This window comes from Chiloscyllium punctatum, chromosome 4 (assembly GCF_047496795.1).
Source record: "Chiloscyllium punctatum isolate Juve2018m chromosome 4, sChiPun1.3, whole genome shotgun sequence".
Lineage (NCBI taxonomy): Eukaryota > Metazoa > Chordata > Chondrichthyes > Orectolobiformes > Hemiscylliidae > Chiloscyllium > Chiloscyllium punctatum.
Genome location: NC_092742.1, coordinates 90500945 through 90645123, shown reverse-complemented (window position 1 = coordinate 90645123; position 144179 = coordinate 90500945). Strand labels below are relative to the sequence as shown.

Here is a 144179-nt window from a genome sequence, read left to right as displayed (position 1 = left end):
TCTCAGAACTGAGTCACCAAATGAGCCTTTTTCCCTCAGTGTGCCTGTAGACAAATCAGTCAGGGAGTTTCTCCAATGATGCCTACTGCAAATTGCCCTCTACTGGTTAGTGTACACATCCTATAATTCCAGGTCCTAAGAGCTGGTCTTATTGGAAGGCTCATAAATAGGGCCTGAGACGTGGTTAAGCTTGATGCTGAAAGAAGGATGTATCTAAGTCATCTTGCAGGCTATTCTAATCAGATCATTTCTTGCCGTAAGTTGCACAAATTCATGAAAGGCCCAATGGCAGTCATTATTGTTCCTGAATAGTGCCCAGTTTTCCTCAGACTACTCTGAGAGGGCAAGGTATCTCGAATGTCTGGGCTACAGGTGAAGTTAGCGTCTGCTACTATGTAGCAGCAACACCAGTGGTATCCACCACCAACAGGATGCTGCCCTCAATCCAAGAAAATATTTCGTCTGTGAGTAATGTGGTACATGAACTTCAGTGCCAGCATGATGCCAGGTATACTGGCTATGTGCCCCTAAAGATTGGCAAATCAAATTGAACAGCGTATCCCTTCAGATGTTCACAACAACAAATGTATTGATCCGACCCAACCACCCTGCACCCTCAAAACTCACAACATAATGTCCGACTTCAATGTAATTTTGAAATTGGACAGCACTTTTTGGATAACCCTGACTTTCTGAAGAATAATTAATTTCGGGCTGTCAGTCAGGTTTGCAGCGTGATGCATGTGTGTGTGTGTTGGAACCTGCAACTATTAATGCACAGGGCTCTGCCAATTGGAGTCGACCTACCTAGTTTAAAATTAAGCAAGGCCAGGTAGTTAAAAAGTTGCCTAACAGCCAGAGTTGGTGCATTCTCCATGGCAAAGCCTTTACCAATTTGAGTCCACTTGCCAACCAATCAGCACACTCCTTTCACACAATATAAATTGTGGTTGAATTGGTATTTTTGCAAATGTCCATTTTGCAAAGAATTTTGACAAATGTGTCTCTTTTTCAACAATTGTGCATCTACCAGAGAGGACAGATTATTATGTTTTAACATCATACCCAAGATTCAGCATCTCCTCATCATTGGCCAGGCAGTATCAGCCTGGAGGCTGTGTTCAGGTCTGTGGGGTACAATTTAACCACAACCACAAGAGCCACAGCGCCTAGGATTTGGATTCGATTTTACCCTCAGACAAAAGCTTATGTAACATTTGCATATTCTCCCCGTGTCTGCGTGGGTTTCCTCTGGGTGCTCTAGTGTCCTCCCACAGTCCAAAGATGTGCAAGGTTGGGGTGGATTGGTCATGCTAAATTGCCCATGGTGTCCAGGGATGTGCAGGCTAGGTGGGTTAGCCATGGGAACTGCAGGGTTACAGGAGTGGGCCTGGGTGGGATGCTCTTCAGAGGGTCGAGGTGGACTTGATAGGCCAAATGGTCTATTTCCACACTGTAGGTACCTATGGTCCTATGAAGTAGTTACTGAGAAATTCAATACAAGTTCTGGCAAAGGCCAGACGACATCACAGTCTGTTCTTAGAAATGGGTGAGACAAACTAACTGAAGTTACAAACTGAGCAGAATTTTCCTTCTACTGTAAAACCTACAGAGGTTAGCTTCACTGAATCATGGAAGTAGAGTAACCACTCCTTACCAGCCTAGTTACTGGCTGATATACTGCTCTCAATCACCAATTAAGAGACGGTCACCATAGTCCCAGAGGACCATGGGGCTGCTGTCTCATTGGAGAGAGGGAGAGTGAGAGAACCGGTGGTGGTTTGACTTCAGAGTCACCACACCTCGTGAGGGAGAGGTTGAGAAGGTGGAGCCTACAAGATAACCTCAGCTGGTGTTGGGAATTGAAGCCACGCTGTTGGTGTCACTCAGCAACACAAACCAGCTTTCCAAGCTAACCAACCTCCTCCACTCCAACACCCAACTAACAGTCTGCAAGTCCCTATTCATCACTTGCCTCCATTATAAAATCACCCCAATTTGATATCATGTGATTAGAATGAAAAAAAATTATTATTGAGTCTACAATCTATTAACAGTTTCTTCAAAACATGTTTGTTGATTACTAATGAAGCAGTTGGAGATTTTGTTTTGTAGTGGGTGGGGTCCATTCCTCTAAGCAAGAGGTTCTATCCTGCTCCAGGATTTGATGGTCAAGCAACTCACCAAACAGACTGAGTATCAACTTGCAAAGCCTTCTGGAACACACCATCGACAGGCAGTAAGAGTGGGAGATGTTCTTGACCAGCCAGGTGATGGAAAGAAATTGCACCCTCTATTCACAGCTACAAGGCTGCTACATGCGTGTAAGAAATGCATGTTACCACAGCAATGCAGACTTCTTGAGGAGCTGATTGGCTGGACAGCTGCTGAGAATCAGGTTGGTGCATCGAGTGTAATGTCTGTTCTGACTGGAGTGTATTGAATACCTACCTCTTTGTCATACTGTGTTGGTGATCACAGTGCAGTGGGCTAGTCCTACCTTTAGACAGGGAACAGAGGAAAATTGCTGAAATGGCGACCGTCAGAAAGTGCTTCTCATTTGAAGGTAGAAGCCAATATAAGAACAATAGAAGCCCACCATCCTCTGCAGAATTAATAATCTTCAGATTGACATTTCAAGTTCCAACATCAGTGCAAATGGTAACGTCCAGTGCAGAGCTGCAATGTTAAACTCTCTGTTTTACGCAAAGAATTCAGAGACCAATCTATAAAGCTGTTTTATTTCCTTTTTGGACTCACCTCTTATTACTAGTGTGTGTGTGCGTGCGTGCGTGCACATGTGTGTGCGTGTTTCTACTTGCAATGAGTAATTAATAAATCTACTCTTTGTTGACTTGTGAAAGCCTACATAGGTGCATGAATTGGAGGGACACGGACCAGGAACAGGCAGGTGGGTCTAGTTTAGTTTGGGATTATGGTTGGCATGGACTGGATGGACCAAAGGGTCTGTTTTCATGCTGTATGATTCTATGACTCTATAAGGAACTCAAGTCTGTCAGAAAGGTACCCACAATGGATAGGATCCTTTGTAAATTAACCTTGTTGAGACCACACAAAGATATGGATGAATTAGGATGGGGAAACCAGTTCATATCTCCTCACTTGAAAGCCAAACAATTTGGGGCATTCCATCTGGAACTGGACAATTTGGGAAATTCACTTGAGGTCTGGGTGTAACAAGTTCAGCATTTTTTTGATTAGAAATGAGTAGTATTTTTATCGACCAGGCCAGACCTCCTCAAAACATTTCAAGAAGATAGCACAGGCTCTAACTTTTCTTGTTGTTTTAAGGAGGGTTATAGTATATGTTCCAGGAATGATGCAGCTGGCCTACCCACTCAGTTTTAAACAAAACAGAATTTATTTATACACAAACTAAAGAGAACAGAATATAGAATAACACAACTTATCTGAAAACTTAATCGACTGTATTGCAACTTAATGACACTGTTCCAGATACTTGCAACACTCCTTGGCGAAAAAGGTAAAATCAAACATAGGATCTTACAGGGGCAATGTCAGAGAGAGATAGGATCAGCATGGAACTGCTTCTTTGGGTCCTCAACAGTTTCTTTAGGTTGCCAACTTAACCAGCGGCTGTAAGCAAAAATAGCTTGCTAAAACCAAATCCTGAACTGGGAGAAACTGGCCACTCTCCTTTCATTGTACAAGTGATTTTTTTAAAAAGAACTTAAAAGTAGATAAACCCAGACACATCGGAACCTCTGCCTTTATGATCCCTCTGAAAGAAACACCAAGGACAACATAACCTTGTTAAAGGAGTAGCATCGAAAAGTGTGGTGCAGGAAAACAGATTCTGGAAAGAGCTTATGCTCGAAACGTCAACTCTCCTCCACCTCAGATGCTGCCTGACCTGCTGCGCTTTTCTAGCACCACACTTTTCGACTCTGATCTCCAGCATCTGCAGTCCTCAATTCCTCCAAATGAGCAGCATCATCATATTATAAAGACTCCTAGCCTTCTCTCAAGTTCCTCCATGACTATTTTACCATTAATCAGCATGGGTGCCGTCCATCATTACACTGTTAAACCCTATCTGCTGCCTTGCACATTTTGTGGAAACACCTATCTCACGGTGGACAAAACATAATTTGTGATTGATCTCCCATTGCTAGCAGATGACTGTTCCCAATCTCGATGTGTCACTGACAGATGCAAGCCAATCAAAGAGGAATGAATTACTTTCCACACACATCCATTTCAGTTCTCAAGTAGCTCAAAATTGCAACAGTCTAGAAGTTGGACTCTGGCTGATCATTTTCAAGAATCAGAATGATTACTTTGATCCCTGTGTGATATTGAGTCACTTAAGCCCAGTGAAGCAAGTGGAAGTGAAATGGTTGCCAGTAACACTCTTGGGATTTTGATAGAAATGAAAATCCTCTCAATGATCTGGTTTATTGTTCAACCTTCTTAGAATTGCACACATGTACATACAGGTACTATCAGAGAGTGGTATACGTATAAATATAAAACCTAAACATACCTGCAAATCACACAGCCACATTTACATACAAATACATGCTTGTTGAGTGTTGCTGTGACTCACTGTTAGTTTAGATGATTATGGCCAGGATTTAACACAGACATATTACTGGTTGCAAAAACAGAGAATTGATACAGTAGGATGAAGGGCTTTTGCCCGAAACGTCGATTTCGCTGCTCGTTGGATGCTGTCTGAACTGCTGTGCTCTTCCAGCACCACTAATCCAGTATGGTAGGAGGCCATTCAGCTCATCCTCTCAGTGCTAACTCTCCTAATGTGCAATTCTTCCCCTGTAACTCTGCACATTCTTCCTTTTTTGATAAGGAATCTTGAATGCCTTGATTGAACCTGCTTTCACCACACTCACAGCCTGTGTGTTGCACAGATCCTGACCACTCGCTGTGAGAAAACAGTTCTCCTCTCTCCAGTCCTGTTCTCAATCTTTCCACAAATGGGAACAGTTCCTCCACAGTCTCGGTCCCTCATGATTCCGAATACCTGCACCAGGCAGAGTCATAGAGTCATGGAGACGTACAGCACAAAAACAGACATTTCGGTCCAACTCGCACACACTGACCAGATATCCGAATCCAACCCCACCTGCCAGCATCCGGCCCATATCCCCCCAAACCCTTCCTCTTCATATACCCATCCAGATGCCTTTTAAATGCTGCAATTGTACCAGCCTCTACCACTTCCTCTGGCAGCTCATTCCATACACGCACCACCCTCTGTGTGAAAAAGTTGCCCCTTAGGTCCCTTTTATGTCTTTTCCCTCTGACCTTAAACCTATACCATCTATTTTGAACTCCCTTACCCTAAGAAAACGACTTTGGCTGTTCACCCTATCCATATTCTCTATGGTTTTATAAATCAATCTCCTCTATGCCTTTCCTTATCAAAGTAAAATAGCCACAACTTCACTAATCTCTCTAACCAAACTGAAATTCCTTATCCCCGGAACCATGCTCAATAGGCTTTTTGGCACTCCCAATGTCTTCAAATATTTGTTACATTATATTGTCTCTCACTATTTTTCCAACCAAAATGAATCACTCCAAATTTCTCCACGTTGAGCTGTCTGATATTACATCAAATCAAGGCCTACCCCTTCCCCACCAGCCACAACTGAACCTTACAGTCATCAAACAATTATTGCCCAAGGTCTTGGTCTCTCCAAGGCAAGATGAACCATCTCAGAGTGGCTTGCCCATCAGAGGGCTGACAGTCTTTCAGAACCAGCAGCGCCACCAGGTGCAGTGGTCACTACTGGGACTGCAGCCAGTTCTGAACCAGGAGAAACAATGGAGGCTAGAGAAGCAGATAAGGCGGGGGTGGGTGAGTGGGTGTCAGACAAATGTCAGTGAAAAAGTGGGGCAGTGATTGGAAAGATGGGGTGGTGAGCGATGGACTGCTCCTTCCATTGGAGGTACCTGGAACGGAGGGAGCTCTCAGACACCAGTCAGGACATCATGGCATATTAATGCCACTGCCACTGCTGCTTCTGGTGAAGTCACAGCAGAAATGAGCCATTATTTCAGGCCCCTCAATCGGACTAAACGTGGGCAGGCTGTCAGACACCTAGTCGCCTGGTAAAACTCCAACACAGGCCAGCATCACGCTCTCTATCTAACGACAGCCCTCAATTTTACTGCCAGTCCATGCGAAGGGTTGAGAGGGAGCCATAACAGCTTGGTTTATGGAACCAGAGACTTGCAGCACAGGATCCAGACTGAAATTGCAATGCTGGGCTGGCAGTATTATCGGAGGAAGTGAGGACTGCTGACACTGGAGATCAGAGTCGAAAAGTATGGTGCTGGAAAGGCACAGCAGGTCAGGCAGCATCCGAGCAGCAGGAGAGTAGATGTTTTGGGCATGAGCCCTTCATCAGGAATGTGTGCTGAATATACAGAGTACACGCTACTCAGAAAAGGTGACTCAATCATTTTCCCTTCGTTGAGAATTGTTGAGCTCTGTGGGAAGCCTGACACCTCAGGAATCAGCTTCATGTTGGAGCTCCTTGTGAATTGCTTGGGTCATGGAAACATAGAAAAGTAGGAACAAGAGCAGGCCTTTCAGCCCTTCAAGCCTGCATTCATTGTGATCATGGCTGAACATTCAATTCTGTCACCTGTTCCCACATCCTTCCCATACCCTTTGATTCCTTTAGCCCAAAGAACTGTATCTAACTCCTTCTTGAAAACACTCAATACTTTGGACTCAGTTGCTTTTTGTGGTCAACGAAGGTTCAGTAGGCAAGGAGAGAGGAATTTCCAAACAGTGAGTAAGGCATAGTGGCTTCCTTCCTTATTTACTGGTTGGTTACCATGGTGATAATGAATGAAATGCTAACGCTTCATCAGGTGACATAGCGCTGAATGACAATACTAATGGACCGTTCCATCGTCTTGGGTGCAACGCTGAGAAACTGGTGGTACCCCTCTTTTGTGTGATGGGATTCCTCTCCAATGTAATGAGGAAGACGTTGCCCAGGTTGGCTTGAGCTCCACTCACCTAGGGACTGAGACTGACCTCCTAGCTTGTTGAGAATGAGCTGATCTTGGAGGCAAGAGATGAGAGTAATCCATCAGGATTACCGAGGGGTCAGTTCCTGCAGACTGTCAGACCTCTGACCCCTGGCAGCTCTCTGTCCACAGCTAGCTGGCATCCTTGCATGTCCAGCCTACGTCAAACCTGACTTGCGATACCTCCCCGGTTAAATGACCTCCTGATACTTGCAATGCAGAGGATAAGCACTTGGCTCAGACACGAGCCTTACCATCTTCCCAGGAAGAGGCCAGAAACACAAAAGGGAAACTTCCAGGCTTTTAATTCTTTGTGCATTAATTTCCTGATGGGAGTCACTTACTTCCTGCCAGTGCTCTGAACTTACTCCTGACTGGTGCTCAGGAATGAGGAAAACTGACTTATAGAGTCATAGAGCCAGACAGCACGGGAAACAGATCTCTCAGTCTTGAACTGAAATTTTAGAGAGGAGAGAGGAAAAAGAGAGGAAAAAGACAGAAAGAGTACAAAACAGAGGGACATAAAAAGCAGAGGTCAGAAGAAGAGACAGAAGAGAAATAAAGAGGGAGTAAAAATGGAGGGAAAGTGATGGAGAGACAGAGAGAGAGAAGCAAAGCAACACACAAATGGGGAGGGAGGGAGGCAGAGAAAGCGAAATGAGACAAACAGAAATTGAGAAAGAATAAAATGATAGACAGAATGTAAAAGATAGAGAGTGGGAAGTAGACTTACAGATAGTAAGATGGACAGAGTAGAAAAAGACACAAATATCATCTGAAAGTAACAGAGAGAGAGGTAGAGAGAGGAAAAAAAAAGTAGGAAGAGGAACAGTTTAACCGAGAAACTGAGAGACAGAGAAAGAGAAAGCTAGCAACAGAGAAATGGAGAGATCAAAGATAGACAAAAATTTAGGATAAGATGAAGAAATGCCTATATCAAGTATTGGATAATGTAATTGGTTAACAGTTTGAGCACAAACTGAGAACATGTCGACACATCAATTTGAAACTAAAATGGTTACTCGAGGATGTTTAACGTCAAACCAGATACCTTGTGATTTAATCAGAATGATGGGTTGTAATTACCAAGGGAGCTGAAATATCACTCAGGTTCCTAATCAACCTCCAAGCACTTCAGGCAAAGCCCACACAATCAGTTTTCTTCATCTCCCTGAACAAAATGAATCATTGTGGTGTCTGGCACTTTTTAAAACATGCTCATTTTGAACTCTAATCTCTAATGCTTGCTAGAACCCTCATCTCAGAGGCAGATTTCCACTTCAGAATTTGCCAGCCTAATTGAGGCCAGGACTTGGGCGCAATGTTGAAGCAATGCCGCCCAATTAGAGGTGTTGGCCAATCGATAAGGTGCTCAAATTTTGGAAAGTCTGTACTGGATTTCCTCAGATCCAAGGTGGGGCACAGACTTGTCATATCTGAAACACCCCTGGCTTAGCTATCCATCACCAGATCTAATAGTTTACTGTAATGTTTAACTTTTAACCTTATTTCTTTATCTTCCTAATGTATACTACATGGAACTGTAGTGTTAACCTTTTAGCTTTTCTCTTTATTTTTCTATTTTTGTATCTAATCTGTTTCAGCATATAAGATTTGCACCTAGGTACTTTGTACCTAAAATGGCACCACATGTGGTGATATTGTACACATTTCAATGTACTCCTGTACTTTGCAACTGAATTCACATGACAATAAATCTAACTCTAATCCTAACTGAATTAAATCAAATGCCAGTCTTGAATGTGATGCAGTTATGATTGCTATCTGCTAAATGCTCCACTACAGATAGTTCAAGCCAGTTTCACTGCCTATGGCCAGGTCACCCCCTGTCCTCTCGGGCCTTCTACTGAGTGGATGGAGAAACTCTTCAAGAAGCATTTTGAGAATTCCACTCCCTCCAAGCCTTTCAAACTATGGCCATCTCAGTTAGTGTTCAGGAAGTTGAAATCCCTACTATCGTGTCTCTATTACTGTACACTTCCCTGAAATTTGCCACATACCTACTCTTCTATTTCTCCCAGACTGTTAGCAGTTCTAGTCACCCAGAAGGGAAGTCCAGTAAATCTGGTCACTGGCTCACCTTGCACACCTCAAAATGGAGGTGAGGTGTGACCAGTACATTTATTTCCAAATATTATTGCGTTTCTTTTACTGCTTTTTCCTCCCCCTCTGGCTATTTCCTGCATTGAAATGTGACCACTACAAAGGAGCCTTGGTAAGTTTCTGCAGACAGCATTGGAGTACTGACTGAAACTCTTTATGTCAGGAGAGGGAGGTGTATAGTGTTGTCTTTAAGCAGGCAAGAGCAGAGGGAAAAGTACAATATGCCTGGCATGGTGGCTCAGTGGGTAGTACTGCTGCCTCCCAGCACCAGGGATCTGGGTTCGATTCCAGCCTCGGTTGACAGTTTGCACATTCTCCCTGTGTCTGTGTGGGTTTCCTGCAGGTGCTCCCGTTTCCTCCCACAGTCTAAAGATGTGCAGGTTAGGTGAATTGGTTATGCTAAATTGCCCGAAGTGTTCAGGGATGTGTAGGTCTGGGTGGGTTACTTTTTGGAGGGTGGGTGTGGACTTGTTGGGTCCAAGGGCTTGTTTCCACACTGTAGGGATTCTATGATGGTGGTTTCGCCAGGATAGTGGCTTACCAGTGGTACAAGGTGCCATCCATTGCAGACTTGTGGCTTTGCGGGGGGGGCACATTCTCAGTACAGGAAGTTGACCACTCACTCAAGGTGCAGGTTGGAACGTCGCCATACTGATCCTGTCACACATCGCCCAGTGGGTATATGCTTGCTTTTGTCTTTTATTCATTCATGGGATGAGGGCATCTCAAGCTAGGCCAGCATTTATTACCCATCCCTAATCACCCAGGGGGCAATTAAGGGTCAACCCCATTGTGGGTCAGAAGTCACACGTAGGCCAGACCAGGTAAGGATGGCATTTTCCTTCCCTAAGGGCATTAGTTAACCAAATGGATTTGTCTAATAATTGACAACAGATTCATGGTCATCATTAGACTTTTAATTCCAGAATTGTTTTCACCATTTTTAAAAAATTGAATTCAAAATCCATCATTCAGTCCCAGTACAGAGTCTCTGGATTAACAGTTCAGTGATAACACCACGAGGTCATTAACTCCCTTGAACTCAACCTTGTTTACGTCCAACTTACCCTTTCTGCCTTCACATCAAACCAGAGGGTGGTTGCTGGGCAACATAATCTATCTGCTGATCACCTGATTCAGGTGATTCGACCACACGCTTCATGTTCCTGCATCCGATTCGTAAACTGCCAGTGATTCCTGAAGGACAAAGGAAACAAGAGCAGAGTTGGAGTGAGGGAAAGTGGGGAAAGCAGGAAGTGCAGGTGGAAATCACCTGCAGCTGGCAAGTTGGAAGAGATTGTGGAACAAAGGTGAAGTGGGGAAGGAGGATTAGACACAAACTAATTATCAGCTTCTGTCGCTGTAGCCCTGCTGCTATCTAGGAGATCACCAATGGCCATTTAGGGGGAGGCCGAGTGGGATTATCATTGTAATGTCCTCGAGACCTGGTTCATTTCATACCACAGCAAATATTGGAATTTGAATTCAATGAAAAAAAACCTGGAATTACGATTCTAATGATGACCAATTGTTGGAAAAACTCACCTGGCTCACTAATGTCCTTTGGGGAAGGAAACTGCCATCCTTACCTGGTCCAGACCCACAGCAACTAAACTGCCCTCTTGGGCAATAAATGCTGGTCTTCCCTGAGACAACTTCACCCCATGTATGATTTTTTGAAAAAAACAACAATGTGGACAATCACCATTTCCCTCAATGAGGGTGAGAGCATAGAGACATTTCCCTCTCCGGACAGTTAGCTGCAGCCCTCTGATTATGATGCTCTCCATCCTGCCAGAGGCTAAATGTGTCTTGGGAGCTGGTATTGATTGTCATGCCTTGGCATGGCCTGTTTGGAGGGCCTCCTGCCCCATTGCAAGAAGGGGTCCTCTCATCTCCTGTCCCCTTCCTTCCAGCAAGGCCCAAAATCTTCAGCATGGAACCATGGGGCAAACCCTCTCCATTTGTCTTTCAGCTCATACAGCCCATCTAATCATTTCTGCACAATTGACTTTCAACGATGTTAGTCTGGTACAGATCTAGCCCCTTAGGGCAGGCAGCCACTTAGTGGCGTCTTGAACATTAAGCTCAAGCATTTATGTTGGTTCAAAGGACAAAGCATACCCACTGCCTGTGTTGTATTGAATGTTGGCCTTATTTTCTTTTATTTTATTCATTGACAGAATGAGGACATTGCTGGCTAGACCAGCATTTATTACCAGCGGTCAGTTAAGAGTCAACCGCGTTGCTGTGAGAGTCTGGATTCACATGTAGGCCAGGCCAGGTAAGAATAACAGATTTCCTTCCCTAAAAGGGATTAATTAACCAGATGGGTTTCCCCCTAACAATCAGCAATAAATTCATGGTCATCATTAATTTTATTAAGTTTTCAAATTCCATCATTAGCTCTCGCAGGACTCAAACCTGGGTCCGCAGAACATTACCTGGGTCTTTAGATTAACAGTTGAACAAAATAACCATCAGGCCATTGACTCCCTGACCCAATTTCATTCTCCCCACCACAACAATGTGTTGTCAGATGATGACACCAAGGGTAGTACTCAGATGGGAAAGAGAGGTGTCAAAGGTGAATCTTTGGGAGACACCAAGAGGTAAGAGTGCAGGAACAGAAATCATTGGCAAGAGTACAATTGGACAGATAGAAATGGAACGTGGGCAAACCCAGCCATGAAGCTGGAGGCCAAGAGAGGTGTTGGTGTGACCAACCATGTCATAGACTGCAGAAAGGTCCAGGAAATCGAGGAAGGGTACTTTGTCACAGACACCTCGCCATAACATGTCACCGGTGCTTGTACAAGAATTGCTTTGATACAGTGGTGGGAGAGAGAAAGCATGACTGGAGAGACACGAACATGGAGTTCCACGAAACATGTCCGGGATGTGACAACACAGTCAATGCCTTTGGGTAGGCAAGGGAGGTTGGAGACGTTATCAAGAATGGAGGCTTTGAGTTATAGGGAGAAGCTGGATAGGCTGTGACCTTATTCACTGGAGCATAGGAGGTTAAGGGCTAACCTTGTGGAGGTTTATAAAATCATTGGGGTTATCGATAAGGTGAATGGCAGGTGTCTTTTCCCTAGAGTGGGGAATTTCAAGCAGGCATATGTTTAAGGACAGAGAAGCAAGATTTAAAAAAGACTTGAGGGGCAACTTTTTAGACAGAATGGAACAAACGACCAGAGGAAGTGCTGGATGCGAGTACAGTTACAACATTTAAAAGATATTTAGCTACGTGCATGAATAGGAAACACTTGGAAGGATATGGGCCAAGCACAGGCAAGTGGGACTAGTTTATTTTGGGATTATGGTCAGCAATGACTGATTGGACTGAAGGGTCTGTTTCTATGCTGTATGACTCCATGACTTTACAAAAGTAAAGCCCCTTGATATTGTCCCCCTCAAATACTCCCACGACAGGATATCATTCTAAGCTGTGCGTTAGCTACAGCAGTAACTGTCTTAACAGAATCACTTTAAAAAGTCTCTGGAAAAACGTTAACAAGTCAAATAAATAGAGATTTTAAACTTCATGAATTTATACGTATTTTTAAAGGTCAGACGAGTAATAACAAAACCATCTTAAAAATTACTCAAACTAAATAATTTAAAAAGTAATAAAAATTATATTGGAATCCTGTTCAAAATTTAGTATTTTAGCAAGTTATATAAACTATTCCAGGGTCATGTTTAAAAGTCGTTTGGAAAGTTCAGAGACATTCAGAGCTCCCCAGAGTCCTCTTTCAAAAGTTGCTACAGCTTATACCACTGCTGTTCACACTCAGTCCTGCTTTCCAAAGGAGTCTGAACTGAAGTTGGAGGCCCCTTCCACCAGAGAACACCGACCCTACATGTCACAGTGAAAGAAAATCTTTATAGGTGGACAATTAGCCCAAACTCCAGACTGGCCATTTCTACCTGGTTCATCTTGAAGCTAGGGAGATAAAGAGCAAACCCCTTGCAATAGCAAAGCCTTATCCATCGTGAATCTAAGGGTTGGGCTCCACAGCCTGCACATCTACTGAAATTGCTAGTTCTCTCACTGGCATCTTGACAGCAAACGCTAACACCTCTGCCACCATTAATGCTGCCCTCTGGGTAATTAGGGATGAGCAGCGATGCGGACCTCGCCAAACATCCTCCAAACGATTATAAAGCAAATCCAGTGCCTGTATTTCCTTCCCTATTTCGATAATAGGACAGCGCACAGTCACCACTACCCTGAGGAATGTTGGGCTTTTCTTTCCATTCAATGAGACATCCCTGGGTAAGCCAGCATTTATTGCCCATTCGGCAATTAAAAGGTCAATCCCATTGCTGTCGCATGTAGGTCAGACCAGCTCAAGACAGCAATCTTTCCTTCCCTAAAGGACATTGGTGAATCAATAGATTTTCCAGAACAAATCAGCAATAGTTTAATGGTCATAATTATTTCCAGACCTTCTTTTTAACTAAACCAAAATTTCACCGTCTTGTTGTGGTGGGATTTGAACTCAGGTACCATAGCATTACTTGGACATTTGGAATAACAATCTGGCAATAACATCACTAGGCCATTACAAACATGGATGTGGGAACTGGACTGAATCATCAGATATGTTCCTGTGAAAATGAGAGTTAGAAATGGCAAGATTAGGGAACCATGAAATTGTGAGACTAGCCAAGAGGAAAAAGGAAGCATACATAAAGTCTAGGTGACTGAAGCTTTGGAAGAATATCAGGAATGTAGGACCAATCTGAAATGAGGAATTAAGAGGGCTAAAAGGGGTCATGAGATAACCTTAGCACACAGAGTTAAGGAAAATTCCAAAGACTTTTATTCATATATAAGGAGCAACAGGCTAATGAGAGAAAGAGTTGGCCCACTCAAGGACAAAGGAGGAGAGTTATACGTGGAGTCAGAGAAAATGGGTGAGATTCTTAGTGAGTCTTATGCGTCAGTATTCACTAAGGAGAGGGACATGACTGATGCTGAGGTTAGAGATAGATGTTTGATTACTCTAGGTCAAATCAGCATAAGGAGGAAGGAAGTGTTGGGTATTCTAATAGGCATTAAGGTGGTCTAGTCCCCAGGTCCAGATGGGATCTATCCCAGGTTACTGAGGGAGGGGAGAGAGGAAATAGCTGGGGCTTTAACAGATATCTTTGCAGCATCCTTGAACACAGGTGAGGTCCTGGACGACTGAAGAATTGCTAATGCTGTCCCCTTGTTTAAGAAGGTAATTATAGGCGGGTGAGCCTGACCTCAGTGGTAGGGAAGCTGCTAGAGAAGATACTGAGGGATAGGATCTATTCCCATTTGGAAGAAAATGAGCTTATTAGTGATAGGCAACATGGTTTTGAGCAGGGAGGTTCATGTCTTACCAACTTAATAGAATTCATTGAGGAAGTAACAAAGTTGATTGATGAGGGAAGAAATGTAGATGTCATATACATTGACTTTAGTAAGGTGTTTGATAAGGTTTGGAGAAGGTGAAGTTGCATGGGGTCCAGGGTATACTAGCTAGATGGATAGAGAACTGGCTAGGCAACTGGAGACAGAGAGTAGTAGATTAGATTAGATTACTTACAGTGTGGAAACAGGCCCTTCGGCCCAACAAGTCCACACCAACCCGCCGAAGCGTAACCCACCCATTCACCTACATTTACCCTTTTACCTAACACTACGGGCAATTTAGCATGGCCAATTCACCTAACCTGCCCAGGTTTGGATTGTGGGAGGAAACCCACGCAGACATGGGGAGAATGTGCAAACCCCATACAGTCAGTCGCCTGAGGCGGGAATTGAACCTGGGTCTCTGGCGCTGTGAGGCAGCAGTGCTAACCACTGTGTCACCGTGCCGCCCAGTAGTGGAAGGAAGCTTCTCAAAAAGGAGACCTTTGACCAGTCGTGTTCCACAGTAATCCATGCTGGGCCCACTGTTGTTTGTGATGTATATAAACGATTTGGAGGAAGGTGTAGGTGGTCTGATTAGCAAGCTTGTAGATGACACGAAGATTGGTGGAGTAGCAGATGGTGAAGGAGACTGTCAGAGAATACAGCAGAACATAGATAGATTGAGGAGTTGGGCAGAGAAATATCAGATGGAGCTCAATCCGGGCCAATGCAAGGTGATGCATTTTGGAAGATCCAATTCAAGAGTGAACTATACAGTAAATGGAAAAGTCCTGGGGAAAATTGATGTACAGAGAGATCTGGGTATTCAGGTCCATTGTTCCCTGAAGGTGTCAATGCAGGTCAGTAGAGTGGTTAAGAAGACATACGGCATGCTTCCCTTCATTGAATGGGGTATAGAGTACAAGAGTTGGCAGATCATGTTACAGTTGTATAAGTCTTTGGTTCAGCCATATTTGGAATACGGCGTACAGTTCTGGTCGCCACACTACCAAAAGGATGTGGATGCTTTGGAGAGGGTGCAGAGAAGGTTCACCAGGATGTTGCCTGGTATGGAGGGCATTGGCTATGAAAAGAGGTTGAGTAGATGAGGATTATTTTCATGGGAAAGGAGGTTGACAGGGGACCTGATTGAAGTCCACAAAATCATGAGAGGTGTAGACAGGGTGGATAGCCAAGAAGCTTTTTTCCAGAGTGGGGGACTCAATTACTCAGGGTCACAAGTTCCAAGTGAGAGGGGAAATGTTTAGGGGAGATATGCATGGAAAGTTCTTTACACAGAGGTGGAACGTGTTGCCAGCAGAGGTGGTAGGGGCAGGAAGGATAGCATCATTTTAGATGTATGTAGACAGATACATGAATGGGCAGGGAGCAAAGGGATACAGACCCTTAGAAAATAGGCAATAGGTCTAGATAGAGGATCTGGATCAGCACAGGCTTGGAGGGCCGAAGGGCCTGTTCCTGTGCTGTAATTTTCTTTGTGCTTTGTTCTCCCACATTGGCCAAGGTCAATCATGAATTAGGATTGCATGTGTACCTATACACTAGCATATCCCTGTTTAATGTGAACCATTGCGGACTATCTCAGTGTGATTCACTTACTCTGGTTCCTCAGTTGACAACTGCTGCCTCTATCCTATGATTTTTCATGCATTTTTAACAGTTCTGTCCTTACTCACAGTCTATGGCCAGAGATCTCACTTCCTCCCCCTCCACATTTGTTTGGCATCATTTCCCCATGACCTTGGGGTGCATGCTTAGCAATTGATTGCTTCCTATGTCTGCAGCACATTACTAGATTGCTATGTTTGGTCTGTTTAATGGATTGAATACCATTGAATCAAACTGAATTACAAGGGCACCATTCCATGTTTTATTACAGGCATTCATTCTTGGCTAAGCTGTAGCAATAAGCACTGAACCCAGAAGATTCCTTCTGGCAAACAAGTATCCTCAGTGAATGAGATTAGAGAAAGTAATTAGACACAAATCTTTCCTACCAGACACCTAGAAGCCTCATGGTTGGTTGCGAAAATCTTGCAGGAAAGTAAAAGATGCGATTTTCAAATCGGAGACTCGACTGAAACTGAATAAGTCTCTTCTCTCCCTTAATTCCAAGAATCAAGGCAAAGAAGAGAGTGGAATTGATCGCTTCTCATTGGCCCCTTCTGTCTCAGTTAAAAGATGTGGAGGATCCGGCGTTGGACTGGGGTGGACAAAGTTAAAAATCACACAACACCAGGTTATAGCTTTCAGAGTGCTGGTGCTTCCAAATAAATCTGTTGGACTATAACCTCGTATTGTGTGATTTTTAACTGAATGAAATGGGTTTAACAGCTTCTGCCAACCTACAGACTTCCTTGGCACTGGCAATTGATCTCTCACTCACTCAGGATCAGATTCAGCTCTGTAGCCTTAAAGAAGATGGATTTCCTTAAAAGAAGGAACGTTTATACCATGGCAACAGACTGAGGCATATGGGTACCTTTTCAACTGACTGTGCACATTCCAAACTAATACTGGGGATTGGACACCTATTCTATAAAAACTGCCCAGTTCCTATTCACCTTGGGTTCCATCAGGCCATGTTTTAGGCCTGGGTGCTGATTGGAAAATCAGATTTCGATTCCTCTAAAGTAATCTATATGCACCACTATTGCTCTATAATCTTCCATCTCTCTGTCATGGACTATCACAACATCTTGCTGGCCAAGACCTTGGAAGACAAATACACCTCTAAGTAATCAGTTCACAGGCACTTTATCCCAAGCTCACCCAGTAATGAAACACAATTCAGCCCATGTGCATTCCCTTTATGCTTGTTCTCTGTGTGTTATTTGCCTGTCCTGGTCGCCTGACCTTGCTCTATTACAGTGGCTATAGCTGAGTTCCTGAAATCCAGTGGGAAGACCTGCAACTGAGTGGCAGCACCGTGGTCAGCACTACTGCCTTACAGCACCATGGACCAGGTTTGGTTCCACCCTCAGGCGACTATCTATGTGGTGTTGTGTGTTCTCCTCAAGGGCCAATGGGCTAAGAAGTGGCAGATGGAGTTTAATTCAGATAAATGCGAGGTGCTGCATTTTGGGAAAGCAAATCTTAGCAGGACTTATACATTTAATGATAAGTTCCTAGGGAGTGTTGCTGAACAAAGAGACCTTGGAGTGCAGGTTCATAGCTCCTTGAAAGTGGAGTCACAGGTTGGTAGGATAGTGAAGAAGGCGTTTGGTATGCTTTCTTTTATTGGTCAGAGTATTGAGTACAGGAGTTGGGAGGGCATGTTGCGGCTGTACAGGACATTGGTTAGGCCACTGTTGGAATATTGCGTGCAATTCTGGTCTCCTTCCTATCGTAAAGATGTTATGAAACTTGAAAGGGTTCAGAAAAGATTGACAAGGATGTTCCAGGGTTGGAGGATCTGAGCTACAAGGAGAGGCTGAACAGGCTGGGGCTGTTTTCCCTGGAGCGTCGGAGGCTGAGGAGTGACCTTATAGAGGTTTACAAAATGATGAGGGGCATGAATAGGATAAATAGGCAAAGTCTTTTCCCTGGGGTCGGGGAGTCCAGAACTAGAGGGCACAGGTTTAGGGTGAGGGGGGAAAGATATAAAAGAGACCTAAGGGGCAACCTTTTCACGCAGAGGGTGGTACGTGTATGGAATGAGTTGCCAGAGGAAGTGGTGGAGGCTGGTACAATTGCAACATTTAAGAGGCATTTGGATGGGTATATGAATAGGAAGGGTTTGGGGGGATATGGGCCAGGTGCTGGCACGTGGGACTAGATTGGGTTGGGATATCTGGTCGGCATTGGACGGGTTGGACCGAAGGGTCTGTTTCCATGCTGTACATCTCTATGACTCTAAGTCTATGCGGGTTTCCTCCAGGTTCTTCCCAAAGTCTAAGGATGTGCAGGTTTGGTGGACTGGCCATGCTAAATTGCCCTTGATGTGCAGGTTAGGTGGGTTAGCCAGGGGAAATTAAGGTTTGCAGGGAAGGATGGTGGGTCTGGTTGGTATGGCCTGCTTGGAGAAAGTGAAGACTAGAGATCAGAGACAAATATTGTGGCACTGGAAAAGTATAGCCGGTCAGGCAGCATCTGAGGAGCAGGAGAGCTGACATTTCCGAATGGTTCCTGATGAAGAGCCTATGCTCAAAACATCAACTCTCCTGCTCCTCAGGTACTGCCCAACCGGCTGTGCTTTTCCAGCACCACACTGAAGGGCCTGATTCCACACTGTAGGAATTTTATTGAGCAGCACTGGGCCTTGAGTGGCAGCACCCTGGCTGACAGACAAAAGCCAGGGCAGTGGTGGGAGCAGAAATGCTGCCACGTTGAGGGCAGGAGGCATGTTCACCCCAGAGCTGCATCCTCTCCTTTGGGATAGCACTGCAGTGATTCGGGTAATTGGGGGGAGGACAGAATGCTAGATTGCAGCATGAGGCTGGAAGCCCCTTGGAGCACATTGCCTTGTGATGGTAACAATCTGGTAGCTGTGAGGCACCATAGTGGGAGTCCTCGCCCTCTATCTAAGCTAACCTACAGCATTAAGAGGGTTAATGGTTTCTACCTGTTCTGCATTGGACACTGCGACAGAGCCAACTTCACACATGCCCTCATGTTGTTGGCCATTACTTCCACTTTGGAAAGAATGGGCTCGACACTCTATGCATTACCCTGTTGCCCAACTGGAACTTGACTCCTCTGTGTTCTTTGACACTGGCAATAGGCACTGCAAATGCCCCAAACATCGTGGTAATAATGCCCTTCAGTGTAGTCCCGGAGTGGATCATCCAAGTCCTGAGTTTCTGAAAGCAGAAAGGCAGAAGGGGAGGGTTGGCTTGAAGGGAGGCAGATTTAGGTGGAGAGCAAGTGGTCTGTGTTTTTTAGGTTTAGTATTAGATGTTGGCTTGATTGCAGCTCCAACGGCATTCAAGAAGGTTGACACCATCCAGGACAAAGCAGCGCGCTTGATTGGCATCCCATTGAAACATTCAGTAGCTGAGTGGCAGCAGTGTGTACTATCTACAAGATGCACTGCAGAAACTCACCAAGGGCCGTCCGACAGTACTTTCCAAACCCACGACCACTTCCATCTTGAAGGACAAGGGCAGCAGTTAGATGGGAACACCACCACTTTGACTTCCCCTCCAAGCCACTCATCGTCCTGACTTGGAAATATGTCACTGTTCCGTCACTGGGTCCAAATCCTGGAATTGCCTCCCGAAGGGCATTGTGGGTCAACCCACAACAGATGGACTGCAAGAGTTCAAGAAGGCAACTCACCACCACCTTCTCAAGGGGCAACTAGGGACGGACAATAAACGGAAGTATCTTTTAATCATGTCAAATCGGGTGAAATGTAGTTCAATAAGTTACCTTTCTGGATGTTTCTGGTGATGCCAAGTTGCAATTGCCTTGAAGAAGGTTAGACTAAGCTGTGACTTGTGGTTGCCATGGACACCTTTAGCCCTCCTTCCTTCAACTTGCCGAGCCAGAGGCTAGCACAGATTAACAATGCCACAATCATGGGGGTGAGCAGACAGTAGGAGGTTTGTGTGCTGAACACTTTACCACAACTGGGAGTTGAGCATTCGCTCATTGCAATCTCTGTGCTTGCTAACAGGCCTCATAGAAATCTTAGTGCTTTAACTGTCCCCTCTCACTTTACAATCATAACTGCCTTCTCACATATCATCGGTCAATTGAACAAATCCAAATAAATGACTAGCTGTAATAATAGCCAGAGTTATTACTTATTTCTCTCTCCCCAGCGAGAAGTTTGGAGATAAGATCCTTTCACAGCTAAATAATTCCAGCCGTACTGCCCTTACTGAGGCGACAGTGAGGGACAAAGAGTTTATTCTCATTCTAAATTCTGAACTCATTGCTTCTGAGTTATCAGAACGAAGCTATCAGTGAGGCAATTGGGGAAGGTGGGAAAAATAGAGAGGAAAGCAAATTTGATGTGACCTTATCAAATTGCTGTTTGCCCTTGTAAACCGTTCCCTATTACTTAAATAGTGAGCTTGCCTGAAATTCACCTCTTTCTGCAAGTTGACCATTGTTCTCAGGTACACCGGGCAAAGTAAATTATTGTGATAATTAGGGTGATAAGCAGCATTCTATATTCCGAGCTAAAGGTCCTGCGTTCAAATCAAAATCTTGGGTGTGTAATCCAGGCTGACAGTGTGTTGTTGTACTCAGCAGGTGCTGGGAGGTTTGAAGAGGGTGCTGGATGACCTCCTGGATGAGTGAAGATCCCAGTGAAGAGGAGCATGGGAGTTCTCCCCCATCTCCTGGAGGCCTGAAGATGGCCACCATTATCACACCTTTCTTAAAAAAAGGAATTTATTCGTTGTAAAGCACGATGGTTTGAGGTCATGAGAGGTGCTACAGAAATGCAAAAACTGCAGCAGAACTGAGCAGATTCTGGAAAGCAGAGAATGGTGGGAGGCGGAACAGACGAGGTAACATCTGGGGAGACAGAGAGGAGCAGAATTCTGAAGCTGATTCCCGAGTCATTCCAACATTTTCTGCATCTACAGAAATGTATCACACCTTTTCATAGGCTCAGAGGGGCAGCATGGTGGCTCAGTGGTTAGCACTGCTGCCTCGCAGCACCAGGGACCTGGGTTCAATTCCTGCCTCGGGTGACTGTCTGTGTAGAGGTTGCATGTTCCTCTTGGGTGCTCTGGTTTCTTCCCACAGTCCAAAGATGTGCAGGTTAGCCATGGGAAATGCAGGGCTTGAGGGTGGGGGATTGAACCTGCATGGGATGCTCTTTGGAGAGTTGGTGTGGACTTGTTGGGCCAAATGGCCTGTTTCCATACTGTGTGGATTCTATAAAGGTTTTCCCTTTTTATTGAGGGTAATCTTTTTGGGACAGACTTCATGATCTTAAGGGGCTTTATTTAACCACAGACAATCTGGAAACTGACAAAATGTTTGACTGCATTAATATGTTCTCCACACCATAGATTTATACATTCCATGCTCTACCTCACCCACTGGCTGGAGACAGGCCCTACTCTAGGCTTCATAGGAGAAAGTGAGGACTGCAGATGCTGGAGATCAGAGTCAAGAATGTGTTGCTGGAAAAGCACAGCAGGTCAGGCAGCATTCGAGGAGCAGGAGAATCGACATTTTGGGCATGAAGGGCTTATGCCAGCATCATACTCTCGACTCTACTATAGGCTTCGGCCTAATCTGACACTGGGAATGGGCAGAACAGGGGCTGAGATTCAGGCTTGAGATGCTGTGTTTGAAATTCACTGCAAGCATTAATAATTATTCTTGTTACAAGAGAAACAAAGTCTATTTTTGTCTTAAATTCTGGCATCATTGGCCAGGCCAGCATTTATCACCCATCCCTAATTGTCCAGAGGGCAGGTGAGACTTGACAACGTTGCCGTGGGTCTGGAGTCACATGTAGGCCGGCCCAGGTGAAACTGCAGTTTCCTTCCCAGAAGGGGATCAGTGAACCAAGTGGGTTTTTGTGACAATTTTCACAGTTGTCATTAATCTCGTAATCTCAGACTCTTTGCTGGATTCAATTCCACCAGCTGCCATGATTGGGTTCCAACCCTGGCCACCCAGAACATGGCCTGGGTCTCTGAGTTAATAGTGGATCATACCACTCGGTCATCGCCTCCCTTTGGTAATGGAGGTTGATAATGCAAAGCAACATGAGGGAGTAATCCTTGACATACTCCAAAACCTAGAAGTGATTAGGGGCCATTGGACTGCGAGAGAACTCCAGGGACCCTATACATGTGCATACGATTCCCTAGTCCACGCCATCTCAACCCAAAGACATATCCACATCTGATTCTTAGCCCCTTCCATGATGCTATTGTCCTTCTTATCCACAGGCATTACACAATTACTGCACATAAGCTCCAGCTCAGTCTGAGGAGTCTGCTCTTCACACTGAAATGACCCACGCCACTGACAGAAGTGGGCAGCCTGCCAATCATTTGAGATGTGAGCATTTGAAAGGAGAACAATTTCAATCTCACCTCTTTTCTATACCTTTGTATATTTATAACCTTCTCTCTTGGTCTATTGTGAAATTTGAATAATATTATGGAATAGAATAGAATAGTTGAGAATAGAATAAAATAGCTTAGGATAGAATAGAATATCTTTCATTGTCACGTTTACTCGTCTACAGAAGTGCAGGAGTTCGATGAGAAGTTTTCACAATGGCTGCCATTAATGGTGCCATAGGTACAAGTACTGAGGTACAGATCTTGGATACAAAAGAGGAATAAAAGGAAAAGTAGTAGCATTACTTACAGTGTCTAAAAAACAAGTTAGAAGCAAGATAGTTATAACGTAGTTAAAGGATTGACCGGTAAAGAATTTCAGATCGACATCACATTACAGCAGCACAGAGAGCACGTGGTCTGACCACAGGGCCCAGTCCAACGGCAATCCCACTCCATTCCAAGCCTCCAGTACACTCCGCACCGGCCCTCAGCTGCACCAAAATATGTTACACTGCTGAGGACCTAAAGCAAGAAAAGGCCTACAGGACAGCATGGTTGACAAAAAAGTTATCAGCTTTCATTTTCTCCTGTTAGTGAGTTAAATGCTTGTGAAACTTCTATACTTTGTCCAACATAGCAGCATTAAGAGCAGCAATGAAGTACTCAACCCCTTAAATCTGCTCTGTCATTCAATTTGATCATGGTCATCCTACATTTCACTAATCCATGGGTCTTGTGGTGCAGAGGTACTGTCCTTACCTCTTGGTCTAGGTTTAAGTCCCATCTAACGATGTGCTAGCCACAGAGACAGGTTATAATGTGCATGAAGGAGAAAGTGAGGACTACAGATGCTGGAGAGTCAGAGTTAAAAAGTATGGCTCTGGAAAAGCACAGCAGAACAGGCAGCATCCGAGGAGCAGAAGAGTCAATGTTTCAGGCATAAGCCCTTCATCAGCAGCATCAAGCAAACACTTCATTTCGTCAGCTTCACTCCTTGATAACTTACCTTACAGAAACCTGCAGGCCTTAACAACAGAAGCTCCAATTGCCTCCCGGCATCCGCTAGTAGCAGAAGTCCAGCATTTCACTATGCTTTGTGTGAAAACATTTCCTGGCCCACATCTGGAATGGTGAGGTCCTAATTTGACAGCTGCACCTCCCCATCCGGACTGCTCCATCAGAAAGTGACTTTTCTTTCGCTCCCGTCCTGTCAGATCTTTCATGGTTTGCTGGATGGGTATTGGCACAGATTTCTCCTTTCAGGACGCACGTTCTCAAACAAAGAGTTGCCAGATTGAGGGCAGATGCATTTGTGAAAGTTTTTTTTTATTGTAAATTCACGTTGTGACATGGTTTTTAAAAAAGCGAGTAAATGAATCTCACAACGGAGTGATTGCCTGGACTGATGAGCACAGCAGTGCCTGTCTTGGCCTCCGATCAATCTTTTCAATCAGGTCTGCTCACAGTTTCTTGGCACCTAGAACTGTCAATGACATAATCTCAATACTGGCGAGGGTTGACATTGGACCTAGTTTCAAGAAACCTTGCACAGCTAAACCATAGCCACAGAATTAGTTATGCATTGCAACCGGAAATGTGAATTCAAGCAATCTTACACAAGAAGTCTATTTAGATTGCTAGATACATCATTAAATTTGGATTGTGAAAGTATTGCATTGGAAATTTACACTTCTGGATCAAAGATTCATAAATAATGAACCCAGCCAGTTATTCTCCAAATAACGTAATCTGTGATGGAAGTGGGTATCAGTAGAGATGCAAACAGGTTACTGACTGGCTGTCATCCATTTTGAATGTAGCACATTGTTTTAATCCAAATGTCATTGCTTAAACAGTTTGGTGGAAGCAGATTCGATAGGAACCACAAAAAGGAATTGGGTACCTATTCAAATGGAAGAATGTTCAGGATTAAAGGGATAAAGCACTTGCTCAGCAATAACCTGCTCACTGATACTTCATTTGCAGGGCTACTCATCTTCATACCTCGTAATAATCCTTGCTCAAACATCACCACATTCTTGCATTTCCTTTATTTTTGAACAGCGAAGTAACTAAGGGAGATAGTGCTTTAAACCAAGGAGACTGTGTAAGGAGATGGCTGTGGTTTTAAAACTCACATTTACCAGTGCACATAGGTGAGTTGTACACAGCTTGGCTTTCCCTGGAACAGAGAGAGCGAAAGTAGATGCCACAGAGCCAGTGAGTTCTGAATTAAGTGGGATCATTGCTTGACAACAATGTGTTGATTGTCTCCCGACTAGGTGACCATGCCTTGTGTGGGGCCAGTGCAGCAGAGAGCCACCTAGCTGGAAAGAAAGCCCTCTCTCTTGTTTGAAGCAACCAATTGTCTCCAGTAACAATTAGCTATCTGTACTGAGTAACTCATCTCCTGAGTCCCCAGTGCCTTCCCACCAACTACATGCAATCAGTCAGGAGTGTGACGGACTACTCCCTACTCGCCTGGATGGGTACAGCTCCAACAACACTCAAGAAGCTTGATACCATCCAGAAAAAAAGCAGCCTGCCTGTTGGGCACCAGGGCCAGGGAGAGAAATCGCAGGCCCTCATGTCTGTCCTGTTTTCAGGCTTTATCTCTTACTTACTCACTGCTTCCCCCCACCTTTTAACCCTCACCAACCTCTCTGTCAAGTGCCTTCTTGGTACACTTTGGCTCCAACAGAATACTGCAACACTGAAGGAAGCCATTGAGACTACACCAGTACTCTTGAAGAGAAATCCAGTCAGTCCTACCACTGCCTTTCCTTTCCTTTCTTCATTTATTTATCCGATTTCCTTTGGAGAACTAATTTGAATCCATATTTACCTCAATTTCACACAGGGAGTGCATTTCAAATCCAAACCACTACTTGGATAAATTGTTCCCCAGTGCCATCTCTCTTTTTTTTGCAACTCAACTTAAATAAAGTTAAATCTAGCCCAAACCTGTAAGCATTGGTAACAATTTCTAGCCATTCTATCTGAACCATTTATCAGTGTACACATATACGCCATCAATTGCCCCATGACCTCTTGGTTCCAAGGAGAGAAACCCCAGCTTCCTCTTCATCTTTCATCCCTGGAGCTATTCTAGTCAATCTGTTGTGAACTCTCTACTCAACTTCTTCATCTTCCTGGTGCCCAAAGATTTGAAACAGCTGCAATGGGGGTCAAACTCTTTTTATTGCTTCAGTAAAAAGTTTGCACTCTATGTCTCCATTTATAAAGCTCAGGTTTTCACAGTTATACACTTTGCAACCAATACTTTAATCAGACAATTACCCATTGTTCATATTGTATACATAGCTTGGCATAGTTAAGCCTGGCCCAGTGTGAAAATCATATTTTTGGAGGACTGCTTTTGAGATTTCCTTCAGGGCTAATTTTGATTTCTGGGGGCTACATTTTTTGGTTCTCAGGGGCTCACTTTTCATTCTCATTAATTCATTTATGAGGTAATACAGTCATGTAGAACAATACTTTCTGTATTTGTGTTTGATACACTTGCCTTTATTGGTCAGTGCATTGCATATAGGAGTTGGGAGGTCATGTTGCAGCTGTACAAGACATTGGTTCGGCCACCTTTGGAATACCACATTCAATTCTGGTCGCCCTGCTATAGGAAAAGTGTTGTGAAACTTGAAAGGGTTCAGAAAAGATTTACAAGGATATTGCCAGGGTTGGAGGGTTTGAGCTATAGGGACTGGGGTTATTTTCCCTGGAGCATCAGAGGCTGAGGGGTGACATTGTAGAAGTTAGTAAAATCCTGAGAAGCATGAAAAGGGTGGGGTAGGGGAGTTCAAAACTTGAGTGAGTAGGTCTAAGATGAGATGGGAAAGGATCTAAGGGGCAATGTTTTCAAGCAGAGGGTGGTACGCGTAGGGAATGAGCTGCCAGAGGAAGTGGTGGAGGCTGGTACAATTACAACATTTAAAAGGCATCTGGTTGGGTATATGAATAGGAAGGGTTTGGAAGGAATGAGGTCCTGCCTTCTGAAAGACAGTGCCCCCTCACTCCTGCATTGGAGCATCAACCTTCTCTTTCTGAGATGAGAGTTGAGCCCACAACCTCTGTGGAAGAGCTCTGTCAACTGAGTCATAGCCAGAACAACCGCCCTGGGAGCAAAAGGAAATCTTGAAATGATTTGCTTGCTACGACAGTGAAGAAAACCTCCATTTGCTCCACGCTAGCAATAAACTCCCACGTTGCCTCCAAGCTAAGCTGTAATCTTTACATGCTTGTCTAATTGGAATGCTAACTGTGCTATTAAAATTGCTGAAGGAAATAATTATAGTTTTTGTGAAAAAAATGGGGATTTTAAAAATCTTTTATATGCTATTTGTTATATTTGCGTTATTAAGTCTGTCACTCACAGGATAGCAAGTTCAAATCATGCAGCTAATTTACATTCATTGGTGCTCTGACTCTTTGTATTTCCAGTTGCCTGTGAGCCTTACACTTCCTCACCCGTGTCACTTCCACCACTTGGTCACTTGCTGGTCATGTCAGCAAAACAACTTAAAGAAAGAATTGCCTCACATTATACAGTGTCTTTCATGAATTAGGTAGAATTTTACAGGACAGAAACAAGCCAGACTGGCCCAATTAGTCCATGCCAGGATTTATGACCCTCTTCCCTTCTCTCCTCATCTCGTCCAATTGACACATCCGTCTGTACCTTTAGCCTTCATGCACATTACTGTGCTTCGTCTTAATGGGGGCACCTATGCCATTCACCTGAATTACACCAAATTGGAGCAAATTTCACATTCTGAATCCCCCTCTGAGAAAAAAAGCCTCCTTCTGCATTGGCTTTTGGATTTATTAATGACAATCTATTTATTATGTTTGTGTCTTCCTTGCAAGTGAAACAATACAATCACCCAATAAACACAGATAGTGGCTGGGAATCATTTTGATAAATTAGTGGGGGCTGTCAGTTCACTGAACCAATACGGTACATCAACTTCCAAAGGAGCTGGAAGTGCTGTTAGTCAGAAGTGGAGGGAAGGGGGGCACAAGGTTCCCCATTTCCCATACCTCCTCCCACCCACCTGCCACTCACACAGTCAGCGACCCCATTTCCTAATCCTCCTTTTGGCTCCTCAGAGACTCTCTCATCCCTCAGTGACAGACCATCCTCCTCAGAATCTTATCTCTCGCTCTTTCTCTCTCTCTCTCTCTGTGGCATTCTCACAATCTTGCTCTCTCTCAGCCTCCCCTGGAATCTGTCTTTCTTTCTTTCTATCTCACTCTGACCCTCTACAGTGATGGTCTGTCTCACCCCCTCAAGGCGTGTCTCCCTCATCCCATCTGAGGCTTCCTCTCACCGTCTGTTACTCTCATTCATTCCCTCGGAGGTTTTCACTCTGCCACCGTCTCAGAGTCTATCTCTCAGTTTCTTTCTCTCTCTCTCTCTGCCTCTCTCCACTTCCCTCTCCCCACTTTTCTCTCTCTTTCTCTCTCCTCCTCTGAGTCTTTATTTCTCGCTCTCTCTGTCAACCTCTTGGAGTGTTTCTCTCTTTCTTTCTTGCTTTGTCTCTTTTTCTCTCACAACCTCTTGGAGTGTTTTTCTCTGGTCTCTCTCTCTCTCTCCCTCTCACCATTACTGGTCTACTCACATGAGAGAGAATGAGTTTGTAATTGGGGTAACTGCTCACAGATTCCATCTTTCCTATACATGGAACTGACTTTCCCCTTATTCTGTTGGTTGTCCCCCGATGGAATTTCCCCAGGGTTTTCGGGGAGAGAGGGTGCTTTTGAAAGCAGCCGTGCAAACTCTGCACCCCCTTCCCCCACCAGCCCCCACCTATGCATTTCGAACCCTATTTTCTCCACAGTGACCCAATCAAACCCTTATACAAGTTGGGTAGCCCTTAGCCTCCTGTTTTCCAGAATCAAACCAGGAGCCTAATCAGTCTCCCCACCCTGTAATAATAACCTCCCTCCTGGTTGAGGTGTCAACCTTATTTTGTGCACTTTCTCCAGTGCCCCTAGACCAGTACCTCGCAGTTCCACACTCCATTGTCAATTTGCTGAGATTGTTGATTTTTAATCAGAACGTGAATACTTCACTGGGCTCCTTGCCTGTATACTGAACGACAATGTGCAATGTTACTCCCATGAGGCCCTGCATGAATCTCTTGAGTTGGTTCTGAGGAGTTTGCTTTCTGAGACATGTTAAAGGGCAAGAACTAAAATTAAAATCCTATCAGGCCCAAACTACTGTAATTAAAACACACACACACAGTCAATTTGTAATGTTATAATTGCATTGCACTTTAGATGATCCATTACTGAAGTAACATCACTGCAATCCTCAGGAGGTGTTGCTGGAGTGAACCTGGGTGATTAACACTGTTGTATTAATGAATCAATTATCAATGTGCAATTAAAGGGACCAGTTGTTAGGACTGCTTCAATCCAATTAGGTAGTTTTTTTTTCTCTAGTAATTAGATGAACAATGTCCATGTTCTGGTAACTCTGATCTGTTCTGCAGACCCTGATTTTTCTTCCTCCACTGTTGCTGTCATGAGTTCAAGTTGCTTCACCCCTAAACTCATTAAGTCCCTTCATACGCTACTCCATCTCACTCCTTCCTATTCCTCCTTTAAGACCATAGGAGCAGGCGTAGGCCGTTCAGCCCATCAAGTCTACTTTGCCATTCGATGAAATCATGACTAATCTTATAATCCTCAACTTCGTTTTCCTGCCTTTTCTCCCACAGCCCGTGATTCCCTGAAACTGATGGTATCAACCTGGTGAAGCTGCCAAACAGGGCGACTCGCTTGCCAAGCAACATAAGTAGCAAGTGATAGACAGAGCCAAGCATACCCACAACCGACGGCTCAGACCTAAGTTCAGCAGTCCTTGAAGTCACATCCAGTCGTGAACGGTGGTGGAAAATTAAACAACTCATTGGAGGAGGAGGGTCAACAGATATCTATATCCTCAATGATGGTGGTGGGAGCGGGAGGTGGGATTGCAGAACTCTAGTGCAAAGCATATTTCTGGCTAAGGGGGCAATTCACAAAGAGGAAGGCAATGGAAGGGCAAGGTGGGTTCAGAGTGAGTGAAGGCTATAAAAATGACCAAAGAGCCTGGAGATACAGCCTGGTCCAGTCCATGAGCACATAGTGTCCTTGCTGCAGTGTTGCAATGAGAGTTAGTGGGGCAGATCGAAGTGGAGAAGCATAAATGGATTGGAGATGTGCCGCAAGGGGTCTTAGAGGCTGGCACATGTCAAACGTCAATGTTCATACTGGTGCCCATGGATCATGCCACGATGTCAACATGGAGGCTGAAGGAATGAGTAGTGAGGTGAAGTCACCAGGCAGCCGCTCTGACTTCCAGCTCAAGAATTCTCAGTGTCTCGTTTGCTCAGTGCTTTTGAGAACACAGGAAGCTGCTTATCAATGAGGTGAGATGTGCTGTTAATAAGCAACGATTGGCACCTTGGCACTGTCTGGTGAGAAACTCGCTTCACCGCCCAGCAGGCGTAAAGTCATTGGAGCGAGTTGTCCCCCATGTTGGGATAGGCCTCGATGGATTTCTCATGTGAGTCTGCCACAAATTTTGGCATAGCCCAAACCCTTCAGGCCCTTATAAAATTCTGGCCATTGGGTGAATCCAGTTGTTGGGAGACAGGCACGTGTGATGGTGGGGAGCTCACTAAAAGAGGTTAGTTTAATACCTTGAATGAGGAGCAACACCTCCCAAAGTGCAGCACTCACTCAGTACTGCATCAGGGTGTCAGCTTAGAGATTAACCTCAAGTCTCAAGATTGGGGCTTGGGCCCATGCCGATTTGACTGAGAGTTGAGAGTGAAACTAGTGAGACCTTGTCTGACAGGCAAACACAAGATCCCTCTTCGCACATCACAAACTCAAATATACATTCCCTATCAACTTTGCAAGGATTAGTTGAAAGCAGATTTATTAGACGCTTGAGGTTTACACCTCTTTTCTTATGATTTTGAGGTGTTGGTGTTGGACTGGGGTGTACAAAGTTAAAAATCACACAACACCAGATTATAGTCCAACAGGTTTAACTGGAAGCACTAGCTTTCGGAGCGCGGCTGCTCCTTCCTCAACCACCTGATGAAGGAGCAATGCTCCGAAAGCTAGTGCTTCCAATTAAACCTGTTGGACTATAACCTGGTGTTGTGTGATTTTTAACTTTGTACATCTCTTTTCTTAAATTGCTTTTACATTTTCCATTACCTTTTGCGAATTAAAATTATTGCATGTCGAAGCATTGCAATTTCAAGCATTAAGTCCCAATTAGAGATAGTGTGAGAATGAACTGAAGCTTTGAAAGCGAGCAGACTAGAATTGAGATAACCGTGCCCCCGCTCCCCACCATTCTCACAGCACTCACACAGGCTGTTGCAGTAAAATAGAGCATCAAGAGACTTTAATAATTCTGCAGCCTCTCCTCCATGGGTAATGAGAACCTTTCAGATCTTTTATGGTATATCGATCTGTCTTAATCTCATTGTGGGTGAGATCAATGTGGATTCAACATTCATGCATCAAAACTTTGTCCCTCTGTGTATGAACTCTGGCTGTAGATTGTTGATCAATTTTTTTTCCCGTTATCTCATGTGTTCACCAGCATGACTCATTCCACTGTTGGCTTTGAATCTCAATCAGAAAGAACATAGCCCTATAGAATTCGAATGTGGGTGTTTTCATCTCCGGGATTTTTGTCTCTCTGGCCTTCTGCTGTTCAGAACATTAGTGAGGCTACATTTGGATACTGCATACAATTCTGGTTGCCTTGCTAAAGGAAGGGGATTATTAAACTGGAAAGGATGCAAAAAAGATTGACAAGGATGTTACTGAGACTGGAGGGTTTGCATAATAAGCAGAGGCTGGATACGCAGGGACCTTTTTCCCCTGCGTATAAACCTTATAGAGGTTTATAAAATCACAAGGGGCATAGATAAGGTAAATAGGGAACTAGAGGACAAAGGTTCAAGGTGAAAGGGGAAAGATTTATAAGAATCCGAGGGGCAACTTATTCACACAGACAGTGGTGGAATTATGGAACAAGTTGCTGGAGGAAGTGGTAGATGCAGGTACAGTTGTAACATTTAAAAGGCATTTGGACTGGTACATGGACAGGAAGAGTTTAGAAGGATATGGACTAAATGCAGGCAAATGGAACTAGTTTAGTTTGGGAAACTTGGCCTGGACAAGTTGGGCCAAAGGGCCTGTTTCAATACTGTATGACTCTATGAAACTACTAAGGCACACTCGTTTCCCAAATGTCTTACCACTTGCAGCATGTGCAGCTGACAGTGTGTGGCAGAGATCGATCAACTATGGTGGCCACCACGAATAGTTCAGACAGAGGGGCAAGTGCAGAACCAAGGAGCTCAGCTATAAAATTGACAGCTCAACTGTTTAGTGATTGAGTTGCCAACAGTGATTAAATAAATTGCTGGAGGTTTGATCTCGTGACGTACCCCAACACTGCAGCCATTGGCCGGCCGACAGGTCCATCCTCATGACACACTGCCTCCCTACACCAATCAGAAAGCAAGAAGACTCATAACTCAATGTCTGGGAAAGAGAAATGTTCCAAGGACACGGCGAAAAGATTCATCTTTTAATGTCCCTGAAGATTTTTCTTCAGGATTGCAATGTGTCCTGGAGATGGGCTGAGCCGATCCAGGGATGAGTTGTCAGCCTATTCAGGGCCAATGTCGAGAATTTACAAATGTGCAGATTTGGAGCAGCAGTTGACCACTTGGTCTCCCGAGCCTGCTCTGCCATTCAATAAGGCTCAAGGCCGATCTGATTGCTCGACATTCCCACCCCACCTCACCTACCTTCAGTCTGTCTCACTTCTTTTAGATGAAAACAAGCATATTTCAATAAACTCAAACAAAACCATACCAGTAGCAGAGCAGAAATGGGAGGTGTTCCTTTGTGACAGTCTGTTAGAACAGAAATTACTTTGGGGCATCTCATGACATTATGCAAATAAACTTGATGTGTTGGCACAGGACGCAATGGAAAAACAGTGGGATTTCTGGCTTCTGCAGATGGCACCGAAGAGATTTTCTCAAGAATGAAGTAAAAACCGATGCAGAATATTCATTTTGTCTTCACCTCACTGACATCGCTGGGAGGCTGTAGAGGTGTCAGTGGGGACTCCTGGCTTTGTAGGCCCAATGTGTGAACTCCTGAAATGGCAGCAGGGCATTGGCTGCAGCAATGTCACACATCTCCTACTGGAATGTGCTTTTACGAAGGAAGACTGCAGAGAGACACAATGGTTTTTGTTGAGAGTTGTCCCAAGCAGCTCTGTGCTGTATGGTCTGCTCCCCGGGGCGCACACCAAGACGAACATTGACTCTGCCTGGAGGACCATCAACTCGGTGAAAGACCTTCCTTGGTCTCTGCCCAAAACCTGTTGGTCTTCCAGAGTAAGCAGCTGATCTCAATCAAGTGTTGCAGACTGGTACGTTCCATGACCCAGGGCTATGTGCTGAGGGACATGGGAAGAGAGCACTGAGTGAGGTATTTGTGCTGAAGTGTAGTAAATGTTCACCCAGTTATGAGACCCTCCTGGTCCCTTGTTATTAGTGTCCTATGTGAGGAGAAAATACCATTGTTTGGAACTGCAGGGAATCCCTGAAGAATGTCAAACTCCAATGTGTTTGTTTTTTTTCCCTCTGCAAAGACTATACAGAATTATTTTAGTATCGTCTGCATGTGTACATAAAGATAATTTTTTAAACATGAAGTATATTTTTGCAACAAAATGTATATACACACAGTCTTGGCTTTTTAGGACAGACTGACCTCTTTGGAAATGTCCGAGCTGCTCAATAACATGCCCATCTCTCAGAAAGGGATGGAATGACTGGCCTGTGGAATACATCATTCTTCTTCCGAACACTGACTCAGAGCAAGCTCACAGGACACCCTACGCAAACCCGCACCCAGCGCACACTGACCGTGTGGAGCAATGGGAGATGTGTGCATCATCCAAAATGTATCGTCTAGCATTGCGTGAGTGATTGGCACTACAGCTCCTTGACACAGCCAAACAACATCCCAGCAGTATCTGGGTGGTTGCCAGCTTTCGGTGACCATCTTTCAGTGTTGGGAACGTATTTGAAATAGGTACATTGTAAGGTGGTGAAAGTGAAGACCTCTGTCAGATGGGCAAATGGGCTGAGGAGTGACAGATGGAGTTTTATTTAGAGAAATGTGCGGTGCTGCATTTTGGTAAGGCACATTAGGGCAGCCCTGATGTTATAGTGCTGCTGGGGAGTGTTGCTGAACAAAGAGATCTTGGGGTGCACTTTCATAGTTCCTTGAAATGGGAGTCCCAGATAGACAAGGTAATGAAGAAGGCGTTTGATATGCTTGCCTTTATTGGTCAGTGCATTGAGTATAGAGGTTGGGAGTTCATATTGCTGCTGAACAGGACATTGATTAGCCCACTTTTGGAATACTACATTCAACTCTGGCCTCCCTGCTTTAGGAAAAATGTTGTGAAACTGAAATGGTTCAGAAACGATTTACAAGAATGTTGCCAGGATTGGAGGGTTTGAGCTATAGCTACAGGCTGAATTTTGCTTGGAGCGTCAGAGGCCGTGAGGTAACCTTATAGAGGTTTATAATATCATGAGGGGCATGGATAGGGTAAATGGCCACGGTCTTTTCCTTGGGGTAGGGGAGTCCAGAACTAGAGGACGTAGGTTTAAAGTGAGAGAGGAAAGAGACTTAAGGGGCAACTCTTTCATGCAGAGGGTGATACGTGTATGGAATGAACTGCCAGAGGAAGTGGTAGAAGCTGGTACAATTACATCATTTAAAGGTATGGATACATGAATGGGGAGGATCTAGAGAGCTATGAGCCAAATGCTGGCAAATGGGACTAGATCGTTTTCAGATATCTGGTGGACATGGACGTGTTGGACCAAAGGGTCTGTTTCTGTGCTGTATATTTCAACAATAAGTGGCAGAATAAATGCAGCTCACATTTGCTTTTGACAAATGCAGAGAGGACAACCCCGTCAAACTGCATTGGCCTCCTGGTCTTCGGAACGCCCCATATTGTGACACCGACCTTAATGATCCCAGCAATCATTGAGGGGTGGAACACTGGCAAGTTCATTTCTCACGACTGGTCGTTCCCATCAGGCACAACCTTTTTTCCCTGTCTTGCTTTACCCAAGGCTGACAGCTTTACAATTGGCTTTAAATCAACAAGATCTCTTCTGTGGTCTAATAGGATTTCCAATGAAGCGACCAGATTGACTTCTTCTGTCTGAAGAACTCAGATTGTAAAGAGCTAAATTCCAACGAGGAGCCATCAGCTTAGCAACTGGTGATTCACTTGTTTTGGCTCCAGAAATGGGAGTTCCAGTGGAATTTTGTGCAAGGCCTGAGGGTCTCAGCAAAGTGCTTCGTACAGAATTCAGGCTATTTGGTTCAGGTCACAAGGAGGGCAAAGGTTAGGGGTCAGGTTATCTGGAGACAGGTTGGACTGAAGATACAATGCAATATGTTGTACAGCAAATAGGGCAGACGTGAGCAAAATATTACAGGGGAATACAGACAGATTGTTCAAGTGGTCCAGTAACAAGCACCGCTGCCTGCAAACCAGGAGCTTGGTGTTTGAATCCCACTCCAGGTGACAAAGGAAGGTATGCTCTTAGCATGGCCATTGAGGCTGGAGCATTAACTTTGTCAATCCTTTCGACATTGAATTGAAGTAATTTTGTCATTACAAGTATTCAAATGAATACGCTGAAAAGTTTACAAGGCTCCATTTATAGTGTCATCTTTGGAACGAGGTACCTAGGTACAGATTCTTCAGTACAAGGTCGTAGAGAAAAAAGCAGTATTAAAAATAAAGAAATTAAGAAGTTCAGCAACAGGTTGTAGGAATAAATTAGAAAAATAGAGAAATGAAAAAGTTCAGAACAACAGTCCTTCCATCCCAGTCCACTTGCTTTCAGTTTACACAAGGTCTGGAATCACCTCGAGGTTAGATGTCCACACTGAGGGTGAAAGACTGCCAAGAGATGCCGAAAGACCACCACGTCGAGGCACCGGGCCAGGAGACCACCACACTGGGCTGAGAGGACACTGATGCTGGCTAAGAGAACACTTTGCTGGGTCAGTGCTGAGGCCAGACTCCTCATAATATAACACAATGGCAAAAGAGGAGAGTAAGGGAGATTCATGGTCAGCGACGTGACAGAAAGGAATTGGTGTCCCTACCATTGCTACTGACAGCTTTAGGCTGCAGCGTGCAGGTAAACTCGGACTCTTGGAGTGCAGGGGTGGTGGGGGGAGGAGCTGTTGGCTCAGATAGTCAGATGTCCAGAGTCGATCAGATAGTGCCATTAGCATGCAGACTGATATACTGGCCCGTCCTGGTTGGGGCAAATTTGGGTATCTGCCTGTTTGCCTGTCTCAAGGTGAAGATTGTGGCCCTGCTTTACACTCAAGAAGAAGAGAAATGAGAGATGCAAAACTGGGCACACAGATGTTAAACTCGATAAATATGAAGTCAGCTAATTTGGACCAAAAAGAGATACAATATTGTGAGAAAAAGCACTCTCTTGCAGGTCACAGATCATTACGATGTAGTGATCAGGTACAAACGGAAAACAACAGGCTAATGGAAGTTTTCAAATGTAACTAAAAGTGGAAGACGTAAAGGGGGAGAAGAGTTTGTTACAACAAACAAGGTCCTGGTGAAACTATATCTGGAGCAGCTGAGTTCTGGGGACAACATCTTGCAAAGGACAAGGGAGATCCAGTAAATGTAGTGTACCTGGGCTTTCAGAAAGCTTTTGATAAGTCCCACATAGGAGGTTAGTGAGCAAAATTAGGGCGCATGGTATTGGGGGCAAAGTACTGACTTGGATTGAAAGTTGGTTGGCTGATAGGAAACAAAGAGTAGTGATAAACGGCTCCATTTCGGAATGGCAGGCAGTGACCAGTGGGGTACTGCAGGGATCAGTGCTGGGACCACAGCTTTTTACAATATATGTTAATGATATAGAAGATGGTATTAGTAATAACATTAGCAAATTTGCTGATGATACTAAGCTGGGTGGCAGGGTGAAATGTGAGGAGGATGTTAGGAGATTACAGGTTAGGTGAGTGGTCAGATGCATGGCAGATGCAGTTTAATGTGGATAAGTGTATGGTTTTCCACTTTGGTGGCAAGAACAGGAAGGCAGATTACTACCTAAATGGAATCAATTTAGGTAAAGGGGCAGTACAGAGAGATCTGGGTGTTCTTGTACACCAGTCAATGAAGGTAAGCATGCAGGTACTGCAGGTAGTGAAGAAGGCTAATAGCATGCTGGCCTTCATAACAAGAGGGGTTGAGTAGAGAAACAAAGAGGTTCTTCTGCAACTGTACAGGGTTCTGGTCTCCAAATTTGAGGAAAGACATTCTGGCTATTGAGGGAGTGCAGCATAGGTTCACAAGGTCAATTCCGGGAATGGCGGGACTACTTTATGCTGAAAGACTGGAGCGACGGGGCTTGTATACCCTTGAGTTTAGAAGACTGAGAGGGGACCTGATTGAGACATATAAGATTATTAAAGGATTGGACACTCTGGAGGCAGGAAACATGTTTCCACTGATGGGTGAGTACCGAACCAGAGGACACAGCTTAAAAATACGGGGTAGACCATTTAGGACAGAGATGAGGAGAAACTTCTTCACCCAGAGAGTGGTGGCTGTGTGGAATGCTCTGCCCCAGAGGGCAGTGGAGGCCCAGTCTCTGGATTCATTTAAGAAAGAGTTGGATAGAGCTATCAAGGATAGTGGAATCAAGGGTTATGGAGATAAGGCAGGAACAGGATATTGATTAAGGATGATCAGCCATGATCATATTGAATGGTGGTGCAGGCTCGAAGGGCAGAATGGTCTACTGCTGCACATATTGTCTATTGTTTATTGTCCTTAGAATGAATGTGACTCAAATCCAGCAGAATGCTGGTCAGATTCCAAAGGTTATTATGGGGAACATTGTTATATACTAGCCTTGAATTCTGAGAATTTAAATGGTTGAGGGGTAGATTGAAACTTTTGGAATTTTGAACAGGAAAGATGAAGAGAAACTTCTTCTACTAGCTGGAAAATTAAGGATAGGACCCAAATTTAAAATCAAAAGTCTACCGAAAAGCACAAGAAGGTGGGAAACATGTTCTCACAGGAATGTTGTTAGGGAATTGCTATAAAGTTAAACACAACAGCAGAGGTTTGGATGAGCTGAAGTTTGTGGACTGTTAACCATAAGACAGCAGTAAAGAAAGCTGGGAATAGTCATGTCGAAAGGTAGTAAGGCACCAGGATGAAACAAGGCAATACAAGAAACAGGCTGTTTCACTGATGACAAGAATGAGGTTGGATAATCATCTCGGATCAAGTATGACACCAAAGTCACAAACAGAATAACCATCAATTGTACATGTGAAAACGAAGACCCCTTTTTTGGATGATGTCACTGTTGGGTAGCAGGTTGGTGAGAAATTGAGGGAGTATTAAAATCTGAGCTGATCCCAGATCCCAGATCGAAAGCCAGCTTGATAGATCATACTTTGTTCTTTTGGTTTTAAAGAGGGTGTCTCTTACTGAAACATAAGCATGCAATACTGTAGATTCAGGTTTAACAAAACCAAAGGTTTATTATGCAAAATAAATGAACATAAAACAAAATAAACTGAGCTATTTACATACAATACAAACTTAAAGACTTAGAAACCTATGGTAATGTACAGCCCCATAATCCCTAAAACGTTATTTTCCAGATCCCAGAAGTACCCAGAAATAACTGCACAGTATCCCATTGCCAAGTCACCCTATATTTATACATGTACAGCACATGGAGTACCAAACTTGCATGTCAGAACAAACTTGAGATAAAATATCAACATCCTAACACAATAGAAAATTTCACAACCTGTCCTAGATCTGAAAATATCGACAAATGTCCTCACTCTCAGTCCGAGCTGCTATTTGTCCTTGTTCCACAGTGTGGTCCAAATAAACCATCAATGCTTTGGCAAATTCACTTTCGGCCAAATTTAGAACAAAAATGGCTGTTTGGAACAATCAAACAGCTCAGCCAAGTGGTCTAAAATTGTTCTTCCCACATTTGCTGCAGCAATCAAATCAACAATGTCAGCATCCTTCAATGACATTATTCGTTATTTATTAGAGTATTGTTGGTTCATTTACCATTCCAAATTGTATTGATAAAGTCAATCCAGTGTCACAAATACTGCTATTTCTTTAGCTCTATCAGTTAAAGGAACTTGCCGATATCATTTGTGCAAGTCAATTTTTGTGACAAATCGTGCGTGCCGAAATCATTCAATAATCAACTGTTTGTTAATCAATTTAAGAAGTCCTCTCACTTCATGTCCATATATTACTCATGAAAACAACATGATGGAGACTAATTAGGCAGGTTGCTAATGGCATTCCCTTGACTCAAACTCTGGGGCATACTTGGTAACAATACCTAATCATGGCCATCAAGGCTTGATGACATCTTTCCAAAGTAACATGAAATTGTGTGGTTTGCAGAAAATGTAAATTGTTTGATTCCCCAACTAATCATTTCAGTCATCAATATTTGCATCATAAAATTTGAGCATTGATCTGATTGTATTTCTCTGGGTAATCCATATTCTGTAAGAAAAAAATAATTATCTTTTCCACTGTTAATTTTGCAGTAATTTTTTTTCTAAAGGCAACGCTTTAGGCAATCTTGTGGAAACATCCATAATCATTAAAAGATAATGACTCCATTCCTGTTTTTTTTATCTAGGGATTCTTCACAATCTATTAAGATCCTACTAAACTCATCTTCAAAATCTGGCATCGGAATTAAACATAGATGTTTAATTGAGGGTTGAAGTTCTCTCACTGTCTGACATGCATGGCACATCAAGCAAAACTTTACTAACTTTATGTAATCCTAAACATATTTTAGCATTTTAGCCTGTAAGTTCTTAATAACTAAATGGCCAGCTATTGGTAGTCTGTGAGCCACTGATAAAATTTCATTATGGTACTCATACTGTCTAAGGGACCACTGTCCATTCCTTATCAAATAGTATTTGGAGAGGTCTACATTTACTCATTAGTACTTTGTTTTTCATTCTTTGTATTTTTTTGTTTCAATTTCTGAGTCAGTTGTTTGGTTTAAGGCTTCTATTTCCAAATCTGTTACATTTCTATTAAAGGAAATGGGTTAAATATGGTACTCTCATACTGTTTATCTTAATCCTTTTTAGTTAAATTGTCTAAAATTGTATCTAATAACTGAGATTGCAAGCCACATATCTGTTTCATAGACACCTTGTCTTCCTGCCTGAGATCTCATCACAATACATTTCATACACAATCCAGGATGTCCCTCTGTCACACCTTCCTGGGGTAGTGCACTGGGTACCAAACCCTGTTATTCCTGGAATCATCACAAAACTTAAATATTTCAAAAAGTACAGAGAATTCCTCAAATGACCTGACCTTCAGGCCCAGGTTGACAGAAAGCACAGACAAGGTTTCTGTTATCAGAACTTTATCCCCACTGATATCAGACTTTTGAACAGATCTCTCAAATGTTAATGTTGATCTCTCTCTCTCTGTGCACCTTCTCTGTAGCTGTAATACTGTATTCCGCACTCTGTTCTGCTCCCCTGATGCACCTTGTATGGTACAATCTGGCTAGAGCAGGCAAAACAACAATTTTCACCGTATCTTAGTACATTGACAATAATAAATCAAACTATATCATTTACTTAATAAGAGCTATTTATTATTACAAATGAGTAGGCTGTTGCTGTAGGTAAACAATTATAAACTGTCAGTTTATAACTTTACTAGCTACAAACTCTAACTCTTTTATAAGCTACACCCCTTGCACACACAGACAGCGAAGAAACATTGGTGTTAGGGGCAGATGGAAAGATTGGGAAGGCAGATCAGTGCTTCCTTTACACAGGTTTGCTGAAATGATTCTTGTGCTGATCAGAACTCTACTTCTCGGTTTTCCTTCTTTGGATGTTTTCATTCATTAGCAGGAAGCATAAGGTAACTGATTTCCACTTATAAAATTTCCCTGACTTATTAATTGAAAGACACAAGAATTTAATATAAAAATATAAGAATTAGGAGTGGTGTAGGCAATTCAGCCCCTCGAGCTTGCTCCGCCACTTAATACAATCATGGCTGAACACATCTCGACTTCAACTCCACTTTCCTGCCCACTCCCCATATCGCTTTAACCCATTACCAATTAAAAATGTATCCATTTCCTCCAAAAACTTATTCAGCATCCAGGCATCCACTACACTCTGGGGTAATGAGTTCCACAGATTCATGACCCTTTGAGAGAAATAATTTCTCCTCATCTCTGTTTTAAATCTGTCACCCCTTATCCCAAAACCACTCATTCTGCATTGCCCCATAAAGGGGAAACATTGTCTCTACACCTACTGTGTCAATCCCCTTTAAAATCTTATATATCTCAAATAGATCTCCTCTCATTCCATCATCGTGGCAAGGATATATCCTTGGGGGGCCTGCCAGAGGTAAAAGTGTTGGAGCAGGTAAAGAAGACTTTGCGATTGATACTCGGGCTATGAGCACATCAATAAGAACTGAACAAGGGATAACATCCCACCCAGCAGGACCACAACGTACCTTAATCCCATCCTATGCAGTCCTGTTCAAAATTCTGATGTATTGAAAAACATCAACGTACAGTAGGGATCCAGACATATCTGATCAGCTCACATACATACAGAGGAACGCAAATAAGATACTAGCTAGAAAGGCACAACACTTCACCATTACTTATAACAACAGTCGATTCATTAGATTGTATTCTCAAACAACTTAGACTCCCAAGTTTATGTAGTATGGAACGAACTGCCAGAGGAAGTGGTAGAGGGGGGTACAATTATAACATTTAAAGGCCATCTGGACATGTACATGAGTAGAAAAGGTTTAGAGGGATGTGGGCCAAACACAGGCAATGGGACTAGATCAGTTTGGGAGACCTGGTCGGCATGGAGAATTTGGACCAAAGGGTCTGTTTCTGTGCTGAATGACTCTGATGAAATAAGTCTTGGGAATTCAGAAAGAGGCTCTTTTTAAGTAAAGCCATGTTCTGCTCCAATCAACTTCAAAAGGCTACACTTGCCAATACAAAAGTACTCATCTGTCTGGTTAGTGATGATCTCCCACCATCTCACATATAACCTAAAGTGAATTAGTTCTTTCAGGTCACAGCTAACCACTGCCCCAAGGGTCCCACAAATATCCCAAGTGACGTGAGAACCTCTGACTAGTGTACAAGAGCAGTGATGTGCTGTCAGCTTTTCCTCTTTAGGATATAATTAGAACACAGGCCAAAGATGTCAGCCACATAAGTGAGTGCTCCACCATTCCAAGGGGATACAGTTCAGCTCTCCTTCCTCTGCTGCTTTGCTCTTCTAGAGAGTGTTTCTTTTTTTCAATTGAGAAAGGTCATTACTCCAACAGAACAGGTACAGAAAAAAAGTAATAGAAAGAACCAAAAACTGAAATATCCGGAGAAACTCAACAGGTCTGGCAGCATCTGTGGAAAGAGAAACAGAGTGAATGTTTCGAGTACAGTCACCCCAGTTCTGAAGAACTAATTGAAAGATTTGCAGACTAATAGAAAGTTAAGGCCGTAAGATAAGGAGCAGAATCATGCTTTTTGGCTCAATGGGTCTGCTCTGCCATTCAATCATGGCTGATATATTTCTCAACCCCATTATCCTGCCTTCTCCCTTTAACCCTTGATCCCTTTACTAATCAAGAACTATCTATCTCTACTTTAAATACGCTCAATGACTTGGCCTCCACAGTCTTCTGCGACAATGAATCCCGCAGAGTCACCACCATCCTGAAAGTTTTTCTCAGGAATGACCACAGGCCCATTAACACTCATTACAATGTTTGGTGGCTGAAGAAATTCCTCCTCATCGCAGTTCTAAAGGGTCATCCCTTCACTCTGAGGCTGTAACCTTGGGGCCTACTAGAGGAAACATTTTCTCCAATGGAAACATGTCCACTCCATCCAGGCTTCTTAGCATCCTGTAAGTTGGCTTTGAACTAGAGTGGGCTGGAATACAGAGGGGTATGAGTTATGGTGCAGCGTTACTGAGCTCTGGTTACACCCCTAGCTTGGAGTTGCCCTGCATGGTTTCTGACATTTACCGCAGACATAGAAGAAGTGAGGAACGTGCAGGGTCTTTGGATGGTCTTGTTGGTTGGGGTGGGGCAAAGATGGAATGTCCTCTTCCCCACAGTGCTAGACCATGCCAGCCTGGTCTGAGATTGCCTCCTGGGTTCAAGCAGGCTCAAATGTCTGGAGGAATTTCCCATTCTGTCACAAATCTTGACACAGCTCATCCCTCTAGGGTTCTGCCCATAAACGTTAAGTCATGAAGTGTATTAACGGTGCCCATATGCAATCCTGTCAGCTTTTCATCTCAATGAGGTCTCTACCCTAGGGATTACACGGCGCTCCCATGTCTTTTGTTGTTCCCATGGTGCTTGCTGCTGCTCGGTTTCCGAAGCTGGGGTGCGGTGCAGCTCTGTGGCTGATGGATGGTCCGAGGACTCCGTCGGCTGGTGGGTTCACCTCTTCCCAATCAGCCAACTGCAGCTGAGGTCCAGCTTCTCCAGCTGTGCCAATGCCCCTAAGCTTGTGGTGGCACATCTGATCTTTGACTTGCATGATTGAGGTGGCAACTGCTCTGTGGCAGGACTCAAGTCGCCACTTGGGCTGACTCTTGTTGAGTGTTCATACTCTGACTGGTTTTCAAATGCCTAGATCAGGAAAATGGCCGGCAGCCTTGTTGAAATGAAATTTAGCTTCCTGTCATTTCACCACTTGCTATCTCTGGCTTCAGTTGTTTTTCTAGTGCTATTTGCACAGTATTTTGAGGGCAATGTGAGATTAGTTATTGTACTGAACTACCTTTCTATGTTTTCTGTGATTGCATTCTAAACATCTGTTTTGGACTTATTTGATTCTTTATGATTCCTTTGCTGAGTTGCACACCAGTTAAAAGCTTTTCCAATTGACTGGGGATGGGATGGAGGGGGTGAAGAGTGTTGGATTTCCCAGTCTTTTACAAAATAGCTGAATTTTTTTTTCAGGAATGACCAGAGGCCCATTGTCATTCATTACAATGTCTAGTTTGCCTCACAACACCTTCGGCAGAATGGCTCCATTTTCTTTGCACACATACCACCTTGAGCTGTCAGTTCACCTCTGTGTACCCAATGTACATTGTATTATTCAAGTGTCATAGAAACATAGAATCCTTACAGTGTGAAAGCAGGCCACCCTGATCCACTAAAGAGCAGCCCATCTAGATCCACTACCCCCCCCCCCCCCCCCTCCCCACGAACACACACACACACTATCCTTCTAACCCTGCATTTCTCAAGATTAATCCACCTAGCCTGCACATCCCTGGACACTGTGGACAATTTCCCACAGCCAATCCGCCTAACCCGCACAGCTTTGGACTGTGGGAGGAAACTGGAGCACACAGAGGAATCCCACGCAGACACAGGGAGAATATGCAAACTCCATGCAGACAGTCACCCAAGGCTGGAATTGTCTGGATGATTTCAAGCTGTCCTTTCATAACTACCTTCTGCACATTTTGGAGAGTTATATCTTGTTTGCTTGTTTTGACCAAGGCCCTCCTCTGTTATATTCAAAATCTCTGCTGGATCGATGACCTCCAGTGTACGGCCAGTTGCAGCTTCAAGCTGAATCTGGAAGAGCTCGCATTCTATTATCTTTATTGGGAGTGCTACCCTCGACAATATGTCTGTAATGTGCATCCACTTCCCTGGCTCATGCGTCACATCCAGATAATATCTCTGTAACCAGAGTGACATTCTTTCAAGATGCTCCGGAGCAGAAAGTAGCAGCTTTGAACTGCTTTTGATTGAAGCTGACTGCCACTTTGTCTCTTGAAAGTATGTTTTGATGAAAATGTTCACAAGTCAGCGAGTGGTTGGAGCCTATTCCTCAACCTGAGCATAGTACAGTTCCATTTCTGTTAACGTACAGATGGTGGTTCTTGCTACATTAGTGTTGCTCCAGGTTCTGACTCACTGGTGTGACAGCGTAAGGTGACTACATTACTTGCATCAGACAATTTCAGTGCTGGTGTCACTGTCACTGGTTGCCTGATTTGAATGAATGCTGCTTCTCGTTCCGTATCCAATGCCACTGCACATCCTTGTCCACGGTTGGTGTCATAGCTCACACTCCACCAGTGACATGGGCAGGAATTTTGTTAAGTAGTTAACAAATCCAACAAACTATTGCACTGCTTTTAAATCTGCTGGTCACTGCACCACTGCGACAGCTTTTACCTCTCCTAGATCAGGGTGAAGATCTTTGGCTGTCAGTACTTAACTTTGGGAATTTTAGTTGGAACCTTTTTTTCTCTCAGGATCTTCTGGTGAATTCTATCGTGCGGTTACATTAGATTTTGATCATGGTCAACAATCACATCTTCCTTTGTGTCTCTGCACCCCTCAAATGAGCAGATCATCTACTATAGCCCAGGAACATCACCAACCGTCTCATACCGTCCGCTTTGGTGCTTCTGTAGAGTTTTGGACATAACATGCAAACATGTGCAACCATCGGCATCTCTCAAATGGTATCCAGGATGCAGTTAGAAAGACGTTGCTTTCAATCACTTTCCCTTGCAGTAACCATCCTTCACAGCTAGGGGAGTGAAGATATGTGCCTTTGCAAGTTGTGGCAAAAATTCCTTCAGTGGTTGGCAGGGGGTAGTGAGTTCTCTTCAGGATCTTCTTTGGATTGATGCATACCGTCAGTTTTTCTTTCACTGCTGTCATGCTGCCGACCCATTCGGTAGGAGTTGTCACTTTCCTGATTACTCCCCTCTTTTCCAGCCCTTCTGTCTTGTCTTTCCAACTGGCCCTGCGTTTCCTCAGAAGTGGATTCATGCATCCAGTTTTGTGCAAAACCCCATTTTCAAATAAAATTCCATGTTACCTCAAAGATCTTCCAGAGGCACAGCTCCTGATTTCTGAAACTCTGGAAGATCTTCTGTATAGTGAGCAGAGAAAGGGAGCATTATCAGTGCAATGTTCTTGCTGTAATTGATTCTAGGAAAACAGTTTGATGATATCAGCTTACTGCATGCCTCCACCTAAGTCCTGGAGAGACATTAGCATCAAATAATTTGACATAATGAAGCACTGTCTCTGAGTGGCTGATTAAGGACTGTGCTGCATACAGTGTACCATCTAATTTACAACTGCTTTAGACTGGCACTTTGATTGACTCAATATGACGCCCTTGGACATAAGGCATTGCGTGTGAAACAATATGACTGTTGAGAAGGCTGAGGGTGTTACTGCCCCTTTGCCTGAGACTGTAAAATAGTGCTGCCTACTTTCAGTAAACTACACTAGATGCTCCCATCAGAATACTGGTCCAGGTTCAACCCCATTAAATATAGACACTGTGAGGCACTTTGAGATCTCACAAGTCAGAATGTGGCTAGGGTCTATATGCTCAAAGATAGATTACCTGTTTGTGTCCCGAACATTCTTAGTCAGATTCACCGATGTCAAGCCGGTGTTCTTTTCTGACCACTGCCTCCTGCTGGCCGACTGTCACCTACAGGACCAGCAGTGGGCTGGTAAGGGAATGTGGAAGCTGAACACCAAGCTGTTGACCCCGGGATGATGTCGCCGTTTTCTGATTGGATCCGCTGTCCGTGCACAGACTCCTGTGCACATGTGACCAGCTCAAACAGGCCTTGGGGTCCAAGGTCAACCGAGGCAAGAGCGAGGCCATGCTCTTCGGGAACTGGGCCAACCAATCCTCGATCCCCTTCACCATCAGGACTGACCACCTGAAGGTGCTGGATATTTGGTTTGGAGGGGCTGGGGCGTGCGCCAAATCTTGGGGGGAGCGAATCAAGAAAGTGAGGCAGAAACTGGGCAGATGGAAGCTACCATCGCGGGTAAAAACTTGGTCATCAGGTGTGAGGCACTGTCATTGCTATTATACATGGCACAGGTCTGGCCTATTCCCAGAACCTGTGCCGCTGCAGTCACCTGGACCATCTTCCAGTTTATATGGAGATCAAAGATGGACTGGGTCCAAAGGGACTCAATGTACAAAGATCTGGGCAACGGGGGAAAAAACACACCAAATGCCACCCTCACCCTGATGTCTACCTTTGTGTATGGCTGTATCAAGCTGTGCGTGGATCCCCGGTACGCAAACACCAAGTGTCATTACGTACTGAGGTTCTACCTGTCCCCGGTGTTGCGAAGGATGGGCCTGGCCTCGCTGCCGCGGAACGCTCCGAGTAGTTGGTCCGTTCCCTATCACCTGTCCTTCGTAGAGAAATTTATGAAGAAAAACACCTTTGACCACAAGTCCATCAGGAAGTGGTCAGCATGTAGTGTCCTTGAGACCCTTCGGGAAAAGGAGAGGGCGGATCCTGTCGAGCGGTTCCCTGAGCAGACTGTCAAAGCCATTTGGCAGAATGCCTCATCGCCAGTACTTTCCAACAAGCACCAAGACATGGCTTGGCTGGTGGTGAGAAGGGCTCTGCCTGTGAGGTTCTTTATGCACGCCCGGACTCTCAGCCGCACCGCACATTGCTCTCAAAGCGGCTGCAGGAGGGAACGAGACTGTCACACACCTCCTTCTGGAATGTGCCTATGCAAAAGAAGTCTGGAGAGGAATGCAGTGGTGTTTGTCGAGGTTCGTCCCGAGCAGCGCCGTGACGCGGGACTCCATGCTCTACGACCTGTTCCCCGGGACTCACACCGTGACGAATATCAACTGTGCCTGGAGGATCATCAACTCGGTGAAGGACGCTCTCTGGGTGGTCCGAAACCTGTTGATCTTCCAGCTGAAGGAGTTGACCCCGACTGAGTGTTGCAGACTGGCACATTCCAAGGTCCAGGACTACGTGTTGAGGGATGCGCTGAAGCTTGGGGCAGCTGCCACCAAGGCTCGGTGGGGAAAGACCACCGTGTAACATCTCCCTGCCTAAGAAGAACAGGGGGCCCACGCAATAAGTGGGCTCCGCTGACGCCTCTGCTAAATATATGGATATATGGACAGTAAACATACAGACCTGTATATACAAATGATTACTCGATCTCTGTATGCAAAGAAGTGGAATGTTTATGTGTGTATGGCATGACCAATTGTACAGATCATCAAAATATTTTTATGAATAAAGTATATTTTTGAAATTAAAAAAAGTTGCTACAATGGCAAATGCACTGGTCGTATCACGCACAGTAAGACTTCACAAAGAGTGAATGATCAATTAATCTGCAGAGGATTTCCATACTGTGAATGGGATTTTAATTCTGTAGTTCCCAGCTACAACACTAGCATCTACCTGCCTATTCCTGTCCCATTCGGTCTACTCTCAACTTGCAAAGTGATTGAAGATGCCGTCAAGTAGCTCTCCATCAGCAGTAATCTGCTCACCAATGCTCAGTTAGGAATCCACCAGGGCTACACAGCTCCCGAGCTCATTTTAATTAGGACAGAAAAGCAGAATTCTAGAGGTGGCTACCTTTGACATCAAGGCCTACCTTTCCACCATGACAGAGAATCTCTTGACTACAGCGAAAATGCCGAGAATCCCTGAGAATCGAGAGTGGCGTCCCCCCCCCCCAAGTGTATCATTTCCAATTTTCACAGGGATGTGTTTGCGAATGGCCTGGGCTTTGAGCAGGCTCATTTCGGGGAAACAGCTAGTCATTTAAATAATCAGTTTGTCTCCATCTAAAACCCAACTTGACATTCCATGCTACCTGGGATTAGAATGTAAGAAGCAGACCAGGTTAGAGCAGGTCGGTTTCAGTGAATTGCTTTTTGGATGGATAGTCCAGAGGAGAAGAGCTACCCATGTGGATATGGTCCCAGGCATGCTGCCCTAGAGTGGGGCTGGGGTGGAGTGGGGTGCGGAGGAGTTAGATACACTTTGTGATTGCAGAAGGTAGATGAGAATATGTCCATAAGCCATTGGAACTGTCAAAAGAACTAGGAGAAAGTGAGGACTGCGATGATAGAGATCAGAGTGAAGAATGCGTTGCTGGAAAAGCACAGCAGGTCAGGCAGCATCCGAGGAGCAGGAGAAGCAACGTTTCGGGCATAAGTCCTTCATGAGACTTGGGGGCCAAGGGAGTGAGAGATAAATGGGGTGGGGTTGGGGGCAAGGTTGCTGAGAGTGCATTAGGTAGGTGAAGATGGGGGTGAAGGTGATAGGTTTTTTTTATTTCAAAAATATACTTTATTCATAAATGATTTGATGGTCTGTACATTGGATCATGCCATACATATGTCCATATTTACAAACACAGATTCGACTTTATTCTTGTCCTTTACAATCCTGTGCATTTTTTCAATCTTGTATATATACATATATTTGGCTGAGGCATCAGCAGAGCCCAAAAAAACGTCGGTATGGGCCCCCTGTTCTTCTTTCGGCAGGCCGATCTTACACGGTGGTCTTTCCCCACCGAGCCTTGGCGGCAGCTGCCCCAAGCTTCAGCGCGTCCCTCAACACGTAGTCTTGGACCATGGAATGTGCCAGTCTGCAACACTCGGTCGGGGTCAACTCCTTCAGCTGGAAGATCAACAGGTTTCGGACCGCCCAGAGAGCGTCCTTCACCGAGTTGATGATCCTCCAGGCGCAGTTAATGTTCGTCTCGGTGTGAGTCCCGGGGAACAGGCCGTAGAGCACGGAGTCCCGCGTCACGGCGCTGCTCGGGACGAACCTCGACAAGCACCACTGCATTCCTCTCCAGACTTCCTCTGCATAGGCACATTCCAGAAGGAGGTGTGTGACAGTCTCGTCCCCCCCGCAGCCACTTCGAGGGCAGCGTGCGGTGCGGCAGAGAGTCCGGGCATGCATAAAGGATCTCACAGGCAGAGCCCTTCTCACCACCAGCCAAGCCACGTCTTGGTGCTTGTTGGAAAGTTCTGGCGATGAGGCATTCTGCCAAATGGCTTTGACAGTCTGCTCAGGGAACCGCTCGACAGGATCCGCCCTCTCCTTTTCCCGAAGGGTCTCAAGGACGCTACGTGCTGACCACTTCCTGATGGACTTGTGGTCAAAGGTGTTTTTCCTCATAAATTTCTCCACGAAGGACAGGTGATACGGAACGGTCCAACTACTCGGAGCGTTCCGCGGCAGCGAGGCCAGGCCCATCCTTCGCAACACCGGGGACAGGTAGAACCTCAGTACGTAGTGACACTTGGTGTTTGCGTACCGGGGATCCACGCACAGCTTGATGCAGCCACACACAAAGGTGGCCATCAGGGTGAGGGTGGCATTGGGCGTGTTTTTTCCCCCATTGCACCGGTCTTTGTACATAGAGTCTCTTCGGACCCGGTCCATCTTTGATCTCCAAATGAATTGGAAGATGGCCCGGGTGACTGCGGCGGCACAGGTCCTGGGGATAGGCCAGACCTGTGCCACATATAGCAATACTGAGAGTACCTCACACCTGATGACCAGGTTTTTTCCCGCGATGGAGAGCGACCGTTGCCCCCATCTGCCTAGTTTCTGTCTCATCTTCCTGATCCGCTCCTCCCAGGTCTTGGCGCACGCCCCAGCCCCCCCGAACCAAATACCCAGCACCTTCAGGTGGTCAGTCCTGACGGTGAAGGGGATAGAGGATTGGTCGGCCCAGTTCCCGAAGAGCATGGCCTCGCTCTTGCCTCGGTTTACCTTGGCACCCGAGGCCCGTTCGAACTGGTCGCAGATGCACACGAGTCTGTGCACGGACAGCGGATCCGAGCAGAAAACAGCGACGTCATCCATGTACAGGGAGGCCTTAACCTGCAGGCCCCCGCTGCCAGGAATAGTCACCCCTCTCAGGCTCGCATCCTTCCTGATGGATTCGGCAAATGGCTCTATGCAACACACAAACAAGGCGGGTGAGAGGGGGCATCCCTGCCTGACTCCAGATCTTACAGGGAAGCTATCTGATTCCCACCCATTGATTGAGACTGCACTGACAATGTTGGTGTAGAGCAGTCTGATCCAATTTCCGATTCCCTCCCCAAAGCCCATTTTGGAGAGGACATCCCTCATATATGTATGCAATATCCTGTCAAAGGCTTTCTCCTGGTCCAGGCTGATGAGGCAGGTGTCCACCCCCCTGTCCTGCACGTAGGCGATCGTATCCCTGAGGAGTGCGAGACTCTCAGAGATCTTCCTGCCCGGTACAGCACAGGTTTGGTCCGGGTGGATCACCGATCCCAGAGCAGACCTGACCCGGTTGGCGATGACCTTTGACAGGATTTTGTAGTCTGCATTTAACAGTGAGATCGGTCTCCAATTTCTAATTTCCTCCCTCTCCCCCTTCCGCTTGTAGACGAGGGTGATGATGCCTTTCCTCATGGATTCACTCATGGTACCTGCCCGGAGCATACTGACATACACCTCCAGCAGGTCCTGGCCGATCAAGTCCCAAAGAGCGGAATAAACCTCGACCGGTAAGCCGTCGTTTCCGGGAGTTTTATTCTTCTCGAAGGACTCGAGGGCCTTGGTCAGTTCATCCAGAGATAGCGGCTGGTCCAGCCTCTCTCGTGTTCCGTCATCTAGGACCTCCGTGATAGAGGACAGGAACGACTGGGAGGCCGCGCTGTCGGTCGGCTTCGAGTCATACAGGCTGGCGTAGAAGGATTTGCTGATCCTCATGACGTCAGCCTGAGATGACGTTACCGAGCCATCTTCTTTCTTCAGGCTGCTGAGCACCGAGCTCTCTTTGTGCACCTTCTGGAAGAAGAAACGTGAGCACGTCTCGTCCTGCTCCACCGAGCGGACCCTGGACCGGAAGATTATCCTGGAGGCCTCCGAGGCAAAGAGCGAGGCTTGCTGGCCCTTCACCTCCTTGAGGTCCTCCGTGACATCCACCCCCATCGTCTGCAGCAGGAGCAGGTTCTGCATACTTTCCTGGAGCTGGGACAGTTTTCCCCGCCTCTCTCTCGCCTCCTGGACACCTTTGAGGATAAAGAACCTCTTGATGTTCCCTTTTACCGTTTCCCACCAGTCCGCTGGAGACTCAAAGAGGGGCTTCACGGTTCTCCAACCTGCGTAATCCCTCCTGAGCTCTTCGATGTTTCCCGGGGTCAACAGCTTAGTGTTCAGTTTCCACGTTCCCTTGCCCGCCCGCTGTTCGTCCTGTAGGTGACAGTCGGCCAGCAGGAGGCAGTGGTCAGAGAAGAACACCGGCTTGACGTCGGTGGATCTGACCGAGAGCGTTCGGGACACAAACAGGTAATCTATCCTTGAGCGGATAGACCCGTCTGCCCGTGACCAGGTGTATCTACGCTGCGCTCCGTAGGTCAGAGAGGAGGGTGGAGCGGATAGGTCAAAAGGACTGTTAACCAAAGAGAATTGGACCTTGGGCCCACCAAATCTGTTCCACTATTTAATTCTGGGTGATTTGGATTTCTATTCCACATTTTTGCTCTCTCAACAGCCTGAGACTCTGAAAATCTCTCTCTGAAGTATATTCAACAATGGAAAATCCACAAGCCTGTGGGGGTAGAGAAATCCATTGATTCATGACCCTTTCAATGTAGAACATTTTCTTCCTCTCAGTCCAAAGCGATTGGCCCCCCTTCCTGGTCTCGACTCCTGACCAATGGAAACAGTCTCTCAGCACTTACCCTGTCAAAGCTCTTCAGAACCTCCGATTCAAAAAGGTTGCCTCATGTTCTTCTAAACTCTGGAGAACATAGACACAATTTCATCAGCTTCCCATTATAGTACAGTCCTTTCAGTTCAGGATCTAAGCTGCACTGCAGACATTCATCTGAGATATCACCTTCCAAACCAATGACCATTTCCATCTTGAAGGACAAGGACAGCAGATACAGGGGATCACCACCACCTGCATGTTTCGTCCGAGCCCCGCACCATCCTGGCTGAGAAATATATCGCCATTCCTTCAGTGTCACTGGATACAAATCCGGGACCACCCTCCTTAACAGCACTGTCCTCCCTCTGTGACCTGGCCCAATATTTATCTCTCGATCAACATCATTCAAGACAGCTTATTAAGTTGCTGCTTGTGGAAACGTCCTGTACAAAACCTGGCCACCACAATTCTCCACATAACAGCACTGACTGCACTAAAAGTATCCAAGTCAGGATTGATTTTGCATAAATATAAGATATTTCCTCCTAACCTTCCAAATCAAATGAACTCATTGTGATGGTGAGATCTTGCAGCGTGCAGAAGCATCTGAAGTGGCCTTCTCCAAAACAACATTCACTCACCTTCAAAAGGAATCATTTACTGTAAAGCTGTCTGTGATGCCACGAGGTTCATATAATTACACACAATGAGTTTCCAACTGCTTTTCTCAGCTTAATATAAATGCTGTGGTCTTAAATGCTCCTTGCAATATAAAACGCATCAATTTTCTCAACAAAAACAGAGCAGTATTGAAAAGCCAGTCGCTGTTTGATTGATCCATCCATGTCCCTATCTAACATATCAGAAGATTGCATGCTAGAAAACTAGAAAGTGCATTGCACAATCACCATCACTAAGGCTGGTATCCATAACAACATAGCATTCTAATCATTGCAGAAGGCAGTGAAGCAATCAAGCACACTCTGAGAAACTTTGTCACTCACTTGGTTTCATGGCAGCTGCAGGGTTATTTTGCAAGGTTCCTTACACATTTTGAATCATTTTCACTGCTCTTGTATCTTTCAAGTGACTATTTATGTAAAAGAGGGATTTACCTCATTTGGAAATGTTTTAGCTACACTGTTATTTACTGCATGCATCACAAAAGGTGGGTTGAAAGGTTTCCCGTACCTGTATATGTGAGACAGGGAATGAAAACAATAGGGAAAGAGAGAGGGATAGAGAAAGAATTGGGAAGAATGAGAGATAGAGAGGTAGCAAGTGCTATGTGTTATGGTTGGCATAAATTTGTAATAATGACATTTTTTCAGATACTGGTGATGACAATGAATGTCTGTGTGCTGTGCTGAATGTCTGTGCTCTGTGTGCTGCAAAATGATAACATTTGAACGTGTACATTTTCTAGTCAGACAGAGATGATGATGAGTTTAACCTGAGGGTCACCACACCTCAGACAAGGGGTAAGGTTGAGAAGGTGGGACCTTCATGGTAACCTCGGCAGGTTACACTCTGTTGGTGTCACTCTGCATCACAAACCAGCCAACTGAGCTAACTGACCCCTGTCCACAGTACTACATTACAAATACAATTCCTAGATCATTTTGGTAAAATTCAACAATATAACAGAACAAGTGAATGAGAGAGTGAAAAGGATTAGGAGGGTAGTGTTGTCAACAACAGGTCATTATACCACAAAAGCAGTAAGTTGGCTTCAAGCAGTACACAGACAGACTCAAAGTAGGAACCTCAGTTGGTGTGTGCTGTGCCATTCTGATGAAGGGCTTATGACCGAAACATCAACTTTCCTGCTCCTTGGATGCTGCCTGACCTTCTGTGCTTTTCCAGCACCACACACTTGGCTGTGCCAAGCTACCTGCCCACTACAGAAACAGAATAGGATCAATCAGCACACTGAGTCTGTTCCACCTTCAGTTAGATTAGAGTTGGTCTGTACCAAACTTCATTTATTACTCATTGCTTGATATCTCTTGAAACTCCAACCCATCAGAAACCTACGACATCACTTCTTAAATTTTCAACTGGCTCTGGAATCAACATCAGCTGCCCTTTGTGCCAAATAATTCTGGATTCCTTCAATCCTTTACGTGATGGAGTATTTCCAGATATCATCCCTAAAGAATGCATATTTAATCTTAAGGATTAAACTCCAATTCCAATTCCAATCTCAGGAATTAGCTTTTGCTGTATCTATCCTAACAATACCTTTCGTCATCTTATACACCCCATTCAGCCCAGACTTAATCTTCTAAACTGAAGGCAGTGCATGCTTGTTTGTGATAGGTTAGCAAAACTGCAAAGCAGTTCCATTAACCTCATATTCCTGAGTTTAATTCTTTTCGTTGATAGAAGCCCCATTAAACTAACTGGAAATATTTAAGCTAACTCACAGGAAGTGGTAAAATGCAAATTGAACAATTAACCTAACTCGTTGATGCCAAATTTGACCTGCTTTTGCTTCAGCAAAGAACAGAGCAACCTATCTGGTCAATCAATGCATAAAACATTAGTCCCACTCAGGGTCCATTTCTCACTCCTGTGCCTGAGAGGGACCCCTGCTGGTAGCATTTATCATCACAGTGGAACTGCCCAAAGTTGAGCTTCACGTTTGTATTGATTGGAGTAGAGGTCCATCTAGTGGAAGACTGGCTAATAGTCATGTAATGCAACGTCGCATACCTTTTACCGCCGGATTCCTGCAACTATTTTTTTCTCTCTCCTGGCATCCTTTTTAGATGGTGGTGGTAACATGCCTGGATGTACATCCACTGGTCAAATCTTGCCCAAACCACAAAGATTGTTCACACAATACACATAGAAATATGCCTACAGACAGAAAGACTTGCACTTGTACAAGGCTTCTCACAACTTCAGGACATTTGTTCCAAATTGCTTTGTACATATTTTGTAGGGTGTAAAATGGAGACTATTGCATAATGCAGGAATCCCAGCAGCCAATTCATGCACAGCAAGCCCCCAAGTATCAATGTGATAATGAATGGATATATATTGTTGATTGATGATATGATGAAATATTTGCAATACATGCTAACCCCATTTTTTGGAATTTAGATTATTTTTAGAAAGAGAGGCAGATGAGTGTGAAAATGCTGTTTTTGGAAAAGGTCAGCAAGTCACTCTGGAACAGTGATGTAAATTCAATGTTACTCAGAAAGCATGTGACTCCTGTGGTGTATAGGAAGATGTTTGTACTGTTACGTTTCTGACAGATAGACTGAACACATTTAAGACAAGTAGCTGTGGCATTTTGAGAAATATCAGTGTTGAGCTCAGAAGCAAGTTTGAGTTTCTCTCCTGGAAGCCAGTCACCCCAGCAAAACTGTCTAGTTTGTGAAGTTTCCAGAACCGAAGAACTTGATTGGAACAATTAACCTAACTTGTTGATGCCAAATCTGACCTGCTTTTGTTTCAGCAAAGAACAGAGCAACCTATCTGGTCAATACATGAAGCATCAGTCCTTCACACAGGATCCATTTCCCATTCCTGTGCCTGACAGGGACCCCTGCTGGTAGCTTTTATCATCACAGTGGAACTGCCCAAATTATGAGAATGAACAAAGTTTAGGAGCTTGGATTTGTGAAACATTAATGATAGTGGACTTGAGAAGAAATCAAATTATCTTCTCAGTCCATGAAAAAGAACCTGGAAAGGGGTCAGTTAAATAGAAACTTATAGAGTTGAGATAGGGGATAATTTTTCTGTGATTGAGGTTCTGTCATGGGTAACATTGGGAAAAAGGATGAGACATTGTTTTGTGGTCCATGTTAAGATCTTCTTGGCTGTGGTAGGTTTATTCTCTAGTGAAATAAACTTAAGTTCTGTTGTTAAAGAACAGTTGCAGCCTCATGTGAATATGCTTCATGATTAACTATCATGCTAACTAACTTCAAATGATCCATCAAGTCAGATTTCATTGTGAGATTATATATCCAGTAGTACCATCCTCTGGGATCATAATAATGGATAAATATTGGTCAGGACATCAGAGAAAACCGCCCTCCTTTGTTCAAGTAGAGACATTTGCATCCACCTAGAGCCTCAGTTTAATGTCTCACACAATAAAACAGCATCTCTGACAGTGTAGCAGTCCCACAGCTTTGCACTGGAATGTTGTGTTTGCATACTGCGCTCAGGACCTGGATTGTGACTTGAATTCAAAACCTTGAGGTGGAAAGGTGGCTGACTGTGCCACAGCTAGCAATGTCACACTTACAAAGGGGACATACTCCCGCAGTCAAACTAATACACTTATAAAATGCACATCAATCCTTATACACAGAGGGTGTGCACATAAACATATACACAGGCATGGCCCAAATACAAATACACACACTGATCCGTACACAAGCACAAGGGTAACAGACATGCACAAAAATATGGACACAGTCCAAAGATGTGCAGGCTCAGTGGATTAGCAATGGGAAATGCAGGGATACAGGGATAGGGTGGGGGAGGGGTATGGGTGGGATGCTCTTCAGAGAGTCGGTGTTGAATCAATGGGTCAAATGGCCAGCTTCCATATTGTAGGGATTCTATGATACGTTCAATCCAGTCAGAGAAACCCATCAGATGGGGTACAGTAACAAGGCACTATCTCTGAGGGTATCACAGGAGGACACAGGGTATAATAGGGTACAGTCATATGGGAACAGTAATGTGAATTCGAATGGATACAGTCAGTCCGAATAACGCAAGATGTCTTTCAAAGGATTGCGTGTTTTAGACATAAAAGCTTTGCTTCAACTATAGTGTTCAGTTATCATTCACAGTGCTGGAACATGATGATACTCTGCAGACTGCAATATTTCTGAATCCTCAGGGAACGCAGCACTGGGAATCACTCAGTTAATAATCACCTCAGAAACAATATCATCTAAAGCCATTAACTTTAAATCAAAATCTGCGATGATTTGTGCCACAGAGTTCACTCCAATTGTACGTATCAAGCAGGCTGAGGAAACTCACAGTGTCTTTTGGGAATGGAGATGACATTGAAATGCTTAAAAGCAGAGGATTATCAACTAATGATAATAACCATCCCAAACTCTTGTTCGAAAGGTCTTAACATCTAAACCTGGATTCTTTATGCTCACATCTCATCTTTGTATCTCTTACCTCCTCTTGCAACACATTGTTTTATAAAGAACCTGCAAATTATTTTTATGTCACAGCGTATTAATGTTAATGGGAAGGGCAACTTTTGATAGATGTGCAAAGCCAGGGCGAAATAGGATGAATTAGAGTCATGGAGACATGCAGCTCAGAAACAGACCCCTCAGTCCAACTCATCCATGCTGACCAGATATCCTAAAATAATCTAGGTCCCTTTGCCAGTATTTGGTCCATCTCCCTCTAAACCCTTTTTATTCATATATCCATGCAAATGCCTTTTAAATGCTGTAATTGCACCAGTCTGAAGAAAAGACACTGGGGAAAAGACTTTGTCTATCTATTCTATCCATACCTGTCATGATTTTATAAACCTCTATAAGGTCAACCCTCAGCCTCCAACATCCAGGGAATACAGCCTCAGCCTATTCAGCCTCTCCCTATAGCAGAAACTCTCCAGTCCTGGCAAAATCCTTGTAAATACTTTCTGAACCCTTTCACATTTCACAACATCTTTCCTACAGCAAGGAGATCAGAACTGAATGCAGTTTTCCAAAAGTGGCCTAGCCAATGTCCTGTACAACTGCAACATGACATCCTAACTCCTGTACTCAATGCACTGAACGATTCTTAAAGGGTTTTTGCTGAGATCAACCATGGCACGGTGGCTCAGTGGTTAGCACTGCTGCCTCACAGCACCAAGGACTTGGATTTGATTCCAGCCTTGGATACAGAACTGGCTCAAAGGTAGAAGAGAGAGGGTGGTGGTGGAGGGTTGCTTTTCAGACTGGAGGCCTGTGACCAGTGGAGTGCCACAAGGATCAGTGCTGAGTCCACTACTTTTCATCATTGATATAAATGATTTGGATGTGAACATAGAAGGTATGGTTAGTAAATTTGTAGATAACATCAAAATTGAAGGTGTAGTGGACAACAAAGAAGGTTATCTCAGATTACAATGGGATCTTGATCAGATGGGCCAATGGGCTGAGGAATGGTAGATGGAGTTTAACCTAAATAAATGTGAGGTGCTGCATTTTGGAAAAGCAAATCAGAGCCAGACTTATACACATAATGGTAAGATCCTGGGGAGTGTTGCTGAATAAAGAGACCTTGGAGTGCAGGTTCATAGCTCCTTGAAAGTGGAGTTGCAGGTAGATTGGATAGTGAAGAAGGCATTTCATATGCTTTCCTTTATTGGTCAGAGTATAGGAGTTGGGAGGTCATGTTGCAGTTGTACAATATGTTGGTTAGGCCACTTTTGGAATATTGCGTGCAATTCTGGTCTCCTTCCTATCGGTTAGAGGCATTAGTTAGAGGAAAATGTAGAGTAATAGGATGGGAGAATGGGTTTGAATGGGTTACTTTTCAAAGGGTCAGTGTGGACTTGTTAGGCCAAATGGCCTGTTTCCACACTGTAGGGATTCTATGATGTTTTCCCAATGGTTGTGAAAGCCAGCTCAGTAGCAACTGAGATTTTATTAAACTCACTCTCAGTGCTGTGTGAAGGTGTTTTTTGTATCGATACACATTCCATGGTGCTATGGATTGCAGCTCCACTCACCCTATTATAGAAAGGATAGTATTAATCTAGAAAGAGTGCAGAATATTTACTAGGATGCTACCCAGACTGGATGGTTATAAGGAGAGGCTGGATAGGCTGATACTTTTTTCCCTGAACAGTAAGAAACTGAGGGGTGACCTTATTGAGGTTTTTAAAGTCATGAGATGCATAGATAAGGTAGAAAGCTTTCCCCCATGGCAGGGGAGTCTAAAACAGAGGGCATAGATTTAAGGTGAGAGAGGCAAGATACAACAGAGTCCAGAGGGGTGTTTATTTTTCACACAGAGGGTGGTGAGTGTCTGTAATGGGCTGCCAGAGGTAGTGGGAAGCAAGTACAATTTCATCAAATAAGAAACATTTGGACAGGTCCATGGATGGGATAGGTAAGGAGGGATATGTACCTCACGCAGCAAATTGAACGAGATTAATTGTGAAAACCAATGGCCTGTTTCCATGCTGTAAACCTTTATGACTCTATGGGTAAAAAATAGGAAATTCAACAATAAAGATGAAATCCCAAATTGCAAGGAAAGCGTTTCCAACATAAAGGGAAGTGTGGAAACCACTCCACTGTACTGCACATGAACAAATTCTTCCCTCCCTAGGAAGTAATGAGATGTACATTCTGGAATAATACAGCTGCTATCTTGTTTTGCTTCCTGGAATTCACATTTAACAAAAGGAGCTTCAGTCAGGTAACATGGTTCGAAATATTGGAACACACAGGAATAACCAACTTTAGTCAAAGTTACAGCACCTGCAGATCAAGTTTAAACTGAATTCAAATTCATTGCCACAGAAGGCTGTGGAGGCAGGTCATTAAGTATATTTAAGAGATATGTAGGTTCTTGATTCTCAAGGGGATCAAGGGTTAGGGAAAAAATGGAAGATTGGGATTGAGAAAATTATTAGCCAGGATTGAATGGTGGTTCAGGCTCGATGGGCTGAATGGCCTAATTTCTGCTCCTACGTCTTTTATGCTTTAAGTCAAACTATAAACTTTAAGAGTCATTGTCACCCCAAATGCGTGTCTTCATATAAATTGCAAAAGCAATATTCTCAATGCTGTTCGTCTCAGACGAGAAAATGCAGTTTCTTCATTGCTGAGGCACTTGCATATGGTATTCCACTCAAGATTATGCTGACTAGTAACAACACCCTTAATCCAATTTAGGCTGTGGACGAATTTGTAAACCCACAGACCGAGGAAGGACACGTGCAAATTTGTAACCACTGAGTAAAACATCTTCAGGAAAGATTGAAAATCAGTAGCCGGTAATGGCAAGTTATCGACACGCTGTCTGCAGAAATTAGTATAAATAAGGCCTCACGCACTGACCACATCTCTCACCCGTGAGAGAGAAGGGGAAAGCGAGAAAGAAGGAAGTTTCACAGTGGTGTGATTCTTCCAAATTTCAGTTGCCCGTTGCAGGATGTTCAAACCCAACCTATTGGTGGCAGCAGACACCACACAGAAATAGCCGGGTTGCTGCTTTTGCACGACCACCAGACACACAGCGCTTTGCAGCCAATTACATTCTTCTTGAAGTGTAGTTAAATGTTGCAAAGGGGGGGGGGGGGAAATGTTTGTGCAACTTGACAGTGGGATTGTTCTCTCAGTACTGCCATTGGGAGCTGCAAATTTGGGGTCTCGTTGCCACTCACTTGAATACAAGTAACAACTATTTAAAGGTAGCACTGGGTAAGTCTCGATCTTCAATGAATAAAGTCATGTTTATCGAGCGTCCTCGCGTGACCTCAGGATCAAAATGCTTTGTAACCAACCAAGTACGTACGAAGCGCAGTTGCAGATAAAATGTCGGAAGTGTGACAAACAAAGAATAGCAAGCTCAAACAGAGATTGTGATAATGATCAGCTAATCGGTTTTAGTTGAGAGGAACTGTCTACTCATTTCTGGAATTGTGCTGCGGGTTACTACTCCCATTTCGACGGGCAAATGAAGTCTCAGATTAACATCATAGAATCCCTACAGTGTGGAAACAGGCCGTTCGGCCCAACGACTACACACCGACCCTCCTAAGAGCATTCCACTTTCCCCACCCCTCTATCCTATCCCTGTAGCCGTGCGTTCCTCACAGCTAATTCACCTGGATACAGGTCCCTGGCTAACATGGGAAGTTTAGCATGGCCAATCTACCACCAGGCACATCTTTGGACTGTGGACCTGAGAAACCCACACAGACACGGGGAGATTATGCAAAATCCGCAGGTGGAATTGTACCTGATGCAGCAGTGTAAATCTTAGAATCCCTACAGTGTGGAAACAGGCCCTTCGACCCAACAAGTCCACACGGACCCTCCGAAGTCATCCACCCAGACCCATTCCCCTACCCTATTACTTGACATTTTCCCCTGACTAACGCACCTAACCTACTCATCCCTGAACACTGAGCAATTTAGCATGGCCAGTTCACCTAACCTGCACATCTCTGGACTGTGGGAGGAAACCTACACAGATATGTTAAGCACCAAGTCGCTGTGCCACCCTGACCAAAAAGGCAGTACCTCCAATAATGCAACACTATCTCAGTGCTGCCCAAAAAGCACCAGCCTAAATTATGTGCACAATTCTCTGGAATTATTCATGAACCCAAAGCCCTCTGATGCAGGGGTCAGACAGAGGGCTACAGTTAGGTGATGATAATTGCTCTTCGATCACTCTTCCACTGTTGCTTGTATGTATTTATACCCTGACCAGTCCATTCCTCAGCCTTCATTGAACATAGACCTATGGAAGGAAAGAAACTACTTGTCACTAACATTGCTATTTTGCATCATCCAGTATGTTCTAGAGGGAATGCATGTTATGGCTTACAAAATACTTGAATAAGAAAGATTTGGAGGGATATGGGCCAGGAGTAGGCAGGTGGGACTAGCTTAGTTTGGGATTGTGTTCGGCCTGGACTGATTGGACCTCAGGTGCCTGTTTCCAAGTTGTATGACTCCCTGTCATCGCTGCTATACACATTTGGTTTCACACAGTCCATCCACAGTGAGACATCTATTCAACCACAAGCCTGAGTGCATTATACATTTAGTGGCCTTAAACAGTTCTTGTGATTGTTCGAATCCTGAGAGTCCATTGGACTTCATCCCAATATCTGGAATTAGTTCAAGTTTCCAGGAATTGAGGGACATTCTCCACAGCACTGTCCATAACAGCTCTGGAGTAAAATCTCAAAGGCAGAGGTTAAGCCTTTGTGGTTGTTTGAAAAAATATTGGATGTGATTAGTGGGGAGGAAAAGCCTGGTTGACAGTCATGATTCATCCAGTGTATAACAGAGCTTCCCAATTATTTATTTGCCCTGTGTATTTTGTTACAAAATACAGTGAAGTGTTGTTTGGTATTGCCACTTTCCAATGCCATCACAAAACACAGAAAAATAAACTAAAACATAGAATATAAAGGCAGAAAAAAAAAAGAAAGTGTTTCAACTTTACAGTCCTTCTTGTTAAATGACCTGGCATAGACCACCAGTCCAGTGGCCAGGCATCAGTCCCCTTCTCAACATTACCGCCATTGGAACAAAAGTCACCACTCTTTGGCACCATATCACCTCCACCAACGCCCGCGCCACTATGTGTCCTCGATGGACCTCCTCAATGCTTTTGATGCCCCTGGCATGGGTACCACACTGGCCCAAACTCAACTCTACCGCCACCATGAGTTTGTTTCAGGCGTACCTCACCAATGTAGCCACTACTGATGCCGTCGTAATGGACTCAAATTCACCTCTGCCGCCGCAACCAAGCAGCAGCGCTGGAAGCAGATGCTGCTGGGAACCTAAACGCACTTCCAATGCCACTGATATGAGTCCATGCTGCTAGGCCTACTTACTGCTGGCAATGCTGTCACTGCGACCGATCTCTCCAATAAGAGGTAAGTTTAAAAAAAAAGGATGAGACAAAGAAAGATAAAAACAAAAAGAAAAGCAGGCAAGCCTTACATCAGAAGCACTACTCCACTGCCATTTTACCAGAAACTATGGAAAACAAGTGGGAGAATGGATATGCCCGGTAACCAGTCACAGAGTCATACAGCATAGACACAGGCCCTTCGACCCAACCATAACCGCACTGACCAACAAACAGCAAACTATACTAATCCCATTTACTTGCACTGGAGTGGTGCTCACCACACAACATTCAAGGAGCCAGGACAAGGCCGTCTCTTAAGGGGCCATCCACTCCTTAAACACCCACTTTCTAAAACAGTGACAGTGTGCAATACCTACAAGATACATTGCGACAACCTGTTGAGGCATCTTGGTCAGCATCTCCCAAACCCCATGGCCATGAAAGATGAGGGCATCAAAACTGAGGCAATGCCACCACGCACAAGTTCCCTTATACTCCCATACAAGCCCAAGTCCTAATTATAATGCTTTTTCTTGTCACTGGGTCAAAGTTTTGCAACTCGTTGCACAACAGAACAGCAGAAGCACCTTCACCACAGACTGCAATAGTTCAAGATATTATCACTTTCTCAAGGGCATTTAAGGACAATAATATCAGCCTCGGCAACCACACCCAAATGAGAATGATTTTCACAAAACCAATCACGAGCCAACTGCCATGACAATTACCTAACAGATTCGTCATTAGGTTTGTCCAACATCATCAGATCCTTCCCTCTCCTCCCCACCCACCCCCTTCCCTTTCTTCAGTCTCAAACTTTTCTATCAGGAATTCATTACTGTAAAAGCAACAATGCTGCAAAAGATACACTTCACTGTGTACAATCACCAAAACAGATCCCCCCCCAAATTTGTGCATGTTGAATCAAAAAGACACAGCTGCCTTACATCCTGGCGAGTTTGGTCTGTTCTGTATCTCCGCTCACTTTGTCCCACAATTGGCATTATACCATCAGCCAGCTAGGCCCAAAGCACTCAAATTTCTTCCTTAAACCTCCAGTTTACTTCTCCTTTAAGATGCTCCCCATCCTAATCTATCATTACATGGCTCAGTGTCAATTTACTTCAGATACTGTTGTTGTACAGCAGTTTGGGGCATCTTGTTTTGTCAAAAGGTGCTACATAATCTGTATTCTTTGCAAGAAATGGTTTAACACTTCAACAGGGAGTGAACTTTCAGCTTTTCTGACAAGTTTGACATTTGCAACCCACTTCTCTTCATGATACTGACCGACCCACAACAGAACTGGAACATAATGTTCTTCTCTCCGGAACTTGTGAATGAATGAAACGCTGCAATTAGGGCTGTGAACTCGAGCTATTAAGTTCCAGGAGGTTGGATTGCATGATTCCTACATTAGAAGTGAAGCTACATTTATGCCATTAAAATTAATAACTGAAAGTTGCAAGTTTAAAATAATCTTCCCATCTTGTAACAAAATGACAAGACACTTAAAAAGCTTGCACCTTCAAGAACAGCCAAAGAGTTCTTAAAAGGCACTGTCACAGCAATTTTCACACAGAAGGGTCCCATAAATAACAATGGGCTAATTTCTTTGAGATATTGGTTGAGGGATAATTATTTGTCAAAACATCAGGGAGAAGTCTCTTGCTTTGGTTCAAAATAGTGCCACAGATTTTTTTTTCCCAATCTGTACCTGCAAAAGCTCATGATGATGATGGCTCAGTTCAAACTTGTAACTGAAGACCAGCACCTCCAACAGTGCTGAACTCGCTCCATTCTGAAAAGAAGCTACACCACCTCTCAAGTGAATCGACCAACAGCAATCTCTCCTGCCCTGTAAAGATCTGCTGTTCAATATCACCTGAAGCAATACCTTAGAACAACCTTGAATTATTCAAGTTCCAATGTGTCCATTTCAGCATCAACCTCTTAGCCAAACACACATCCTTCAGTTATTCCTGGTTTGATATATATTGGGTCTTTGAATAGGAAGAGTATTAAGGCAGTTGAATCAAGACAGATACTGCATGATATACTACGGATAGCCTTTGACTTAACTAAATGGCAGAGGGAACTGATTGGCTTATGTAGAGGATCCCAGAATAAATATCCATTTGATTCCCCGTATCTTTGAACTATCCAATTAGCCCTGCTCACTTTATTTTTTAAAAAACTTGTAGCCCAGCAACTAAACCAAAAGATTAAGATTAGCAGCTGAACTAGGCCCAGCAAGTCTGCTCCACCATTCAAACATGGCTGGTATGTTTCTTAACTCCATTCTCTGCCTTCATCCCGTAAGCCTTGATCCATTTTATAATCAAGAACCTATCTATCGCTATCTTAAAACACTCAATGACTTAACCTCCACAGTCTTCTGCAGCAATGAATTCCACAGATTAACCAACCTCATCTCAGATCTAAAGGGTCACCCCTTCACTCTGAGGCTTTGCCCTCAGGTCCTAGTCTTTCTTACTAGTGGAAATATCTTCTCCACATCCATTCTAACCAGGCCTCTCACTAAGTTCCAATCAGATCCTCCCTCATCCTGCTAAACTCCACTAAGTTCAGACCAGAGTCCTCGATCGATCCTGGTACGATAAGCCCATCATCGTTGGGCTCATTCTCGTAAAATTCCTCTGGATTCCCTCCAATGCCAGCATATCCTTCCTTAGACCTGGGGCATGAAACTGCTCACTATATTCCACAAGTGGTCTGACCAAAGTCTTATGCATCCTCAGCAATACATCTTTGCTCATAATGTTGTAGCCCTCTTGAAAGGAGTACTTACATTTCATTTGCCTACCTAACTACCGAGTTAACTTATTCCCAAGTAACCAGTACACTTTTAAAAGCCATCATTGAATATGTTTCAGTTACTCTTTCAGACAGGACTTTTCAGATCACAATTTGATTACTTTTTTTCACATCACCTCTAATCAATTGCCATACATTTGTCTCCTCTGGTTATTGAGCTTCTGAGAGTAGAAGCAATTATTCCTCAGTCTACTAAAACCATTCATAATAGAAAATATCTTTAAAATCACCTCAACCTGCTCTGCTCCTGAGTTGTAGTTGCTGCTCATAACTAAGGATTTTCATCCCTAGCTCATTTGTCCCTATCTGCTCCAAGGCATGATGCCCAGAATTATTCAATATACTCCAACCTGATGCCTAACTTAAACATAAAAGGTTCAGCATAAGTATCTTCTAGTCCTTTTTAAATATCCCTCTCAAATTACACAAGTGCCTTTAAAGATTTGTGCACACAATCCATAGGCCTCTCTGCTCATACACTTCCTTTAAAATCATAATTTGGTTTATCCTGTCCCTCCTCATTGGCGCTAGCAACAATAGAAGTTACTTCACAATTCTGTACAATTTTACTTATCTGCTCAGTTTACTAGTCACTTCATTATTTGATAAAATTTTGCATAAATCTAAGTTAAGCCATGTTATGTTCTAGCCCATTATATCAAAAAAAAAGGGGTTATGGTCCAAAACCAGTCCCGGGGAACACCACTGCATTTTTGCTTTTGCTCCAAAAAAAAAACCTTCCACACATTTTTTTCCTGTCTCTTAACCAGTCTTGTATATACAAAGCCACAGCCCCTTTAACACATGGGCTTAAATTTTGTTAACACATTGTTATGCAGTACTTAAATACCTTTTGGAAGTGCAGATAAACATTAACTGCGCTAACATCGCCAGCTTTTTTGTTGAACTCAATGATGTTAATTGCATGATTGGCCTTATTAACTATTATTTCATTACCAATTAGTTTTATCCTGGATTAATTGATCTAAGTTTCCTTTTGCTCAAGTTGACTGACCCATCTGTCTCACAGAGGGAAATAATCTTAGCAATCTCCAAATATGCAAGACGAGAGTTGGAAAGTCTCAGCCTGAGCCTCCACATCTTCCATACTTCCTTCCCCACCCTTTGACTGTTTTCTAAAAAAACTGTTTTAAGTTTTGGGCTCACTTATTTCAGCTGTTCTCTAATCTAGTCTCATACTTGCCTTTTTTTCAGTTCTGTCTACATTGTGCTCAATCTGACATTTCTAATAAGCTTCCATTTCACCTTTGTCAGATGAAACTGCAGCTTTATCTGCCATTTCTTGCCCTCACATTAGAATGTGCCGAATATATCCCAACTTTTGCTTCTGTAAAAGGTTTCCCATTGCTCATTTACTATTTTACTTGCCAATCTTTGATTCTAATCCACCTTCGGCCCACCTTTAGCTCATTGAAATTAGCTCTCCTCCAGCTCAGTATTTTCAAATTTGATTTTTGTCCTTTTGCATAATTATTTTAATGATACTGAACAATACAAAACTACCCAGTGAAAATGCTCCATTCCCTATTTCGTTCCCTAGAACCTGAGGAATATGCTGATATACTGTCAAAGTACAAGAAAATTCTTCTGTATTTCAGGAACTCCCTCTTTTCGCTCATCTATATTGGGTTAGTTTTCCATTACCTTGCACCTTTTTGTCAATCTCTTCTCAAATGTGTTTCTCCCCACCATCTGTTTTCCAGCATGATGGTCTTTTGTCCCCACCCAACTAGTAAAGGTACTTCTGTTGTTCCTTGATCAATGGAAAATTGATGTTTCCAGTAAAGGATCCCATTCAATGTTAAAATTGCTTCTTTAATCTTTTCATCCTATCCAAATTTTCTTAAATAACTTGCATCCAAAAGCACCGTGGGCGGCACGGTGGCACAGTGGTTAGCACTGCTGCCTCACAGCGCCAGAGACCCGGGTTCAATTCCCGCCTCAGGCGACTGACTGTGTGGAGTTTGCACGTTCTCCCCGTGTCTGCGTGGGTTTCCTCCGGGTGCTCCGGTTTCCTCCCACACTCCAAAGATGTGCAGGTCAGGTGAATTGGCCATGCTAAATTGCCCGTAGTGTTAGGTAAGGGGTAGATGTAGATGTAGATGTAGGGGTATGGGTGGGTTACGCTTCGGCGGGGCGGTGTGGACTTGTTGGGCCGAAGGGCCTGTTTCCACACTGTAAGTAATCTAATCTAATCTACAAATTCTTCATTTATTTGAACCCCACTTATGACTACTTCATACTGCTATATAATTATTTGCACCCAATCTTATTTTCACTCTCCCTGAACACATTCAAACCAGTCTTTGCCCTACTCCTACTTGATCCTCACCACTACCTACTTTAATCTGCTCTTTTCTTCACTACCCGCTCAATCCTGTTGTCACATTTCAAATATTTTTTTCAGGGGCCCCTTTCCAAATCAATTTCAATTATAACTTAAAGAAACTGTCGTCTGCAAGGATATTGGTCCCAAGCACACAAAAGTATTGCGAATTCGGAGATCCGAAATAAAGGCAGAAGTTCTAAAAGACAAACTAAGCCGTTCTGGCAGCACATAGGGAGAGATAGTCCCAAGCATGCTGTGGTGGAACCTGTCTATCTTGACTAGAACATATTCCAATGCCTAAGGAATCTGAAGTCATTCCCCTCTACTTTATTTATCTAGCCACATACTATTCGGTTTTATTCCATTTCTATTCCCAACAGCCACGTAGAACTGGGATTAATCTATAGATGAGCAAATGTGAAGTCCTGCGCTTTCATTTCCTACCAAGCTCCAGATGGTCTGATTCCAAGACCACCACCTCTCTCTTTCAGACATCATTGGTTCTTCAACCCTCAAAGTGTTCCGCACCCAGTGATGCCCGATCAGTAGGGAGGCAACTGAGTGCAGGACTCAGATTGGCAGATTCAGAAATACACTCTCTTACTAACAAATCCCTACAAGAACTGCCTTTTCACACTTTATTGCAAGCACACATACCCTTTCAGCCAACACCAGCCTCCATCTGTCATTTGACCAATGAAGCAATGGATGCAAACATAAACTGCACATCTCTAATCTGATCACTCATTATTAAAAACCTGTTAGAATGATACACTTCCCTTGCTTCCCCCAGCCAACCGATGGCCATTTGCTTACTAAACCTCTGTACTCTGTAATTTTGAGGTTACCCTCTTTGCAACATGATATCTGGGAAATTCTCAGGCTATCTGCACCGCTGTATCTCTATATAGCCCTTTTCCGGGGTACATGCAAGTGTTTTGAAATCCTCAAATAACACAGCAGTGTAGGCAATAGATCATCACTGTTCCATCATTGTGCATAATCTATTCACACAAAAGAATGTGTACATATCCCTTGGCTTAATTTAAATTTTAAATCCTTGGAACTAAGTCATTCATCAAGTATGTAAACTTTTTACAGGTTTAAGTTACATAACACATCCCCTTCCCCCCCCCTTGAAATTTTAGTCACCATTCCATTTGGTATATTTCCCCCAATTGTGGTCACAACTCTCCTGTTTTAAGATTGCAAATCATACAATATTTTTCTTCCCTCCGGTGTACAGCAGCAGCATCTAGGAAATAGAACCTGAAACCATTTCATGGAAATATTTTCAGAAAAAGGACTAGGTGATATCCAGAGAGCAGACTTTAATGTGAGTGGTCAACTTTCTCTTCGTTATCCATTCCCCCTTTGTTTAGATCAGTTCTATACTGGTCTTCCGGTTCCAGCAAAGATTAACCCACCTTTCCTCCATTTTGAATTTAGTCAGGTTTTTGACCAGCGTTTTTGCACGTTATTTTGAACCTTCAAATGTCAGCTCTAGTTCATTCATACTCGTCACCAAGTCGTTTTCAAGCCTCATTCCAGATATAATCCAGAGAGTGATAGCCCAGTACAGTGTGAAGGGAGTGCTGCTTTGTTGGATTCTCCGTCTTACAGGGGAGATGCAAAGCAGAGGCTCTATCTGCACTCTCAGTTGGAAAGGAAAGATCCCCCACACTAGGAAGAGCAGCAGGGGCTGTTTTAATTGCATTTATTGCTCAACGACCAGATTATACTTGACCATCACCACATTGCGGTCTGTGACATTTTACTGTGCTGCTGTTTCCAGTATTACAGCACCAACTGAAAAGTAATTCATTGGCTGCAATGTACTTTGCAATACATTGAAAGATGTTGTATAAGTGCAGGAGTTTCCCAGGTTTTCTAATATACGCTACCAATGCTAAGTTAATGTTTGGTGGTCAGAATTTTACCTGTGATAATGACCATTTTTGATTCAAGAAGAAAAAAAAAGACTGCTGGGCTTTTCTAGTAAATCAGAGACAGGATCTGGAGTTGTGGTGTTGAATAATGGGAGAAATGGCAGAAATAAATTCCAATGGTATTGGCAGAAACGTCTTTAATTCTATGTGGCCATCAGGCCTAACACTTCAAAACATTATTAAAACCTTTCAAGTGAAAACATCAGGATATCAGTAGAGAATGAACTTTGTTTTTTAAAAAACACAGTCTCTTCAAACATATCAAACTTAAATCATATATTAAATTTTCTTTCTCAAAACTCAATACAATTTTTATGAAATTTAATTCCAACAAGTAATTATCTTTGAAATAATATTAAAAACAAAAAAAAGGGAAGAAAAAACGAATTTGGAATGTTATCCCAATTCAGACGTAAACATTTAAGTGCTGGCATTATCTGCCAAAATGGAAAATCGGGCTAGGGTTATTTAAGAAAGAGATCAGTTTGGAATACAAGTGCAATTTTTTTTTGTTACTGTTTATAATTTTTAAAATTCGCAAAATGGGTCATCACTCGCTTGGGAGCAGGACCCGTTATTAGTGGTGATGGAGAACGAGCATGAGAAAAGTGGCTCGAGTGTCATGATGACATTATCAAATTGATTAGTGCAGAAACCAGCGCTATTTTCCAGGAGCCAGTTTTCAGATTGGTCACTGTCCTTTGGTATGCAGTCAGTGTGATTGAACAGATCTTAAAAATTTCTCTAATTTATGTACATAAGGCAAAAGGAAGTGTGTCTCCGTTGTCCACCCGGAAGGTTGTGTGGAATCATAACTCCAGTCAACATCCATCATATGCGTTCTTCTGATATCATATTGGTTCTTTTCTAAGCCTGAGTTCCCATGGAATTCGGGAAGTGCTATACTATTGCGGGTTTTTAAGAGTTCGGCCGTGGCGGAAGTCATACACGTGTCTGCAAATAAAGACCAGATCTGGGTCCGTGTTTTCAGGGACTTTGCGGTGAGGAGGAGTGGAGTACTCTTCGGAGGGAGGGACCACTAGTCTGTGATCGGGAGCCCCCTCCTCTCGCCATTTTGCCAAGGCACAGAACCTGCAGAAGAGCATGGGAGAAACAGGAATTAAAATGAAGATAGAAGTACATCATCAGATGGGCACATTTACGTTAGTATTCGCTAACATCTCGATGTTCCCGATAACATTAACACTCTTCAGCACTGTCAGAGAACTAATTTAAACCATTTCCATTCAGTCTATCTTAAGGAGGTTAGAATGCAAAGAGGGGAAGTTAAATTTCAGCAGGGCAGAGCCTTGGTCACACCCCATCCTGGGGGTTAGGGACACAAAAACACAGGAAGGATACTATCTTTGAATAAGCGCTGAATTCATTCACCAAAATCATACCAGCACCTGGAAAGTTATTTAGGTCAGACTGCATTAACTTGGTTTTAGAACATTGAGAGGTAATCTGATTGAGATACTTAAAATGATACTTTCCCATGAAATCGCTGAGAACTAGGAGACAATTTTAAAATTAGGAACAAACCATTCACAGGCTAAAAACCAAGCAGGACTTTTTCACACAAATTGCCTGCCACAAAAGACTGAACGGTAATGATGGGTAATAGATGGAATTTGAATTCAATAAAAATCTGGAATTAGGAGTCTAATGATCATGCAACTGTTGTCAGTTGCTGGAAAAACCCACCTGCTTCATTAATGTCCTTTAGGGAGGGAAACCTGCCATCTTTACCTGGTCTCGCTGGCATGTGATTCCAGACTCTCAGCAATGCAATTGACTCCATATGCACATATGGCAGTTAGGGATGGGCAATAAGTGTTGACCTAGCCAGCGAAGCCCCCATTCTATGAATGAAACTTTTTAAAACCTAGAGCTTTCAAGACTCAGTTCGATTAGATTGGATGTTGTTGGGATTTTAGTTGAAATACAGATCAACCATGAGATCACTGAATAGTGGAGCAAGCCCAAAGGCCAGAATAGATTCCGCAAGCAAAACTGTACTTAGAAACCTGTAAATAAAGTAAAATCATCAGTCTGGAGTCCCCTCTGCTCATCTATTTCCAACTGCTCATCAACTTCTTACAACAGATTATTTGCATTCTTTTTCATTTGCTGTCCTTTCTATTACTTCATTTCAGTTTTTGTTTGTGCTGGTTTCGCCCTCATGTTAATTTAACATCCCCCTTCAATACATCCAAGGCCATTCATTCGTGCTAGGCAGTACCACATTCTAAGCTCTGGATAATAATTCTGAGCTCTCCTAAAATCCCATTTGGATTTACTAGTGACTATTCTACATACAATGCCTCTAGATTTTGACACTCTATCTAGCTTCAACAGTGTCCCATTTCCATGTATTTTTCCAGCACCAGAGTCGGAAAGCCTAGAATTACTCACCGGCAGTACTCAGAGAAGGTCAAAACATAGCATTTCTCTTCAATGCAGGCTACGCTATTCTCATCCTGATGTCGAGAAGCGAAGATCTCATTCTGTAGGAGAAAAGTAGAGACAGAACTTTAAAAACCTGCACTACACAAAAGCACTAGTCTATTTAGTCTTCTCCATCTCATTAGTACTCCAGTCCATTCAGCAGCATAGTGATTCTAAGATGCCCATTCGTATGCTTAACCCTGGATCATGCTAACTTGAATTGAAACAAGATGCAAATGCAGAGAGGGAGGAGACGGAGAGGTGAGTATCATTTAAAGAAAAGCAAATAAAGAAAGTCTTCCTCATGTTGATCAACAATCAGACAGTATATTTTACAGAAGGCCCTCTGATCTGAAGAATTTATCCATCATGCTTTAACTTGCATCTGTGCCTGGATTCATCAACAGCGTGCAATGTCTGCAGCTGATAAATTCTCTCCGCCTTGGAAGCCCCAGCCTTGGTTCCAAATGACATTATCCTTTAGATCACCAGATCATAAAATGTTTTGGCAAAATGAGACTGTAACTTTCCCAAGGGAGCCACCTCACACTAAGCTACAGGCAAAGTAAAATGTGTTGCTAAGTTCGATAGGTAACCGTTTCTTACTCCTCCACCAAAAGCGCAAGTTCAAATAAGTGCTCTATTATGAGTGATGCCAACCTCCAAGATGGGCATGGAACTACTGCTCTATCTCCTTGCTCTGATTTCGATTCGTTGGCACCACCTTACAGCATGATATTTTTCCAGCACCAATGAAGATCAACATGTCAATTATTGCACTGTACTTTCTGGGATTCTGCTCCAGTCAAAAATGGTTGTTGCGCTGATCAACAAGACTGCAAAATTCGTAAGATGGGAAGCACTTCAGGATGTGCTAAAGCGTGCTTTATACATTTGAATTTTCTCATTTGCATCATCAAACCAAGACTAAACATACAAACTTATGACTTCTACCTCATTGTTTCATTACAAATTTTAAAAAGTCACAATAGTTTGAAAATAAGAAGCACCAATGACGACTAAAAGCCAAAACAATGCTGAATCAAGTGTACGTATACACACACACACACACACACATATATATAGATATGCACACGCAAGAAACAGGGGCTGGTGAAAGGCTAATATAGCAAGAGGCAGAGGGCAGGATGAGATAGGAGCAGGAGCAGGGCAGGAGGCCAGTACAAGGCAGCAGAGGCACAGAGCAAGAGGCAGAGACAGAGGATTTAGAAGTGAACGCCTACAGACTGTGTAGGGAAGGTTGTGGATGCTCACCTCACAGTGAATGCTTGGATTTCTGCCTCCCTGGATGTGCTCAGGCCTGTAGTACCAGTAAAGGCTCATCATAAGTTCCCCTACAGGAAGAAAGCAATACTTTAATGAGTGTGGGCTCATATGAAGGCCCTAATAACCACTCAAACTTGCATAATGCTCTTAGCAACTTTAGTTGGTCACAGAGAAACCTAGTGATTCTCTGAAGGCAACTGGATTGGTCTGGCTGGGAACACTGATGCGTTTGTGTTACTGAACTAGTGATCCAAATAACACAAGTGTTATTCCCAAGGCAACTTGAGAATCTGAATTTAGGGATTTTATTTAAAAAAAAGAGTGCTATCAGCAAAACTGACCATGAAATTTCAGATTACTATAAAACCCAGAATGCTAACACATCCTTTAGATTTGAAAACCTGCTAACATTACTTTCCTGAAGAAGGGCTCATGCCCGAAACGTCGATTCTCTTGCTCCTTGGATGCTGCCTGACCTGCTGCGCTTTTCCAGCAACACATTTTCAGCTCTGATCTCCAGCATCTGAAGTCCTCACTTTCTCCTGCTAACATTACTTGCCTGGCCTGTATGTGACCTCAGATCTATATCAATTTTTAAACTTCCTTCAATGTAGCCTGACAAATCATGATTTTGTACCAAATCACTAAACTACAGAGACAGCCCAACACCACTATCTTAGGGCAACTATACAAAAGGTTTATTGGTCTTTCCAATGTGAACATTCAGGGTATGGACATAAGCAGGAAAACAAAATGCAATCCATTTCAACCAGAGGACATGCTAATCAAGGCATAAAAAGCATCCACACCAGCCCTGAAACAGAATATATGAAATCTTGAAGGTATATTGAACGTTATTACATACTGCACTTGTCTGCCAGCAAATTCCAGAGACCAGCAATAATGTAAGGCTGACATGACAAGGAGGGATATATGGACGGAGATGGTGACAAGGTCACTCAGACGTTAGAGAGAAACGAGGATGTCAGTGATGCTGATAGAAGGCTCACAACCACATCTGGTGCAGGACGCTTGGAGACCGATAACAGCCACCTTCAGCTGGAGATCAAAAAGTTAAATTTAAAAATAATATCTGAAATGCATTTAACTCGGGTGGTTTGTGTTAGTCACTTCCAATTCCTAATGCTTTAACTTGGTGACCTGCTCTGCTGCTATCATTTATTTGGATTGTATGCAACTTTTATAAGTGGCTCAGTTTTCTTCCCAGTTGCAGTCTTGAAGTATCAAGTTCCTGATACTCAGGACACTATTAACAGAGAAACCGAAGCAAGAGTCGGCCATTCAGCCTTTAAAGCCTATGCCACCATTCAGAAAGATGCTGGCTGATCATCATCTTCAACATCACTTTTCTGCACTATTCCCAAATTCTTTGAAACTTTTAATATTATACATCTACTCATCTCAGTCTTGAATATACTCCATAACAGAGTCTCCACAGCCCTTTAAGACAAAGCATTCCAAAGATTCACAACCATCTGAAGCAAAGAAATCCCTCCTTATCTCAACCCTAAATAGCTTGCCCTTTATTTTGAGACTGTGGGTTCCCTGATCTAGACTCTTCTCTCTCCTTCTCTCCCCCCTACTGTCTGCTTTCTGTTAAGCAATTTTTAAACTCTTTCCAGTGCTCCCAATGCTTTGTGCTCAAAATTTGTTTGTTAATTTCCTGAGAGAGAGCTTATCAAAAACCTTCTGAAATCATTTAAATAGACCACATGCACTGGTTCCCCCAACCTAATCTACTAGGTTCAAAGACTTGTTAAACATGATTTCCCCTTCATAGATCCAGAGTGACTCCTCCAATTTTTTTTAATATATGCAAGTACCCTGTTCTTGCATCCTTTATTACAAACTATTTTCCTGATGACTGATGCGAGGCTAACAGATTGGTTTTTCTCAAGTTTTCTCCCTCCCTCCTTTCTTGAAGAGTGGAGTTAAATTTGCCACTTTCCAATCTGCAGGGAGTCATTCCAGAGTCTACAGAATTTTAAAAGATGACCATCAATGCTTTGGTCATCCCAAAAAGGACAGTTTTCAACACTCTAGGACACGGATCAGGAGGGTCAACGGTTTTCTTTACGTCCCACTAACTTTCGTTGCACATTTTTATTTTTGAAAAAGTAGTTTTAATACAGGTTTTCCAATTCCCTTTTTATACAGTGGTCAATGGTTAGGAAGAAAGTCTTGACATTGTAGGAGAATATAAACTGATTTGATCAGATGGGCAGATCAGTGGCATATGAAATTTAATCCTGAAAAAGGTGACAGGTGGAAGTGACAAGTAAAATATAAGGGAGTGTTCACCCAATAAATGGCAGGACATAAGAGGAACAGTGGGATCTCGAGGTACTTATCCACAGATCCCTGAAAGCAGCTGGACAGGTTAGAAGGGCAGTTAAGGCAGCATACGTGACACTTGCCTTTATGACTTGAAGTAAGATTATAAGAGCAGGGAGGTTATGTTGAAGCTATACGGAACTTTGATTATTCTACAACTGGGTATTGTGCACTATATTCTGTATTCTGGGTATATTCTGGGTATTCTGGTCACTGCACTATAAGAAAGATTGTGCTAGAGGGGATGTAGAGAAGATTCACTAAGCTGTTGCCCAGGATGGAGTGGTTTAGCTATGAAGAGGGGCTGGGTAATCTAGAGTTGCTTTCCTTCAAGCAAAGACCAAGAAGTGACCTGAATGAGGTGTATAAGATTGTGAGGGGCATGAACAGGGTTAATAGGAAGCCTTGTGCCCCACAGAAGAAGAAGAATCCTTACAGATGGAAATAGGCCATTTGGCCCAGCAAGTCCACACCATCCCTCCGAAGAGTAACCCACCCAAACCCATTCCCTTATTCCTCTAAATTTCCCCTGATGAATGCGCCTAATACTACGGGCAATTTAGCATGGCCAATCCACCTGACCTGCACATCTTTGGATTGTGGGAGGAAAACAGAGCACTCGGAGGAAACCCACGCAGAGACTGGGAGAAACTGTGCAAACTCCACAAAGATAGTCACCAGAGGCTGGAATTAAACCCGGGCCCCAGCATTGTGAGGGTGCAGTGCTAACAACTGAGCCACCCTTTTAAAACTATTGCTTAATTTCCACTGGAAACCCCATTCCCATCTTCCGGAACGATGGCGTTTTACTTCGAAGAAGAAGAATCCCTACAGCGTGGAAACAGGCCATTTGGCCCAGTAAGTCCACAGGGTTAATAGCAAGCATTGTGCCCCTTGTTGAAAGTCAACAGCAAAGGGCATTGTCTGAATATGAAAGGCAAGTTGTTTAGAGGGGTTTGGGGTGGGGGCAATTGAGGAAAGAAACCTCAACCTTTAAAAAGGTATGATCCATTCATTCATATAGATAAGGTACATATTAGCCTCAGGATCCTTACTGAGACCAAGTTAAAGCTTGAACTCTACAGTCAACCAGATTGTTTGAGAAACGGCTTTGACCATAGAGTAAGTGCACAGTGATATCCTATCCACAAAGATATATCTCTTGCCAAGTAGACATCATGCTTGCACAAAGGGACCACTTGAAAAGCGAGTCAATCAACTATTCCCATGTAGATGGGTGCTCTTGTATAAGCTAACTCACAATCAACTTAATTAAAGCTGGATTAACAACGAGCATTTGAAACAAGTTTCAAGGTCTTTCGCAGAAGTGCTGTCAAGTGATCCTTTAGTGGCTGGTATTAAGACAGGTGACTGAAAGCTTGGTTTTAGGAGCAAATTTCGAGGATACAAATTTCAAGGATACCTCCCTAGAGAGGTCTAGGGAGATGACTTCAGAATTTCAGGCTGAGACAGCTAAATAAATTCAGAGATCCTGCAAGTCTTAGAAAAGGTTAAAGTAAAAGGGAAGGGTGAGATGGTGCAAAGGTTTGAACACAAGGATAAGATTTTAGTTTTAGTCATTGCTGAAGCTACAGCATTGTAGACTAGACAATACAGAATGGAGTAAACTATCAACTCAACACTGCTATTTGTGGTGTATTTTAACACAACAGAATAGAGGAAGGTGATGGGTTTAATCACTAAAGTGGCCTCAGATCACTGGCACACTTTGATGGTAACTGTGGTGAGACATGTTGAAAGGAGAAAGGGATATTACAAAGGGCAATGGCTTTTGGAAATCCAAAAGTGGTTAATTTTTTATTTTCAAGAATGCAATGTGCAATAGACACGGTTGAAACATAGCCTCTTTTTGTATAAAATGTGGGGACTGGAATGCCATTTTTTAAAGCTGGAAAGTAAAAGTCCATTTGGACAGCTCAGGTCAATTATTTAGTCACAGAGCAAACATAATGTACTCAATAAAACCCATAGAAAAGGGATACTCATTTACATGACAGTATAAAGATGCTAACACTGAGTCAATGGAGACTTTGGAATGTAAAAAATTACTAATTAACAAACTAAATACAAGACAAGATTGTGATCACTCATCATCTTGTGATATATATTCATTATATGGTTCATGTTAGATATCCACTCCACTACTTATAATCCAGTTCATCTTTTGAGATACACATTCAATACACGATAGATGTCCTTGTGAAAAATATACTGAATATTTCCAATTTACTCCGTTGACTTGGACAGTTACACTAATTACATTTACTTTGTATCAGTTCCAAAATCATGCCAGACATGTATAAATTGTTTGTACATTCCATACAGTTTAGCAAACATATCCTTTAGCTTTACGTCCATCTTATGTTTTGATAAATACTCAATTAACTTCAGATGCAATCCTACGATTGTCATCAGCAGCTTCTTTAGTGACATATTCAGGAGAGGCTGCAAGTAGGAACACATGCTCAAGAAAGATCAAGAGAAAATAGCTCACACAGTCAGGTGTGACACTGCTGTAAAGAAATACTCTCCTTGACCTTCATTCATCATAAACCCAAGGTATGTCTGAAAGATGGACTGGAAAGTCTCTAGAAATTGAAAACCTCCATCAGACCCGTTTCCAAACTTTTCTCTTTCCTGGGAGAACGGCCTTAGCTTCTTTGATCTCTCCACCTTATCCTCGGAACCAATCCAGTAAGTTTTCTCTACACCTACTCTAAAGCCTTCAGATCTTTCCCATACTGCAGCACCCAGAATTGTACATACTGCACTTGAGGCTGAAAGCGTTTTACAAAAAAAAATTATAATAACTTTGCTTTTGTACTCTGCCTCTTTTATAAACTCCAGGATTCAGTGTGTCTTTTCAGTTGTGGAGATATTGGGTAGATCATTTAGGAATAAGATGAGGAAACATTCCTTCACTCAAAGAGTAGCGAACCTGTGGAATTCTTGGCCACAGAAAGTTGTGGAGGCCAGCTCACTGAAAATATTTAAGAAAGAGATAGATTTTTAAAACTATTTTAAAGGCATCATGGGTACGGGAAGGAAGCAGGAATATAGTATTGAGTTAGAGGATCAGTCATAATCATGTTGAATTGTGGAGCAGGTCCAAAGTTGCAGGATGCAGTTGTGCATAATTGTTTTTTGTGCAGGAAGAAGGTACCCCAGAGGTCAGTACTATATCCACTACTTTTGTTGATACACATTAATGAATTAAACTTATGTACACAATACAGTTTCAACGTCTACACATGACACAGGTCTACTCCTGCTCAGTGTTTGTTTCTGATTACTTCCACGCCTGCTCTTCACCTTCATAAACATGGGAGAACGGGGAGGCAGAATGTAGATGAAGAACAGTTATATATACTACACGATATGGTCTGAGCCCTTTCAGGGTGCACGTGTATATGCACACGCATACAAAAAACACAACTTATTTACAAAATATACCCTGACACTTAAGTGGATTAAATTCCACCTGTCTTTCCAATAAACCAACCTTTCTGCCTTCACGAAGTGTATCACTACCCTCTTCACAGTTCAAACTAATTGTAAATTGTGTCATGTGTAGATGTTGAAACTGTATTGTGTACATAAGTTTAATTCATTAATGTCTATCAACAAAAGTACTAGATATAGTACTGACCTCTGGGGTACCTTCTTCCTGCACAAAAAACATTTACACACAACTGCATCCTGCCACCAAGCTAACTTAGCATCCAAAAGGTTACCTTAAACTGTTAGGTTTTTAGGTTCTCTCCAGAAATGATGCCTGACCTACCGTGTAATTTTAGAATTTATTTTGCATCTATGCCATCACTCTTCCCTTTATTAAGAGAGTTTCAACTTTGTGAGCAATCCTATTGCATGGCACTTTAGCTAAGCGAGCACATCAACTACATTACCCTCATCAACCCTTTGTTATTCTACTAAAAACTCAAGTTGGTTAAACATGATTTGTCTGTTTGACCATTTCACAGCGCAGCATTGTCTCTCTATACTGGCATAGGGATTTTTAGCATGCATTAGGTGCTGCAGTCTCTAGAGTGAAACTTGAACCCATGACCTTCTGACTCAGAGGTAAGAATGCTATTCACAGAGCCACAGATGGCAGTGCAGTGAATTAGATTTTCCTAGCAGCAAGTTCACTCAATAGAATAAGACCTGCATATTAGGATCTGACAATACTAATGTTCAACCAAACCAGACAAGGAAAATTAGCATTTGATGCCTGAGACCTGTGCTGAGGTGGTAGGGTGCATTAAATCACTTGCTCTTTCACTAGGCACAAGTTACAATTCCAGATAGCTCAGCAGCAAAAAACAAAAAAGGGCCTCGATCAACATATTTAAGTTTTGTAATGGAAAATTGTCCCTGTTGGTTCAATCTGAGAATACATGGGTGGGGTACTTAACCCTCTGCACAAACAAGGTACAGCAATAGAAATGGACAAGATTTCACCCAGGGGGTTAGATTGATCTGCATTTAGCCTGCACATCAAAGGGCTTTATATTTATCATCCAGGTACTTGCCAACGAAACAGAAGTCGTCGAAGCACAGAAGACTAATTAGTCCACTGCACCTGCTGAAGTTAACTAATCCCATTCCCATTTGTTCTTTGCCCAGAAGCATGCAACTTTCTCATTTTCATGTATTTATACAATGGATTTTTAAATGCTTAATTATAAACAAGCTTACCAAGAAACCCATAAAAACAAAAACCTTGAGCTTTTGATAGCAGTTGGGGAGGAGAAAGAGAAAAGGAAAGAGATTGACAGCATGTGGGGAGAATGAAGATAGATGGTTAGGCAGTCACTGCTCCTACCGATGAGAACAGCAGCATGACACATCAGGTGGTGGTGGCGGTGGGTTAGGGTTAAGGTCAGACTTGGAGGTAAATCCCCAGCATCCTCTGACTGACAAACTTGTTGACAGCGGAGGTCAAAGCTCACCTGCTGCCACACTAAGCCAGTGAAGAATATGGGATCTCATTTCTGACTACCACAGAGCTAACCAAACAAATTCCACATGTCAGAACAGGAGGTAACAAATCCATTTGAAGCAGCACTGAAAAAAAAGGAGTGGCCAGCTGCATCAAAGCAGTTCATTTTGTTTGGATTTACAAGTGAAGGTAACTTTGGGGAGATGGAAGAGAGAGAGATGGCGAGAGACTGACCATCAGATAACTACTGGGTCCCCAGAAGGTTGAAAGTCACAAAAGTCTTTAAAATAATAAAAGGTGTTTGATAGTACTGACAGAGAAGACTTTCCATCAGTAGGGAGAAAACTACATACTACAATTAATGATGATAATAAATCCAGTGAAGAATTCAGGGGAAACATCTTTGACCAAGGAAAGATCAAAATGTTTACTTTGCTACCACATGGAATAACTGAAGTGAATAGCTAGATGCTGTAGCTACACAAGCACAAGGAGGAAAGGAACACAAGAATATGTACTAATTTAAATGGACTAGAATATTCGTGTGTTGCATACACCAGTCAATTGAATGGTCTGTTCCTGTGCTGTAAACTCTATACAACTCCACCTCGGGCTGGGTCTGTAGGCTTTTCCATCTATTAGATCCTGACAAAGATCTGAGTGATTTATAAGATCCTTTATAATGAATACTTAACATTACCAATTGAACGGCAGAGAGTACCACTTAACATCATAGGGGCCAGATGTGTCAAATATTTACGACTAAGCAACTGCAGATTTCTTTGCTGTTTGTGGCTCAAGGGAACTGAACTAACCTCAGCACGTTAAAATCCAGAGAGATGAGAATTTTAAAAAAATAACGAGCTGTTACAACTTGGAATGCACTGCTTGAAAAGGTTAGTAGAAGCAGACGTGTTACAAACCTTCAGGAAAGGTTTGGTATACATGTGAAGCAAAAAGGAAAAAAATTGCAGATCTACAGTAAAGAGTAGGGGAGTTGAACAGACTGAATAGCTGTTTCAAAGTGCTGGGACAGGCACAGTAGGCCTTCTGAGTCATATCATTTTATGATAACTGTTCAACACACCACCTTTAAACTGACACATAACTAAAATCCTGGAATTTGGTCAACCTGCATATCTCCAGACGACCGATGAGAAACCGGAATCTGGATTTCAGTCATGCACACGTTGGGATTAGGCTCATAATGCCAGGTTTCTGGAATGAGATTCAAAGCAGAGCTGAAACTGTATTCCCATCTCTAGCTTTCAGGTGTTAGCAAAATAAAAAGAACTAGATGTTGAAGGCTTATGAGGGCACAAGGTGTAAGGGAGGGGATGGACTTAAAAGAATATAGAGGAGAGACAACAAAATTGCTGATAAATGTGGTTTATCATGCAGGAACCAAAAGCTCCACAACATGCTTACACTGACAGCACTCAAACAAAAGGGGGGAGAAATAGGACGTGGAGGCAGAGGTGTCATTTCCTTCATGCTCTCCTTAATGCTCAAACCAGATTATCATCAATCACTGTGATACTCCACAGGCCATCTGCTTCACACAACTCCCTTGACATCTTATTACAAGTACAATAACCCTCCCAAGCAATAAACGTCACTTCACAGCCCCCAAGCCACCATTAACTGACTGAAGTATTGGAGAAACATCAATTATGGAACGTTCTCAACTGTCCACTCATAAGCAATACAAAAGGCCATGTCTTAGGTTTGCAAAAACCAAAACTGTGGGCTATAAAAGCAGAGGCCCACTCTTACTGGCCTCTAGGCCAGATACTGAAGCAATATCTTGCAGATGGAAATGCCAAACTGATACCTAAAGATGACAATCACCTCCCTCCTCACCTCCCACGCACCCACCAACCACCACGAACAACCCCCATCACCATGTTATTTTACAACCCCCCTCCACAACACCATGTTATTTTACAATAGCATAGGTTTCCTTTTGGTGGGGGAGAAGTCAGGAAAGCCTGGAAAGTAAATGGGTTATCAGACCACAATTCCACTGTAATAAAGGAACACTTCACCCCTACATAGCAGGCCACACACTAGTAGATTCCCACAGGCCTGGCCTTCATAAAATACAAAATTCAGAGATACCAAGTTAAGGACTTCTCAGCACAGATCCATTTCCAGTCCAAGTCCATTAGTTCGAAGTAAAAAGGAAATTGAGTAGACTGGGGAAGTTTAATGGGCTTTTCATGAAATTTATACAATTGGAAACATGCGTGATAAAATGTTGCTGGTTCGTAGATGAAAAAATTACCACAGGTGATTTGGTGATGAGGAAATAAACCTTCCAGATGAGAGAGAATTTCTGGATATAAAAGAAAAGGAAAAAAAAAATAGAAGGGGAAGTTGGGCCAAGGGGAGAGCACTTTGGTCAGAATACCTGCTCATTATTTTTACAGGGAGAAAATACACATACAAATAAATTTTTGCTTAGCAATGCTTTTATTTTTTTTTTAAATGCAGTGTTAGCCTGAGTGCATGCTGGAACTCTTACCTTCCAGCCACCATCCCAATGCCAAACAGTTTTATAGTTTGTCTCTCCTTTGCGTTCCCCCACCCCAGCACCAATTACAGACAGGATCTCTCCCATGCTAGGACTAGCAGACTAGACAGGATATTAGAAACAAATCTATTTAGCTAACATCTGGAATAGCTATGTGCTGTGTGAATTCCAAAGTCCTAAAAGCAGCACTATGTATTCCTTGTAGGTCTTGCTTTGCATTTCATTGAGTCAACTGGCTAACCTGATGCAGGGTCCTCCCAGAGCGCAGAAACCTTGGCAACATAAGGAATGGACTTCTTTCTGGGTCCTGACTTCAATAAAACAGTGTCCCGAACCTTGATCACTTCACCATCCCTTTCAACTGCAGGATAGCACTTACGAATCAGGAGCTCCACTTCTCCCTGAAAAAGAAAATGGATTGGAGAAGAAATGTTAAAAAAATATGAACATAGCCAACTGAATCCTTCAAGCCTCCCTCCTCGGAATCAGATGTACTTTAAATTCCACTTCAGAATCCTGAACACAAAATTTAGGGTGGCTGTTCCACTTGTGCTGAGAGAGTACTGTAATGCCACATATGCTACATTTCAAATGCAACGTTAGAATGAGGTCCTATATGTTATCTTCAATACATAAAAAAAACTTCCATGACTTAATTCAAAAGGACATAATTCTCTCACCCCCTAACTAATATTTAAACTCACATTCATCAAAATAAATCTGATTATATTACACCATCTGTGGGATCTTGCTCTGCACATGGGCAAATTTGTTTTCAAATATTACTACCAATGTTACTACACTCAAAAGTTTATTAATCTTGAAGTGCTCTGGGCCATTCTGAGGTGATGAAATGTTGTATAGAAATGCATGTAGTTTCACAATGTCTTACTTCCATATGCACTCCAAAATATTATATCATAGAACCCCTACAATGTGGAAAACAGGCTCTTCAGCCCAACGAGTACACACCGACCCTCCAAAGAGTTACCCACCCAGATCTATTCCCCTACCCCATATTTACCTCTGACTAATGCACCTAACCTACACATCCCTGAACACTCTGGGCAATTCAGCATGGCCAGTATACCTATCCTGCACGTCTTTGGACGGTGGGAGGAAACCAGAGCACCCGGAGGAAATCCACGCAGACACTGGGAGAATGTGCAAACTCCACACAGACAGCCACCCAAGGCTGGAATTGAACCCAGGTCCCCGCTGCTGTGAGGCTGCAGTGCTAACCACTGAACCAGTGCTGCCCATTATTGGAGTCTGAACTAATACCAATAAAATACTGCATAATAGTTCCTCTTCTGATGGAACACAAGCTGACAAACATAACATATGTAGAATATATCACAGTGTTGATATCTCAGCCATTAAACTTTTAGGATCAGAGAGAATGGCAGAGGGTGCATGGGTGGGGGTGGGGGGCGGGGGAGTGAGGGGACAGAGAGGGAACAGTGAGGGAGAGAATGCACTCGAAGGCTAATGGCAAACATTTGATCATGAAGACAGTGATTGCCAGACGTGAGCCCATTTAGACAAAATGAGTAAAGTGGGTGAGTAGGACTTGTTACAATTTAGGAACATGGTAGCAGGGTCCTAAACAAAATCCTTGCAGCTTAAGTCACTGTTCTAATTGAAAGTGCATCTTGCTGCTAAAGTTCAGTACCAGCAGTCTGGCTGAGAGAAGTTAATGCAACATACTCTAAACTCAATTTGTGCTTGGTGGGCCATGAGTCAATACCATACTGGACAGAAGTATTAAGTCAGTCAGCAGAAGAGGCTTATATATATATAAAAAATATAAAAATTTCCAGATGGAATGGAGTAAACAGCTATAACTTCACTTTCAGACAACAACGCAGACATGGGTTTACAGACTAAGTTTTACTTGCATTTCGCTCTGAGGCTCAGTCAAGAAGTAAGCACTAATTAAAAAACTGGAGTCAACTACAATCTCAATATTACCGACAACACATTGCAGCCAAACTAAACACATGGCAAACAGGGAGAAAGTATTTTAAAAAAACCTCTCGCAACATATCTCTCTTTTCAGTAATGTTCAAGAATAGTGCTGTCAAGTGACTATTTGAACTGAAATAGTTAAATTGAAAAATTGGCTGCAAAATATGATTTACTAGAGAGAGGTAGAAGGGACTAGTCTAAAATTCTGAATGGAATTATATGTAGAGGTAGGCATAAAAGAATTGGCACCAATTTGAAGACAACAGCCAGAATTGCTCTGATTTTGGACTGCATCCAAATTTCCAGCATATATCCACTTAGCACTTTCGGTTTATTTTTCAACTTTGAAGAACGACAGACATTATGATTTGTGCATACCACCAAAAGTATTTTTTTTAGTAAAACACCTATACCTGTTTGATAGTCCCAATATTTTTATTGCAATAGACAAGTTTTGAAGGCCCTGTTTATGCAGGACAGTCAGATGATACTTTCAGCATTTCTAACACTTGGCCTCAGCTCTGAAGCCACAACACTGTTTCCTTATATACTGTTACTCCTCTCCAGGAAAATGGGCTATTCTTCATGTGGTGACATTATTTGACCACCTAATCAGGCTATGGAAGTGGAATGCAACATTCTCTTCACCCAGCATCCACATGCTTATGACATAACACAAAACAGGCTATTCAGCTAAACAAGCCCGTGCTGGCGCCTCTGCCTCACACATGTCTCTTTTCCATGCCACTCTTCAAACATTTCTGTTATTCATCCCATCTACTTCATGTGTGGAGTTCCATATTTACATCACACTCGGGCTAGTTTTTGGCAGATCCCTATTTACAGTGTTAGTGACAGTCTGGATGTGATACAAATCAGGTAGATTCAGTACAGATTACTAGGATGAGGACCTGGAGTTCCGCTTCATTTTTCTCTTCTGAGGGTTTTAAGGCCAAACACAACCCCACCCTGATCAGATCTGAAGATCTATGACAAGCACAAATCTGTATTGTTTGACTCTAGTTTGACTCAACTGGCAACTCTGCTTCGAGAACTGAACCACCAATAACCAAAGCCAACATTCCAAAGGTATTATGAAGGAGTGTCATAGGGACGGCACAATGGTTAGCACTGCTGCCTCACAGTGCCAGGGACCCGGGTTCGATTCCTGCCTCAGACGATTTGTGGAGTTTGCACCTTCTCCCTGTGTCTGCTTGGATTTCCTCTAGGTGCTCCAGTTTCCTCCCACAATCCAAAGGTGTGCTAGTTAGGTGAACTGGCTATGCTAGATTGCCCACAGTGTTCAGGGATGTGTAGGTTAGTTGCATTAGTCAGGGGTAAACGTAGAGTAAAAGGCTAGTGGAATGGGTCTGGGTGGGTTACTCTTTGGAGGGTCGGTGTGGATTTGTTGGGCCTAATGGCCTGTTTCCACACAGTAGGGATTCTATGATCTATGATACATTCCTTGTTGATTTTAAAGCATGGTCTTGTCTTTTTGTTGGGCAACAAGTAGAGCTCATGCCACTATTCACAGATTAGGGCATTCTCCAGGTATCTTGGTCATTATTGTGCCATCAACAAACACCAACAGAACAGATCAATTGTTCTAATCATTACATAACTATCTGCAGGAGCTTGCTGCATACAAATTTGCTGCTCCATTTCCTCCATTACCATTGCGACTACACTTAAAACCCTAACACGTAACAATAAGATGGAAGGAAGTTATTTTGCAATGATACTGAAGAATCTTAAACACAAGGAGGATGCAGTCATTTTTGGTTGTTACTCAATGAGTAATCCAAAAGTCTTGCCTCATAATATGAAAACAACATATTGCAAATGATGGAAACCTGATCTACAAGGTTAACTATATCTGTCTCCACAAATGCTGCCTGGCTGAGTTTTTCCAGCATGTTCACATCATGAATGCTTGATGCAATTTGGATTAAGTTTGGTTAATTAACATCTTTTAGGGAGGGAAACACAACACCCTTGTCTTGCCTGACCTATTTGTGACTCCAATCCTACAATGTGACTGACAGTATTTAAGAGTAAATCTGAAATGAACCAGCAAACCTCTCAGTTGTACCAAATCTCTACACTCCAGTAGTTGACAGCAACAGCACACTATCAACACTTCAGGAACGAGAGAGATGGGCAATGAGAACATGCTGAGAATCATCTTTGTCAAAATAAATCAGATTCCTGAGGTGCTTGGAGGCAATTTTTTGTTAGCTCTTAACATGCAGGAATATTCAGATTTGACCACTCACAGCACACGGCATTTTATGTCATTACAAGGAAGAAAATCTACAAGCATTAATCTAGAGCCTGTTGAAAGATATGGAACTATTGATGATAATTACAGTCTATATGTAGTATATGACACATACCAGTTAGAACAAAACAGACATGCACAGATACACCTAGCTAATAGCTACATATTTATTAATATTTTAGTTCATAGTTTGTAAAGGAGTGGCAGCTATAATCAAGGTTAAAACTTTAACCTGAAGGCATCACTGGGATGCTCATCTCAAGCTTACCGACCCCTTTATCGTTTTTAATGCAACATGGGTGGTGAAGAACAAACATCGTACTATACTTAATGGCTACAGTCTGCAAAGCATTTTTCAAACTTCAGCAATTTTTAGCCACTTGGGTAATAAGTGTCAAATCCAGAGAGGCTCTCATTAAAAATTAAACTGGATATTGCTTCTTTGATTGGAATATATTCATATCTGTGCATGACAATGTCACTTCTTGCCTTCTCTTTCCCCCATTCCAATGGAAATCCAATCCCAACTGATTTTGCACCTCTAGTCGTTCAAATACAACAAACAAATGAAACTGGCTGCTTTTTTTAATGTTTAAACAAATTACTGTTTGCAGAACATGGGTTTTACTGACAAGGACAATACTTAGTTAAGTCAAGATGGTGTAAAACCTAGTAGGCTGTTGTTTATTTTTCTTTGGGTGAAATCTTTCTTCAAATGGGTACAAAATCCAGAGTTTTAACTCACAATATAGAACTTGAAAAATAAACCTGGTATATATTTCATGACTGCAGAGTTTACTGAAGTTGGTATACTAACAGCTTGCAAGTAACTTTTTAATTCTTCTGAAACCTTTACCAATAATTCCACTCCTTGCTAGCCACCATCTTATGGTACACAAGTCTGTTTACAAACCCTTTTAACCTATTTAACCAAGAACCAAGCTCCGAATTTCACAAGCTCAACAATACAAAGACCATATATCGCCAACTCTGGAGCACAGCCCCTCTGATCCTGATCTAGCCAATCTGCTGTCTCAACTGATTCATGATTTTCTTACCTCCAATCAAGATCACTTCAACACTTGCCTTGCTGGCTTTTTACTTTCACTGTGTAAACTGAAGATCATCTGAAACCCTGCTTTGCATATCCTAATCTGTACGAAGTTGTGTTCCCCCATGACAGAGATGATCACTGTACTTCAGCCTCATGAACAGCTAATCTAGAACGCCAAATTTTTAAATTCTCACCCTCATGTTGAAATTTTTCCACAGGTTCACACACACAACGTCTAGCTCCAAAATCTAACTTTGTCTTGCCATTTGACCCTCCAAGACACCTGCATCTCTCAATATCATGACACTTGCTCAACCCCTACTCCCTTTTCACCCATCCAGATCTGAAGCTCCAAACTTCACTCCCCAAGACTCTCCACCTCACTTCTAAGATGGCTTTGAAACGTTATCATTCAGGCCAAGATTTTAGTCACCTACCTCAACAGCTCCAAGTAACTACACTTTCAAATTATTTAATAACTATAAAGCACTCTATGACCTCTTAACATCATGAAAGGTACTACAGAAATGCAAGCTTGTTATTTATTATAGGTATTCTTGCTGGCCAACAAATCTGATATTTTGGTCAGTAGTATGGATTGAATTGATTTTGATACCATCTTTTATGTTACCAAGTTTTCCAAGACAGTTAACAAGCAAAATTTGAAACTAAATACAGAAATATTAGCACAGGATGATTTGCCCAAACAGTTAAGTTTGATAAAGTATCTCAAAATAGTAAAAAAGGGATAGAGGTGAGAGAGAATTCCAAAATTTAGGTCCAAGATAGCTGGAGATTATTGCCGCACTCTGGGCAGCTATAAAGTCAGAATCGCACTTGGGACTAGAATTTGCTGAGTGCAAAGCTTTTAGGATTACAGGGCTACAGGAAGCTCCAGATATAGGGAGGGCTGAAGTTATAATGAGATTTGAACATGTGGATAACAACAACTTTAAAACTGAGGTCTTGAGGGACCCAAAACTAATACAGGTCAGCGACAGGTGATCACAGTATCAATAGAATTTGGAAGAATTCAGGTTCTGCACCTAAAAAAGTTGTGTCTGGAATTCTGCAGTGAGTAATTCACTTCCAGTCTCCCCAAAGGCTGTCCACCATCTGAAAGGCATAAGTTATGAGTCTGATGGAATACTATCCATAACATCAGTTCCAAAAATCACACAAGAACCTCAACACTATTCAAGACAAAGCAGATCTTTTCATCAGCACCTTCAACATTCACTTCCGCTACCACTGGCACACAGTTACAGTGTGTACCATCTACAAGACATATTCCAATAACTCAATCCAGGCTCCTTCAACAGCACCTTCCAAACTGATGAGTCCTAGCACCAAGGAAGAGAATGTTGCTGTTCCTTCACCACAGCTAGATCAAAATCCTGGAATCCGTTCTATCTGCACCGTAGGTGGGTTGCACTAGGTGGGCTATGATAGTTGAAAAAAAGCAGCTCACCACCAGGTCCTCAAGAATAGTTTAGAATGGGCAGTAAATGTAGGTCTGGCCACTGACATGCCAAATCCCATGAAAGAATTTTAAAAAGCACTGGCAATGGCAGCATCGGAATAGTTGCAATTATTAAGGCAAAGTTTAGGTCAGAAATTCTAACGTAAAAAAGCTAATGCAGGGCAGAGATGGGCAATATTATGGATGTAAAAGTAGGTGCTCATGGTGATAGAGTGGACATGTTGCTTGATGCTGCTGTGTCAATAAGAACAGCAAGGTTATGAACAATCTGCTTCATTCTCAGACAGTGACAAAAGGTGAGGGATGCAGTAGATTGCCTCAGAATGGATGTTATGGCATCAACTAAAGACAACTGCTTTGGTCTTTGCAATATGTAACTGAAGAAAATTTTGTCTCATCAGGACTTAATGTCAGACAAAGTGCTTAATGAATCGGTGGAATGAAATGGCCAAGAGAGATGATGAGGAAGAATTAAGTGTTGTCAGTATGCACTGGAAACTTGTGTTGTGTTGTGTTGTGTTTTTAGATGATGTAATTGAGCAGCAATATCATATTGACAAATAGAGGGACAATGGAATACATACTTAAGGGATGGGGAAGCAGATTCCAGAATCAGGAAGAAGAAGCCATTACGTTTAATTGTCTGTTGATAACTGACATGATAGGAATGGAACCAGGCAATGACCACCCAACCCAGCAGGAAAATTGCGGAGAAGCACTCAAGGAGGATGTGTGGTCAACCATTAAAAGCTTTATCACTGTCACAATCCTTTGAATGTCATTCATTATGGTTTAATGCTGTGATATAGCAGAACCCAATATCAAGTTTTAAACAGGGTTAGAGTTGCAAACAAGATAAATCACTGATTGAGGAAATGTCAATCATTGAAGGATTTGAAGTGAAAGGAAGTTTGGCGATCAAAGTATATGAAGGATGGGTTTACTGCAGAGCAGGAATGAAGACAGCAGAAAAGCATATGAAGAGAACAACCAATTAGAAATATCAACTAACATGGGAGCCAGAAAGTAATGTTGAGTGATTAGCAGATTGATGTACAAAACAACAGACAGATCTCACAAATAAGAGGAGCTCAAAAAGGGCAGAAGAAAGAAATTTGAGAAAGATGCAAGTTCATGTTAGGATAGACATGATATCTGGCTTGGTGGGCTAAAGGAAAGGTCAGTTAAGGTCTGTCCTAATCTGTGCTTAAGATGGGTCTTAAAGCAAGATTTAATTAGAGAATTCCAGAGCTAAGAATCAAGGAACTAAAGGCAAGATTGCTAAGGGTGAACTAATATAAAGACAGAGAGGGGGGTCTGCACAGGAGTCCAGAACTGAAAGAGCAGTGTAATCTCAGTAGGTTGTGGATGGTGACAGAAATCATCACACAGCAGGCAGAAGGCTGCTGGTCCTTTGAGAAATGCAATGGGTCAAACTACACGTGACAATATTTAACAGTATTGGACAATATTTTAACTTCATGTTCAGTATTATGTGCAGTATTACAAGAGTCTTCTACAAATATATTAATCCATAGGCAGATTTATTACAATCTCCGATGCTCAAATCTTTACTTACACCAATAAAAGGGCTATTTAAAGATATAAATGCCAAAGGTGGGAGTTACTTGCAGGACTAAATATAATCAAAGTAAGTTAAACACCATTTAAAACATATTTATACAGGACACCACCAAACCAGAAAAGCTGAACAGGCTGGGGTTCTTTTCACCAGGGACGACCTGATAAGAGTAATTAAAAGAAAGAACACCCTGTACTATACTGACCTGATGTGACAATGCCAAAAAGGGACTGTACAGTTAGCTGAACTATGTGCCTATTGAACAGGGCTGTTGCCAAAATCATTTGAATGAAGTGAGCTCAAAAATCAATTTCATGGCAATGACAAACCCAGTCATAGAGCATGGAAACAGACCCTTCAGTCCAACTTAACCTTGGTGACCGGGTGTCCCTAAACTAGTCTCATTTGCCTGCATTTGGCCCATACCCCTCTACACCTTTCCTATTCAGGTACCTGTCCAAATGGCTTTTAAATGCTGTAACTGTACCTGCACCTACCATTTCCTCTGGCAGTTCATTCCATACATACACCATCCTATGTGTAAAAGTTGCCCCTCAAGCCCCTTCTAAGCTTTTCTCCTCTTATAATTATGCCCTCTAGTTTTGAACTCCCCTACCCTTGGGAAAAGAGCTTTGCTACTTTATTTTGTGTCAGTAATTCCTTTTGGAAAATGTTAGCCTCATGATTAATAGTCAAAGCTGCTTTCAAAATGGAAATGGAAGAAATGATAAAGTCTAATTGCATAACCGAATTGACTGGACGCCCAAACAAGACCAAATATCAGTTCTTAAGTTTTAGATTTGAGTACGACTATGAAAAAATATTAAAGGTGGAAGATCCAAACCTAGGCAAACTAACCATTTAAAAAATTTAAAATGGATCACAGGGTGGAACCTTATGATTTATTTGGCTCAGTACAAGTCACGTGGAATTTGTTGGAGGGATTTCTGCAGTGAGGCCAAGTGAGTTTACTCACTGAATCTTACCAAACTCTCCACATTAATTGCCATTCCCACTCCTTTGGCATGTATTGTGTGGGATTTCCATCCCACCTTAATACATGCAGTTCCCGAAGTGACTCACTACTCACCAGATATTCCAAAATTGACTGGTGTCCTTCATGCAGATACCATTATTAAAAAAAGGTCAGTGTGTGCCTGGACAAACACAACCATTCTGGAGCTGCCCTGTCTGGTCATTTGCCCTGGGTATGGCAGACAGTTCAAATCGACACCCTACTTTTTTTTAGACAGGATCCTGGAGCTCCTACTGGACAGGGTGTCGCACAGGTGGTAAAAGCGGCTTGCCTTTATTAGTCATGACACTGATTATAAAAGTTGGCAAGTCATGTTGCAACTGTAGAAGACTTCAGTTGGACCACATTTGAACAACTGTGCGCAGTTCTGGCCATCACACCATAGGAAGAATGTGGAGGCTTTGGAAATGGTGCAAAAGATGTTTACTACAATGTTGCCAAGATTGGAGTATATTACCTCTAAGGAGAGGTTGGACAAACTTGGATTGTTCTCGCTACAGCATCAGAGGTTGATTGGCCACACGATACAAGAATATATAATTATGAATGACTATCCATCCTATCCATGTCTATGTCTTTTTCCCAGGGTGGGAATGTCAAATACTAGGAGACATAGGTTTAAGGTAAGAGGTGGAACGTTTAAAGAAAACATGCAAGGCAATTTTTTTTTTAAAACACAGAGGTGCCTGGAAAATGCTGCCAGCCAACACTATGTTGGGACTGAATTTTAGTTCAACAGTTAATCATCAATTTTACCATACAGGGATTTGGAATCAGAGTGACCTGCTGCTCGCGTAGGTAGGCAGCCGGCTGGGGTTTCTGGGACCATGGCTGCAGGGCCTCCTACCTGGAGTAGTTCATGTTTTCATTTGGTCAACCTGCACACAGATAGGTTATCTGACTGGTAAAATGGTCACATGTGGTGAACTGCATGGATAACCACAGAAGACCTACACAAAGAAAATTCAACTTACACAGATTCTAAGTGCTGCAAATGGCATTCCACAACTGTGAACACTAGACCCAGACCCTCCAGGTCAACAGGAGAGTGCAGTTTTTCTGAATGCTACTTGAGGTCTATATTGTGATAAACAAGTTCTGGATCATGGTAGGCATACTGTTCAACCTGTCAATCCTGTTCCAATATTCAATCAGCTGATCTACCTACTTGAGACCCTTTTACACCTATTTCTTTTTTTAATTTTTCACCCAACCCTCAAAACGTTCTTTGAAGAGTTCCAGATTTCTACTACATTGTTTGACTGGTGCTAATTTGTTTCTATTTTGAGGTAATGTTGTTGGAGGGATAAATATTGGACAGGTTAGTAGAAAAGACTCCCCCTATTCCTTCTCAAAATAATACTACTGAATCTTGCACATCCTCCTGAGCGCGCAGCTGGAGCCTGAGTTTATGTCTTATCAGAAACACAGTAGATCAGACAATACAGGAATTCAAGAAGCACACTGGAGTTATCAGCCTAGATTTTGAACAGCAGCATGGAAACTCCATGTCCTGCCCAGCATTTAGCCCTCAAATGACACCTGAAAGCTGATCAATTGGAACTGGTGAGCACAGAATACCAAGGGCAATGATGTTATACTGGGACTGTATACAAGATTCTGGTTAGGCCACAACTGGAGTACTGCCTGTAGTTCAGATCGCCACATTATAAAAAGCAAGTGGCCACACTTGAAGGTTTGCAGAGAAGACTTACCAGGATTCCGCCTAGGTTTGCAAAGTGGAATTTTTTTTAAACAATTCAGTATCTTGTAAAAATGCTGAGGGGGGGGGTTGAAGAGGAATGTTTTTACCCAGAAGGTAGTGGGAGGCAAGAACTCACTGCCTTAAAGACTGAGTGAAGCAGAAACTCAAAGTTTAAGCAGCGTGGGACAAAATTCCCTTTTGTCTGTCACAGACACCATTAGACAAATGACCTCATTCTGCACTGTAAATGGAGTATTATCACATAGCTGCTTGCAAAAGATTGCTGGGCACAAATTACACCTGCATTTCCTATGTTACAAATGATTAAGCTTCGAAGTAACTAACTAAAAGGTTTATGTATGTTGAGACAAAGACACTATAATCACTGCACATTTTTCTTCAAGATACTATGAATGGTTATTGTAAGGAGATGTATTTGACATTTTGAAGTATTAAGGTTACTTTTTTCTTTAAAAGAGCGATTCAAGTTTCTTGATTAGAGAAAGCATGTGCAATATTTACTTACCACAACATAGACAGGTTTGTCATAGGGCTCCCCTACAGGGAGCCAACCATTCGTGGCTCTTCGTCTGCTGATTCTCTGTTGCTTGCTCTCCACATGTCCTGCACCCACTTTACTTTGCTGAGCTGGCGAACTGGCTGTGCTGCGGAGGTTGGATTTAGAGCTATTGGGAGGTTTGGAGCTCTGAGGACACTCCTTACTCAGTTTCAGCACAGACAAGGTTTGAGGTCGAGATGTTGCTGGTGTGTCCAAACCAGGGCGCTGCAGATGAGGAACAGGCTCAGCAGCAGGAGGGGCTGTGGGGACAGGGCAGCCTGAGACAGGATTTGCTGGAGACACTGGATGACCGGTGACTGGGATGGTTACACTGAGCGGTTTCAAGGACCTATACGCATCTGGAAAGGAAAAGGGACAAAAAAGGATTAACTACCAATTCTCTCCTACCTGACTTTACTTCACCGATGCAACAGCAAATGATACGACTGTTTCTGTTTGCCCATGTTTCTAATTCTATCTTCACAATAGCGCTGCCTGCTAAAAGATGTTACATACCAACCCTCATAGTATTATCTGTTACACCCTATATTCATAGTAGAACTCAATTATACCATTTTTAAACCTGAAATCTCAAGTTAGTTGCAAAAGGCAGACAGAACATTGTTACATAAAGACTTAATACTGCATTACACTGTTTATGACCCCTGTACTGTAAGATTAATATCTGGTGGGAGAATGCAAACCTCTTGACATCAGAAAAAAAAAAGGAAATCAAACATACAACACAGATTTCAAGAGGCAAAATCATGCTTGACCAATTTCACAATCACTTCAAGGAGGTAACAAGTAGATGATGGTAATGTATTGGATTTCCAAGTATTTCAATGAAATTCCACATACCAAGAACAGGAGAAGGTACATAATGGGGAACAAAGAGGTGGCAGAACACATACTGAATCTGTCTTCATAAAAAGGATGTCCTAAGCATGTTGGAGAACACAGGGTCTGGAAGGCGATAGTGGAACTAAAGGAAATCGGTACATGTAGGGGAAATGGATAGAATTAAAAGGTTGAAAAATCTTTTGGGCCCGATAATCAACATCCCAGAATACTTTAATGAAGTGGGCCTAGAAAAGGAAGTTGCATGGTGGTCATCTCTCAAGATTTCATAGTCTCTGGAGCTGTTCCTATAGCTAACATTAGCTACCCTGTAAATATACTTCGAAAAGGATGTAAACAGAAACAGGGAATTCTAGACCCTTAGCCTGACATCCATAGTGAGTAAATGTCAGAGTCCAGTATAAAAGGTGGAAAAGAGTGACAGGATCAGACAGAATCAGCAGGGATTTATGAAAGGAAAGTTTGTAGATGACAAAACTAGGTGGAAGTGAGGGGAATGGTGAGGATACAGCAAAGATTCTTGAAGAAGATCTGGGGAGGATCACACGGAGCAAAATTTGGTAGATGGAATGTTAACTAGAAATACAGATACTTTGGTATTAAAATAACAAAAACATACTCCTTTTTAAAAAGGGGGAGGGGTTGGGGGGGTGCGAGAGTAAGGGTCAGATAAGATTTGAACTTGAAAAGGACTTAAATGTCCTTCTTAGTGAGTCACAAAGTTAATTGTTTGCTATACCCACATGTTGGCCTTCATTTCACGAAGATGGGAATTAGGAGTAAAAAGATAGTTTACTGCAACTATATAGACTAGGCAGAAGTGGGTACTGTAGATGCTGGAAATCAGAGTCTAGATTAGAATGGTGCTGGAAAAGCACAGCAGGCCAGGCAACATCCGAGGAGGGCTTTTGCCCAAAGACATCAATTTTCCTGCTCCTCGGATGCTACCTGACGTGCTGTGCTTTTCCAGCACCACTGTAATCTAGACTGCAACTATACAGAACCTTGTTGAGACCACACCCAAAGTAACGTGCGCAGTTTTGGACTTCTCACCTCTGGAAAAGTATACTTAACATTGAAGGAATTCAATAAAAGTTCACCAAATTAATTTCTGTGGTGGAGAAATTATGCTGCAAGGAAAGATTAAACAGACTGGACTTTTATTCTCTGGAGGTTCAAAGGAAGAGCAAGTGATCGCATTCAAAAAAGGTGCAAATTTCTTCCAGGGCTCAACTGGGTAGATGCAGGAAGGATACATCCCCTTGCAAAAGGTGTGGATTAGTTGCTTCTAGAATCAGAATAAATATCCGGTTTTTAAATTCCGAGGTGAGGAATTTCTTCAGAAGTGGAAAATCTGTGCCCCAGAGAGTTAGAGAGACTCAAATCATGCAGTATGCTCAAGACTAAGATCAACAGATTTTCAGATTAGAAAAAATGTTGTTGAAATGGACAGTGATCTCACGGAATGGCAGAGTAGATTTTACGTGCTGAATGGCCTACTCCTGGTCTTATGATCCAAATACCAGATAGATAACACCGTTAAGTATGCTTTGACTGAATGTGAATTAGACCGCAGAAGTTCAGTTCTGGTCACCAATTGTCAGGAGATTACATAGCGGCATCAACCAGAGTGCAAATCAAACTAACAAGGATAATACTAGCACAGGAAGGGGATATCAAGCAAGAAAAGGTACAGCACATTTCTAAAGAAAAAGTTAGGTACAAGGCTTAATGAAGCCCAAAGGGTTAGGCTATCACTTTTTCAGCCATGCATTCATTTACATTATCTTTTCTATATTTAGTAGCACATAGCAGGTTTTAATCCAGAGATTACCACCTTTAGAAATCCTGTTGCGCCACCAGAATGAGTTTAACAATGGGAATCAGTTTCCAGGAACCCAAATGGCTCCTCATTGAAACTTCGTGTTCCACTGTGTTCTAAAGACTTGCATTTATACACCATGTTTCATAACCTCAGGAAGCGGCAAAGCACTGCAAAGCCAATGAAACAATTCAAATGTTGTAACGTCAGGAATTCAGTGCTCATCACCACTTTCTCAAGGGCAATTAGACAGATAACAAATGCAGGCATATCCAATGACACATCCCATTTTTTAAAAAACTTGTCTCAAATACAGTAGATAAATTAATTAAACCATCTCTTTTTGGAATGTAGTTTGAGGGATAAATGTTGGCTAGGGCAGCAGAAAGAAGTAGGGGAATTCTTCAAATACTAAAACACTATTACATTAATCTGAACACATCAGATTCTCAGACAGAATCTCTGAACTAGACAACTTCCTCTTGGACAAAGGGTCAGTAGGTGTTATAAACAAGACAATGGGGGTTACAATATCGACAAAGGCATCAAACAGCGTGATAAGGAAGGATGATATCTTAAAAGTTCTTCCAGTGAGATCATATGTAAGAACCTAAACACAAAAGCACTTTGCTGAGGTGTATACAGATTCTCTAAACCAGTTAGGCAGAAATAGAAAGCAGAGAGCAACGGTCTTGTAGTATTTTCTATTAATCCAGAAACTCAGCCAATAATGTTCAGTGGACCCAGGTTTGAAACCTACCACAGCAGATAATAGAACTAGAATTCAATTTTTTTTTAAAAATCGGAATTAAGAATCTAGTGATGACCACAAAACCGACTGTTGATCGAAACAGGCTATTTGGCTCACTACTGTAATAGAATCCTTACAGTGAGAAAACAGGATATTTGGCCCAACAAGTCCACACCGACCCTCTGAAGAGTAACCCACCCAGAACCATTCCCCTACCCTATTACTCTACATTTACCCTTGACTAGTGCACATAACCTACACACCCTTGAAAACTATGGCCAATTCACCTAACCTGCACATCTTTGGATTGTGGGAGGAAACCCAAGCACTCTGAGGAAACCCACTCATACACAGTAAAAATGTGCAAACTCCACACAGACACAGTCACCAGAGGCTGGAATCAAACCTGGGTCCTTGGTGCTGGGAGGCAGCAGTGCTAACCACTGAGCCACCCACCATGTCCTTTCGGGAAGGAATCTTCCATCCTCAACTGGTCTGGCCAACATACAACTCTAGAACCACAGCAATGTGGTTGACTCTCACTGCCCTCTGAAACAGCCTAACTGGCCATAGCGTTGTATCAATTGCTATGAAGTCTCAACAAAATAACAAAACTGGACAGATCACCTGACATCAACCTAGACACCAGAAACGACAACAGCAAATACAGTCCTGTCAACCCTACCAAAACTGGGACAGCTTTCTCAGACTAGTGAAGCAACAGCCTGACACAGTCACGCTCTCAGAATCAGACTTAACAATATCTCAGACACCACCTTTGCCATCCCTGGATATGTCCTGTCCCATTGGAACAGTCGGAAGGGAACTGCTCTTGGAGTCATCAACTTTGACACTGGACCGCATGAAGTCTCACGGCTTCAGGTTAAACATGGGCAATGAAACTTTCTGCAGATCACATAATGCCCTCCCTGGGCTAATGAATCAATACTGAAAATGTGTTGCTGAAAAAGCACAGCAGGTCAGGCAGCATCCAAGGAGCAGGGGATTCGACGTTTCGGGCACGAGCCCTTCTTCAGCTTTTCCAGCAACACATTTTCAGCTCTGATCTCCAGCATCTGCAGTCCTCACTTTCTCCTAATGAATCAGTACTCTTCCATGTTGAACTATACTTGGAGGAAGCACTGAGGCTGGGAAGAAGGGTGCAAAGCATACTGTGAGGGGGATTTCAACATCTACCATCAAAAGTCTCTTGACAGCAGCACTCAGACCCAACCAGCTCTATCACAAAAGGATATAGCTACTAGACCGAGTCTGCAGGTGTTGAGGGAACCAACGGAGGGAAAAAATATACTTTCCCTCATCTTTACCAATCCGCCAGCTGTAGAAGCATCTGTCCACGACATTATCAATAAAAGTGACCAGTGCACAGTCCTTGCGGAGCCAAAGGCATGCCTTCACATTGAGAATACCTTCCATTGTGTTGTGTGGCGCTATCACGGCGTTAAATGAGACAGACTTCAAACAGATCTAGCAACTCAACACTGGGCATCCAAGAGGCGCTAAGGCAATCACAGCAGCAGATTTGAACTTCAACACAAAACTACATTGCCTGACATTTCTCCCATTCAACCACTTCCCCATCAAGCTAGGGGATCAAACCTGATTCAATAGAGAGTGCAGGTGCAGCACCAGACAAACCAAAGATGAGATGTTAAACGGGTCAAGCTACTAAACAGGACTACTTGCATGCCAATTAGCATAAGCAGCAAGTGATACAGCCAAGTACTGCCAAAAATGGATCAGATCTAAGCTCTATAGTCCTGCCATATTCAGTCGTGAATAGTGGTGGACAATTAAACAACTGGTTGGAGGAGGCGACTCCACAAATATAGTCATCCTAAAACAGTGGAGCATCTTAATACACTAGTGCAAAAGGCAAGGCTGAAGCATTTGCAGCAGTGTCAAGTGGATGATCCATTTCTGCCTCCTCTAATAGTCCCCAGAATCACAGACACCAGTCTTTAGCTAATTCAATTCACTCCACAAGATCAATGACTGGGGGCATTGGATACTGCAAACGCAAAGGGCTCGGACAATATTCCAACAATAGTATTGCAGACTTATGCTCCAGAACTTGCTGCTCCCCTAACCACCCTGTTACAGTATAGCTACAACACTGGCATTTTCCTAACAATATGGAAAATTGCCCAGGTATGCCGTATACACAAGAAGCTGAACAAATCCAATGAATTACCGACCAATGACTGCCCCATCAGTCTACTCTCGATTGTAAGTGATCTAATGGAAGGTTTCATCAACAGTACTATCAAGCAACACCTGCACAGCAATACCTTGGGTCCTGCTGGGGCCACTCAGCTCCTGACCTCATAATAACCTTGGTTCAAACAGGGTCAAAAACGGTGAATTCCAGAGGAGGTGAGAATGACAGATCTTGACATGCAGGCCACATTCAACCGGGTACAACATCAAGGAGTCCTAGCAAAACAGGAATCAGTGGAAATAGGGAGCAAACATTCTGCTGTTTGTCCTTGTACTTGGCACATAGGAGGATGGTCAAGCATACTGGGGAGGACAGTCATCTAAGCTCCAGGACATCACCACAGGAGTTCCTCAGGGTTGTATCCTATGTCCAATCATTTCCAGCTGCTTCAAATGACCTTCCCTCCATCAAAAGGTTTTCTGATGATTGCTCAAAGTTCAGTACCATGCATGATTCCTTAGATACTGAAACAGTCCATGCTTGAAGGCAGCAAGATCAGACAATGCCCATGCTTGGGCTGACAAGCAGCAAGTAACATTCACACTATACAAATAACAGGCAATGACAATCAACCCTCAACATTCAATGGTGTTACTATCACAAAATCCCCCATTATCAACTTCCTAGGTGTTTACATTGACCAGAAGCTCACTGGACTCGGCACATAAACATAGTGTCCACAATAGCAGGTCAGAGGATAGGAATACTGCAAAGTCACCTCCTGACTGCCCAAAGTCTGCCCATAATCTACAAAAGCACAAGTCAGGAGTGTGATGGAATACTCCTCACTTGCTTGGATGGTTGCAGCTCCAACAGTCAAGAAGCTTCACACCATCCACTACAAAGCAGCCTGCTTGATTAGCGCTACATCCACAAGCATCCTCTCCCTCCACCACCAATGTTCAGTAGCAGCAGTGTGTACTACCTAGATGCAGCATGTGGAAACTCAAAGATCCTGAGACAGCACCTTCCTAAACCATGAAGTCACTCACTATCCTTACTTGGAAATATATTACTGCTGCTTGATTGTCACTGGGTCAAATCCTGGAATTCCATCCCAACAGCACTGTGGGTCAACCTATAGCTTGTAGACTGAAGTGATTCAAGAAGGAAACTCACTACAATCTTCAAAAATAACTGGGGATGGGCAATTAACACAGGCCAGCCAAAAACACACATGTCCACACAACGGAACAGAAAAAAAAAGATTAAGGAAATCTTAGATGTAAATTCATGCTGCAATTTAAAATAAAACATTTATGTTAGTGTTTCTCAGGTGTTATGCAATGCCTGCTAGTAATATAGCTGGGGATTACCTCCTTGATCGGGGGTAAGTCCAGCCAAGCAGCGTGTTTAGAATATTCATTACACTCACCGTGAATGGCTGCTCATCTGTTGCCTCAATTAAGCTTATTTGAGTAAATTAAGACCTTTCATCAATAGTTCACATACTTTGCCTAATTTGGTTAGCTGATTTAAACAAAGAGAGAGAAACAAGGATGGAAACATACAAAGCTGGAACAACAAAGCATAATGAGTCATATCCAATGTGAAAGTCTGACCCAAGAGTATCCTCCCTGCTAACTTGCTGTACTGGTGTACTTTTAGTCCTCAGAAGTGCTGCAAAGTCACAGCCGCAAATTGCAATATATACCCTTTTCATTCCTCAACATGGTTAAAACCAGCTACTGCTTCAAAAGATTAGCTCTGCTTTTACTGCCCACAAACAATATTGGTAATACTTCAGTAACATATAAATCAGATCAAGTTAAAAACAGAAATATGTGCAGCTAAGTACAACATATCATTAGAGGACACAGAGTTCCTGTAATTTTACTCAAAAATATTAGTTACCACCATGCAGTCCTTGGGCTTTCAACCGAACATCAATTGTTGAGCATGAAAATCTCAAAAGGGATACAAAATTATTCTTCTCAGTAATTTTCAAGTAGAGGCTGATAACACAATTAGCAATTATATCGTGCCTTTAATATGGGATGCTTGGTCACAGAAAAATTGACAGTGAACTGAAGGAAATATAAGGACAGATCACAAAGTTTGATCATAGTTGTCTTAGAACAAGATCTTAAAAGCAGAAATGGCAGAAAGACAGGCACGATTAGGAAGGGAATTCCACAGCACAGGTAATAGTTGGCTAATGCAGATTTCTTTAAGGTTTGTAGGACTGTAAAAGGCTACAGATAGGGAGGAACAATATCACAAAGTGGTCTGAACACCAGCATGACAATTTTAAAATTCAATGCATTAGTTCACTGAGTACCAATACCATGTGAGTGAGTACAGGGATAAGACCATAAGACATAGGAGTGGAAGTAAGGCCATTCGGCCCATCGAGTCCACTCCGCCATTCAATCATGGCTGATGCGCATTTCAGCTCCACTTACCAGCGTTCTCCCCGTAGCCCTTAATTCCTCTAGACAACAAGAATCTATCAATCTCGGCCTTGAAGACATTTAGCGTCCTGGCTTCCACTGCACTCCGTGGCAATGAATTCCACAGGCCCACCACTCTCTGGCTGAAGAAATGCCTCCGCATTTCTGTTCTGAAATGACCCCCTCTAATTCTAAGGCTGTGTCCACGGGTCCTAGTCTCCTCGTCTAACGGAAACAATTTCCTAGCATCCACCTTTTCCAAGCCATGTATTATTTTGTACGTCTCTATTAAGTCTCCCCTTAATCTTCTAAACTCCAACGAATACAATCCCAGTATCCTCAGCCGTTCCTCATATGCTAGACCTGTCATTCCAGGGATCGTCCGTGTGAATCTCCGCTGGACACGTTCCAGTGCCAGTATGTCCTTCCTGAGGTGTGGGGACCAAAACTGGACACAGTACTCCAAATGGGGCCTAACCAGAGCTTTATAAAGTCTTAGTAGTACATCTCTGCTTTTATATTCCAACCCTCTTGAGATAAGAGACAACATTGCATTCGCTTTCTTAATCACGGACTCAACCTGCATGTTTACCTTTAGAGAATCCTCGACTAGCACTCCCAGATCCCTTTGTGCTTTGGCTTTATTAATTTTCTCACCGTTTAGAAAGTAGTCCATGCTTTTATTCTTTTTGCCAAAGTGCAAGACCTCGCACTTGCTCATGTTAAATTCCATCAGCCATTTCCTGGACCACTCTCCCAACCTGTCTAGATCCTTCTGTAGCCTCCCCACTTCCTCAGAACTACCTGCCTGTCTACCTAACTTCGTATCATTGGCAAACTTCGCTAGAATGTCCCCGGTTCCCTCATCCAAATCATTAATATATAAAGAATAACTAACTGTCAGGTTCAGTTCGAGACAGTGGTTAGGACCAGGAGAAATCATTGATTGCGAGGATGTTGGAAACACAAATACAATGCATTTAGTCTTCAAAGAAGCTGAGGAAATTGAGGCTCATCTCAGTGACAGATAAGCAACCTAAAGCACGAGTGAGGGCTGGTGGAGAGATGGAGGTGGATGCTGTCAGAATACATGTAGAACCTTACTTCACATCTTCATAGATTTATTTCCAAGTCATTATCATCTTTAGTGCTAATCATATACACTGATCCATTACCATAAACTTCCATAATCTATTACAATATATTAGCATTGCACTCCAAATAATTTTGAAACCAGTGGTCAAAATAAATTAACTGCAGACATATATAACACAATTAGTATTGCCCTAGTTTTACAGACAATTGGTATTTTATACCAGCTATGAGTCAGTGGCTTTTACCAAGAGTCCAAATATTGTGTTTGAGCCCCACCCCAGAGGCAGAGCACAAAATCTAGTTTAACATGCTGTTGCAAAGCTCATGAAGTCCTGAACTGACAAAGGTACTGCCTTTCAGATGAGGTGTAAAATTGAGATCCCACTTACCCAAGATATCATGGTTCAAATTGATTAACAGCAGTCTATATAAAACTAAGTTTCACCCCAGTGTCCCAGCCAACAATAAGCACTGAATGAGCCATCATTTAAACAGGTTGTTATGTTATTTATCACATTGCTACTTGTGGGAGTTGCTGTGCACAAATTGGCTGCCATATTCCTTATGTCACAACAGTGACTATAATTCAAAAGCATTTGACCATAAAGCATCTTCTGATAATAGGTTGACAAAGGTGCGACATATACAAATCTTTTCTTTAACACGGTGATGCTCACTAAAATAATTGAGGGGACCAATGTGATATTAGAAATTTTTTTGAATCAGCTGCCAGCAGAATTTAAGATACTTACAGATTCATTGAAATGCTCTTTTGGCACGTAAAGCAGGGATTAAATTCAGGATTAACTGTAGCAGTACAGCAATCATATAGCTAAAGTGTTTTAGTAAATTATTAATTCTGTCTACTTATTGCCCACTCGCCTTCTCCCTCATGCTTGCTGCTTCCTTAAATCTTGTTCCAAAGGGATGGACTGAAGGCCAGAGTGGGGCAGAAGCAGGAAAAATGACTGAAAGGTCCCATGTAATGACTACCACTGCTTTAAACAGTGAACAATTCAAACAAATATTTCCATCACCCTGTCAGCCTAATGAACTATAGTTGCACAAAATATGTTCGTTTCCACATTTCGTTAAGTTACTCCTTCTCCCTGGTACAGGATGCTTGCTAGTAGCAGGGAACTGAGCACATGAAGTGATACTCCATCACTGCACCACTATACCTTTATGGTTTCCTTCCAATCCCAGACTCTGAGGAGGCCACTGTCCAAGATGCTTCTCCAGAATTAAATAAAACTTGCAGTACAGAAACAGGCCACTCAGATCAACCAGCCAATAGCAGTACTTAGGCTTCGCTCAAGCTTCCTCACCTTCTCATCCTCATGACCACACCCACAAAAAAAATCCAGCAACAGCTTAAGACATCAGGGAAGTTCTCTTTTAAACATGGAGTACGTTATTAGGATCTAAAGCAGACAGCCAATTGTGCACTACGTAGATTAAATTATGACTTTCAAAAAAGGAATTGCGTAATTTAAATTTTATTAATTGCACATAGGGCCACAGAGAAATGATGGGACACACTGGGACTGGCAGGAGTTGTTCTTGTAGTGTGTCAGTAGTAACACAACAGATCCAATGATCTTGTGCTCAAACTGTTCTACAGTTCTTACCTAGCTTCCCCTTGAACATATCCAATGAGTAATGGAGGAGAGTAGTCTGGGTAACGAGTTTTTAGTTCTCACTATTCACTGGCCATGTAGCCTCTCAATTTTTTTCTGTTTTATCCATAAACACTCTCACGTTTAGGGCCCTAGTTTTAGTGTGCCTTATATTAAACTCAGTCATTATTGAAGGCTAGTCTTATCGACATTCTTACCCACTTACCTGCTTTTGCCCCCAGCTCGTGGAGACAGCTTGTCTGGTCAGAGATTGAAGTCCGCCTGACCACATCCCTGTTTAAGGATGGATGGAGCACTCTGCAAAGATCATAGCCGTTCATGCCCACACAGTGCACAGTTGTTGTATTCCCCACGCAAAGGCTGGCCGCACAAGGAGCATGCGAATACAGCATACCCGAGGGCGGAGCACTCTGCGAAATGAGCAGGTTTCCTTCATCATCAGGTGGCGTACAGCAGGAGAAAGCAGCTGAGCACATGGGACAGCCATGTGTAGAACTGCAGCTAATGGGCACCAGGTCACTTCGATGGTAGTGTAGATAGAGGTCATCCACTGGAGAATCAAGGCAGACATCAGGAGGCAGAAATTCATAGTGGTCCGGATCAGATGCAAAGTTGTCCAATGTCAATGAAGTGTGCGATTGAAATGGAGCCACTGGCTGTGTAAATTCAGCACCAGAAGCACTGTTCTCCTCCAGAGCCTGGTACTTGGGCCGAATCATGGCTTGGCTTCCCATGAGCATTGATAACCGATGGAAATATCCATTGGTCTTGTCCACATAAGGGCAGGGAACATCTGCATCAACAGGCAATATAGAATGCTGCCCTATGTTGGCTGACTCCTCTTTGTGCTGTCCTTCACTATCCCCTGAGTCAGTGCCAGGGCCAAGTTTGGCCGCAGTATCACTCCTGAAGTCCTTCCTTTTGGCTCGCGGACAGCGGCGCCCAGCCAGCGGGTGCGAGCAGGTTGGTCGTGTCCCACCCATTACCTTGCCTGGTTTGTTCTCTCCATCTGTACGACTGCGCCGCCCAGCTGAAACGTCCCTGGTGTTGCTCAACTTGAGGAATGCAGCAGCGTTGAGACTGGCCATGCGCTTCTTGCCTGGTAGCTCAGCAAGCCCACTCTCCCATTCACCCATGGCAGGTGTTGGCTCACTCCCTGCACAGGTGAAAACATCACCATCGAATGAACCACTTGAGCTACCTATCCGTCTTTTCGCCGGGTAGCCAGTCCTACAGTCTCCCCGGTTTTCAGTGCACTCCATGCCACAACTGGGACCTTTACGGCACCGTCTGTTGGATGACGGGCAGTCTTCTCGCTCCAGCAGCAGATTGTTAACTGCCTCAGCATTCAGACTGGCCAGCCTTCGAGGGCGTGACTCAGCAGTATGTGAGGCCACAGAATCCATCTTGGCATTCTCTTTGCCAGTGTCTTCATTCCTCTCTGCCTGGAGTGTCTCCCCTTGAAGTGGGTCCTGGTCGCTCTGGTAATCCCATTGCTCAACAATAGCCTGTGCAGAGCTCACCCCATCAACTGGTGTTTCGTCTAGCTGCTGAACAACCCCTGGGGAAGAGTAATTGCCTGGCTGCACATGCATGCGCTTCCGGAGCGGGTACATCTTGCGGTGCTTGGGATGGTACTCCTGTTTGCTCTCAGCATCAGCCACTCTTTCTTCATAGTCCCTGCTGCCTCTGACACCATTGTGTCCCAGCATCATCTTACCCATAGTTGTGCTGTTTAACCTGGTTATGTTACAATCAGTGCAGTTCATGTCATACGATATCAAGAGGCAGGACATTTCATAATTGCACCTGTAAAAACAAAAGCAAAATGGAAGCTTTACTCACTTGACAAGACTCATTTTTTAAAATCAAATATAGCACACCCCAAACAACAGCAATGCAAAATAGATAGGTTGTGTTATTTCCCCAAATTTATGACGTTCCACCAAGAATTCAATGCGATGACCTTCTCACATAATTCGAAGGTTTGCATCCCTTCCCCTAAAAGTATTTGCTCCATTATTGGAGTTCAAATGATTAGGCCAGGCATTCTCCCAAGTAAAGAGGGAATCAGGCTAATGAGTTCTTAAAATGACTCCCTCATGGCTCCCCACTGGCAACAATAAGAGTTGTTTTTTTAAAATATACTCAAATAATGTTCATAAAGTCAAGTGCAGCTACCAGTAATGGAGAGCATCAACAACACCTCATGCCTATTATTGTCTGTGAAATACATCACACACTACCCCACCTGACCACTGCCCTCAAAATGATCTAAGGCAGCACTGTGACTCAGTGGTCAGCACTGCTGCCTCACAGCACCAGGGACCCAGTTTTGATTCCAGCCTCGGGCGACTGTCTGTGTGGAGTCTGAACATTCTCTCAGTGTCTGCGTAGATTTCCTCTAGGTCCTCAGGTTTCCTCCCACAATCCAAAGATGTGTCGGTGAAATGGCCATGCTAAATTGTTCAGGACTGTGTAAGTTAAGTATATTAGTCAGGGGCAATGTAGAGTAATAAGGTAGGGGAATGGGTCTGGGTGGGACAGTCTTCGGAGGGTCGGTGTGGACTTGTTGGGCCCAACTGCCTGTTTCCAAACTGTAGCGATTCAATGAAATACTGTTTCCCTGCATAGTGTTTTTACCATACATCATCATGAGAAGATAATGCAATCAGGTTTGCCTCCACAACCTTGATCAAAAGCAACTTCCCTCCTGCATTACCGGAATGTGCAAAGTTCTGAGCATCAGGAAAGCCACAGGAGATCTAAACCTCATTAAAGCAGTCAGGAGCAGTTGACTGCAGGATATATTCTAATGGAACATGAAAATATGACCTATTAAAAATAATTACTCTTAGAAAAACTTACACACACCTTCCCGAATCTTCTTAAGCTCAACACACTGCCACAATCCCCATTGTACTCAAACTGAAGAGGGTGATTCAATTTTTTTATTAAAGACATTTTCTGGATATAGGTATTACCGATAATGGCTGCATCTATTCCTCCTTACTATTGGCATGTTGCAATGATTTAATTGAACTGAATGGCTAGTTCAGTCGAAGAGGGCAGTCAAGAGTAAATCAGAACAGCTATGGGACTGAAGTCACGTACTTCAGACCATGTAAGGGTGACAGGGTTCTTTCCTTAAAGTCTGTTACTACATGGGACAGGAGTTTTATGACAATCCACGAGCTTCATGGTCAATTTTATGCTACGCTACCGAGCAATTAAGCTTGCAGTGGGCCAGAGAGACTCCATTAGAAAGCAATAAGAAAACCAAAATTATATCACTCTCTGGTGGTGGTAGTGAGCAGGGAGGGAAGGGAAAACAAGAGCACACTTTAACTTCATGGTACCAAAGACAGACCTGCAGAATCTTTCTCCTGAGAAATATTAAGCTAAACTAGACACTTCTAGGATTTATTTAAAATAATATAGTGAGGTCCAACAAACCACCACAACACTCAGTAGGTTCTTCCCATAACATGTATGGTGTTTTGTTTTGAGCCTCAGGTGAACTTTTAAGCAGACATAAGCAATGAAAACAATTAGAAATCAACTGGAGTCATTACAAACATATTGGTACAAAACAGCAAAGATTTGGATATGCTTTGTAGAAAGGAAATACACTGAAGTGCTGAGAGACAGTATTAAATACCTGCATTGACACATCAACTGATCATGAGCTGTATCGCGTTCTACCTTTAATAGGCCTCTTGTGGTATAGTGCAATGGTACCGAGCCAGGAGAACCTGGATTCAAGTCCCACCTGCTCCAGAGATGTGTAATAATATCTGTACAGGTCAATTAGAAACTACTTTAAAATTATGCATCTGGCTTGTCATCAATTCTTGGGACAGTTTTAATTCTTGGCGCAGTCACCAGCTGAGGGGTTTACATGTCTCATGCAAACCATCCTGGGAACTGGTACGGTCTGCATGCAGAGGATGGATATGCTTTATGTTGGATTGGGTGGAGAGAACAAAATGTATACAGACTGAATGTAATTGCAAGAAAATCTATGCAATATTTAGAAGTAATTTCATTTGCTCGGACAGAATTTGGGGGTAAAAGCAGCAAGGAGCAGGCAGATGTCGAACAATGCCAGATTAACAAAAATCAAAACGGTGGTTCTGTTACTGCAAAGTTTATCTAATGCAGTCTATAAAAAAACCTTCATGATTTTGAACATGATTAATTTTATCTGTGAACCTTCTTTCTTCTATCAATCACAACTTCATTGGACTCTTCACAAAACCAAACTCCTCCATTGCTGCTATCAATTTGGGAAATCCTGCAACACCGTACAATCATGAGTAGGCCATTTTGTCACTCAAGCCTGTTCCACTAAATGAAGAGACCACCAAATGATCTTAATGCCACAAACTCACACTTGCCTCACATGCCTTAATACTTATTAGTATAAAAACTGAGGATTTTTAAAACCTATATGTCCCAGGGGCTGGAAAATAAAATTACACTCAACATTGAAAGTGTAACCCAAAGATCTATCCAGTATAGCTAAAACTTAGTTTTATCGCCCCCCCCTCCCCGCCATGAATTCCCAAGATAAAGGAGACCAGCATTCCATTAACCTTTTTGATCATTCACTTCACTTGACGACATTTTAGATTATCCATGTATCTGGCCCCCAGGTTTCTCATTTTTGACCGTATAAAAACAATTTTGATCTGTCCTTTTTAAGCCCAATATAAAAGGCCTCACATTTGGCTGCAATGAAATCCATTCACTATAATTTTTTCCATTCACTTATTCTACTAACATCTCTGACCCAGTAGAGAGATAATCAGTGCTTTTTAAAGGCCTTGTTTGCTACTGGTTTCACCAAGTCTTTGAATAGTTCAGAATTGTATGGAGACAAAATACACATCTCAGCAGGCCAACAGTCTGATTTTGATGATCTACACACAGTTTCAGATCTTGTGAAATTCCGAGTTCCATAACAGGAAAAAGTTCACATAAAAATACTCTCCAATCTGCAAATAATCTAAGTAGAATAACAAAGTTCTAAAAAAAACAAGGAAGTAATCAATACTCTCAATTAATTCAGACTGTTCAAGTTCCACTCCAAAGGCTTCAGTCAAAGAATCCGGAAACTTTCAGACAAAAATTTAAATATCCTGGAGAAAGAGCAAGAGAGAGTTCTCCCAGCTGTCCATGCTAATATTTAACTCTCAAAAACATCATAAAAGCATCATCACACAGCTTATTTAGTCAGTATCACATCAGAGGAAGTGAGTGATGTGATAGAATAGTGGCATATAAGGGCATCTTACAAATCAGTTTGTGCAAACTCACTGCAAGATCAATTCATCAAGCCCCGGTCTCCTACCCTTTTATTACTCTTCAAATTGTCTTCAGGTGCCAACCAGTGTTTAGCCTGGACCAGTCAAATTTGTAGGTTTCTATGAGATCGCCCCTCATTTTTCTAAACTCCAGTGAATATAGTTCTAACCGATTCAGTTTCTCTTCCTACATTAGTTCTAATTACTGGGAAAGCAGTCTGGTAAACGTTTATTGCATTCTCTCCCTAGCAAGGGATAAAGGAGAGCAAAACTGCCCACAATATTCCAAGGTCCTGAATAATTGCAGAAAAACATCCTTGCTCCAGTACTCGAATCCTCTTGTAATGAAGATCAACGTACCATTTATTTCTTCACTGACTCCAGCACCACTAATCCAGAATCTGGTTTCCAGCATCTGCAGTCATTGTTTTTACCTTGCTGCACCAGCATGCTTACTTTCAAATGAGTGGTGTACAAGGACACCCAGGTCTTGATGCACCTCCCACTTTGCAAACTCAAATCACAATTCAGATAAAAATCTGCCTTCCTGCCTTTGCTACTAAAGTGGATATCCCGAGTTATCCAAATAATACTTCATCTGCCAAGCATTTGCCCACTCACTCAACTTGACCAAATCACACTGAAGCATCTCTGCTCAAAGTTCTTCCTACCCAGATTTAGAGATATTTAATTTCGTTCCCTCATCTAAATCATCAACATATACATTGTGAATCAAAGATGTCCTGTAGTACCCGAGTCAGTGCTAACACTGGGAAAATGACCAGTTTATTCTTACTTTACTTTGCCAACCAGTGCTCTATCCATATAAATACAGGGGAACCTCGATTATCCAAATACCAATTATCCGAAAATCGGATTATCTGAAGGAGATCTCGAGGTCCCGATAGAAACATTACATCAAAGACATGCTTCCAACAGTGATCGCGTCTTTTGTTAGTGATGAAACAGGCACCATCTCCAAATGACTGACCTCCCGCCTTCTCTCTCTCTCTCTCCACACTTTTCCTGGAGTTCTACACAGGGGTGTACCCTAAACCACCCATTCCCCAGATAATCTCTCCAACATTGCCCTGTAAAAGGCAAACGTGGAACCTGTCAAAAATTTGCAGTAAAAAGTTATATGTGTGGCTGTGACTGTGTGCTTTTCGGAGACTTACACCACAAAGGTAGCAGCAGTCTTGTTGTTGGTGTGCAGTCCGGGTGCCCCAGATAGAGGGTTGGGGGGGGGGGGGGGGGGGCTGTGTTGGGGGCAGGGGCTCACACCCTTTATGCTAGGTGGCAAAGGGGAGGGGTTGGACTGGAGGTGGTGTCTTGCACACTGTGTGGTGCTGCTAGTCTCCTGAACAGAGAGCAGACTTTAAAACTCCGAGCCCCAGAGGAAAGGCATTTAAATCAATTTTCCGAATAATCGATTATCCGAACGAAATAGTGCCCGCCCACCTTGTTCGGATAATCGAGTTTCCACTGTACTCTGCCCCCAATCCCATGCGCTTTACTTTTACATGTTAATTTAAGAGCATTTTGCAGCATCCCTCTCTGCTTTGGGTGCACCATGAAGTTTATCACCATCCAACATGAAAGTAGTGGTAACGACAAATGGCTCCACCACTGACCCATTCCCTGTTGAGGCGGTGTCATCATCCAACACTTCTCTACCTACCTCGCTGCAATGCCTCACCTCACCACTGACAAGCTCCCCAATAGAGTGGAGCTAACTTACAGAACCAGCAAGAAATTATTCAACCTACATGGTCTTCAAATCAAAACCAAAATGTCACCCCAACCAGTGTTTGCGTCATTGAGCTGCAGAATGCAGATGATGCTTGCATATGTGTAATCTCAGATGTACTCCAGACCATCGTCAGCACCTTTACAGAGGCAAATGACAGCCTTGGTCTCACAATGAGCATTCACAACATGAAGGTCCTCCACCATTCTGGCCTGGTATTGTGGAATGAATTCCTGATCATCAAGGTCCACGGGGAGGACTCAGAACATTGACCACTTCCAATACCTCGAGTGTGTCCTGTTGGCCAAAGCAACTATTGCTGAAGAGATCTATTACCACCTCCAGTGTGCTAGCACAGCCTTTGGCTGCCTTAGGGTAAAGGTGTCAGAGAACAACAACATCAGAACCGATACCAAGCTCATGGCTGACAGAGCTGTAGTGGTTCCTAGCCTCCTTTACAGCTCTGATATGTGGAATGTCTATAGCAGATACCTCAAGGCACCGATAACAGTACCAACAACACTGCATACACAAGATCCTGCAAATTTACTGAGAAGAAAGACACATCAAAACCAGGCCAACATCAAGACACTGATTACCCTTGATCAGCTGTGATAGGCTAGGCACATAATCCACATGACTGACATGCAACTCTCCAATTAAGTGCTCTACTCCAAGTTCCGAAACAGCAGGTAAGTGCTGCAGTGATACCCTTAAGTGCAGCATCCCCACAGACAACTGGGAATCACTGGCCAAGACACGTCCAAAATGGAGGACTTCCACTTGGTAAGGCATCGAGCACCTCAAGACTTGATGTCAAGAAAAAGCAGAAGCCAGACGAAAACAGCATAACGAGCACATTGCCACAACACCACCCCATCCACCTCTTCCCATGACCACATTCTGCCCCAAGGGTAAAGAGCCTCCGGAAGCCACATCTGTCTATACAGCCACCTACAGACTCAGCCTGAGTGAGGAAGAGAGTCATCCTCATCTGCGAATGACAGCCAATGAACAAACGTTAATCTAGCTTACTCTTAAATACATCCTTGCAATTTCCTTGAATTACTCTATCAAGAAATATTACATTCCAAACACAGAGTAAAGAAGTTTATCCCGAATTCTGCCTTCAATTTATATCTCTCAACATTACAAAAAAGCCAAAGTATTGAATATAGCACACATTTTACCAAGAATAAAAAGCTAAAGAGCAAGAATATTTCTCTGAAAAGAAACATGTCTGCATGGATTAAAGGAACAAAGGGATCAGCAATATAAATGCATAGATCATAAAAAGTAGTGAAACAAGTTGACTAAAAAGAATGAACGAAGATAAGAAAATAACTGTGTTCATTCCTAGAAGGATAGAACTGAGTAAGACTAAGTCATGTTCAACTTGTATAGCAGACTGGTTAGAAACTACTTGAACAGTGCAAACAGTTCCCTTTCTATACTTGATGATGTAAAGGTACTGAAGAGGATATAAAAATGATCTTAGAAAGATAGCAGAATACAGCAGTTATACCAAGAATTATTTCACAGGCTAGGATTTTTTTCCTCCTACAAAAGCTGAGGGCTGAGATCTTGATGACAGTAAAAGGTTTTGACAAGATGGCCACAAAGATGGCAGATGAAAGCCAAATAAAAAGCAATAATTAAAATTTAGTTATACAAACACAAAATTAAAGTTAAAATTATCCAGAGATCAATGAGAAGAATAGGGAATTCACTCCCAAAAGAAGGAAGTGAGGTAAAGTAGACAAGCTTTTGAAGAAAGCAATGCGATCAAGGAGGTTAGACAAAAAGGTAGTTTGTATGAAGCAAAACAACCAGTACAGAAGCTGAGCTAAATGGTGTCATCTTGTATTCGTAAATTGACAACCCACATCATTACTGACACCATAAACTCTATAGTTATATAGGAAATACATATTACCTGTTGAAACAGCAATTGCATTAAGTCTCACAAGTAACTTTACCTTGCTGATTAAATAAATAATGCTGTACCACTAAGCAATGTCTCAATTAACTCTTATCCTGAATAAATCAGACAGCTGAACAGCAGTGCCACATTCTGTAGCAATCATTTTTATTTACCCAAAACTGAATCAGAAAACCAATTAGAACTATATTCAGAACTTGACAATGACCAAATTAAATTGTCAATATGCAAATCCAGCAGGTTTACACAATGAGGTTCTCCAGAGATCCAGATTCTTACTTGGAGGCACAGTGGATGACAGCAATAGAACACAACACTAAACCTTCATTGTTGCTCAAATCAGGGTGGTTCACAAGAGAACAGCAGCTTTCACCACCTCTTTTTCAAAATCAGAGTCAAGATGAACAATAACTTGAATTTACAGTGCAGTTGCAAAACATCTCCATTAGCACCACAACAGTATTAACAACATTCAATACTGAACTGTTTAGGAGACATTAGGACAGGACAGTCAAACTAAAAGGCTTGGTCAAAGAGCCAAGTTTTAAGGAAATCTTAAAGAAAGATGTGAAGAGGTTTAACAAGATAATTCTAGAGCTTTGGATCATGACAAACAAAGGCACAATTGTCAATGGCGCAAGAAAATCAGGGGTGCACAAGAGGTTAAAAGTTTAGAGACAATTAGGTGACAGGGCCATTGATGATTTCAACAAATGGTCCCAATGCATGTCAGCAGGCACAAGGGTGACAGATGAACAGGACGTGGTGCAAGTTAGGATATGGGCCAAGTCTTGAATCTCTGCAGTTAATAACCAAAATTGGCAATTCACATTATAGCACAGAAATGAATAATGCCTGCATAGATAATCAATGATGACCGCAGCACTGTGTGTATAATGTTTTGAAAAAACAAAGAAGGGGAATAGTTCTTGAGATATGTTCAGGAGTATTGTCTTGATGTTTCCAAAGTCAAAGCAGTAAGCTTTGCTGACTCTGGGTTCTGGAGTTGAAAAGTGTGGTGCTGGAAAAACACAGCAGGCCAGGCAGCATCTGAGGAGCAGGAGAATCAATGTTTCAGGCATAAGCCTTCATTCCTGAAGAAGGCCTTATACCCGAAACATCGATTCTCCTGCTCCTTGGATGCTGACTGGCCTGCTGTGTTTTACCAGCACCACACTTTTCAACTCTGGTACTCCAGCATTTGCAGTCCTCACTTTCTCCTACCTGACTCTGGGTTCTGGGCAGGGATTTGCCAAATTGATCAAGTGTCAATATGGGGAAGTTTAGGGAACAATGATCGTTGAATCAGAAGGTTTAGGTTACCTATGGAAAAGGATAGGGAGCAATATAGAGTACAAATACTTAATTGGAGGACGTTCATTTTCATATGGTGAGAAGTGAACTGTCTGATTAACTGAAATCATGCATGATGTTCAGGTCTGCCACCATGGTAGTGAAACTGTTCCTTTCTTTGAACTGAAAGTTGATCTTCAATCCCCGCTCCCATTAACAATTCCCCATAAAACTAATAAAATGGGTTGCCTTTCTGGAGATGATTCAGTGTGGAGGGGGAAATTTGGGTGTCTCGGTACATATAGCAAAACTTAGTCTGCAGGTGTAGAAATTAATTAGGACGAAAAATGAAACGTTGACGTTTGTTGCAGAGGGAATCAAATATAAACCTATGGCAGTATTTCTTCACTAGTAAAGGGCCCAAGTTCAACCACATTAGGAGTCCTGAGTACAGTGCTGGTCTCCTTAATTAAATTCAGAGCAGGTTCACTTGTCCGATTTCTAGGGTGAAAGGTTTATTTTGGGAGGAAACATTGTAAGCATGACCTGCTCAATCACTGGAGTTTAAAGTATAAAAACTGATAGGGGAAGTAATGGCCTAGTGGTATTACTACTAAACTACTAACTCAGAAACTCAGCTAATGACAGAAAACAGTTGCAGTGAATGGTTGCTTTCTGAACCAAAGGCATATTAATGGGAATTACCTGGATTGGCAATACAACTAATTAAGGGGACTATAACTGCTCATAGTGTTTCAACTATGATCTGAATTGTGCCTTTCTAATGTTAGGAAAAAAAAACTTTCCTATTTTTCTATTACCTGCCTTTTGAAATACAGACCTATTTGACTTTCTGAATTTACCTGCTGAGTTTGTATGGTAGCTATTTGAGATTTATGGACCAAAAGTGGCTTCTATTAGCTAATGGTATAAAGACATGGGGACAGTGTGCATGCACACATGAGAATGAGCACATGTGTATATATATTACACGTATAGGAGTGGCAATAACCTAGAGCTCGCCGCCTACAGGGGTGTGAAAGTAGGGACAGTCAATAATTTTAAAAGAAATTCAGTAGTAATCAAAGGCAACAGAATATAATGAGGGAAAGGGACTGTGCCATTATGATTCCCTGACCATATACAAGTGCGGCCGTTAAATCCAACAGAAGTTGAAAACCAAAAAAAAAGGCATAGTTTGCTTTCCTTTGACAGTTGTACCCTATATAAGTACTGTCAAAATGCAATTATGGTTCTGCATTTCTGAGGGAATCCTAAGTGGAATCTTCTCAAATGTGGAGCTTCCTTCTTTCATGAAATGGAGGAGGCAGTGTTGGACTGGGGTGGACACCAAGTTAAAAATCACACAACAGCAGGTCATAGTCCAACAGGCTTATTTGGAAGCACTAGCTTTCTGAGCGCTGCTCCTTCATCATCTTATACTCCATAGCCACCTGATGAAGCTCTGAAAGCTAGTGCTTTCAAATAAACCTGTTGGACTATAACCTGGTGTTGAGATTTTTAACTTCTTTCATAAAGAAAGGGCAGAGTGGTCATCTGCATGGAACTGCCTGGAAAATATAGCCCGATTAACTGACACACTGATTTAGTGCAAATCCCATAACAAAGGTATAATAACAGATCATCTGTCACATCAGCCTTCCTCTTTTCACATGTAAGAACAATCTAGGTTAGGTTAGAATTAAGCTATTATAATATCATAACGTCTAATATTATGAATTTCATTCAACTAGTTTCATATACTCGCACACTGAAAAGAACAGTTCTCTGACCACTGTATGCAATGGAAGCATACAAGAAATGTAAATGTTTCTTTCATGACCACAGGAAGTCATAAAGCACATCACAATGAACTAAATAATTTTGGAGAATGACTACTCCAATGTAAAAAAAAGTGGCAAGACACTCTCCAAAACAGCAACGCAGATAACAACCAGCTAATAGTTTTGTGAACTTGATTGAAGATTACATGCAGATGACAGCAGCTATTCAAATCTCACCTGCAGGTAGACAAAACTCAAGTTTAACAATCCAAAGGCAGCACCTCAGTGCAGTGATCCTGCAATGGTACAAAGCAATATTGCTGGTCTGAATTAAATGTCTCTAGAGTGGAACTTCAACACTGGAGTTCCTAACTAGATGAAGGGATTGTTTGCATTGCATAGTGACAGCAAGGCAGCAAAAACTGAAATACAGAACTATTGTTGGGAGGGTGGGACTGCATGGTCAAAAAGAAAACCTCTCCTTACGAAAGGATTTGGAATTCTTTCCAATTGTTGAAGCAGTTTTCTTTTGAAAAAGCGAATCAGAAAGAACACATTATTAAAAGGGTATTGGGAACAAGAACATAAAAGGTTCTGAAAAATTCTAGTCCAAAATTTAGTTATAGCCCATTTGTATCATAATATCCTGCAGACGTATCCATGTCCCAACACTGAATCATTGTGTTCTGTACATTATTGAAAATAGATCTAGGAACAGGCCATTCAACATTTCAAGTATGCTCTGCCATTAAAAATAATCATGGCTGATTCCCTTTCTCAATATCATATTCCCACCTTTTTCCCAATGCTTCTTAAATGCCTTTAAAATTTAAAAACACATCTCTCTTGCTTGAGTATATTCAGTGTCTGGGCTGCTGCAAACTTTTGAGATAGATAATTCCACTATCTCTGGAGTGAAGAATCAGTCACTAAGGATCTACCCTGTCTCAAGATCTGTGGCCCTTGATTCTACACTCCCCCAAAACGGGGAAATCATCCTCCCGGCATCTAGTTTGTTCAGTCCTGTTAGAATTTTATATATTACAAGCAGATCCCCTCTTATCCTTCTAAACTTCATCGAATACAGGTCCAGTCAAATCAATCTCTCCCCCTCGGACAGTATTGTGATCTCCGGTATCAGCCTCATGAACCGGCAATGTGCTGCCTCTATACCAATATATCCTTTCTTAGGCAGGAATACCAAAACTGCACACAATACTCCAGGTGTGGTCTCACCAAGGCCCTATATAACTGCACTAAAACATTCCTATTTCTGAACTCAAAACTTTTTACAATGAAGGTCGACTGTTTGATGCACTTGCCTGCACTTCACTGACTGGAGTACCTAGACACTCATCTCACAACAGGCTCTACACATCAAAATGAACAATTAGAAACACAGCTGATAAAATGGTAGTGGTAACGGGTGAAAATTGCCACAGGTTATTTACTGGTGGTGGGAAAAGGAATGTGGCTGTGAAATATAGCATTTCCAGATCGAACAAGAGCAAAAGACACCCAAGATCCCTTTTAGCATCCACACTTCTCAATTTATCACCACTGAAATAATACTCTCCCTTTCTATTTTTATGCCAAAATGAACGACAAGACATTTATCCACATTTCACTGACATCTGTTAAGTATTTGCCCACTCATTCAACTGGTCTAAATCACCTTGAAGCCTCCCTGCATCCTCATCTCTGCCCAGTTTTGTATCATTATTATGGGCATGTCAAACTAAATACCAAATCTTATTTAGATTTGAAAATTTACACATTTGCAGCAACTTTCACTGCAAAGCACTGATATTTATCCATTAATTTATTTATTGATAGCATGAATGGAAAGAAATAGGCTTTGTTTGAAGTCTCTGGTCTCATTTGATGATGCTTGAAGTAGCAAGTTGTGGATTCAATCCAATTCCAGAGAAGTGAACATAAAATCTAGATTCATATTCCAGTGTAGGACTGAGGGCATGTTGCACTATTGGAGGTGCTGTCTCTTGGAGGAGATATTTTCTCATTGCAACATTAAATGGAGCCTCACCAGCCCTCCAATGAAATATTCCATGGTAAGATATGAAGACAATCAAGCAAGTTTCCTCTAAGTATTCATCCTTCAACCAACATCATTTAAAGAATTTGACTGGTCATCTTCATATTCCTGTGCGTGGGAGCTTGCTGCACACAAATTAGCTGCTCTGTTCCTAACAATACAGAGGTTATTACTTCAGAAGTACCTTACTGGCTGTAAAGAGCTTCGAACATCCTGAAGTTGTATTAAATAAAAAGGTATACTTTTCACAAGAACTTCTAACTTCAAATGAATACACAATGAAGCTTCCACTTAGCATTACATGAGGGGTAGCACCTAACAAGAGCATTTTCTCAGAACTGCCCTGAACTGCCGCTCATGCTCAAATTCTGAAGTATAACTTGATCACAACCTTCCAACACTCTGCAGAGCATGCAACCGAATAAAAACACCATTTCAAACAAAACGCTTTTAATTACCAACTCGGAATCATTGTGTCCTCCCCATGATCTTCTCTATACTTACAGCAACAACTGAAGGCCATGCATGCAGCTATAAATACACTCCAGAAGAATCATTCCTCCAAAACCCCAATGCTTCATTGCATTTTTAAATGATCTGCTTTATCACTTAATTGAAAGTCGCTTATTCCAATAGCAATCTATTCTGGGAGTCAAACAGAAGCCCCAAACCTATTTCATATATTCTTGATATTTTACAGAAGGTTACTTTTTAAACAGACATCATTCAGCACTGTAAAGATGAAGATGTTATCTTTATTCACAGTTATGATCCCTTCTATTGCTGTACTCTATTCTCAAACAGTGACCAGAATGCAGTACAGGTTTCCACATTGTCAGCCCTGTGTACTGCAACTTGGTGTATACTTACAACATAGAACTATCAAGGTCATATTAAACAAAACTCCATTAGTTTCTTAATTACTTCACAGCCTAGACAATTGAAAGTAATCACTGCAATTTTCTCAGGCCTCTAAAGCTATGCTGATTCTGTTCTATTTAGTGAATACTGTACTTAACACTCACATCACTCCTTCCTTAGTGTGACACCCACCCCTTTTCCCAATAAAATACACTACTAAGAACGAACTTGCAATTGTACAAAAGATGCTTTCACAAAATCTGGTGATACTAAAGCAGTTCACAGACAATTAAATACTTCGAGTGTAAATTGTTCTAGTGCAAGAAGTGCAACAGCTAAATTACACAGCAAGATTCCATAAACAATGATCAGTTTCAGATCTGGATGCTAACATTTTCAAATCGTTGACCTCTCAGCTACTGCTAAATTTCACAGGGAGCTTCCACAGCAATGGAGTTATCAAAAGAACAGGTCAACTTAACAGTTAAACAGTTCAACCATTTTCCAGATTGCAAAGCTTGAGAGTGGAGGAATAAATATTGGCGACAACACTAGTTAGAGCTCTTCTGTTCACTGGGTAGTACATTCATCCGAAGGCCATGCGGAACTTTAGTATAAAATCTCACGTGAATCTAGGCATCTGACATCCTTCAGTACTGCATTGGAGTATCAGTTGCCCTTTTAACTATGTTAAAGTTGACACTTCACATTTCTTATTTTTAAATCTTCTTTGGTCACTTGTCTGTCCCAATTTACAGACAGAAGCCTTTATCTGCATCCTTGACTCCATGGGCTTACATTTTAGTTTTATATTAATTAACTATGGGTATCATTTGATCGTTCTTGTAGGTAGCCATAAGATTATAAAACGTAGGAGAAGTTTTGGATTCAGCCCATCTAACTGGGGTGACTCTCTGCTCAAAGATCATGTCCTCTGGTTCTAGACTCTCCACAGGGAAAACCACTTTTCTGCATCAAATCCCTTAAAATCTTGTAGGATTCAAAAAGGTCACCTTTCATTTACTGATATTCCAATAAGCACAGGCCCAATCTACTTGAGCTTTCCCCATAAAAACAGTCCTTCCGAACTCAGTATCAGCTGAGTGAACCTTCTCTGGACTGTCTCCAATGCCAGCATATTTTCCCTTAGAGAAGGGCCCAAAACACTTCACAACATGCCAACTATGATCTAACTAGTGGATTAGTGGTGCTGGAAGAGCACAGCAGTTCAGGCAGCATCCAAATTATTCCTGATGAAGGGCTTTTGCCCGAAACGTCGATTTCGCTGCTCGTTGGATGCTGCCTGACCTGCTGTGCTCTTCCAGCACCACTAATCCAGTATTTGGTTTTCAGCGTCTGCAGTCATTGTTTTTACCTTTATGATCTAACTAGTGCCTTGTATAGTTTTAGTAAACCCTCCCTCCTTTTATACGCCATTCCCTTTAGAATAAAAGCCAACATTCTATTTGCTTTCCCCCATTACTGAACTTGGATGCTAGTTTTCTTAAGATCCACAGGTAAGGACTCCCAAATAGAGTCATAAGAGATGTACAGCACAGAAACAGACCAGTTGGTCCAACCCAATCTAGTCCCACCTGCAAACAGCCGGCCCATATCCCTCCATATCCTTTGTAGTACACGCTTAAATTCCTCTCCATATAAACTCATAACACCACAGCAGTCCCGGTCTTTGTTTGGAAAGTTAAAATCTCCTACCACAACCAGCCTATTATTCTTACAGATAACTGAGATTTCCTGACAAATTTGTTTCTCAATTTCCCTCTGACTATTAGGGGGTCTGCAATACAATCCCAATAAGGCGATCATCCCTTTCTTATTTCTCAGTTCAACCCAAAGAACTTCCCTGGATGTATTTCTGGGAATATCCTCCTTCAGTACAGCTGTAATGCTATCCCTTATCAAAAATGCAACTACCCCTTGCTGTTCAGTAGCTTTCTGCAGTCTTTTTCCATTGTCTTAACCATTTTCTAGGAAAGTCAATGCAATGTAAACCTAGTTCATATTTAAAATAACTGCTCAAATATCATGTGGAATCTTGGTAACCATAACTTCAAAGTCAGTCAGTTCAAAATATTAGCCTCCAGATCAGAAAGAAGAGTTAAATGTCTTGCTTATATTGTTCAGCTACAAGAAACTGCAACACTGGAGCTAAAAATGTAACTTTCATGCAACTATTTGTTGTTCAAGGAACACAGAGGTATCACCAATTGCCTTGACCCCTTTTCAAAACATGATCAAAATGTCTAACATTTAAAATTGGACTTTTTAAGTCAGTGGCACAACTTAGGTTTTTTCTGAAGGCTCGAGTCTCATTCTCGACCTTAAACTCAATCCTGACTGTGGTGAAGGAGTGCGCCACTGTCACAGATGCCATCTGCTGGTTGACAAACTATGCTGGAACTCAGACTGTCCTCTTGCATAGCAGAGTAGCCCTTCACAAAACCCTGACCAATATTTATCTCTTACTGAAGGACAATTTTTTTTTTAAATGGGTAAATTGGCTCCAGGGCTTCCTACATTAACATTGTGAAGTGCTACTGAAGCATAGTCAAACTGTAAGTCACTTTGGGTTGTCCCAGATTTGACAAAAGCAATACAGCAGAACAAGCCATTTCTTGACAGAAACTATGATTTTTTTCTTGTGGCTCAGTGGTTAGCAATGCTGCCTCACAGCACCAGAGACCCAGGTTCGATTCCAGCCTCAGGAAACTGTCTGTGTGGAGTTTGCACATTCTGCCCGTGTCTGCGTGGGTTCCCTCCAGGTGCTCCGGTTTCCTCCCACAATCCAAAGATGTGCAGGTCAGGTGAATTGGCCGTGCTAAATTGCCCATAGTGTTAGACACATTAGTCAGGGGTAAATGTAGGGGGAATAGCTCTGGGTGGGTTGCTCTCCGGAGGATCAATGTGGACTTGTTGGGCCGAAGGGCCTGTTTCTATGCAGTAGGGAACCTAATCTAAAATCTAATCTAAACAAAATCATTTCCCACACTAAAAGTGCATAACTCATCATGGCATTTTATAATACATCTTCAAGCTGTCTTAAAAAGTTTTAGCTGTATGCATTACGCTGGTCAGTCATCCAAATTGGATGTATCAATGCAGGAAAAGCTTTCCAAACAAGAAGAAATTGAGTGGCATTGTGACAGCAATAAATATCACCAATCACCAGTTGTTGACACCATGTTACACTCAATCACCTTGACAGATATTGATCAAATTTCAGTAGCAGCCCACAAAACCACCTTCATGTACAGTGTCAAGGTTTCAGTTCAAATTGGTAATGCTGCATTTAAAATCCATTCCAGAAAACATTGAGCTTTTAATGTGCAGTTCAGGTAATTGCATGACAGATCATCTAACCAAACAATGCACAGTACCAGGAAGAGATAAAAAGCTTGCTAATGCCTCTAGCCCACCTGACCCTTCGTCATTCGGTTTCCTTACTAGATTGACAGAGATAGGCTTTAGAAACTTTTTTTTAGTGTTAATCAATACTCTTCTTTGCCAATACTGTCAACTCAGCTCTTCAAATATGCATTGGTTACAGGTTCACAACCTCTATTTCAGCTGTGGGTGGCACAGTGCTAATACTATTGGACTAGCAATCCAGAAGTCTTGACGAAAGCTCTGTGGAAGTGTTCAAAAGTTCACCATGGTACTGGAGGAATTTAATTTGACTAATGCTATTATGGAAGGCAATCTGCCATCCTTAACTCATCTGGTACACATGTAACTCCAGATAGACAGCAGTGTGGTTTATTGTCAACTGCCCTTTGAAACAGCCTAACAAGCACTTAGTTTAAAGGCAATTAGGGATTGACAACTAATGCTGGCTTCCCTGAAATAAAGTAAATATCTGAGAGTGAAATTGGTCAAGAGTACTTCTGTCAAGTCTACAAAACTGCAGCTCTTCACTGTACTTCTCCATCTCTCTACTTCCCTTCTTTAAAAAGCACAAAGCCAACCTTTTCAATTGCATTTTTGATCATCTACACTCATTTCTCACTTTAGTGGCTTGGTGTCAAATGCTGCATTATAAATGCACTTGCAAAGCTCAGAGATGGTGTATTATATTTAAAGCACTACATAAATACAAGCAGTTATAGAGGATTTCCCTCATCATTCATGTAAGCAAATAAACCCAGGATTCCTCTTTACTGATATTGTATCATTATCCTCACAATTTGAAAGTAATCCTTCAGACTAGGACATTCTTGCATCTTAAGACATATGGGTAAAGGTGCCTGAGTAGAATAGTATTTCTCACACTAGGACATACAAGTTACATATGAAGAGTTGTACGTTACATGCTGGGAAACATGGCTAAGGACCTTCCCATCAAAGCAGGATCCCTCAAACTCTCCATTTATGGAACGGATCTGTATTTCATTAGCTTACCCTGCATCATATGAGTGCATATTCAGGGACTGTGATTTAATGTGGCTAGTGAACCTCACCCACATCCCCTAGCAGAGACCACCTTACATCAGGATATGTAGACCACACACAAACTAGAAAACGGTCATTCTGAATTGAGAAACTTTCACAATAAAAATGTTAAGTCTGCACAGAAGCAATTTTCTATTCACGTTGTACCAGAGGTCACAATGTGGTTGACAAATCATCACAGGCTGGATCTGTGTTATCAATAATCTAATTTCATGATTTAAACATTAATAAGCACACAGAGTTCATGTCTCTAAAAATGTGACAGTGTTCCGATATTCCCAAACAAATTTAAGCCTGAACAAAAAAACTTGACAAATGAGGCCCAGGGCGATTTGTAGAGCCTAAGTCCATTCCTGTCTGACGTCTTCACAAATACACTCGCCATTACAAAGGACTCCAGAAAGAAACCTGATCCTTTGAATTTGTCACTTAACAGAAGAAGGAGCGAGTAAGCATGAAAACAAAATAATTACATTTACATCCCGTCTTTCATCACCTCAGTATATCCCAAAGCACTTTATGTCAATAGTTATATTGCATTTAATTGGATGCGATGTAAAAAATATAGCAATAAATTTACATACACCAAGGTCCCAAACAGCAATGTGTCGATCATCAAATCTAAACTACGGACAAACAGGTTTTCTGACAATAGGTCATTAACCTGAATGGTTATCTTTGCGTTTTTCTCCTCAGCTGAGTATTTCTAGTATTTATCATCAACTGTACTGATGTCCATTGAGGATAAATATTGGCCAGCATACTGGATGTTCTCCTTTGCCGTTCTATAAATAGTATCGTATGATCTTTAACAATGATCCAAGGAATGAGCCAGAATGTCAGTAAACACTTCATTTGAAACACTGATTAAAACTTTGATTTGGCATTGTCATTTCTTTTGCCTCCTGATGAAATGCTCATAACACAGAAGCCAGCATTGCAGTGATGTCCCTAAACAACAGATAACCGACTCACGGTTACAGTATTTCTACCAAGATCCTGATCACAACAGAGCTACTGAGATGCTACTTTTGGCAACTCTCCATAACTAATGCCAAAGCACTGTTGAAGAAAGCCTAAGAATAGGCTAAACATCTACCCTGTTTACAGCTAGGGATAGTAATAACATAAATCGATGGTCTCTTGTAGACAAGGATGACTGATCGTAATGACACTAAGCAGACAAAGAGAAGAAAATGTCTAGATGAGCAAAAAAAAAATTCAGCTTTATTCCATTCAAACCAAACTGCCTACTAGTTGATTTTATCTAGGTAGTCACCACAATCCCAGAGAATCACTGGGTTGCTCTCTCATGAGAGAATCAGAAAGAAGACCGGTAATGGTTCAACCCAAGGGTCACTGCACTTCAGACAAGGGGAGATGTTGAGAAGGAGAGCTCTTCATGGTAACCTCAACCAGTGCGGGAACTGAACCAATGCTGTTGATATCACAATGCATCACAAACCAGCTGACCAGTCAATTGATCTAACCCACCCCTTCAAATTAGCAAGGTCTTTGCCATGTTTCTAGCACACCAGGGTAGTGCTGTACTTTTGTGTTGAACTGATCTCACCCAAACCACAAACGTAGGTACACAAATGTCAACACACTTATCCTGGCTTAACTGAGTACTTCACAAAGATAAACCATACTTCGGTCCAGGTCTTTAGATTAGATTACTTAGAGTGTGGAAACAGGCCCTTCGGCCCAACAAGTCCACACCGACCCGCAACCCACCCTTTCCCCAACATTTACCCCTTTACCTAACACTATGGGCAATTTAGCATAACCAATTCACCTAACCTGCACATCTTTGGACTGTGGGAGGAAACCGGAGCACCCGGAGGAAACCCACGCAGACACAGGGAGAATGTGCAAACTCCACACAGGCAGTCGCCTGAGTCGGGAATTGAACCCAGGTCTCTGGCACTGTGAGGCAGCAGTGCTAACCACTGTGCCACCGTGCCGCCCCAGTCGACCAGATATTCAATATAAATCTAATCTGATTTGCCAGCATTTGGCCCACATCCCTCTAAACCCTATCTATTCACATATCCATCCAGATGCCTTTTAAGTGTTGTAATCAGACTAGTCTCCACCATTTCCTCTGGCAGCTCATTTCACACACGCACCACCCTCTGCGTGAAGATGTTGCTCCTTCAGTCCCTTTTATATATCTTTTGTTTTCATCTTAAACCTATGCCGTCTAGTTTTGGATTTGCCCTACCCCAGGGAAAAGACCTTGCCTATTTACCCTATCCATACTCCACATGATTTTATAAACCTCTCCAGTCACCCCTCAGCCTTCAACACTCCAGGGAAACTAACTCCAGCCTATTCAACCTCTCCCTATAGCTCAAACTTTCCAAACCCAGCAACATCCTTCTTGAGCTTTTCTGAACCCTTTTAAGTTTCACAATATCCTTCCTATATTTCAAAAAGGTGGCCTAACCAATAGCTTGTACAGCCATAACTTGACCTTCCAACTCCTATACTCAATGCAACGACCAATAAGGGAAAGCAGACCAAAAGCCTTCTTCACCACCTGATCTACTGGTGATTCCATTTTCAAGGAACTATGAACCTGCACTCCAAGAACTCTTTGTTGAGCAACATTCCCCAGGACTTTACCAGTTAGTATAAAGGTGTTGTCCTGATTTGCCTTCCCAAAACACAACACCTCATTATCTAAATACAAGTCCATCTACCACTCCTTGCAATATTGGCCCATTTGATCAAGATCCCATTGTACTGAGAGAAACTTCTTCATTGTCCACAATCACCTCCAATTTTAGTGACATCTGCAAACTTACTAATTATACCTATGTTCGCATCCAAATCATTTACACAATTGACAAAAATCAGTGGACCCACCACCAATCCTTGTGACTTCTGTTACAAAGTTTTGTGACCCAGCTCTGCCAAACCTTGGTGACACCTTTCAGGCCAAATCCCTATACTGCTCAGTCAAAAGTCCATGATTTGGCCCATTAAAAAGAGAATAAAACTGTAAAAACATTTGCTGATATAATAAGATTTCACATGAAGAAATAGAATATTTGGCATTTGGAAACAAGTTGACTGTCTCAGCCACTCAATTTATTTCATTTCCTCCAGACTGTTCCTGGACTGACAGCAGCTTATTCACAAACCATTGGTTTCAGCTAGTACCATTTTCACCAGAGACAGAGTCAGAGTTATTGGTCTAACGTAGTTGCAAGGTTTCCTTTGTTACATTTACGATTCAATAGGTGGTCATCCTTGAAGTTGTAGGAAGATCCTTTAGAAATGCACATATTGCTTTACCGACAGCAGCTCAATCAAGACGGAAACCTCAGTTCTGTTGAAGGTTACTCAACATATCTATCAGGTGTTTATAACTGAATTCATGCACTAAATTTGCTTCAGGACAGTCAGCAGAATACAAACAAATCCCAGGTGGCATGAAGGTCTCAAATACTACTTTGAGTCATCAATTGGCAAAAGTTTCACTAAGATTGAGTAACTCAAGAATTTCAAACTGCAAGTGCCATTAACACAAAATAGGTCATGGTACTGCGGATTGTGTATTAACACTGAAGAGTTAGAATTAATGCATTTTTTTCAGATTGGAAAGTTGTAACTGGAGTGTCACAGGATCAGTCCTCGGGCCTCAACCTTCTACATTAATGACTCGAAGGAGTGTGTAATGTATCCAAATTGGTATACGAAAATAGGTGGAGGGGATGTTGTGATGAGAACATAAGGAATGTTGAAAGGAGAAATGGATAGATTGGGCAAGTGGCCAAAAACTTGGCCAACAAAATTTATTGCAGGGAAGTGTGAGGTCATGCACTTTGGCAGGAAGAATCAAAAGGTAGAATTATTTAAATAGAGGCTACAAAAGGAGTGCACCACAGATGTCAGTGCTCATGTGTGGAACCAAGTTAGAATGCACATGCTACAATTAAGGAGGTAAAAACAATGACTGCAAATACTGGAAACCAGATTCTGGATTAGTGGTGCTGGAAGAGCACAGCAGTTCGGGCAGCATCCAAGCAGCTTTGAAATTGACGTTTCGGGCAAAAGCGGCTTTTGCCCAAAACGTCGATTTCGAAGCTGCTTGGATGCTGCCTGAACTGCTGTGCTCTTCCAGCACCACTAATCCAAAATGCTACAATTAAGGCAATTGCAATTTGGCCTTTGTTGGCAAGAAGTTCAAAAATAGACAAGTGTCAGGAGAACTGGATTGGGTGTTGGGAAGGCCATCAACTGTATAGTGTACTGTTTTAGTCCCTGTATTTAAAAAAGAATTTAACAGCATTTGAGGCAGCTCAGAAGGCATTCACTAATCTGATTACTGGGGTTAAGGGTTGGTTCATCAAAAATGGCGAAACAGGTTAGGCCTTTATCCTTCTAAACGCCATTGAATGAGGGACATTTTTATTGAAACAATCAAGATTGTGAAGGGAGCCTCACAGGGTAGATGTTGAGATGATGTTACCACAAATGGAAAAATCTCAAACTAGGGTACATTGCCCCGTTATGCTGAAACCTCGTTTAAAATGGAAACTCAAAAGGATTTTTTTTTCTCCCAGAGGGAAGTGGATGCCTGAAATTCTCTATCCTAGAGAATTGTAGAGGCTAAATCACAAAGTACTTACAGAGAAGGTAGAGGAGTTTTAAAATGTTGGGGAGATGAGGTATGAGCTCACACAAAAGGAGGCCTGAGATAGATATGACTTGGAGGAGCCAGTGTTGGACTGGGATGGACACAGTTTAAAAAACAAAATCACACAACACCAGGTTATAGTTCAACAGGTTTATTTGGAAGGACTCGCTTTCGGAGCGCTCTGAAAGCTAGTGCTTCCAAACAAACCTGTTGGACTATAACCTGGTGTCGTGTGATTTTTAATTGAGACAGTTAAGCCATTATCTCGTTGAATGACAGAACAGTTTTGAGGGACTGAATGACTTATTCCTATTCTTAATTTCTTATGTTCCTATGTCTTTTACATTCAACTAGGCCTCAGCAATATCCCTTGTAACCATTTTGCAATGACTGAGGCAACAGTGACCAAGATCCTAACAACTTTACAATGCACAGAAGCGTACACACTTCAGCACCAAAGCATAAGAGGATTCCAATGAACCATACATTCCTGCAGACTCAAGAGGGTGGTGCTGCACTAACATAAACAACACAAAAACCACTGAAGAAATTCACCACAACGAATTTGCAAATTCCTGCCTACCTGCCAGAATCAAATCAACTTAGCACAAATCAGACACTGAAATCATGCTCCTTAAAACCACCTCAAACTGCAGGGACCCAACACTACTTCAGTAAGATAGCAAAGCAATGTCAGCATCTGCTTTTAAACAATAGGTCAACCAAGGTGTGCATAACCACAGGGAGTGGCTATATCACTAGCAGTTAAGCCAGAAGAGGATGTTCCATGCATACTCAATAACATAAACACATACTTTTAAAACAGTAAATATTACATCAGCTATGACCTAAGAACAGATTGAAGTTTCTGTATTCACGTCAAAAGGTTTCTTCGTTGCCTTCTTTTCCAAGGTGTACATCACAGGTGCCAAGAGCACTCAAACATCTCAGTCTAAATAGTGTTTCTTCCCGCGAGTCTGAGTAATACAGTACATGCGTCACAACTCAAAACTGTAGAATTCAGATTCAGCAAATAAACTGTTGTTTCAGCCATACAAAACATGGATTAATTCAACACTTTTGGACCAAAGAAACATTTTCTGTAGACTATTCAATAGCAGAGTTCAAAGCATTTGAGGCCAGTCCAAACCTTGACCTGTGACATTCAACGAGCTCATCGCACACATCAAAAGATTTTGCTCATCCACCATTCCTACCCCAGTGTCATGTGTCAATAATACCTTAAGGCCAGTTGAAATTTGCTAACTCAGCAAAGAGCAGGGATAAAACCTGGAACCAGTCTTGTAAGGCTCAGTGCCACATCTGATGTGGCACATTTGCTCAAAGCTAAGCAAAAGAACAAAATGAAACTTGTTAAGTATGTGTTTGCCACTGACTGAGCTCAATCACCTGAGTCACAAGGTTCTGTGATGAAGTACCACTCCAATACATCAGCACAAAAATCAAAGCTGACATTTCAACACTTCAACGGAGGGCGTGCTACAATTTAAAAGCTGCTGCCATTTTGGACAAGAGGTTAAACTGAGGATTCTAACTGCCCTCTCAGGTAAATGTAAAGGATCTTATGGCACCAATATTGTATGGCATGGGAGTTATCCTCTGCGTCCTGGCCAATATTTACCCCTCAAAAACATCACAAAATGGAATTTATGGTCTATGTCACACTACTGCACATAAAGCAACAGCTGCATTTCATCCACTCCAAAAGAGATGACATTTCCAAAAATAGCAGTTAACTGGTCGTAAAGTTCTTTGTAACAGGCATAAAAGGCACCATACAAATGCATGTTCCTTACAAATTTGCTTTGTATATCTCATCATATCCTCAGATATTCCAATCCATTTCTCAAGCAATTATCTTTGAAGTAAAGTGATTATAAATGTAAAGATTAAGAGACACCAACTCAGAGCAAAATATTTGTCCTCAATCCTTCATTAGAAAGTTTGTCAGCATGTACCCATACTGTAATTCGAAATACTACAGTTTAACCTCTCTCAACCTGCTATAGTCTAATAGCAACACTCCAGCTTCTCCACAGATTTAGAACAAAAGGTGAAAAATAGAAGATTGTGAAAATGTGAAGTACGCAACCAGAATTAGTGGTTGAAAAGTGAACCCGATATTTACAAATTAAAAGTGGCTTAAGTAAAGGGTGGACAAAGGATTAGGATTATCATGTGAAGATGAGCACTTGTTTCACATTGCAATTTCTATGTACTAAGTGATAACAGCAACAGATTGTTAGTTGATATGGTTTGCATCCCTTTCCCAAAAAGCCAGCTCACTGTTTGTAACAAATATGATGTCGCACCTTCATGCTCCAAGCTACATTTTCAAAAATAAAGTCCTTCTTTTGATCTTCTCTCTGTATTTTTCCCCAGCAGCATGTACAAACACATTCATTCGCTATGAAATAGCACTGATTAACACAAAGCTAATTACAGACAATGTTAAGCACTTACCCTAAGGCATCTCTGCTAAATTGTTGTTAGAACATTCTAATTTGCAAGTCTCCCTCAAAAGTGATTTTAACTGATCACAGACTCGCAAAGTTGAGAATTTATTTTCCTCCAAAGGAAATAAGTCACCAATTCTCTGTTGCATTCTCCATAGGAGGAACATTGCAAACCAACAACCCACTAAATAATCCATACAATGAATTAACCATACAGATATGGTTAACAATATATGATTAACAATCCACTGTCAGTCTATGGAACAGGGCTGGCATGATCATTGGAAATGAGTAGTGTCCACCACAAAGTATGTTGTACTATACATGACAAAGTCTATGATGTATTCAGATAAACCAGCATTATAACACCCACATCAAATGAAGACACATGAAGTCAGGATAGCAACTGCAAGGTTTGAAATGAATTAGCAAAAATGAATTACCCCCATATTTCAATGTTTTTGAAATGGCAAATACATATCACATGGAGCTAATAAGCAAAAAAGATTAAGTAATAGTAATTCTGATTTCTTTCACCCCTCCCTTATCTGCCCTCATGACTTCAAATGTGACCAGTGGTAACTGATCTTTAAATTATCCCACCCCCTCACTTATCTTCACCTGATTACTAACTCTTACAGTTCATCACTGGCTTCTGCAAGAGATGTATTCTTGACATTATCAACAGTGTACAGCTCTCATCAAGTTTGACTTCATGGAGAAAATATCTGCGCACAATCAAAATATTACAAATGGCCTCAGTGCCACTGCTTTACGAAGAGCAAAATGATCAATATTCCTGCTATTGATTCTGATCAAGTGGAACAACTTCACTTCCCTAACCCGCCCACCCAAAGTACACAATACCTGTGTGTGGCTGTCAGTCAGTGAAAACAGGAACTGGTGAAGCTGTCATGTTCCCCTCCTTACCAGATTTACCAGTATGACAACATTTGTTGTTAAAGATGTGTGACTTTCAGTGGCCACAACTAATGCCAGAAACCCCAAAACAAGAGATGGGCAGAAGTATCAGCACAATAACAAAAAGTCATAGTACAGGTTTCCAAACTGAGAAATGTAACTTAAGATACGTACACAGTCATCGAAATGGACAGCACAGAAACAGACCCTTCGGTGCAACTCGTCCATGCCGACCAGAAATCCCAACCCAATCTAGTCTCACTTGCCAGTGCCCGGCCCTTATCCCGCCAAACTCTTCCTATTCCTACACCCAATCCAGATGCTTTTCAAATGTTGCAGTCGTACTAGCCTCCACCACTTCCTCTGGCAGATCATTCTATACATGTACCACCACCTGCATGAAAAAGTTGCCCCTTAAGTCTCTTTGTTATCTTTCCCCTCTCACCCTGAACCTTTGCCCTCTAGTTCTGGACTCTCCCACCCCATGAAAAAAGACCTTGTCTATTTATCCTATCCATGCCCCTTGTGATTTTATAAACCTCTATAAAGGTCACCCTCAGCCTCTGAAACTCCAGGTAACACAGCCCCAGCCTATTCAACCTCTCCTTATAGCTCAAATCCTCCAACCCTGGCAACATCCTTGAAAATCTTCTCTGAACCCTTTCAGGAAGGAGACCAGAATTGCACGCAATATTGCAAAAGTGGCTGAACCGTTGTACTGTACAGCTGCAACATTACCTTCTAACGCCTGTACTCAATGCTCTAACCAATGAAGGAAAGCATACCAAATGCCTTCTTCACTATTCTATCTACCTGCAACTCTACTTTCAAGGAGCTATGAACCTGCACTCAGAGGTCCCTTCGTTCAGCAACACTTCCTACAACCAGTAAGTATACAAGTTCTGCGAAGATTTGCTTTCCCAAAATGCAACAGCTCACATTTATAGAAGTTAAACTCCATCAACCACTCCTCAGCCCACTGGCACATCTGATCAAGGTCCCATTGTATTCGGAGTTAACTTCTTTGCTGTCTAATTTTGATGTCATCAGCAAACTTACTAACTATTCTTCTTTTGCTCACATCCAAATAATTTATATAAATGACAAATAGTGGACCCAGCACCAAATCTTGTGGCACTCTACTGGTCACAGGCCTCCAGTCTGAAAAACAACCCTCCACCACCAACCTCTGTTTTCTACCTTCGAGCCAGTTCTGTATTCAAATGGCTAGTTCTCCCTGTATTCCATGAGATCTAACCTTGCTAATCAGTCTTCCATGGGGAACCTCGTCAAAGGCCTAAATGAAGTGCATACAGATCACGTCCACCACTCTGCCCTCATCAATCCTCTTTGTCACTTCAAAAAAAAAACTCAATCAAGTTCATGAGACATGATTTCCCAAGCACAAAGCCATGTTGAATATCCCTAACTAGTCCTTGCCTTTCCAAATACATGCACATCTCCTGTCCCTCAGGATTCCCTCCAACAACTTGCCCACCACCAACGTCAGGCTCACCAGTCTAGTGTTCTCTGGCTTGTCCCTACCAGCTTTCTTAAATAGTGGCACCATGTTAGCCAACTTCCAGTTTTCCAGCACCTCACCTGTGACTATCAATGATACAATTATCTCAGTAAGGGGCCCAGCAATCACTTCCCTAGCTTCCCACAGAGTTCTAGGGTATACCTGATCAGGTCCTGGGGATTTATCCACTTATGTGTTTTAAGACATCCAGCATGGTCCCTTTTTCAAACACTCCTTTCCTTCAAACTTGTGAACTTCGGTTCATTTTTGGGGAAATTAAAATGTCATCACTTCTTCACATGTTGCCCTTCAAAAACACCTTTGCCTTCGCACCACCCACTTATTTTAAATATAATTCAATCAATAGAACAGTCACTAGCAAAAGTACAACCAACCAGAATTAGGTATCAGGAAAGTACAAACGTGCATTCAGTTGTCACTGTCTGAATCAGTGTAGCACAACAACTCATTCCAAAAAAGGAGATACAAGTCTTTGTTCTATCTTTTTCAAGTATTATTCTATTGTTACTTTACACAATTCCAGTTGTTTTCCTCTCCAACATAAATTCACTTTCATCCCAGGGGGCCAAACTAGCGTGGAACTCGAAAGCATCGAAATCAGTTTCACCTTTCAACCTCATAATTCACCTTGAACCACTTTAAAATGCATCACAAACCTCTTCATCTACAACATTTCTGCTTCTACACGTTTTCACCTCTACCGGTTTTCTCTCATTGCGTCTCATACCCTTTCTTCCCACTTCTACCATCCTCTTTCACAAATACGATCCACTCTGTGGAGTCACTATGTCACTCTGCTGTCACCAGTTCCATCTTGCTTCATACTCTTCTATCTCCACAGATTTCTCAAAGTAGTAAAGGACATATCTGACTTTCCTCTATTTATTACCTTGACCACCACTTTTCATTTTCTTCCCAAAAAAAGTTGAAGACAAGTGGAGGTTGGAGCAGTAAAGGATAAAGCAAAATACTAGCAAATCTTCATACAAATTAGTAAAGATAAAACACTTCCATGTAAAATGTGTCAGTCAGGAAGAAGTGTAAAAAAACTTTTGTTCTTTCCCTACTTGACAATTGCACTCTCCCCTCACCTCACTTTTACGACTTATTTTCACTCTTCCACTGAAGCTAGATGCTTAAAGAAACACAAACACCTTGCCAATTCCTCATTTTAAAGCCCCGCTTAAAACTCAGCAACAATACTTTGAGCTTTTCTGCCCCATCCTCCAATCTTTTGTTCCTGCTCTCAATGCTGAATTAACACAAAGTTGCCTGGTCCACCAACATAAAGCTCCCCCCCACCCACACGCACAATTAAACTACTGTGGTTGTAGCTAGACTCATCTTCATATCCCATCTTAGCTTAGCATCATTATCTTCTCATTGGGGGTCTTCAAAGTCCTCACCTCCACACCATTTCAGAAACTTTCTTACCAGAAATCTTTCAATATGCTCACTTAACCTTCCACTAAGCAGTGGTTCATCCTCATTAACACTACCCTGCATTCCCACAGTCATTATTCTATATATCTACCCACTATCTTCCTGATGAGCACATCTCTTACCTCAGCATAATGCCATTTTCTACCATCCAAATGTTTCACTGAGCAATTAGTCTCTAAATCCACCTTTAACCCAGCATACTCATGCTTCAGCAGATCTTTCCCTAACAAACTCCTGCTGTGGTCCTCAACTCAGTCACAAAACTGCTCTCTATCCAGTTTCTGCATTCAGTACCCTCAGCTCTATTAGATCACAATCTCCTATCTACCTCATTGTGCTGGTATAATACCATTTCCATGCCTTTAAATCAAAGGCTTCGCCAGCTTCAGCATATGACTCGTCTGTTTAGCCACCATCAGACACAGCTCCACCACCTCAAATTACATTAACCACTTTGATGCACGTTCCTATTATGGCAAAAACTAGGAGAATAAAAATAATCCTTTTCTCCCTTCCCTTCTGCCCTGCATCCAATTCTCCACCTTCATCTAATTATACAAAGTAAAAAGCATATTGTTCTGGTTGTAAACAAACCACAATGTTCTTCACCCTACCGTCAACACAATGTATGATTCCTTCTCCACATCACTGTGGCCTCCTATACTTTATTCTCTTTATTATTATCTTTATTCTCTTTTCCCCATCAAACACAGCCCTTCATTCCCTCTGCCACATCAAACGAGTGCCCCCACCCCCATTTCTATCACACATTCCCTCCCTTCCAAATCTCTCATTCACGTATTTCCAAATAATACTGCACTTGTACACGTACCCATCTCTAACTCCTTCACTTCAGCTCCCTATCCAGCTATGGGCTTTCTTTCTCCATAATTTAAAGTAATTTACCAGATTCCCTTATTCAATACAACTACCAAATGCTTCTAACAAAACAACATTCCAGACTGCTTTACAGGCTACAAAACTCAGTACTGTGCTGACTTTTCTCAAATTCATAATTATTAGCTTGCTTCTGCACTTCTTCCAGTATTTTCCTCCTTGGTATCATTTCATCATTTCCAGTATTCCTTTTCTCACTTTATTCCTGTCCCCCTCGCATTCACCACTCACCACTAATTTTTACCTCTTCTTCAACTTTCCTCTCCATTAAACCCATTCTCTCTCACTTCCATCTCCTTTCCTTAATCCATTCCCTCATCATCTCTCCTCCTCTCTCATTTCTCTATTGGTCATATATTCAACAATTTCACTCTTTCCCTTCTATATTCATATTAACCCATTTCCCCCCTCCCTACCCACTTCAAGTATCTGTCCTTCACTCACTTTTCTCTCCAATCTACTTTCCTCTTCCATGCCTTTGCTCTGCACAGTCTCTCTCCTAATGTTTAATTTCCTCTTGACTCAACATGACCCATTGAATCCATTTCCATCTTTCTCCCCAATATCACGGTGGCTCCGTGGTTAGCACTGCTGCCTCACAGTGCCAGGGACCTGGGTTCAATTCAAACCTTGGGTGACTGTCTATGTGGAGTTTGCACATTTGCCCCGTGTCTGCATGGGTTTCCTCCAGGTGCTCCAGTTTCCTCCCACAATCCAAAGATGTGCAGGTTAAGTGAATTGGCTGTGCTAAATTGTCCACAGTGTAGGGTAGGTACATCAGGGGTAAATATAGGGTGGGGGAATGGGTCTGGGTAGGTTACTCTTCAGAGGGTCAGTGTAAACTTGGGGGTGAAGGGGCCTGTTTCCACACTGTAGGGATTCTATGATCACCTCGTAACTTCTCCTTCTTCACTTTTCTTTCCTCTACCATTTTCCATGAATTTATATTCCTCTTTCTTTATTCATGTTCCTTTCTGTATGAAGTCCCCTTTGCCCTTCTTCATACACCTCCATCATTCATTTACCAATTCTTCTCTCCCTTGGTTTATTTGTTGCCCACTTTCTGAATTCTTCTCTGCCTGCCCTTCTTTCTCACTGATCACATCCTCTTGCTTTTCTACTATATCTCCTCCTATTTTACTCATTCTCTTTCCCTGTACCTATTCTTCGTTTCCCATCTTTCATGGTTTTCCTCATCCTGAGTTTCCAATTTCTCGTTTTGTGTCAACTCTCTTCACACCTCTTGTATCTGCCGTTTCCCTTTTACTTTGTAGCATACCGTTTCCCCTTGACTTTTTAAAAACTACTCATGCAGGCAACCTCTTCCTCAAAATCTCCTCCTCTCCCTATCCACTCAATTTTCCTCTTCAACCTCTACCAGTAACCTACTTTGGGGCTGTACAGTGGCTCAGTGTTTAGCACTACTGCCTCACAGTGCCAGGTACCCAGATTTAATTCCAACTTCGGGCAACTGTGCAAACTCCACACAGACATTCTCCCCATGTCTATGTGATTTTCCTCCAGATGCTCTGGTTTCCTGCCACAATCCAAAGATGTGCAGGTTAGGCCACACGAAATTGCCCATAGAGTTCCGAGATAAAAATCACACAACACCAGGTTATAGTCCAACAGGTTTAATTGGAAGCACACTAGCTTTCGGAGCGACGCTCCTTCATCAGGTGATGTTCTGAGATGTGTAGGTCATGGGTACATTTAACAGGCTAGGGGAATGGGTCTGGGTGGAATACTCTTCACAGGGTCAGTGCAGACTTGTATTGATTCTATGATTTTATCTTTCTCTCCCCTCATTATCTTGTTCTTCCCTTTATCCCCCACTCATTTGCTTTTACCACCTTGTTTCTCTCCTCTACCACATCCATTCCCCTTACCCTCTTTGCTACATTTCTTTCCATTCCATCACTTTCCTTCCCTCTCTCTTGGCTCACTGTCTTCACTCCCTTTTCTCCTCCATTTCCTTCTTTTAATTTGCACTTTTCCTTTGCCCTTTTCACCACTTCATCCAGAGTGGTTGTCCGCTCTACTCAATCCGCCTTCACATTCGCTCTCTTCCCCCTTTGGTCACATCCCCAGCACCCCGTCCCACAATATTTTAAAAACAAAACAGGATCGCTCTCCCACTCTGTGGTGGTGGTGGTATCTCCCTCACCTCCTTCCATGCCTCTGGAACCATTTATATTTAAAATAAACAAACACACAAACCCATTACACTTCCTCCATCCTATGGCACCTCCTTCCCCCACCCTTTCAAGCTTTTTTTTTGGAATAAAAAAAGCTCTCATCCTTCCCAACACCTATGACAGCTCTCGTCACCCCCACCCAACCCCCTCCAAAGATTGGGCCGCGGAGGATGCGAGGGTTGGCGATCTTCCACAAAAGTTGGGGGTGTTGGGCTGAGTGTCCGAGGCGGGCCTGCGGGCTCTCGAGCCTCTCCGCCCGTTGTGCTCGGATATTATAGTCCCAACTCCCCCACTCCCCCCTCCCCTCCCCTCCCCCGCCCAGCCTCTGCCCTCGAATCTCCCGGCGGAGGCGGTCAGCCACGGGCCCGCTGGTCGATGGAGATAAGGGACGGGGAGGTTAAACCCTCCCGGCGGACGGTTGAAGACCCAGGGGCTCGCGGGTCGGCGCGAGGCGGTGGAGGCGGCAGCAGGCACCGCGCGCGCCGCGGCCACCCAGTGTCAATCACTTCACCCCCCCCACTCAGCCCGTCCTTGAACCACCGGCCATCATTTTGTGTAGGCGTGTGCGCGTTCTTCGAGAGAGAGAGAGAAAAAACACACACACACACAAACAAAATCGCATCCTTCCCCTTTGCAAGAAAACTACGCGCAGGAGCCGCGATCCGCTGCATCGTGCCCGCCTGCCGCCGGAGACGGTGCATCCTTGCCCTTTCTCCCTCTCTCTTTCTGAGCTGCTGCTGCTGCAACAACAACAACAACCGTAGCACAGCAGCGTCCGGCCAGCGCCGCGCGCGCGCGCCGAGCCCAGATCCCCGGGCAGCCGCGAGCCCCGGGGACTCGCTGATTGACAGGAGGACAACTTACCTGGGGGGTTGTGCAGACCACACACCGAAGCAGCGGGGCTAACGCACAACCTCACAAACGCCCGCACTTTCTTTTTTTTTTGTTTTGTTTTGCTTTGCTTCTCCCCGTTCGCCGAGGTGGTTTATCTTCCTCCTCTCCGAAAAGCAAAAAATAGGTGGTGGGGGGGGGGGGGGGGGGTTGTTGGTGTGAAAGCAGCAACTTTTCAGCTCAGCACTCTACCCCGCGCCATGTTGTTTTCTTTTGGAGGGTGGTGGGTAATATTACGTGCGCCAGAGAGGTGGTGGGGTGGGGTGTGTGTGTGGGGGGGGGGGATTAAAATTTGCATAACAAAAGTAAAAGTAACGGTTGCCATATGGGCCGAGGTAATGGATAAATAATGACGGAGGCGGGGACAAGAGTGGGCAAAGGGAGTGGATTTGCGAAAAGTACACCACTCACCACACCCCCTTCTTCCCACCACCCTCCCCTCTTCAAAACAAAATGAGTGTCGAGGGGGATTCCGCCGTGGTTTGTCAGGCTCAGATAAACTTTGACACCTCCGATGGGAAAAAAAGATCGCTTTTCCCCGGCGTCTCTCCCCCCCCCCCCCCCCCCCCACCTCCCAATAAAAAACAACCACAAATGCAGAGCCGGGCGACAAGACTGAGTGGGATTACTGTACTTCCCGTGTGCCATAATCGATCGATTCCCAGAATCGACTTCCATCCCGTACTCCAGAGATGAGGAGACGACATTTCTCTCTCTCTCTTCCACCAACACACCCCGTTTTTGTTTTGCTGGCCGTTTTGGTGTTTTAAGAGGACCGTGCGTGTACACTTGCTCCGCACTTGAGTGGGGGAAAAGTTGGATCGAAGGCGGTGGGGGAGGGAGCGACAAGATGACTCCTGTTTGTGTGTGTGTGTGTGTATATGGGTCAGTTTTATAATTGGCATTTTCCAAAGGGGTGTTTGTGTGTGTGTGTGTGTTTTGCAAACGGGGAGGGATTCCCAGCTGCGGGGGGGGGGGGGGGGGGGGGTGCGGTACCTGGTGCTGGAAGGTCGCCGCTGCTCACAGCCGCCATCGCCATCAGCGGCGGCGAGGCCGGCTCCTTCAGACCCTGGGCAACATCCTCCCTCCGCTCAACTCTCCCGGGGACATCCCCTTCCCCACCCCCCGACCAAGAGAGCCTCGATCCCCCCCTTCCCCTTTCCCTTCACCTCCTCCTTCCCCAAGTCCTCGAAAACAAAAATAAGAGGTGGGGGGGGAAGAGAAAAAAACATGTCATCCTACTCCGCTTCCGGGAACGTGACTTCTCCGGCAGCTGGAATGTCACATTCAGCAGAAGAAAAACACACAGAACAAAAAAAAAAATCACTCGAACGCAATAATAATAATAATAAATCCCTGAGCGCGGAAACGGCGAAGGGTCTGCAGACTCCGAGGGGGTGGTTGGACGCGACTGAACTGTGTGTTGGGGTTGGGGGGGGTGGAAGAAAGAATGCAACCATGAGAGAAAATAAAGTGCTAACGAGGGCTCGTCGGGGAAATGCAACTCTTGTGTTCCCATCCACCCCCACCCTTTCCTTGCTCCGATTATAAGGAATAAGAAAGGGGGGGGGGGGGGAAGAGAGAGAGAAGGGGAGTCCGGTTACCTGGAAAAATATGTGGACAAAGCACGGCCACGGTTCGAGAGCAGGATGCCCACTCTTTTTTCTCTCTCTCGGTGCTTGTGAAACCAGGCTGTCAACATATACACACACACAAAAAAAACCAGTCTCCACCTGCTCGATCCAGTGCGGCCAGCCCCTGCTCCTTTCTCGATCGACGGCGGTCTTAACGAACGACACTTTCTTCTCTCTTTTATTTGGAGGGGGGGGGGGTGTTCTGTTGTTGAGAAATAAACAAACAGACAGAAACAAAAGCGGGGGAGAGGCACTGAGGGACGGCTGGTCAACTCCAACTGCAAGGACAGAGCGGATGCCTGGCCGCTCTGGCTCTCTCCTCTGGAGCGCACCGCGTGTGGCAACACATCGTCGTCCTGGTGGTCACTCGCACATCAACCCGTGATACAGAGAGAAAAAAAAAGTGACTCACGATGAAGGAGCCGGCGCAAATAATAATTCAAAAAAAAACAACAACACGCGCACAATCGCAAACAAATAACTGCTGAGATATGAAAACCCTGGCGACCCCGTCCCCACCGCCACATATTCACCTCCAGGCAATTCAGGAATTGTCTAGACTGATAGAATTCCCCATCCCTGTAGCAACTCTATTAGCTGCTGTATATGTGTGTGCACTTACATATCTTTTAAAACAAAAGCAAAGTACTGCGGACGCTGCCGATCCGAAATGAAATTTAAAAAACATAAAGTGCTTGAGAAGCTCAGTAGGTCTGGCAGCATATGTGGACAGAGAAATAGAGTCCACTGTGACATAACGTGTCCACTGTGACTTTTCGATGTTGACTCATATCTCCACCACTCCCCCGGTTATGGAGCTATTACTGCCTGAAGTTGAACCAGAGTCCATTGCCTTGGCTCTCTCTAAACTGAGCTTCAGACCCTCTATCCTCTTCTTTGCTTAAACCTTATTACTTCTACCTTCACTTTATCGCCCATGTTTACTTCTTTCCATGATCATTCCCTATCTCTTCCAAACTTACAATCTTTCTGAATTGTCCTGTTTCCAAAATTGGACTCACTTCTGTCACGTCTATTAATTAGCACTTTCGCCTCCTTGCGTGCGTTCCAAGTTCAGGACATGAGCTCAAAAATCAAGGCTTCTTCAAGGACGCCCAGGGCTGCATTGCCAGGAGTGTCCTCTTTCAGATGAGCCATTAAACTTTTCTACTCTCTGAAACTTTTTGTGACTAAATGTGACACTATTTCAAAGAATAGCAGGGGATTTTCCCTAATGTGTTGGCCAATATTCATCCCTCAACCAATAGCACAAAATCATTGACTGATCATCATCCATATTACTATTTGTGGAAGTTGCCATGAACAAATTAGGGGAGGTGACAGCCTTGGGGGTGGCATTATCGCAGGACCATTACAAGAGAGACCCAGGTGATCCTGTATACTGAGAACCTAATGATGATCGTGAATCCATTCTTGATTGTTCAGAAAATTCTATCTAGTTCACAAATGTCCTTAAGGGAACGAAACTGCCATCCTTATCTGGTGTGGCTGACGAGGCAAAGTGGCTCAGTGGGTAGCACTGCTACCTCAAAGTGCTAGGCGCCTAGGTTTGATTCCAGCCTCAGACACTGTGTGCAATTTGCAATTCTCCCACAGCTCAAAGAAGAGCAGTTTAGGTTTATAAGCCATGGGAAATGCAGGGTTACTGGAATAGGTGGGTGGGTTGCTATTTGGTGAGTCAGTGTGCAGTTGATGGACCAAATGGCCTGTTTCCAAACTATAGGGATTTTATGATGCATTGAATCCAGACCCACAGCAATGTGGTTGGTTCTTAATTGCCCTCTGGGCAATAAATGCTGGCCTGGCCAGTGGTGCCCTGAGGAAAACTATTATGTTGTCTGTTTTCCACACTGCAACAGTGAGTATACTTCA

At 42.8% G+C, this 144179-nt stretch overlaps 1 protein-coding gene across 2 annotated transcripts; it reads right to left on the bottom strand.

The window, feature by feature from the left end:
• Nucleotides 1-70213: 70213 nt before the first annotated feature.
• Nucleotides 70214-142376, bottom strand: bahd1 (bromo adjacent homology domain containing 1). 2 transcript variants are annotated; one of them, XM_072569275.1, is made up of 7 exons: nt 142257-142376; nt 106372-107975; nt 95330-95721; nt 83933-84092; nt 73823-73902; nt 72515-72606; nt 70214-71188 (listed from the first exon to the last, which is right to left on the bottom strand). In XM_072569275.1, exons 1-7 carry the CDS (start codon nt 142352-142354, stop codon nt 71002-71004), a joined length of 2613 nt encoding a protein of 870 aa, XP_072425376.1. In that variant the 5' UTR covers nt 142355-142376; the 3' UTR covers nt 70214-71001. The 2 variants fall into 2 exon arrangements, with proteins under 2 accessions (XP_072425376.1, XP_072425377.1); XM_072569276.1 differs by lacking the exon at nt 142257-142376 and adding an exon at nt 140626-141616.
• Nucleotides 142377-144179: the final 1803 nt, after the last annotated feature.

Excerpts from the sequence above, each read along its gene's own strand:
- bahd1 (XM_072569275.1), bottom strand. The coding sequence starts at position 142,354 with ATGTTGACAGCCTGGTTTCACAAGCACCGAGAGAGAGAAAAAAGAGTG. Across the intron at positions 95,722-106,371 it reads CGAGCTGGGGGCAAAAGCAG|ATGCGTATAGGTCCTTGAAA; the intron begins GTAAGTGGGTAA and ends TTTCCTTTCCAG. Across the intron at positions 71,189-72,514 it reads ACCTTCTCTGAGTACTGCCG|GTTCTGTGCCTTGGCAAAAT; the intron begins GTGAGTAATTCT and ends GCTCTTCTGCAG.